At 48.3% G+C, this 144179-nt stretch overlaps 3 protein-coding genes across 6 annotated transcripts; 1 reads left to right on the top strand and 2 right to left on the bottom strand.

The window, feature by feature from the left end:
- Positions 1-5219: 5219 nt before the first annotated feature.
- LOC119950722 (proproteinase E-like) lies at positions 5220-25359 on the bottom strand. Its single transcript, XM_038773396.1, has 8 exons — positions 25299-25359; positions 22372-22460; positions 15533-15630; positions 15301-15429; positions 13965-14101; positions 11939-12081; positions 8388-8540; positions 5220-5304 (listed from the first exon to the last, which is right to left on the bottom strand). The coding sequence occupies exons 1-8, from the start codon at positions 25336-25338 to the stop codon at positions 5287-5289; spliced, it is 807 nt and encodes a 268-aa protein (XP_038629324.1). The 5' UTR covers positions 25339-25359; the 3' UTR covers positions 5220-5286.
- Positions 25360-41768: 16409 nt separating this feature from the next.
- Positions 41769-59593, top strand: LOC119979559 (F-box only protein 6-like). Of its 3 annotated transcripts, none has more exons than XM_038821973.1 (6): positions 41769-42137; positions 47502-47830; positions 49906-50032; positions 51708-51803; positions 53306-53441; positions 56108-59593. In XM_038821973.1, exons 2-6 carry the CDS (start codon positions 47572-47574, stop codon positions 56240-56242), a joined length of 753 nt encoding a protein of 250 aa, XP_038677901.1. In that variant the 5' UTR covers positions 41769-42137; positions 47502-47571; the 3' UTR covers positions 56243-59593. The 3 variants fall into 3 exon arrangements, with proteins under 3 accessions (XP_038677901.1, XP_038677900.1, XP_038677902.1); XM_038821972.1 differs by having other exon boundaries at positions 41769-42141; XM_038821974.1 differs by lacking the exon at positions 41769-42137 and adding an exon at positions 43863-44072.
- An 8519-nt stretch (positions 59594-68112) lies between these two features.
- LOC119950742 (F-box only protein 2-like) lies at positions 68113-88843 on the bottom strand. Of its 2 annotated transcripts, none has more exons than XM_038773445.1 (6): positions 88668-88843; positions 77263-77548; positions 75269-75395; positions 72057-72152; positions 70059-70194; positions 68113-69412 (listed from the first exon to the last, which is right to left on the bottom strand). In XM_038773445.1, the coding sequence occupies exons 2-6, from the start codon at positions 77510-77512 to the stop codon at positions 69278-69280; spliced, it is 744 nt and encodes a 247-aa protein (XP_038629373.1). In that variant the 5' UTR covers positions 77513-77548; positions 88668-88843; the 3' UTR covers positions 68113-69277. The 2 variants fall into 2 exon arrangements, with proteins under 2 accessions (XP_038629373.1, XP_038629374.1); XM_038773446.1 differs by lacking the exon at positions 88668-88843 and adding an exon at positions 87997-88205.
- Positions 88844-144179: the final 55336 nt, after the last annotated feature.

Raw genomic sequence — 144179 nt, 5'->3', positions numbered from 1 at the left:
TGTGCTACCGTGCCTCCCTCGTCACCATGGAGGTTGCTGATATTTGATTCTGGGAGGTCCCCACCTCCCCATCTTAGTCAGTGTTGTTGATCTTCCGTGTTAACACCTCTGGAGTGTGATATCAATGATGGATCACCTCTGGTTCTCCCCCTCTAATGTTTTGTACTCTGCCTCCTGCAGTGGCAGAATGAGTAACTGCAATGACGCTTTGAGGTGATGGGTACAGTGCATTTGGTTAGGGTGACGATCAAATTCCATAATGATCAGTGTGATTAACAAAGGCAGAGGGATAGCTGGGCATCTGTGGAAGTGTGTTGTAAGGTAAGGGAAGCGTTTGTAAGGTAAGTGAAGAATGATGCGGTGGACTAGGCTGGGACTAGAGTGAGTGCTTTGGGGGAAATGTTGATATAAACAACAGGATGTGCAACAGCATTACTCATTCGGAGAGCCTGTGCAAATACAATGCCACCCTCTGTTCTGTAATTCTGTGCACTACACTCACCCTTCCTGACCTGTCTCCATCACTGGAGCACTTCCCAGACTGCATTCTTGAGAATGGCACTATACTCCCCTTGCTGACCTCCGTGGGGCACATCCAGACATGCCATTGTTCTGTCAGTGGTATCTTTCTTCCTGATGTTTGTCGGATGCTCTGTCTCCAGGTCTTCACTGCCAGTACATCAACTGGGGCAGTGCCCTGTCCACCTTCCCTGGGCAAAATATTTAAACTCCTTCAACTATCATCTTTCAATTGCCGCTTTAAATACTCCAGTTAAGACTGCACCATGCTGGCGTGTGCCATTCCCACTTCTGTGTGGAAACCCGGCAGAATACTTGGCTGTGGTAAAATGCCACAGGTGGAAACACTGAACGTTCTTCTGGATTCCCCACCTCAACTCCAAATTTGCCTCCAGATTATTATGGGCCAATATATCATTGCCTAAAGTTTTGAAATTAAAACAATAGTCTTTAAACATTTGACTGCAGAGTGCCCATTTACCATTTATCGGTGGGCAGAATCTAAATGCACATTTCAGGTCAAAAGAACACCATCATATTAGTGAAGGTGGTAGTGTTGGTGGTTAGGAGCGTTGGAGGAATAATTATTTAGAGTTAGGGTCTTGCACTTTTATAGAATCCGCTTTCCTTATTCGATTAACCCCAGCACTTCCCTTGCTATGTTCTGAACTCACGCAGCACAACATAGCATTAACAGCTTACCAGTTAGTGATTGGTTTATCATCTCAGCTAGATGGTTAATTTCTGGACATTTCCTGGTGTGTTCTATGGCTGAGGAAAGTTTGTTTTGCACAAAGGAAGATTTTGAGCTCTTTATGACGTAAGTTGTTTGACTGCAATCCTGGCTGGCCTCCATTGGGCTTCCTTCAGGGCTGGAGGACGAGGTGGCGCAACATGGAAGACCCTCCCTGAGCAGGATCGCTGCCGAAAGGATTGGGAAGACGGCACAGCGCAAGTGGCCATATCCAAAGCTGGTATTCAGTGAGCAACCCTCCCACACTAACTGTCCTCAGGGACAATTCACAAAGTGCCTTTGCTTCACCAAGAATGTCATCACTGCGATGTGTCCCTTGCTGCAGTGATATAAGAAGCCCCCCCCACCAGACCATGGACAGGACTGCCTGTGGTTGCCAAGGTCACCATGGCCTTCCTAAAGCAGGTATACTTGTATACTCAGGGCGGGATTTTCTGACAGTTCCCGCAGGCGGGATCTTCTGGTTGGAGGATGTGAACAATGGGAAACCCCGTTGACAGTGGCAAGACTGGAAGATCTCGCCATTAGCCAATTGGGGCCAATTGGGGTGGGAGGGTGGCACTTCCGCCACCACAAAACAGGGAGGGAGGAAGGGAGGGAGGAAATCATAGAATCCTTACAGTGCAGAAGTAGGCCATTTGGCCCATCTAGTCTGCACTGCCCATCCGAAAGAGCGCTCTACTGAGCACTCTACTTTGGTCTACTTCCCCGCCCACCCCTGCCCTACCTCCGGAAGCTAACTTGCACATACCTGGACATTAAGGGGCAATCTTTTAGCATGGCCAATCCACCTAACCTGCATATCTTTGGAGTATGAGAGGAAACCAGAGCACCTGGAGGAAACCTAGGCAGACACGAGGAGAAAGTGCAAACTTGGCATAGACAGTCACCCAAGGCCAAAATGTTACCCCGGGCCCCTGGTGCTATGAGGCAGCAGTGATAACCATTGTGCTAACATGCTGCCTCAGTGTTCATTTCTTAATGGCGATGAAGTGATCAATTGCCATTAGGAAAGAATGAGTGAGATTGTTTACTTTGTTAGGTAGGATTGAAGAGTCCAATAGCTTTTAAAAGATGTGAAAATTCGAAATGTTCAGAGGTTCCTGGATGCATTCATATAAGGAAAACAGAAAGCACACACGCAGGTACGGCAAGCAATTAGGAAGGCAAATGGTTTGTTGGCTTTTATTGCAAGGAATGTGGCGTATCGGTATAAGGAAGTCCTGCTACAAATATATAGGGCTTTGGTGAGACCACACCTCGAATACCGTATGCCGTTTTGGCCTCCATTTTTAAGGAAGGATATACAAAGAGAATAGTTGGTGGCATAAGGAGATTGTCCTGCGCTGTACAGCTCAGTAAATTGTGCCTGTGGGCCTATACTCCCTGCAGTTTAAAAGAATGCGAGGTGATCCCATCAAAACAAATAGAATTCTGACAGATGACAAGGTGTCATTCCAAAGATGTTGAGCAGGATTTTCCAGCCTTTCCTTTCGGCAGGATCTTCGGCCCCGCAAAGGTGACCGTGGGATTCCCGGCGGTGGGTCGGGAGAGCCACACAAAATGCCATGGACATTGGCGGAACCGCAAGATCCTGCTGGCAGCCAAAGGCAAGGCCCTCCACTGATGGAAAACACACTGCAGGAGAGGAGAGGGGCAGAAATCCCCACCCCTTAACTTTTCACTTAGTGAACGGTGCTGGAGTGTTATAAATGGCATGGCTGCCTATCCCATTTATAGAAATAACTCCTTTGCCAGGATTAGGGCTGGGTTCAATGCCAGGTCAGACTGGACAGCCAAGGCAGCAACAAGGTTTCTGGGGCTTTCCTGACCAGGATTTTCAATTTTGTTCCCCCTACTTTGTCTCTCATTATTCCCTCTCCAAAATACTGTCCTCCTTTCTGTGCATCGTTTATCTTTGTCCAATCCTTTTAGGCTTTGCGGAAGGAAGGTGAAAGTTTTCAGTCAGAATGTTTGTGGGGGGAGGGGCATGAGAAATATGAGGGGTGTCAAGTCCATCACCTTCCCGTCCACTCTCACCTGTCCCCCTTCCAAAATTGACAGCCAAATTATCATTTTCAAGAAATAATTAAGGCTATCTTGTTATCGAGCCAATTGACCTGGATAACACAATAAAGGAAAGGAAAATCGCTTACTGTCACAAGTAGGCTTCAAATGAAGTTACTGTGAAAAGCCCCTAGTCGCCACATTCCGGCGCCTGTTTGGGGAGGCTGGTACGGGAATTGAACCGTGCTGCTGGCCTGCCTTGGTCTGCTTTAAAAGCCAGCGATTTAGCCCTGTGCTAAACCAGCCCCTTTAGGACTGGCAAGATCTCTCTCCAGTAACTATGCCCTCTTCCTCCGTGGGACTTCTTACAGTCGTGGCAGTGCACATCACACAGTTTCGGTGCAGCCGGGACTGCTAGAGCTGGCGGCCAATTGGAATGGCTGGCATCTCTTGGTGGAAGGGCTTCCTTCTATCGATCGAGTGGTGGAAGTGCCACTCTCACCTTGGTCATGCCACCTGCGGCATGCTGCCCATCAAGGACTTGGTCATCTTTTGTATTCAGGGTAGTCGGCACAGGAGCGGCACATCAAAAGTGTCCAGACGGAGCAGGAAGGTGGCACAGTGGTTGGCACTGCTGCCTCACAGCGCCGAGGACCCAAGTTCGATCCCGGCTTATTGTCCGTGTGGAGTTTGGACATTCTCCCCGTGTCTGCATGGGTTTCATCCCCACAACCCGTAGATGTGCAGGGTAGGTGGATTGGCCACACTAAATTGGAAAAAATGAATTGGGTACTCTAAATGTATTTTTAAAAAGTGTCCAGAGGGAGAGCACGGCCTGAGGCCCTGATTTACTGGTTCTCCTGGGTTGATATTTCCCAAAGTTATGGGAGCGTCAATATTCTGAGATCATTATCTCCACCAATTGAATTCTCTCTGGGTTCTTTGAGAGGCTCCAGCTGAACTTGCCATTGTTTAAGTTATAGAGTCATAGAAGTTTACAGCACAAAAACAGGCCCTTCGGCCCAACATGTCCATGCCGCCCAGTTTTTACCACTAAGCTAGTCCCAATTGCCCGTATATTGCTATATCCCTCTCCACCCAGCTTTCCCATATAACTGTCTAAATGCTTTTTAAAAGACAAAATTTTACCCGACTTTAGTACTGCGTCTGGCAGCTCATTCCAGACACTCACCACCCTCTGTGTGAAAAAATTGCCCCTCTGGACCCTTTTGTACCTCTCCCCTCTCACCTTAAATCTTTTCCCTCTAGTTTTAGACTCCCCTTCCATTGGGAAAAGGTGCTGACTATCCACCTTATCTATGCCTCTTATTATTGTATAGACCTCTATAAGATCATCCCTAAGCTTCCTATGCTCCAGGGAGAAAAGTCCCAGTTCTTGGAGGCTCTGGTGGGTATAAAAACCCAAGCTTGATGGAACTTGATGGTAGAACCCCTTTTTATCTGCTGGGACATGGGAGATATTGGGTGAAACACACACCCACCCTCCCCCTTGAACGGGACGTCTGAAAGTGGGCAAATGGAATGAAAACCCAGCAAACTACCTGAGTAACTAGCATCCATCTTGCCTGGGTCACTGTCCTTGTGGACTTTGCACATTCTCCCCATGTCTGCGTGGGTTTCACCCCCATCACCCAAAGATGTGCAGGTTAGGTGGATTGGCCAGCTAAATTGCCCCTTAATTGGGAAAATATCTTCATTCTGTTTTCCCTACTTTTCTTGCTTTATTTGTTCCTGTCTTCCTGGCCTTCTTCAACCCTAGTGGTATCAGGCACTGAACCCTTCAGCTAGGTTTCTCAATGAGAAAATCAGCCTTTGGTCAGAGTTTGAAACTCTCCAAAGCAACATCGCCAGTCCAACGGGGACCAGAAATTCACCAGATTTTACAACAGTGACTCAGAAAAACGACTCTGACATTTTTTGGTTCATGATTTACTTTATTGTTCATCACAGGACAACAATTCGATGAATGTCAGTCATTCCCTCCTTTAGTTGTAAGTCATGGTCTGGAATAGAGGAGTTAAAGAGTAGTTACAACATGTTCCTCTCAAATGAATGCATAAGTATATGTGAGGAGTCTTTAAGGTGAGACTTCCTCAATCTGACCGTTCGATAATATATGATGTATTCAACATTTGTAGATGCCGTCATAATCCCCGAGGACCTTAGGCTGCTCTGCACTTTGAGAGCTGACTGATGGTGATTTAACCTGAGGGTCGCCACACCTCAGGCGAGGGGTGAGGTTGAGAAGTCGGGGCCTTCATGAATAACCTCAGCTGGTAGGGAAGTTAAACCTGCGCTGTCGGCCTCACTGATCTGGATTGGTTAGCTCAGTCGGCTGGGTGGCTGATTTGTGAAGTGGAGCAATGCCAATAGAACATACAGTGCAGAAGGAGGCCATTCTGCCCATCGTGTGGGTTCAATTCTTGAATCAGCTGAGGCTGTCCATGAAGGCTCCACCTTCTCAACCGGCCCCTCGCCTGAGGTGTGGCGGCCCTCAGGTATAATCACCACCAGTCAGTTCTTAAAGAGAAGAGCAGCCAATGGTCCTTGAGGACTGTGGTGATATTTACTCAACCTTTCTAGATTTTGTTTGTATAGTTCCAATATTACCATGGTTCTCCCTGCATCCTCACTGCCGTCAAATCAATACCTATTGAACCCTTTCTCCCCCTCAAGACCATGAAACATCCCTGCCACTTGACCTGATGCCTAAAGTGCCAGGTCTGTTCTTTCAGCATTGCTAGTGCAGCATGGGTGCACACTTCCTTGAAGGAATGCTGTAACGAGGATGGTGCCATGTACTGGCAGGGGGTGTGCGGTGTTTTACCATCTATGTGACAATCTCCCGCAGCACCATCCCGATTACTGCAGTCATTAAATGTTTGCCCCAAGTGTGCGTTTTCATTGGCTTCAATTGTGCTTGTATCCTCTTGGTCTCCTACCTTTCCCGCATTGGTCAATGGATTGAGATGCCTTTTGCAGCTCTCCAAAGGCTTTCAGAATGTCTGTCACCCTATTCTGGCACTCCCACTTAAATGGCCTTGTCCCTTTAAGTTTCGCTGAGAAGTAATTCTCAGCTCCTACCAAGAGTCTCCTCCCTACAAAAGAATGAAATTAGCTCTTGGTGCCAGCTGAGCTTGGCAAACTGGGTGTGCAGGGCACAAACCAATTTTGCGCTATCTAATAGCCATCAATGGAACTTTTGGTAGATTGCATCAGTGGAGTTACCCTTTTGCCAGTATGAAGTGGATTTCACACAGCGTTCTTACAAGATGAACGATGTTAACATGAAAAATCCATGTCAATATTGCACTTTTTCTAAGGTTATGCGATTATTCGGATCAGTTGGTTTCTCACTGCTATACACAGATTGCAATATAACTGATGGAAAAGTCAACACTCTTTTACTTTAAAGATGAGTTGGAGAATGGATGGCTGTACTCTTGCTGAACATTCATTTTAATGCAGAAGTGTATATCCTTGATTTGATTAATTTAAGCTCAGGACATGTGGGTAACGTAGTCTCTTGGCAGTAGTACCACAGTACAATTAAAGAGGCCCTCTTCCCCTCCTCGGCTTTTGTGGGTATGAGGAAAAGTCCACATTTTCCAATTGCTAAACCTAAATTGTTTGCAGCAAGACATTGTGGCTATGATTCCAAGATTGTAGCAACAATTACTCATTGTCCGAATTCATTGCAGATACAGACTCCTGAACAGTGGATTGAAGACTTAGGGCTACCGAGCTATAATCCCATCTCAACCTGTCCTTTCATCTGGCGCTAGTAGCAAAGCTTTGAAAAATGACCTCTACAAACCTTGTAGGCTCTCTCATCTACCATTGTATCTAATACCCAATAGACTCTGGAATGCACTGTCTGGAAGTGTGGTGGAGGCAGGCCCAATCGAGGCATTCAAGAGGGCATTAGAAACAATGTGCAGGGGAATGGTATTAAGCCACAATGCTCGCTTGGAGACCCGCTACACACACAATGAAGTCAAACGGCTTCCTTCTGCGATGTAACAATTCTGCGACTCTGTGATAAAGAGGGCAAAGCGTGCTTCTATGTTGACCGTATTGAACAGTCTGCGCAGAGATAATTATCATAGAATCATAGAATTTACAGATGCAGTGCATCTAGTCTGCACCGGCTCTTGGAAAGAGCACCCTATCCAAGGTTAACACCTCCACCCTATCCCCATAACCCAGTAACCCCACCCAACACTAAGGGCAATTTTTGACACTAAGGGCAATTTATCATGGCCAATCCACCTAACCTGCACATCTTTGGACTGTGGGAGGAAACCGGAGCTCCCGGAGGAAGCCCACGCACACACAGGGAGGATGTGCAGACTCCGCACAGACAGTGACCCAAGCAGGAATCGAACGTGGGACCCTGGAGCTATGAAGCAATTGTGCTAACCACAATGCTACCGTGCTGCCCTTGGTAATGTGGTGATTTTCCGTTTTAGGGCAACCCTGGTAAGAAATGATTAGAAATATGCACAAAATCATTGATTAGACCACAACTGTGATGTTTTCTACAGCTTTGAGCAGCCAATTATAGAAAGGACCATGGAGACAAGAAAAAGGCACTTGAAATGATACCAGGGATCGGAGGATAGAGTCACGATGAGAGTCTCGAAAAAAACTAGAGCTGTATTCTCTAGAGCAGAGAATGTTAAAGGGATCTAATAGAAGCATTTAGAAATATGAAAGGGTTTGAGATGATAAGCAGCAACAGATTATTTTGACTGGTGTGAAATTGGCACTAAGCGGCATAAATATAAGATTAATATGAGAAACATAAAAGGATGATTTAAAATAACTTAGCTCGTCAGGAGCATTTTTAGCACATGAAATGTATTACAAGCGGCTATTGAAGAAGGAATTAGAAAAACAACTCCACATGAAAAACATTAAAGGGGAAGGAAATTAGATTAGATTTGTCCTTTAGGGAACAAATGCTGGCATGGGTACAATCAATTGAGTGGCCTCTTACTGTGTTCAATTTTTGGTTCTATAATTTTGAGTTTGGTGATAAAAAGAGAGATGGATTTGCGTTCTTCACTACTTGGATATTTACCTGGATAATCCAGTCACTGAAGGCGGATACCCGAGTCCAGACAGTAGGTTTCTTTACGGTGTTGCATCCCCAGGAAGATACAAAGCTGGTGACGCCATGGACATACCAAAGCCCATCAGAATCCTGGCAGTTCAAAGGTCCACCAGAGTCTCCCTGCAAAAAAAAAGGCAAATTGTTTCCAGGAATCTGCCGAATTTGGAATGAAATGAAAATTGCTTCTTGTCACAAGTAGGCTTCAAATGAAGGTACTGTGAAAAGCCCCTAGTCGCCACATTCCAGCATCTGTTCGGGAGAGGCTGGTACGCAAATTGAACCGTGCTGCTGGCCTGCCTTGGTCTGCTTTAAAAGCCAGCGATTTAGGCCACTGTGCTAAACCGAATGTCATTCTTTTGTTTAATTTCCTCCTCTCCAGAACGGGGTGTTGGTGTAATGGTATTGTCACTGGGCTAGTAATCCAGTGACCCAGGGTAATGATCTTGGGACTGGGTTTGAATCACACCAAGGCAGATAGATCCCCCTTTAGAACACCTAATCTGGAGGGTGCACTCTCGACTCACTAAAAAAAAAATGACATGTTAACATTGTCGTAAAAATCGATCTGACTAACTTATGTCCTTGAGGGAAGGAAATCTGCCGTCCTTACCTGGCCTGGCCTACGTGACTCCCGACTTACATCAATGCCCTCTTAAATGCTTCTGAAATTGGCTCGAACGCCAATCAGTTCAGGGGCAATTAGGAATGGGCAATAAATTCTGGCCCAACCAGCGATGCCCACATCCAATGAACAAAAATAAACTCACATTACAGCATGGTCCACAAGGGCTGGAAGGCCTCCAAACTACCTTTCTGAATTGAGCATCCAGTGAATGTTGGCAGGCTAATATGTCTGACAAAATAAGTATTTTGGTTTAAGATTTCATTTGATTTTGACTTTTCCAGTTGTGTAATATTATGCAACGCATCAAAAATTCAGTTCGATTCACAGCAGCCATGTCCCAATTTAATTTGTTGTAACTGTTGGATATTTTTCTTTGGATCGTGACTGTCTGGTGTCCATAAAGAGGGGCAACATATTCAATTCAAATACAAACATCATATGGATAGAATTTGTTTGAGCGTGTGTCTGATTGACAATATTAAACATTGTTTACTGCGCCTTACTGGTTCCAGGCACATGTCAGAAGCCATTTATTGATATATCTTGTTGAAGTTGAAGAGTCTTTTGTGAATCCTTCAAATGGTTGGGCCAGATGGTGAGGTGGAAAGACAAACCATTACTAATGGTTGATTGCAGAAGTTATAAATTGTTTGCCAGTTTGCACCCCACAGGAGCTAGCTAAGTTTTGTAACAATTTTTAAAAACTGCTCACGACTACTCGTTATCTCTTCTTTTCTTTTAATCCGGTTCCTTGTCATTTGATATCTGAATGAAAGTCAGTGTAGTGTTATTCTGTTCCCTTCTGAATACGATGAGGATTACACGGGATCAGATGATAACATCAGTTGCTGAAATATACTGACAAGACCTCACTGTTATTCCCTGAGGATTTTAAGAATCCAGCTGGATATCTGGGGACATGAAAGCATTTATTTTCTGCCAGAAGGAGTTAGGACCCAACTATGAGAAACATAAGCTAAAAACATGTCTGGCAGCATCTGTGGAGAGAGAAAAACAGACGTAACATTTCGAGTCATTTGAATGATCATAAGGGCTCAAAATGTCCGGCGGAATCCTCCCAAGCTCCGGCCGGTGGGGTTTATAATGGGTGTGGCAGGAGAAAATGGCAGCCTCGAAATTGGTCAAAATTTTCCGTCTCTTTCCACCAGTGGGATCTTCCAGCCCCGCCGATGGTGACCATTCCCCCAGTGCCCAAAGCGCATTCCCTGGTGGCGGAGACATCAGCGAGACTGGAAGATCCTGCCACCGGTCAATGGCGGGCTGCCTCTGCTGCCAGCAAATACGCTGCGGGGGAGGGGCGGAACGTCCCGGCATTGTTTTGATGCCGTAGTGAATTTACATCGGGGTATGCTGCTGCTGCCCACCGTGGCGGGTTGAAAAACCTGCCAGAGGTTGGTGTGAACCTCATTTGCATCCCATTAATGGAATGCAGATGAAGTCCTGATCCTGCCCCCGCCCCCGCCATGCCAGCTTCTCCACCATGCCAGCGGGAAATCAACGCCGCCGTGAAACACGTTTGGAACAACGTGGCGTGCAGATGTCGGGAATCACCTGAACAATTCCAGGGGCTGCCTCCAGAGTTCAGGATGGAAGCTGCCGGCAACCCTGGACCCTGGAACACCAGAGCAGTGGGTGGGGAGGGCACCTTCAGATTTGGTGTTCCGAAGGGGATCCTTCTTTCAGCCTCAGAATGTCCCTGAGCATCCATCCTCCAGTCTCAGAGTGCTCCCAAGGATCCACCTTCATTTTTCAGGTGATCCACCTCCTTTCTTCAATGGTGGGTCAGTGATTTTGGGAGCCTTTTCAACATGGCACTCGGACACAATGACGGACAAAGGGCCATCAAGGCCTGCTCCACCACTGAATATAGCGGGAAACACCCAGGTGCTAACTGAGACCGGGTCATGGGTCGAAGCTGGAACTTTCTTGGTGTTGATGGGTCTGAACCACACTGCCTAGTGGGGTTGAAATTCCTCATCAGTTGGGTGGCACGGCAGTGCAGTGGTTAGCACTGCTGCCTCGCCACGCCAAGGATCCGGGTTCGATCCTGGAGTGGACCACTGTATGCGTGGAATTTGCACATTCGCCCCATGTCTGCGTGGGTCTCACCCCCGCAACCCAAAGATGTGCCGGGTAGGTGGATTGGCCATGCTAAATTGCCCCTTAATTGGAAAAAAAATGAATCGGGTACTCCAAATTTATTTTCAAAAAGGAATTCCTCATCAGTTTCACCTGACTGCTGGCATAACCCCAGCAGGAGTCTGATGGAACTGTTTGGAAACACTTAGGGTGCTGAATATGCCAAGCTGGGAAATTCCAGGTGGTCCTGGCTTTGGGATCTGCCTATTTCTGGGGATTCTTATGCTCTGGAGGCTTGTTGTGAGAGTGGGAGGCAATACTCACAGTGGGTGAGGTTCACTAGCCTCTAGAGATTCATAATGGGTCCCACTGTGTCTCAGCTGCTGAATATGGGAAATATGGTTCTTGTAAAATTGGCCTCAGGGGTGGAAATTCTGAGGGCTCTAGAGAGGGAGTGGACCTGACCACCCACTTGGCAGCCAGACACTAGAATACCCAGCAAGGCTGCAAGGCATCCAAGATGTGCCCACAGAGGCCCGTGTAGATGAAATGCCCTTCAACTGATCCTGCAAACTTTGAAAGGGTCAGTGTTGGAAGGATTACTGGAATGACAACCCATGGTCTTCAGATCCCATGTTTTTTCGTCAATGGGCTTTTACAGCTTGACTATTGGCACTTCCCATTACATGTTAGGTTGTGGGTTGGCGGTGCTAGTGCCCCCAATTAATCAAATAGTTCCTGACTCAATCCCGTACTTGGTGGACACACATTAATGTCTAGCGTTATTACTCACATTACATCCGGCCTTTTCAGCACCTCCGGCACAGACCATAGTAGTTTTCACGGTGCTACCCCACCAGTCTCTTTGGCTGCAGTGTTCATAGTCAATGACGGGTATATAAGCTTGCTGCAGTTTTCCTGGAAGTGGGCCATTAGCTGTAAAGATCACGACAGAAGGTTTTCAGTCAACCTGATAGTCAAATAATTTTATTCACCTGTGAAGATGAAATTATAAGTAAGACCCTGTAAGAAAGCTAATCTGATGTTACCGCGGGTGGGGTTATCGGGACTTGCCCACCGCTGGTTTCATCCAGTCTTGACAAAAGTCAACACTGGCCGGGCAATGCATCCTCCATGGTGGGTCCCATCACAGCGAGGGGGAAAAAAACCCTGGCCATGTTTTTTTGTGGCTGTGGGATCATCTCCATCACTCCCTGTGTGGATAACATCCATCACAGCCACACTAACTGGCTTAGATATTTTCTCTTAGGGGGAAAGTGAATACTAGAGAATGAAGAGGGCTGAGTTTTCCGGCCCTTCCTGTCGGTGGGATTGTGTGGTCCCGCTGAAGGTGACATCCTGCAGTGAACTCCCCGACATCGGGGCAGGCGAGCCATGCAAAACACCATGGACAGCGATGGGACTGGAAGATTACAGCGGCGGCCAATGGCGATCCGCCTCCGGCACTGGAAAACACCCCAAAATACACAGCTTTACAAGCTGGGAAGAAGGCACCATCAGAGGTAACAGGAAACAGGCTGTCTGTCTCTCTACTCTCATCCATGCCTTGTAACCTCCAAATCTGTAAACTTCAATCATCCAAACTTGGCTGCCCATACCAGGCCTTGCTTACCCTTCACCTTGTGCTCTATGACTACTTCGGCTCATGTCCCCCACCCCATTTAATTCCATTCATGGCTTCATCACTCTCTGTCTGTGTAACCTCTATCACACTGCTACTCCCACCACCTCCACCTGCACCCACATCTCCATTTCTTTGGCTGCGTCCTATTATGCAATTCCCCTCCTACCTTTACCCCACCATTAGCTACCATATCTTCAGCACCCTGGGCCCTATAGTCTGGAAATGCCTCCCTAATCCTCTTTGTTTGTCATTCTTTAAGACCCTCTGAAAACCTAAGGGTTTCACCAAACCTTTGTTTCTTCTTTGGTTTGGCCTCCATTTTCTTCTGATTGGTCCTCTCTGGTACACCATGAAGCATGTTGCGAGGTCAGAGGTGCTGTATTATTACAGATTACTCTTGCTGGATTTTTAATTGTCTGTTTTTTTTAGTGGGAACATCCATAAATTGCTAAAGTGGGAACCAGGGACCAGTGCAGAAGTCTATTTTGACCCTACTTATGATGCGGGCGGCATTGGCTCTTGAGATTTCCCAGGAACCTCCAGCGAAACTTGAACTCTGACCTCACCCTTGCCCCAGCCATTTTATGATCTTGTTCCACTATATTTTACGGGAAGTGGGTGATGTTGTGAAAGTGTCACTGGACTAGTAATCCAGAGGCCCAGACGAATGCTCTGGAGAAAGAGGTTCAAATCCCACCGTGGCAGCTGGTGGAATTTAAATGTAATTAATTAATCAATCTGCAATTAAAAACTAGTGATGGTGACCGCCACAGCCATCATTGATTGTTGTAAAAAAAAAAAAATCGGGTTCACTAATGCCCCTTTAGAGGGATACGGACCTCGGAAGTGTAGAAGATTTTAGTTTAGACAAGCAGCACGGTCGGCGCAGGCTTGGAGGGCCGAAGGGCCTGTTCTTGGACTGTACTTTTCTTTGTTCTTTAGGGAGAGATTCTGCCATCTGTACCTGGTCTGGTCTACATGTGACTTCAGACCCCACAGTAATGTGGTTACCCTCAGAGCAAATAGGGATGGGGCAACAAATATTGGCCTTGCCAGTGACACCTGTTGCCCATGAAAGAATTAAAAGAAGTTGGAACTTTCATGTTCAATCATCAACTTGGGGGAAATAATCTGCCAAGGGGCAAAAAAGCCTTCAACGTGCACACTGACTTACTGTAGAGGCGCCCCCATCCAGTAATGTAGCAGTAAAAGTTATTGGGAAGAAGATACCCAGCAGGGGGAATACAGGCAACTTGAACTTTATCATTCAGGAATGCAGGTGTTGAGAGCTTGATCAAAGCAATATCATTCCTATAAGAGAGCAAAAACTCTTTTATCACTAAATAATTTTTAAAGTCTGTTTTCTTGTTACTTAATTTTCTTTTCGCAAAGCAGTGTTAAAGGGATATATTTTTTACACGGTTTCTATACATTAGCTGGCATCTCTCATATTCACTCATTAAAACTTGTCAACAGGCCTGTCAAAATCGACTGTCAAATTTGTCAAAAGCATCTGTCAGCTGGACCTGTCAAAAATGTCGAGGAACTGTCAAAAGCACCTGTAAATGGGAACAGTCAGGCCGTCAAGGCACTTAAAATCCCTGCCCTTTAATTTTTCTTGAAGAAAATGCCTGGAGTGTTTTTTTAAAAATCATTGCTTGCTATTTCACTCTGTCTGTTGGCATAAGCCTGAGGGCTTCAGTTACTGGATTACTGCTGCACGACTGATTTTAGAATCATTCATTATCACAGCACCGACCATTCGAAAGAGCACTCTATCCCTGCCCCCAAACGGAGACATCTTTGGACACCTGGGGAAATTTTGAATGGTCAATTCACCTAACTGGCACATCTTTGGACTGTGGGAGGAAACCGGAGGCACCCGGAGGAAATTCATGCAGACACGGGGAGAACGTGCAAACTCCACACAGGCAATCACCCAAGGTCGGAATCGAACCCGGGAACTTGGCTCTGTGAGGCAGCAGTGCTAACCACTGTAGCACCGTGCTACCCACTTTGGAGAATAAAAGAAAATCGGGCCTCCGATATCACTGCTTCGGGAAATTCTTCTGGTTCAAATGGAAGATCATTGACTTGAAACCTCAACTCCCTTTGTCTCTCCTCATGCGCCACCTGACCTGCGAATGGTTTCCAGCATTCATTTTTGAAAGTTGAAATCAGAACCTGTGGCCAGTAGCAACACAACTGCATCTTTGTAGCAGATTAGAGCCTTAAGATGTGAAAACAAACCTTGCTCTCTCCTTCAGGTTTAGATGGTTATGGAAGTTTAAAAAATACTCTATCGGTGTTCCTCCCTGAAGTTGCAATATCAGTTTTTGTTTTGAGTAATATTTCACAATTCTTATAACCTTCCAGCAATAAATTGTGCAGACTACATGGTGCACTAAAACAGGCAACATTAAAATGTTGCAGCAATAATAAGACTATAAGACATAGGAGCAGAATTAGGCCATTCAGCCCATGGTTGTTTTCGGGCCTACGGGACTCACCCACATGCAACACAGCTCATACTCCATCCCGGATGAACGACAATTTTGGAGGGACTTATAACCTGCTCTCCATTTTCATTAACGTCCCTGTCGTACTCTCCCAGCACTACACGGTAAGATCGTCCCGAACTATGGACAAAGTATAGAATCAAATTTCAAATCACATTACATAAACAATCATGGGGGAGGAGGAGGGCGGAATAAAAGGCTTGGATAGTGCAGTCATACTCACGAGATACAGTGGCCCGCTGTCATGACCCAATCTGGGGATATGAGAGTTCCACCGCAGGTGTGAGAAAATGAACTGCCACGATTGACTTGCAGAGAAATCTAACAGTAAACAAAATTACAGGAGAGGGTTTTACTTCTCTGGAAAACATTGCCACTTGCATTCTTCTATTACCTGATGGACAATTCGTATTGCTATACTTCCCTCACCTGTAGCTTCTAACCTCTCTCTCATAATCTTACTTGACACTTTTCCATTCATATCTACCTAATGTTGGCTGGAGAATGACCTGAGATAGTGTGTTTTTCTGCTCCCGCACCATTACTTTTGGGACTGGGTACCTCCCCACCTCTCCCACCCCTTCCTCCCTCCCTCCTCATAGTGTGTTTTCTAATGGCCAAGGCAGCTAGCCATTGGCTGCCGGCTGGATCTTCTGGTCCTGTTGAAATCAAAGGCTACTTGCGCCTCTCTGCAGCTGCGCCGTCGGGGGCCCGCTGAGGCGGGATTGCCTTTGGAGGGACTGGAAGATCCTGCCGGTGGGATGGGCTGGATAATCCTGGCCTTGATGTCCCACCGAGCATCTATTATTGGCCTCCTCCTACTTTCCATCTACATGTTGCCTCTCAGCACCATCATCTGAAAAACTATCAGATGTCTTATCAGATTTTTCTTCTTCTTCTGCGGGATGTGGGTGTCATTGGCTAGGCCAGCATTTGCTCAGGCCCCCACCACAAGCTCTGATCCCTAGCCACCAACTCCACCCCTTCATGAAGCTGTCTGACTCAGACCATTTGCAACCTCGGTTTCATATTTGAACCAGAAATGAGCTTCCAACCACAGTGCCATAACTTCCACCCCCTTAACATCCCCCAACTCTGCCCTACCTCAGCTCACCTGCTGCTACAAAACCTTCCCCTATGCCTTTTGTAGCTTTCCTGGGTGCTCTCCCATTCTCCACCTTTCAGAAAGCTGAGCTGATGCAAAATTCTGTTGCCCTGACCCCAACTTTCACCAAGTACCATTTACCCATCTTTCTCGTGCTCACAGACCTCCTGTTCTCCCATAGAACATAGAACATAGAACATAGAACACTACAGCGCAGTACGGGCCCTTCGGCCCTCGATGTTGCGCCGACCTGTGAAACCATCTGAAGCCTATCTGACCTACACTATTCCATTTTCATCCATATGTCTATCCAGTGACCACTTAAATGCCCTTAAAGTTGGCGAGTCTACTACTATTGCAGGCAGGGCGTTCCACACCCCTACTACTCTCTGAGTAAAGAAACTGCCTCTGACATCTGTCCTATATCTCTCACCCCTCAATTTAAAGCTATGTCCCCTCGTGTTGGTCATCACCATCCGAGGAAAAAGACTCTCACTGTCCACCCTATCTAACCCTCTGACTATCTTATATGTCTCTATTAAGTCACCTCTCAGCCTTCTCCTCTCTAACGAAAACAACCTCAATTCCCTGAGCCTTTCCTCGTAAGACCTTCCCTCCATACCAGGCAACATCCTAGTAAATCTCCTCTGAACCCTTTCCAAAGCTTCCACATCCTTCCTATAATGTGGTGACCAGAACTGCACGCAGTACTCCAGGTGTGGCCGCACCAGAGTTATGTACAGCTGCAGCATGACCTTGTGGTTCCGAAACTCAATCCCCCTGCTTATAAAGGCTAGCACACCATATGCCTTCTTAACAGCCCTATTAACCTGGGTGGCAACTTTCAGGGATTTATGTACCTGGATGCCGAGATCTCTCTGTTCATCTACACTACCAAGAATCTTGCCATTAGCCCAGTACTCTGCATTCCTGTTACTCCTTCCAAAGTGAACCACCTCACACTTTTCCGCATTAAACTCCATCTGCCACCTCTCAGCCCAGCTCTGCAGCTTATCTATGTCCCTCTGTATCCTATAACATCCTTCAGCACTATCCACAACTCCACCGACCTTCGTGTCATCTGCAAATTTACTAACCCATCCTTCTACACCCTCTTCCAGGTCATTTATAAAAATGACAAACAGCAGTGGCCCCAAAACAGATCCTTGCGGTACACCACTAGTAACTGAACTCCAGGATGAACATTTGCCATCAACCACCACCCTCTGTCTTCTTTCAGCTAGCCAATTACTGATCCAAACCGCTAAATCACCTTCAATTCCATACTTCCTTATTTTCTGCAATAGCCTACCGTGGGGAACCTTATCAAACGCCTTACTGAAATCCATATACACCACATCAACAGCTTTACCCTGATCCACCTGTTTGGTCACCTTCTCAAAAAACTCAATAAGGTTTGTGAGACATGACCTACCCTTCACAAAACCATGTTGAGTATCGCTAATCAACTTGTTCTTTTCAAGATGATTATAAACCCTATCTCTTATAACCTTTTCCAACATTTTACCCACAACCGAAGTAAGGCTCACAGGTCTATAATTACCAGGGTTGTCTCTACTCCCCTTCTTGAACAAGGGGACAACATTTGCTATCCTCCAGTCTTCCGGCACTATTCCTGTCGACAAAGACGACATAAAGATCAAGGACAAAGGCTCTGCAATCTCCTCCCTGGCTTCCCAGAGAATCCTAGGATAAATCCCATCTGGCCCAGGGGACTTATCTATTTTGACATTTTCTAAAATTGCTAACACCTCCTCCTTTTGAACCTCAATTCCATCTAGCCTGGTCGACTGAACCTGAGTGTTCTCCTCGACAACATTGTCTTTCTCCAGTGTAAACACTGACGAAAAATATCCATTTAATGCTTCCCCTATCTCCTCTGATTCCACACACAACTTTCCACTACTATCCTTGATTGGCCCTAATCTTACTCGAGTCATTCTTTTGTTCCTGATATACCTATAGAAAGCCTTAGGGTTTTCCTTGATCCTATCCGCCAACGACTTTTCGTGTCCTCTCCTCGCTCTTCTTAACTCTCCCTTTAGGTCCTTCCTGGCTAACTTGTAACTCTCAAGTGCCCTAACTGAGCCTTCATGTCTCATCCTAACATAAGCCTTCTTCTTCCTCTTGACAAGTGCTTCAACTTCCTTAGTAAACCACGGCTCCCTTGCTCGACAACTTCCTCCCTGCCTGACAGGTACATACTTATCAAGGACACGCAGTAGCTGTTCCTTGAAAAAGCTCCACATTTCGATTGTACCCATCCCCTGCAGTTTCCTTCCCCATCCTATACCTCCTAAATCTTGCCGAATAGCATCATAATTGCCTTTCCCCCAGCTATAATTCTTGCCTTGCGGTATATACCTATCCCTGCCCATTGCTAAAGTAAACATAACCGAGTTGTGATCACTATCACCAAAGTGCTCACCTACATCTAAATCTAACACCTGGCCGGGTTCATTACCCAGTACCAAATCCAATGTGGCCTCGCCCCTTGTTGGCCTGTCTACATACTGTGTCAGAAAACCCTCCTGCACACACTGCACAAAAACTGACCCATCTATAGTACTCGAACTATAGTATTTCCAGTCAATATTTGGAAAGTTAAAGTCCCCCATAACAACTACCCTGTTACTCTCGCTCCTGTCAAGAATCATCTTTCCAATCCTTTCCTCTACATCTCTGGGACTATTCGGAGGTCTATAGACAACTCCCAACAGGGTGACCTCTCCTCTACTGTTCCTAACCTCGGCCCATACTGCCTCAGTAGACGAGTCCTCAAGCGTCCTTTCTACCGCCGTAATACTTTCCTTGATTAACAATGCCACACCCCCCCCTCTTTTACCATCTTCTCTGTTCTTACAGAAACATCTAAATCCTGGAACCTGCAACAACCATTCCTGTCCCTGCTCTACCCATGTCTCCGAAATCGCCACAACATCGAGATCCCAGGTACCAACCCATGCTGCAAGCTCACCCACCTTATTCCGGATGCTCCTGGCGTTGAAGTAGACACACTTCAAACCAGCGTCCTGCTTGCCGGTGCCCTCTTTCGAACTTTTAACCCTATCCCTGACACATGGCACACCTCCATTGTAAAATTCTAATCCTTGTTTTCAAATCACGCTACATTCTGGCCCCTTCTCTATCTCTGCAAACTGCTTCAGTCCCACCACATAACCAGGTCCTTGTACTGATCCAATTCTATCCTCTAGTGTGTCCCTGATTTGAATCGCTCTGCCATTGGTGGCCATGTCTTCTTCAGCTTTCAAGGTCCTAAGCTCAGGAATTCCCTCCTTAAACCACTCCGCAATTCTTACCTCCCTTTCTTCCTTCAGAAACTCCTTAAAACCCATCTCTTTGACCAAACTTTTGGTCACCTTCCCAAATATCTTCTTACATGGTTTGGTATCTGTGGTGGTGGAAGGTAATACTATGAAGCAGAGTTACCAAACTGGCAGCTATGTGCACATACAACACAGGTCTAGTCCCACCAACTCCAGGGTTTAGTCTGAAGGTTCCCCTCCTACCCGGGTCCACCCACTAGCACCCTATAAGCCCTGGTTCACGTGTGCCGCTCCCATAGGTCCTGGGTGGGTCACGTGGCACATGAAGGATCGCCCCCCCCACTTAAAGGGGCCACATTACCACATTCCTCCCCACTTGAGTTCTCTTACAATTACACAAAAAAAACTTTTATATATTCATAGTCAACAGAATTAACAGTAAGGGAACCAATGGGCAAAGCTCATAAAGTCAGTCTATCAGTGGCTTTCCGGACTCTTGTAGAGCGCTGGAACTCTGCAACCGGTTCCTCCATACGTGAAGCATCAGAGTCCTCAACAGTGGCAGGCAAATTTACAGATTCCGAAGATGAGCCAGTGCCAACACCCCCCTCTGTTCCATCTGCAAGATTCCCCTGGGGATACCCTTGATCCTACCACTGCCGACTCTGTGGCTGGCACACTTGTAGTTCCTACTGGGTCCGTCTGCCTTGCTGTGGGAGCGGGAGATTTCGGCCTTCTCATATGATCTACATGCGTCTGCACTTTGTGGCACTGTAGGTCGACGTGGAGCCAGTCCTTGCAATAACTCTCCTGGGCAAGCTAGTCCCTCTTTGAAATTCTGCATGAAAACTAAGTCCTCCAATATAAATGACCTGTCTCCCTTAGCTGAGCCATGGAGCTCCTTCTGCGAGGTTGGCTTCGCCTCCACCCTCCCCGTCAAGTTCAGGAAAAAGAGGTCACCGGTCCTCAGGTGTCGACCCATCAATAACCGGGGCAGAGTAACCCCAGTGGGGTCGTGTTGTATGAGAGCCAAAAGCAGTGGCAGTGGTCTGTAGCACTGTTGCCTCATTGAGGCTTTAAAGGTTTGGACTGTTTCTTCCTACAACTGATCGGAAGCAGGGTGGTAGTGGGCCGTACGTATGTGGTGGATACTGTTGGATTTGATAAAGAGTTGAAACCCTTCAGCTGTGGAAGCGATGCCATTATCACAAACAATCGCCTCTAGGATGCTAGTTGCAGCTTGTTTATCATGGCTGGCAAAGTCATTAAATGCATGAGTTGGACGTCCAACCATTTTGAGTGAGCATCCACAATTAAAACCATAGCTTCCATAAAAGGGCTAGCAAAATCAATGTGGACCCTCATCCGGGGGAGGCCACTTCCAAGGTGTACTTTAGCTGCGGGAGATGTGTCTGCCATATTTGGTGATAATCACAATGGCTGACTACGCTCTCTATTTCTTTGTCGATCCCTGGCCACCAAATGTAGCTCCTAGCCAATGTTTTCATCTTGGTTTGGTCAGATGCATGTTGTGCAATTCCTCGAGAAGTGGCTGTCGTGAATTAATTCTCATAATAGCTCCCCTGCACCCCTCTTGTTGCTCCCAGGCTGACTGCTTGGCTCAGTTAGTACAACGTTGTTTCTGTGACAGAGGTGATAGGTTCAAGTCCCACTCCAGGGCCTGAGTAACCCAGCTGGACAACACGGACAAGAACGCGGCTCTTTTGGTGAGATATGAATCTGAGGCCCTATCTGGATGCTCCATTGAATGTCATACGTCCCATGGTGGGTGGTTTGTGTAAAGAGCAGGGCTACATCCTACTGGTAAGACTTATAGCATCCTTCAGGCACCAACGGAAAACAATTATCTGGTTAACTGATTTCAATGTTTGTGGGACCTTCCTTTGTGCAGATTGGTTGCCCTGGTGCCCATATGACAACAGTAGCTGCACTTCATAAACTATTTATTGTTTGTGAAACACTTTGAGACATCCTGACATTAGTATATAAAATAAAAGCAAAATTCTGTGGATGCTGGAAATCTGAAATAACCCACCTTGCTTTACCGATCCTATCACCATATCATGCAATTCCTTTCTCCAATTTTAATATAAATTTAAAAGTTGTGGAACTCATTGCCATTCTCGGTTTTCCCTTCCTACCTAAAAGCTTTTGAAACTCAAACTGATGGTCATCTAATGATCGCTGATTGGCCGACAGCGTCATAGAATTTACAGTGCAGAAGGAGGCCATTCAGCCCAACGAGTCTGCACCTTCCCTTGGAAAGAGCACCCTACCTAAGCCCCACGTCTCTACCTTATCCCCTTTATCCCGGTAATCCAGTAACCCCACCTAACCATTTTGGACACTAAAGGGAATTTTGAATGACCAATCCACCTTCTCACTTCAGCCTCCGCAGTGAGCGCCACGAGTGCCTACTTTCGGTTTCTCGATAAAAGGAAACCATTTAAAGATTTTGCAACACCGACGTCACACGGCAGACCAGTTGGCACCTGAAAAGACAATTCTGTCTTTCCCATGGGTAGGTGCTGACCTGCCGCGCATCTTCAGCATTTTTAAATGATTGGTTCCGATTTCCAGAGTTTGTGTTGTTTGGGCTTCACTGGATAAAGTTTGGTGTCGACGTACCTGCCATGGCCAGCTGTAAGGCCTCGCGTCAACTCCGTTCACCACCTTTGAAGCATATGGAGGGTAGCTGGTCTGCCCACAGCCATAAGCTGGAATCACAGAAACAAGAGGCTAACTAGTCATTCGCATTGGTGAAGTAGCATGCAGGTAAGTCTTGGTGTGCATAGGCAGATTAGGTATTCCAAACATCTGCTTCAAATGCATAGTGATATTACGTGATACATTATGTCAGATAGAATTTACAGCACAGAAACAGTCCAACTCACACATACTGGTGTTTATGCTCCCATAAAAACCCTGGAGGCTGAGTAGTCAAGTAAATTGTAGTTTATTCACTGCCAAATGAAGCGGCCAGTACACCAGCAAATACACACAGTATAACTGCTAGTTGGGACTACCAGGATGCCGGTCCCTGTCTGGGCCAGTTTTTATACAGGTTAATTATGAGTCCCAGCAGGGTGGCCCCTGCCCATTACCGGTGAAGCTCATATTAAACGGGCCCCACAGGGATATCGATTAGGGTCTCCCAATGGGGATCATGAGGGTTATTACAGCTCCAAACAAGCCCCCTTCCACCTTAATTTACTGATCATATCAGCATATCTTTCCATTTCTTTCTCCAATGTTGATATAAACTTGAATTGTGTTTGTCTCAGAGAGGGATATCAGTGTTGGGAAAGGATAGTGGGCGCGATTCTCCCATATGGGGAGAAATCGTAAGGCTGGCGTCAAATCCGGGCGGGTTTGACGCCAGCCCCCCCCTTCCCGACCGGGAACCGATTCTGGTCCCCGGTCGGGGCTAGCATGCCGACGCTGTAAACTCCGGCATCGCGGGCTTAACGAATTTCGTTAAGCCCGCTTGCCAGAGTTAGTGCCGGCTGACGCGTCATATGACGTCAGCCGCGCATGCGCGGATTGGAAGACTCCAACCCGCGCATACGCGGATGACGTCATCGCGCATTTGCGCGAAACCCGCGCATGCGCGGGCCGGGATGCCCCTCAGCCGCCCCGCGAAGTGATACAGCGGGGCGGCGGAGGGACAAAGAGTACGCGGGCATCGGGCCCGCCGTGGTACTGCCGTGCCAATCGGTGCCATGGTTTTAAAGATCGAGAGTTTACGTCCGTTTTTACGAACAGCCAGACCAGGTGTGTTTGCCGTTCGTAAAAACAGCCGTAAAGGGCTGGGAACTCGGCCCATCGAACAGCTGAGAATCGCTGCCGGCCGTAAAAAAACGGCGGCAGCGATTCGTATCAGGAGTCGGGCGTGGGGGGGGAGAATAGCGGGAGGGCGTCGGAAAATTTTACGAGCCACGCTATTCTCCGCACCGTCGGGAGTGCGGAGAATCGCGCCCAGTGTGTCTCACGGCATCTGACAATTCTTTCCCTCAAAAGAATGTGCCACTTGAGTGAGATACCTGAAGATTGATTGGACAAGTGGACCCATACTCCATAAAGGAAACACGGGGATGATTTCAATTCTGTGCAATGGTGAAAAAAACGGTGAAAGCGAGTATGCAGACAGTTTTCCATCACTTCTGTTTCAATTGACTGCTTTAGGGATGACAACCGTGAGAGGTAAAATGGGCTTTCCATTCACTATCACCTCTACCTCATGGCAAAAAATTACCCCCAAAATTTGCATGAAGGAGGAAGATGAGAAAAGTCATATCTTAAAAAGCCGAAGTAACAGTTCAACACATTGGACACAAACACTAAACCACTAACTGGTCATCCATTTTCCTAGTCATGCGAATTAAAGTTGGACACAGCTCTAGCCTAATGTGTTGAGAATCTGCCTCAGAATTCCCTGAGGGTTCAATTTCTCTGCAATCCCTATTTTTAGCAGTAAAGTGGGTATAGATATAAAGCAGTAAGCTCCCTTTTATACTTGTCCATTTGTGCACCAGTGAATAAAGCCCTCTGTATTTTTCATTACACACATCTTCAGTCATAAACACAGCTACAATGCATAACTAGTCACAGTAATGAAGTACTCAATCACTCAGTGAGTAATCACAATGAACTGTACCAATCAGAAGACCTTGGGCGGGATTCTCCGGTCTCCGATGCTGAAATTGCGTTCAGCGATTGGCCAGAGAATCCCTGTTGGTGCCAAAAATGGGGCGCGCTGCTTTTGTGATGCTCCGTCACCTTCAAAACTATGCCGCACACCGTCGGGACGGCCTCAAGGCGTTACCTGAGGTTCTCTCCCCGATGCTCCGTCCCCATTGGGCCGTGTTCCCGACGGCGTTGGTCGCATGTGGTATTTTATTTGGGAACTCGGCATGGCGGAAACGACTACGTCCAGGTGCTGCCACAGTCGGGGGGGGGGGGGGGCCCTCCTCGCCCCCCCATCAGGCGGAGGATCGGTGGCCATTTTGTGCCTTTTTTTTCGGTCGTAAAACGCCATCGTTCTCAGGTCGGCGTCAGCACTTAGTCTCAAAAGTGGAGAATCCAGCCCTTTATGTCTGATCTCTGGTCTTTGCTGAGGGGGCAGCTGTCAGTCAGGACAATGCTAGTGTTGTAATTGGCCTCAGCAACCTTGGGCTTGGGTTCGAAGGGTAGGGCGCCCCCGTTATCATTTGTTTGACCTACTCCATCAAGCCTTCATAACGTTGAACACTTCTATTGCTCATTAATATTCTCTGCCCCGAGGATTACAATCCCAGCATTTCCACTCATCCCACACGATTCAAGTCCCTCATTATTGATACCATTCTGGTAAATCTCCTCTGCCCCCTATCCAAAGCCTTGGCATCCTTCCCAAAGCACGATGTCCAGAAATGGACATGATAGTCCACCTGAGGCCGAACCAATGATATATCAAGGTTTAGCAGGACTTCTTTGCTTTTGTATTTGATAGCTCACATACACATTTCTGGAGTTAGATATATTGCTTGAACGGAGGGAATTTTCTGGTGACTTACCACTGGCTGCGAGCAGCACAAGGAGGAAAACTTGGTACATCTTCTTACCACGTTGCTGTGATGCTAAGAGTCCCACTGAAGGATTTGGACTTTTATATGCCCTGCCCTCTGCAGGATTTTGGATTCTGCTGATATTTTAATAACATTGCTATCTGCTGGCTTTCCCACTCTATGTAGGAAAGTAAACAATTAAATATCTTGGTATCAAGGTTGTACTGTTTATGTGACCCAAAAAACTTTCCATGGTGTGCGAGAGCAGCCACCAGCTGCCACAAGAGATTCTCACACAGGGTTACTCAGTGGCAGGGGTAATTAATTGTCAAAAGTAAACTTCCCCAAATGTTTCCATTGATTAATGCAGTGCTGAGGGAGGGCTGAGCCAAACTGACCAGATGTTTCTGGGTCCGATCCCTGTTTGGTGCTCAGTTAGCTAAGCTATCAAACGATTTAGGGGCCTCACGGTAGCATGGTGGTTAGCATCAATGCTTCACAGGGTCCCAGGTTCGATTCCCGGCTGGGTCACTGTCTGTGCGGAGTCTGCACGTCCTCCCCGTGTGTGCGTGGGTTTCCTCCGGGTGCTCCGGTTTCCTCCCACAGTCCAAAGATGTGCGGGTTAGGTGGATTGGCCATGATAAATTGCCCGTAGTGTAAGGTTAATGGGGGGGATTGTTGGGTTACGGGTATATGGGTTACGTGGGTTTAAGTAGGGTGGTCATTGCTCGGCACAACATCGAGGGCCGAAGGGCCTGTTCTGTGCTGTACTGTTCTATGTTCTATGACTGCTCCAGGGGAGGTTCGATTAGATGCGGAGGGGTAGATTTTTTCCTTTGGGAAATGGTGTAAAATAAATCTTAGCGAATCAGTATTCCATTTTCCATTTGTCCCAAAGTGGATTGAAGTCAGCACATTAGGGAAGGTGGAAAAAACAGCCAGGGGTCGTGCTCCTGGACTCTCATCCAGTGATCGATTGAACAGGATTACTTGTGATGCCTGAGGTGTTTTAAGATTGCATTGTACATTTTGTCCACTTGAGGCTGCCATACACACATGTACCAGCGGAGGGAGACTGCTCGGAAGAGATAATAAAAGATTGATGTTCAGCAGCTCATTGAATTCCAATCTCAATGTCTCTGGATGAATATGTAACTGTTACTATCCCAAGAACTTCACAAAAACTTTTGAACCCCCATGACCAAATAACGTGGCGACATTCCTTGGCATGACTCACGTATGAGAGTGATCAGTTGACTCAATATTCAGGAGGATGCAGCAATGCTCAGACACACTCAAGCCAGATCTCTCTTGAAATGAAAATGACTTATTGTCACAAGTAGGCTTCAATGAAGTTACTGTGAAAAGCCCCTAGTCGCCACATTCCAGCGCCTGTCCGGGGAGGCTGGTATGGGAATCGAACCGTGCTGCTGGCCTGCTTGGTCTGCTTTAAAAGCCAGCGATTTGGCCGAGTGAGCTAAACCAGCCCCATTGCTTACTACTGTCCTACGCAGGTTGAATCCAAAACTTTCCTGTACATGATTCATGAACACCACACTCCCCAGCACAGATCTCTCCAACACAATCAAGGAATGTCAACTACATTATTTTTTAAATAGATGTTCTGATGCAAAGTCACAGGCCAGAAATATTGGGCGGGATTCTCCGAACCCGTCCTGGGTCGGAGAATCGGCGGGGGGGGGGATTCACATGACAATGGTCCGCCGATTCTTCGGTCGGCGGAGAAGCGGCGCCATTGGCGCAGGAGCAGTCGATGCGGCGCCGGTCGGGGGCCGCTCTACGCAGCTCCTCCCCGGCGATTCTCCGTGCGCGATGGGCGGAGTGCCCGCCGAGTTAGGCCGAGTCCCACCAATGCCGTTCTGTTATGGTCCTACCCGGCGGGACTTCACCGTTCATGTTGCGGGGTTGGCCTGGTGGGGGGAGGGGGGATCCAACCCGGGGGGGGGGGGGAGGGCCATCCACGGTGGCCATCCCGCGATTGGAGCTTACCGATCGGTGGGCGGGCTTATCCTGGTGGGGGTCTATGTTCCTCCACGCCGGGCCCTTGTAGCTCTCTGCCATGTTGCATCGGGGCCGGTGCGGAGAAGGCAACCCATGCGCATGCACGAACTCGCGCTGGCTGTAGCGCGTAACTCATCTTCAGTTCTTCACATAGCCCTGTTGCTTGCTTGCAGGCAGCTACAAAATGGAGGACTCTCAACTCCATGGGCGTGATTCTCCGCCCCCCACGCCGGGTGGGAGAATAGCGGGAGGGCCTCCTGATATTTTTCATGCCCTCCCGCTATTCTCGCCCCCCCCCCCCCCCCGGCCCGCCCCACGCCACGAATCGCCGCTCGCCGTTTTTTACGGCGAGCGGCGATTCTCCGAGGCTGGTGAGCTGAGCGGTCGGGCCTTCACGCCCGTTTCAACACGGCAGCAAACACACCTGCTCGCTGCCATCGTGAAACGGGCGGCAGATGCCCGTTTGGGGCATCTGTGGGTCCGATTGGCACGGCAGTACCACGGCCGTGCCAAGGGGGGCATAGGCCCGCGATCAGTGGGCACCGATCAGGGGCCGTGCGTCTGTAACAGACGCACTCTTTTCCCTCAGCCGCCCCGCAAGATCAAGTCGCCACGTCTTGCGGGGCAGCTGAGGGAAAAGATGCCAACTCCCCATAACCCAGTAATCCCAACCAACACTAAGGCCAATTTTTGACACTAATGGTAATTTATCAGGGCCAATCCACCTAACCTGCACATCTTTGGACTGTGGGAGGAAACCGGAGCACCCGGAGGAAGCCCACGCACACACAGGGAGGATGTGCAGACTCCGCACAGACAGCGACCCAAGCTGGAATTGAACCTGGGACCCTGGAGCTGTGAAGCAATTATGCTATCCACAATGCTACCGTGCATGGCAACAATATTAGCGTCGGTGGACCTCCTTTTAAAGAAGCACAAACACTGGCGTTGGAAAGGGCCACAAAAAACAGCTTTCAACCAAATCAAACAAGCCCGACAGTCGTCCAGCTTGTTGATCCTTTTCAACCCAGGCAAACTGATCATTTTGACCTGCAATGCAGGACCCCGTCCCACAAGATGGAGGACGGCACTGACAGGCCCACCGACTTGACCTCCTGAACACTCACTGATGCAGAACGATAGTATGCATATAGCTGTGATGAATGGCATTTAAGGCAGCACGGTGGCACAGTGGTTAGCATTGCTGCCTACGGCGCTGAGGACCTGGGTTTGAATCCCGGCCCTGGGTCACTGACCGTGTGGAGTTTGCCCGTTCTCCCTGTGTCTGCATGGGTTTCACCCCCATAACCCAAAGATGCGCAGGCTCGGTGGATTGGCCACTCTAAATTGCCCCTTAATTGGAAAAGATAATTGGGTACTCTAAATTTTAAAAAAAAGGCATTTAAAAATCCCATCAGTACGTATACGGTCGCCGTTTCACCATCGTATCCAGCCACAAGCAGTTACTGAGGTTACTCAGTGAGGATAAACCAATCCTCCTTATCGCTTCGACCAGGGTGCAGTGATGGGTCTTGTTATTGGCAGTCCACGGCTGCGTTTTCTACCATTGACCGGGAATGCACATCTCCAATACATTTTAAAAAGACATTTTCGGGTCTCCTCTTGCCCTCGGGTGTTCTTGAAGAATTGTAACTCTTCAATCCGGAGTTTCCTCCACGTAGGTCTCTTCTGATCAAAGGTCTCCCAGACATTGACATCTATGTTCAGTTTCTTGAGGTAAGCCTACAAGGTGTCTTTGAAGAGCTTAATTGGTCCTCCTCTTGTTCAGAATCCTTCTTTGAGCTGGGTAAGAAGATTTGCTTTGGTAGTTCAGACTCTGACATCGTAAGCGTATCGGCGGCGCAGCAGAGTTGGTTTTGGATGATCATAGCCTCGATTCTGGTGCTATTGACTCCTTCAAAGACACTAATGTTCGTACACCTGTCCTCTAACCTGATTCAGAGCTCAAGTACATTTGGATTTTGCAATATATTTAAAGCTGAGTTGCTTACGAGTCTCTGAAATAATGTTCATCCTTAGAAGCCTCAGTGATTACTTCAAATACTTTAACAAAGTTTACTGCCTTAGTTGCTTTATGCAAGCCTCCTGGAAGCTAATGTGAACTATCTGTCTGACAGGTATTGCAGTGAACCAATCAATCACACCTAAGAGTGTACTGCCAAAGGACATCCCAAACTGATGTCAGAGGAGATGTGTGCCAGGGCACTGCACTTTAGCAGCTGCTGCTTTCGGATGCTGAGCTTGTCAATTAACAATTCAAACCCTCCCCTTCCCCCCTCTTCCCTCCCTCCCCTCCCCACCCTCCCCTTCAGTCCATTTCTCTCCCACCCCTTTCCTCCCTCCCCTCTTCCATCCCCCCTCATAAATAGACAGGACCATTGTGTTTGAGTGAGACAATATGTTTTACTGCAAGAAATTTCTAAAAGTTGAGGCAGTTTTATGTCATTGTTCAGCAGATAAAGTTAAACGTTAAGTTAAATGTTAACTGGTTTCAAAGTTTTGTATTTTTTTAAAAAAATCTGTTTTACATTAAACTTTATAAGCTTCTACAAATGTCTTTCTGAAACATCAGAACACAACATTTAATTGAGATAATTATTAATGAATAAGATGATTGAAGTAAACCAGGCAGAAATATATTTAAAACGGTTCCACACTAATTAGCACTGCTGCCTCACAACCTCAGGGACCCTTTATTAATTCAGACCTTGGGAGACTGACAGGTGTTTGTACCTTCTCCCTATGTCTGCATGGATTTCCTAGAACCATGGAACAGAACCATAGAATTCCTGCAGTGCAGAAGGAGGCCATTCAGCCCATCAGGTCTACACCGACCCTCTGAAAGACTACCCTTCCTCGGTTCACTTCCCCACCCTATCTCCAAAGCCTAGCCTCTACATGCTTGGACACTAAGGGACAATGTAGAAAGGCTATTCCAGCTAACCTGCACATCTTTGGACTGTGGGAGGAAACCAGAGCACGGAGTAAACCCATGCAGACACGGGGATGATGTACAAAGGTCACACAGTCACCCAAGGCAGGAATTGAACTCGGGTCCCTGGCGCTGTTAGGCAGCAGTGCTAAGTTTAGGTGGGTTAGCCTTTCTAAACTGCCCCTTAGTGCCCAATGGTTAGGTAGGGTTATGGGGATAGGGTGGGGGAGTGGGCCAGGGTAGGGTGCTCTTTCGGAGTGATGATGCATACTTTATGGGCCAAATGATTTTCTTCTGCACTGCAGTAAATCTATAAACACTAATCAAAAAAAATCAGATGTTACAAGGACAGTGACAGCAAAAAGCACCAGGTTGTTTCTAAAATCTTATGACCATTATCTAAATTAAAACGTACAACACTTCTAAGCATGCCACATGTAAAATTAAATAATAATATAGTGTAGATTGAAACAGGTTCATAGATTTAAAACTGAGAACCAAACCTATGTTCACTTATAAATAATCACCATTAATGATAAAAAATAAAATTAAAAATTACTTTAAAATAATCGACAACAGTAGTAATGCCTGTTAAAAAGAAAGAGCAAAACAACTGTTTTAAAAAAAACATCTATATATTAAAACACTTGTTAAAATAGTCGCCTGTTGTTTTCTATCTGTTTAAGTGCCTGCCCTCAATGGGCGTTCCCAAGTGGCTTCATTATGAGGGGGCGGGGTGCAGCCCTGCTGCGCAATATGTGGTGTTTTTTGTGTTGCTTAATTCAGGATGATTGGCATAGTGTTCACAAAGACCACAAAATACCTTGAATTTAAACAAAGTTATAAATTTATTAACACTACTAATTTGGATTCGACACGTACACCTATACAATACACAGTTGATTATTAACATTTAAACTACACTCATCTACAGCTAATCTTAATACTGATATAAACTGTGATCTGCTCTCACTTACACTATCTGTACTTCTGACTCTCTCTAGCTCAGTGTTTTTCAAACTTTTTTTCCGGGGACCCATTTTTACCAACTGGCCAACCTTCCGGACCCAACCCGGCCGACCTTTGCGGCCCACGCCGGCCGATCTTCGTGGCCCACGCCGGCCGACCTGCGCGACCCACCATTTTCTCTTACCTTGTTTGTTGCTGACGAAAATGGAGAAAATGGTTTTGAGCCTCTTTGGCCCCAATGGTCCCTTTGTCCCTTGGGTCCCTTTGGCCCCCCGAACTTGAAAAAAAAGGCTGCAACCATATTTTAAAAATGCAGCCACACTGCGCATGCAGGCAAATTTTTAAAATCCGTTCCTGGCCATTCTGAAGGCCGCTCGCAGCCGGCATTATTAAAAGCTGGCTGCTGCAGCTGTTGCTACGTGGATTTGCGCGATCGGGAGCACGGCTCCGTGACCCTCCTGACACCCACCCGCGGGTTGCACCCCCGAGATTGACAATGACTGCTAACTAATGCCATTCTAGCTAACTCCTCCACAGACACTCTCACAAGGCTTAGCATCACTGCCTTATATAGTTGTAACTGTAGCTCCCTCTAGTGGCTACTCTAGACACATCTTTGACCCTTGCAGTTCTTACAGTTATGATAGTACCATGCCGTGGAGCCTGAGCTGACTGTGGTTCTGGAGGGCTCAGGCTGCCGAAGGGAAAGGAAGATTCCTCGTGACATCAGAGCGCAGGGAAGTGCGCACATTTCTATTTCAAAATCGGCGGCTCATGGATTCCCGCAAGAAGGAAGCAATGGGCTATTATCCTAGGGGAAGAAGATCAACTGACCATGTCACTCATAAGGATAAGGTTGTATAAGCTCTGGAAGCATTGTTAATCACACACAGAAAAGGCGGAATTCTCTGTTCTTTTAGATTAAGAGTGGCGGTAGGCGGCTCCGGCAGTGCTTTTCCTGGTGGCCAGAATGCCGTGACCCTGCATTCGGAACCAACAGGCAATTTCCCCTTCAAATCTCTTGGCGGGCCAGCAGCAGATTCGTCAGCCTGCCATCAACTGGCAGGTTCGAAAATTGCAGTGCCATATTTAAATACCAGCCCAGCACACAACCATGTCACTCTCTCCAGACCGGCCTTCACCAGACTGTGCAGGAAGATAGACACCCAGAGGAAAAAGGCTAGCAACCTCAAGAAGAATTCTATTCCTCGATTCAACTACCCTGCCCCAGGCCCATCACCTGTGAGGCATTCATGTCCCATGTGGACATCTACCTACTGTCTCTGGAGTCTTCATGCGCCCCCGTACAGTAAACGGTGTGGTATCCCTCTGACCCCCTTGTCTTTGAGATTTACAGGCAGCCTTAGCAGGGCCCAGCTCCCACGCTTCAGTCTTCCTTCTCCCGTCCATTGTTCATTTTCTTCATCCAATGCCAGTTACGGCAGCATGTTGGCACAGTGGTTAACAGTGCTGCCTCCCTGCCGCAGTGACCCAGTTTCAATTCCAGCCTTGGTTGACTGTGTGGAGTTTACACGTTCTCCCCGTGTCTGCATGCGTTTCCTCCAGGTTCTCCGGTTTCCTCCCACAGTCCAAAGATGTGCAGGTTAGGTAGACTGACCATGCTAAATTATCCCTTAGTGTCCAGGGATATGCAGGTTAGGTGGGGTTGTAGGGATAGGGTAGAGGAGTGGCCCGATGTAGGGTACTCTTTCAGAGGGTCAGTGCAGACTCGATGGGCCGAATGGCCTCCTTCTGCACTGTAGGGATTTTATGAATCTATAAACTCCTTGCTCCTCTGCCTGCCATCACAAGCCCTCACCCCATCCTCTTTCTTGCATTGCTCTTCCTGCACATTGCTCCCCTCGTCTTTGTCAGGCCAACAAAACAGCCCTGATGGGTTTCCTTTCTGACCTCTGTTATTCAATAAAACTGACAACATCTTGCATTTATCTAGCCCCTAAAACATAATAAAATGTCACAAGGTGCTTCACAGCATCATGATCAAGTAAAAATAGACACCGAGTCAAAGAAGGAATTCTTGGAACAGCTGACTACGAACCTAGTCAAAGTGCTTTAGGGAAGGATTGCCGATGGTGGGAGTGGGAGACGGACATGAAACAACATATTGAGGAGAGCAGAGCTCTTGTGGAGCTTTATGTTGTGTTGTGTAACTCTGACTGTTAATTATGTGCTTGGTAACCCCATCTACATAACTACATATCTGTTAACTGTTTGTATACTCAATATTAACAGTTACGTAGTAATAATTGTAATTTTGTAGTTTACAAATCTTTGTTCTTAAATGACGTGTTGCCTGGCCTCTGATAAACCACTGTTGCAAGCAACTTGTATCTAACCTAATTGAGGTAGTTGGAATGGCGGACTTAAATTTGTTTCAAACTATGTGATCTAAAGCAGTTTACTGAGCCAAACCTCGACACCATTCTCACCTCTGCTGAAACTAAGCAATTACCATAAGATCATTAGACATAGGAGCAGAAGTAGTCCGTTCGGCCCATCAAGTCTGCTCCGCCATTCAATGAGATCTTCACTGATCTGATCTGATAATCCTCAACTCCACTTTCCCATCTTATCCCCATAACCCTCGATTCCCTCACTGCTTAAAAGTCCACCTAGCTCAGCCTTGAACATACATAACGACCCAGCCTCTGCAGCCCTCTGCGGTAAAGAATTCCACAGATTCACTACCCGCCAAGAGAAGAAATTGCTCCCCATCTCTGTTAATCCCTGATAATTGAGTGAGGAATTAAGTAAGCAGGTAAAGATTCCTTGACGTATATTTGTCAAGACAACCAGTGATCTCACAAAAGACTCATTCCGGTCAGAGGAACCAGCCTGAGCGGGTAACGTATGACAATTGTACATTGTGTGAGAGGACCATGATTTTTAGAATATTATGCTATCACAAATGTTAGCATGTTCACACAGGGTTGAATAGTCTGGTTCTGTGCAAACATCCTTGGGTGATCGCCATAGTGCAGGAGTGAGGAATAGGACAGGCCTGCGCCACGTACAGCAACTCTGAGAGTGCCTCAGACCTGGGAAACCAGGTTCTTACCCGCAATGGAGGGGGAGTGTCATTCCCACATGCTTAGTTTATGTTTCATGTAGCTACTTGCTCCTTCTAGTTTCTAACGCAGGCATCAACTGGTCCCTCTGAAGATTATCTCCCACACCTTCAGGCAGTCTGACTTGATGGTGACGAGGAAAGGCGGAACGGTCAGCCCAGCTCCCAAAGAACATTGCTATGCTCTTGCCATTATTTACCTCGGTACCAGAGTCCAGTTTGAATGGATTGCAGATGTCGATCAATCTGCGCACAGCGGATATGAGCAGAAGAAAGTGACATGGAAATGTAGAAAATAGAAGCATGAGTGGGCCATTTGCCCTTTGTACCTGCTGTGCCAGCCATTCATTATGATCCATTCAGTAACCTGTGTGGTGAATGTGATTCACACTATATATAGTTGCCAATATCACTCCATGTATATATGTTCGTTATCTACCCATTGTAAGTGCAGTTGCACTATCCGACCACCAGGGGGAGTCGCTCTGGGAGTACGCGAGAGTTTGTACTGGGCTCCTCCCTTGGCTCCGCCCAGGACTCCTCCCCCTCGGACCGATGTATAAAGATCAGTGCCTATAGGCTGGCTCTATTGTAAGTGTATTAAAGCCTCTGTTCAGATCCAACTACACGTGTTCGCTGAATTGATGGTTCCATCAACCTGTTCCTGTTTCCCCCCAATATCCTTTGATCCCTTTAATCTCAAGAGCTACGTTGAACTGCTTCTCGAAAACATCCAGTGTTTTGGCCTCAAATTGCTTTCTGAGGTAGCATATTCCACAGGCTCAGTACTCACTGTGTGAAGAACCTTCTCATCTCAGTCCTAAATGGTCCATCCCGTATCCTCAGACTGTGACCCCCTGGTTCTGGATTCCTCCACCATCAGGAACATCCTTCTTGCATCTATCCTATCAAGTCCTGTAAGAATTTTATAGGTTTCTGTGCGATCCTCGCACCCACCCCTCATTCTTCTCTTACATTCTTCTAAATGTCATCCATGTACAGGGAGGCTTTGAACTGAGTGCCTCCACTGCCTTGGGTCATCACTCCTTTTACACCTGAATCTTTCCTGCTGAACACAGCAAGGGGTTCTATACGCAAACAGGATGGGACAGAGAGGGCAGCCCTGCCTGACTCCAGATTGGAAAGCTTTCTGATTCCCACCAGTTGATTGAAACTGCACTGCTGCTGTTCACATAGAGCAGTTGGATCTAATTGCGGATTCCCTCCCCTAACTCTATTTTGGAGAGCACATCCATCATGTAGGTGTGCGATAGTCTGTCAAATGCTTTCTCCTGGTCCAGTCTAATGAGGCAGGTATAGGAACATAGGAACATCACACCCCTGCCCTACACATAGGCAATTGTATAAAAGCAAATTACTGCGGATGCTGGAATCTGAAACGAAAGAGAAAATGCTGGAAAGTCTCAGCAGGTCTGGCAGCATCTGTAGGGAGAGAAAGCGCTAGCGTTTCGAATCCGATGACTCTTTGTCAAGGCAATTGTATCCTTGAGTAGTGCAAGGCTATCAGAGATCTTCCTGCTAGATACAGTGCAGGTCTGGTTAGGGTTGATCATCGGCTCCAGAGCAGACTGGGCCCGATTGGTGATGACCTTGGACAGAATTTTATAATCCATATTCAGCAGTGAAATGGGTCGTCAATCTCTAATTTCTTCACTTTCCCCCTTCTGCTTATAGATTAGGGTAATGATGCCTTTCCTCATGGATTGATGTGCTGCCAGCCAGAAGCATACTGTCATATACTTCCAGCAGGTCTGGGCTGATCCAATCCCAAAGAGCCGAATACAACTTAGCCGGTAAGACAGTGCTTCTGAGATTTCAAAGGATTCCAGGGCCTTAGTCAACTCATCGAGAGTTAAGTTTGTCCAGGCTTTCCTGCTCAATGTCGTCTAAGACCTCCATGATGGACAACATGAAGGATTGGGAGGCCGTGCTGATTTTCTGATCCTCAGAATGACAGACTGCAATGACTTTCACCAAGGTGCCACTTTCCTCCAGGCTGCTGATCACAGAGTCTCTCGTACCTTTTGGAAGAAGAAACCTGAGCACATCTCATCCTGTTCCACGGAGGTGACTCTGGACGGGTAGCTGATCTTGGAGGCATCCAAGGCAAAGAACGAGGCTTGCTGACTCTTCACCTCCTGGAGACCCTCCTTGACATCAACCCCCATCGTCTGCAGTCATGGCAGATTTTGCATGTTTTTCACGGGACATTCCATCCCTCCCCCCCCATCTTTCTGTCTTGTCGGTCTTGTCTGCTAAAGGCCTTTTGAGGTAGAAAAAACTCTTGGTGTTCTCCTTGATTGCTTTCCACCAGTCTGTCAGGGACTCAAAGAAGGGTTTTCATGGTTCTCCAACTGTTGTAATCGCTCTTGAGTTCCTCCATATTCTCTGAGGTCAGTCATTTCACATTCAAAACTTCCATACAGCCCCCACCCCCCCCCCCCCCCCCCCCCCCCCTACCCATGCCGCCCCCCCTCCCCCCAACTCTCTTGCCCTCTATCGGTGACAATCAGCCAGTGGCTAGAGAAGAACACCGGTTTGAGATCGGTAGATCTGACCATGAAAGCTCGGGACACAAACAGGAAGTCCATCCTGGAGTGGGTAGACCAGGCACACCGTCCGCCGGGCTGCTGAAGATGCTGTGCTGCTTGGCATCTTTTACCATCCCATTATGTATCTGGATGGAGGGTGGCACGTGGCGCAGTGGTTCGCAGTGGGACTGCGGCGCTGAGAACCCGCGTTCGAATCCCGGCCCAGGGTCACTGTCCATGTGGAGTTTGCACATTCTCCCCATGTCTGCGTGGGTTTCACCCCCACAGCCCAAAAGATGTGGATTGGCCACGCTAAATTACCCCTTAATTGGAAAAGCTAATAATTGGGTACTCTACATTTTTAGAAAATGGGGGAAAAAAATGTATCTGGATGGGGATCGCTTTTCGGCCGTTCGGCTCAGATCAAGTGTAGTATCGCTTCTCGGTTTTTGGCCAAGATGAGCGTGAGGTCAGGTGCAATGCCTGGATCTGTATGTCTCTCTTGTGGGGACCATGAATTGGATTCAATTTGAATTGTTTTTTGGAGCAGGCAAGGAGCTGGATTAGAGGTTTGCCCCCGTCCACACCCTGAGCTCTGGCTTTGTAACTCTGATAAAGTAATAAAAAAAAAATCTGGATCGAGCATCCAGTTTTCTGTTGGCCCTGCCAGATTGTCCAGGCGTATCGATGATGCAGTTGAATTCACTGGCCTGGAAGTCACCATCAGCAATGGGAGCTGCTGAAGGACAATCAGTTGCTAGCTGTTTTGAGACAGGACATACACGTCAAATAACCGGAGTGGATCATGCTTGTACAATACCTCTGCTATTAGGAAGTACGATCTGGGTGTGACTTGTCTTAACACTTTAGCTATGTGTTGCCATCGACCTTCAGGATTTTGTATACATACATAGTCTCCTTCTTTTAATTTTGATAAAGGTTTTGTGTGCTTGTCATAATACTCTTTTTGTTTCTGTTTTCGTGATCTTAGGCAGTTATGTATTTCTTGATTATCCATACTTTGAACAGTAACCTCTAGTAACCTGGTGCAAATGTTTCTACCCATCTATATCTGAGCAGGCGATAAGCCAAATGACAATGGGATTGCTCTGTTTGACAAGTGTCAAAGATAAATCTTTGTTGTCATCGCTTGCCTTATTGAATAATTTTTTGACTATTCCTACACCTTTCACTGCTTTGCCGTTTGATTGAGGATACAATGGGCTTGATGTGACGTGATTAAAATTGTACCTTTCTGCAAATTGTGCCCACTCCAGCTGGTGAAGCAAGGACCATTGTCAGGGACAACGTATAATGGTATTCCATGGTGAGCAAAAATGGATTTCGCTGTTCGTATTACAGATCTTTCATTCAGCGTAATCACCTCGGGATAGTTGGAACAATAATCGATGATGACTAGCCACGACCTTTAAAGTAGAACAGATCCATACCAACTTGATCCATGGATTGTTCCATACTTACATTGTATAGATTGATGCATTTGGCAAATGAAATGAAATTAAATGAAAATCGCTTATTGTCACGAGTAGGCTTCAATGAAGCTACTGTGAAAAGCCCCTAGTTGCCACATTCCAGCGCCTGTCCGGGGAGGCTGGTACGGGAATGCTGCATTCCTTCACATGATTGTCCACATCCTTGTTAATTCCCGACCAGTACACAGATTGTCTTGTTCGTCTGCGACATTTTTCAATACCTTTTTGACCCTCGTGTGTCTGTTCCAAGATACCCTGTCGGAGGCATGAAGGAATAACTATCCTGTCTCCTTTGAGTAGGAATCTGTTAATTACTCTGAGGTCATCTGTGATACTGCGAAACGTTGAGCAACATCCATTGGCCAACCTTCTTTGACGTATTTGAGTAACTTCTGGAGTGTCAGGTCCTTTTCTGTTTCTTCTTTGATGATTCGTCGCTTTCTGTCAGACACCGGTATCATCCCAGCAACAAATGAGGCTTGTGCTTCTGCAGCGTGTACAATATCTGAAACCGTGGCATCAGTATCATTTGTGGCTCTGGATAGGGTTTCAGCAACAACTAAGTCTTGTCCTGGCTCCATATGCTGGACATTCAAAATCTTGGTTGTGTGTATCCTTTCAACTAGGTTTAATTTATCACAAGCATCCACCCCAATTAGCGATGATTTACCATCTTCTACTATCTCAAATTCAATTGGTATTTCAATGTCACCATTTCTGACAAAGAGACAGCAGGAAACTCTTGTGCCAATGGTATTCCCATTATAATCAGTTAACCTACAGGTAGATTTCTATACTTGCGGTGTACGGTATGCTTGTCTTAAGTACTTCTCAGATATTACATTTGTGTGTGCTCCTGTATCAATCTTAAATGGAATTTCTGAGCCATTTATTTCTAGTAACACAGTCCACTCTTTAATTATCTTTGAGAGCTGTTGTACTGGTTTGTTATTACAATCTAGTGCATTAATCCTAGTAACTGCATCAACCATGAAATAATCCTTTAGCGTGTATCAGGAATAATCTTCATTATCAGTTAAAATATTTTGTCCTTTTTCTTCACTTCAAACACTTTGGATCTTTCTGCAGTCATGGTAGGATTTAAAAAAATTGTTTACTGGAGAAGCTGTTGAGAAACGATTGATTGAAACAATGTGGTTGAATTTGCAAGAATTGGAACATTGTTTGCCTTTTGCCAGACAATTTTTTTTACTGTTGGCATGGTCACAGCGTGTGCACGTCATCACGCTCGTGATGTCACTCTCAAAATGGCTGCCAACCGTTGTACGCAGTTTTCTGGGCTGCGACACAGCCAGAATGGCGTCAGCCACGTTTCCCGACTTTGCGGCTTCTTCGTTTGCCATGAGCTCCGCCAATTCAGAGGATGCTTGATCACTGGCTTTGCACATATTAATCGCTTCACCTAGCAGCAAAATCGGTCGTCTTAGCATTTATTCTCACAAACATTCGTCATTTATCCCAAATACAACTTGATCGTGAAGCATTGAATCAGCAACGGAGGAAAAATTACACGACTGCGCTCTTAACTTTAAAGCTGAAATGAAAGAACCTACTGATTCTCCATTCACCTGCAGCCTTTTTCTGAACATGTAGCGCTCATAGGTCTTGTTCACCTGCTTCGTCCAGTGTGCATCGAATTTCATTAGCACTATGTTATACTTTGTTTTATCCTCATCTGCAGCAAATTCAAAGGAGTTATGAAGCTCTAATACTTGCGTTCCAGCCAAATTAAGAAGAAACGCTATTTTTGTCTGATCGGAAGCATTTTTTAGCATGGAGGCAGATAAGAAAACTTCAAAGTGCTGTTTGAAGAAAGCCCAGTTTTGACATAGTTTGCCATTTGTTCCGAAGTTGTCAGGCTTCTTGAGACTCTCTATCTTACGATTTGTCTTCTGTGTAGATTTTCTGATCGTCGTAGAGGCGTGATTGTTTTCTTCAATCTTCTTAAAGCTAACCTGTCTAATCTAACTGCTTATTATTTGTAGAAATATGTTCCTGGTACCATGTGGTGTTTTTTGAGTTGCTAAATTTAGGATGGTTAGCATAGTGTTTACAAAGACCACAAAATAGCTTCAAATGGACCAAAGCTATAAATTTATGAACACTACTAATTTGGATTTGACACTTACTCCTAGATAATACACATAGAACATAGAACAGTACAGCACAGTGCAGGCCCTTTGGCCCACAATGTTGTGCCAACCATTTATCCAAATCTAAGATCAACCTAATCTACAGCCCTTCAAGTTACAGCAATCCATATGCCTGTCCAAAAGTTGCTTAAATGTCCATAATGACTCTAACTCCACCACCTTCGCTGGCAGTGCATTCCTCGCCCCACCACTCTGTATAAAGAAACTACCTCTGACATCTCCCCGATACCTTCCTCCAATCACTTCAAAATTATGTCCCCACGTGACAGCCATTTCCGCCCTGGGGAAAAGTCTCTGGTATCCACTCTATCCATGCCTCTCATCACCTTGTACACCTCTATCATGTCACCTCTTTTCCTTCTTCGCTCCAGTGAGAAAAGCCCTAGCTTCCTAAACCTTTCTTCATAAGACATGCCCTCCAGTCCAGGCAGCATCCTAGTAAATCTCCTCTGCACCCTCTCCAAAGCATCCTTCCTATAATGAGGCGACCAGAACTGGACACAATATTCCAAGTGTGGTCTAACCAGGGTTTTATAGTTTATAATAAACATAAAATCTACATTCATCTACTACTAATCTCTGCACTATAACATTAACTATGATCTGCTCTCACTTACACTATCTTTCCTTCAGTCTGTTCTTTACCCTTCTCCTCAACTTCTCTCCCATAATGTCTTATATACTTTTACATCTAGCTCCCTCTTGTGATTGAGTTAGACATTTCAATAACCAAAGAATAATACAGCACAGGAACAGGCCCTTCGGCCCTCCAAGCCTGTATGTCACGATACCAACCTTTGCCAAAACCCTCAGCACTTCCTTTTGCCGTATCCCTCTAGACCCAAAGAACAAAAGAAACCTTGCAGTTCTTACATTTATGATAATGTCACAAGCACTGCTGCCTCACAGCACCAGATACTCGGGTTCAATTCCAGCCTTGGACGACTGTTTGGAGATTGCACAATCTCCCCATGTCTGCGTGTGTTTCTTCAGTGAGCCCTGGTTTACTCCCACAGCCCAAAGATGTGCGGGCTGTGTGGGATTATGGGGGGGGGGGGGGGGGGCAATGATGGAATGGGCCTGAGTAGGGGGTTCTTTCAGAGACTGAATGGTCTCCTCCTCTATGGAGAGCCCAGTCAAGCAGCAGGAAACCTCTTCCAATTAGCACAGCCCAGTGAGGTGAGAAGCAGCCTGGTGTCTGAACAGTTCACTGTGCACCAAACAACAAACTGTCATTTTAATAAAGCAAGTTGTTTATTTCAGGAGGCTCTGGCCCAATCCCTGGAAATGATAATCGCAGATTAAAAATCCTGAACTTTCTTGGGTCGATTTTTTTTAAAGCCTCTATTCCAATCTCACATTTGCACCAGGTGCAATTCAAAATACATTTTCTGTTTTGTTCAGTGGGTTTGCAAAGTATTTCCCTGCTGATTCATTTTGTTTTGCATTGAGTGCATTCCGGATAGAAGCTGCGAACGCGCAGGAACCGGGAGACTGAAAGCGAAAGGAGACCCAGAAGTGATCTGGATTCAGCCACACTGGGAGGTCAAGAGGAAACTGAGTCAGCGGCGAGACTGAGCGAGCGGAGCCGGCAGTGGTGGGTAAGGAGCTGGGAGAAGTACAGGGAGAGGGGGGGCAGGTAGAGACGGGAGAGGGGGCAGGGAGAGACGGGAGAGGGGGCAGGGAGAGACGGGAGAGGGGGCAGGGAGAGACGGGAGAGGGGGCAGGGAGAGACGGGAGAGGGGGCAGGGAGAGCGACAGCAGCCCCGTCCCGGGAGCCGGCAGCGCAAATCCTATGCCCAGAGCCCCGGGGATTGCGGGCGGTGCCCGGAGAGAGCGACCAGGCACAGAATAGAGATCCGGTGGGGATGGGGGTGGTGAGTCTGTGGGGGGGGGGGGGGGGGTGGTGAGTCTGTGGGGGGGGGGGGGGTGGTGAGTCTGGGGGGGGGGGGGGGGGGGTGGTGAGTCTGGGGGGGGGGGGGGGGGGGGGTGGTGAGTCTGGGGGGGGGGGTGGTGAGTCTGGGGGGGGGGGGGTGGTGAGTCTGGGGGGGGGGGGTGGTGAGTCTGGGGGAGGGGGGGTGTGAGTCTGGGGGAGGGGGGTGGTGAGACGGGGGGGGGGGTGGTGAGACGGGGGGGGGTGGTGGTGAGTCGGGGGGGGTGTGGTGGTGAGTTGGGGGTGGTGGTGGTGAGTCTGGGGGGGTGGTGAGTCTGGGGGGGGTGGTGAGTCTGGTGGTGAGTCTGGGGGGGTGGTGGGTCTGGTGGTGAGTCTGGGGGGGGTGGTGAGTCTGGGGGGGGTGGTGAGTCGGGGGGTGGTGGTGAGTGAGTCTGGGGGGGGTGGTGAGTCTGGGGGGGGTGGTGAGTCTGGGGGGGGTGGTGAGTCTGGGGGGGATGGTGAGTCGGGGGGGGTGGTGAGTCGGGGGGGTGGTGAGTGAGTCTGGGGGGGGCGAGTGGTGAGTGAGTCTGGGGGGGCTGGTGAGTGAGTCTGGGGGGGCGATTGGTGAGTGAATCTGGGGGGGCTGGTGAGTGAGTCTGGGGGGGGCGAGTGGTGAGTGAGTCTGGGGGGGGCTGGTGAGTGAGTCTGGGGGGGGTGGTGAGTGAGTCTGGGGGGGGTGGTGAGTCTGGTGGTGAGTCGGGGAGGGGGTGGTGAGTGAGTCTGGGGGGAGTGAGTGAGTCTGGGGTGGTGGTGGTGACTCGGGGAGGGGGTGGTGAGTGAGTCTGGGGGGGGTGGTGAGTGAGGCGGGGGGGGGGGTGGTGAGTGAGGCGGGGGGGTGAGTGAGTCTGGGGGGGTGGTCAGTAAGTCTGGGGGGTGGTGAGTGAGTCTGGAGGGGTGGTGAGTGAGTCTGGGGGGGTGGTGAGTGAGTCTGGGGGGTGGTGAGTGAGTCTGGGGGAGGGATGGGGGGTGTGAGTGTGGGGGAGGGATGGGGGCGCGAGTGTGGGGGAGGTATGGGGGGTGTGAGTGTGGGGGAGGGATGGGGGGTGTGAGTGTGGGGGAGGGATGGGGGTGTGAGTGTGGGGGAGGGATGGGGGGTGTGAGTGTGGGGGAGGGATGGGGGTGTGAGTGTGGGGGAGGGATGGGGGCGCGAGTGTGGGGGAGGGATGGGGGCGCGAGTGTGGGGGAGGGATCGGGCGCGCGAGTGTGGGGGAGGGATGGGGGGCACGGGAGTGTGGGGGAGGGATGGGGGGGCGGGAGTGTGGGGGAGGGATGGGGGGGCGGGAGTGTGGGGGAGGGATGGGGGGAGTGAGTCTGGGAGGGATGGGCCGAGTGAGTCGGGGGGGGGGGGGAGTGTGAGTCTGGTGGGGCGTTAGTGGTGGAGAGAGACCCTTATAGGGAGAAGGGGATCTCCAAGGGAGCCTACAGATCTAATTTTGAATCCGTAGGGAGAGGGAGAGAGCCCCCAAGGGGGGAAAGAGGGGGAGCCTTTAGTTCGCCCCCCAAGAGCCTCCAGGGGGAGAGAGAAGGAAATCCCCATTCTCAGGGGCACAGACAGAGCGACCACCCACCCCTTCCCACAGCACAGTCTCCAGAAGCATGGTTAATACAAATTAAACATTGATTTCAATTTTGGTTTGTGATTGCCAGAGAGTCGGAAAACATTTAGGATAATCTGTATCAGCAGCATTCCTGTCATTGTTTGTTGTGGTTAGGTTTGTGTTGTTTGCAAGCAGCAGTTTCTGAGCCTTCGCTCCCTCCCCAGGAGCTGAGCACAGTTATAGAGTTTGACCCAGGGCGGAGTTCTTCATTGTCCTGTTATCAGCAGATTATTTTCAATATTGTGTGATGATCTGCCGTCATAAGTTGGAAAGAATTGCTCAGGTTTATGGGAGGATTGTCCACAACCTCGGAATGTCCGAGAAAACCTTCCCAGGACACCAGGGAGACTTCCCTACTCTTCAAAGTATTTGCTGTGTGGAGTTTAGTTGGTGGATTCTAAAACGCACAGGACAGAATCAGTCAATAATATCCAGATTAGGTCGGGATGTTTTGAATACTGTGAAGTGGTTTGCCTGAGGATTTGGTGAATAATGCAGAGCTGTTTCGACCATGGTGACCCAGAGATCGACCCTTGGCCTGTTCTCATGGATGGTAACGTTACGGTTAGCCTCAGTGCTGCACCAGAGAGATTGGTGGTGCGAGGGTTGGGCGGCGGCCGAGGAAATCGGCTGTTCATTATCAGTGAACTCTGGACAAAGATAACACCATTGCTTGCTTGGGGTCTCACTGCAGAAGCTGGGACACAAAATGGTGGCACTGGGTTTGGGGAGGGGGGCAGGTAAGGGTTGAGCATTGATTCAAGGAAATATACCGAACATAGAACATAGAACAGTACAGCATAGAACAGGCCCTTCGGCCCTCGATGTTGTGCCGAGCAATGATCACCCTACTCAAACCCTATTCCCTATCCACCCTATACCCGTAACCCTTAACCATACTTTTTAGGACACTACGGGCAATTTAGCATGGCCAATCCACCTAACCCGCACATCTTTGGACTGTGGGAGGAAACCGGAGCACCCGGAGGAAACCCACGCACACACGGGGAGGACGTGCAGACTCCACACAGACAGTGACCCAGCCGGGAATCGAACCTGGGACCCTGGAGCTGTGAAGCATTTATGCTAACCGCCATGCTACCGTGCTGCCCAAATACATGTGTCAGTCTCTTGGAGGAGAGGGGGAAGGGCAACCGATCATCTTAAAGGACCGCTGTGTTCATGAAAAGAAACATTTGAAGTGAACAGGGGAATATCATGCAAGCATAACTGCATCATTTCTGTTTGCCCCAGCCGTGCAACAATGGACAATGTGTGTCTTTTACCTGCCTGCCACACCCTAAAGTAAAATGTCTGCCAAGTATTTTTTTGTGCAGACGCCACTTGTTTAAACTTGTGCATTGTAGGCCGGATCACGGGATTGGCTGCAGATTGTGTGAATTTTCGATTAGTTTCTGCTTTCTAAATCTGAAAGAGGAGGTCTTGTGGCCCAGTGGGTAGCGTCCTTCCCTCCGGGCCAGACGTTGCTGGTTCAAGTCCCACTCCCAGGTCCCGACGGCCAAACAGGGTGATTGTTGGCCTGTTAATTATCCTGATACCATAAACAATGGGAGCAGAATTAGGCCATGCGCCTCAATGAGTCGGCTGATAGCAGGCGGCGAGAGCAAGAGAGTTTGCTGGTCAGCTATCTTGTCGAAGGGAATGGCAAACCACTACAATACCTTGCCGAGCCTAACCATGGACAAATCAGTCGAAATCCAGAGTTGCCAATACCCCTTTCGGAAGTGATATCTGAAGGAGGAGGAAATCTAAACGTCACAATGCAAAATGATACCAGCCGGATGGCTGGGGGAGCTACACTGTGCGTCAGAACCCGCCGGTTTTACAGGGAAGAGAAAAAAATTGAGTGTTTCCATCTCTTGATTGGTGTCCAGCGGCTTCATTGAAGAGAGGATTGGGTCTTGTTGGTGCTGGCCTTTGTCGGTCTCGGAACCCCCCACAAACTCCACTCCCTAACCCATCAACTCCAGGCCTAACCTACATTGGTTCCTGGTCTCCTCATGCCTTTTGTTTTAAAATTCTCATTCTTGTTTTAAATTGCTCCATAACCTTGTCCTTCCCTATGTCAGTAACCTCCTCCTACAACCCTCTGAAATCCCTGTGCTTCTTCAGTACTGGCCTCTTGTGCATTTCTCATTTCTATCGCTCATTGATGGGCCCTAAGCTCTGGAATTCTCTCCCTAAACCCCTCCATAAGTGGGGAGTGTGTTGTGGACAATGGCTCTTTCAGAGGCTCTGAAGTTTTTTGGGGGTGGAGACGGTCACACGCAGTACCTTACGGACAGAGACTAAAAGCAGACTGCTACATTTAGCAAAAACATTGTAGTTAACATTACCTGACAAAATGTGAAAAGATGAGGTAATTATGGTGGTGGCTAAGCATTTAAAGTTGCCTGAGATACAGTCTGACTCATTAGAAATGTCAAAGATCCAGTTGCAAATTAAGCAACTTGAACATGAAAAAGAATTAAAGCAGCTTGAATATGTAGTGCGAGTAAAAGAAAGAGAAAGGGAGGATCGGGGAAAAAGAAAAGGAGAGAGAAGAAAGAAACAAAGAAAGAATAGCCCTAGCAGAACAAAAAGAAAGAGATAGAGAGGATAGGGAAAAAGAGAGAGAGTTTGAACTTCAGAAATGGCTATAATCATTTCTTTCTCCTCCTGTAAGATACTCTTTTAAACCTCCCTCTTTGACCAAACTCCCCTGTCTCAATAGCCCTGTATGTATTGAAACCCAATGTAAAGGCCTGTTTGATTACGGGTCTCCGAAGCAGCTTGAGATGTTTGACCATGTCCAAATAAATACAATAAGTGCCGGAAAAAACCTCAGCAGGTTTGGCAGCTCCTGTGAGAGAGAGAAACAGAGATAGTGGCCAGGACCTTCTGGTCCCTCCAGAACCTCCACCTCCCGCTGAAGGCCAATGAACCCTGTGGCGATCACAAAATCATTTATTTCCCAATTGTTGTTGCATTTGGTAAATGTCTTTCACATCCTGTGGGGCATCTCGGTGAGCTTCCCAGCCAGGGAACTGTAATAACCATTGTAATGTTAGAGGCACAGCAGCTGATCTTGTGCGTGGCAAGGTTCTGCAAACAGGAGCGGCCAGATGATCTGTTTTTAGTTGCTGCTTGAGGAGCTCCCTGAACTTTGAAATAAGAGGATTGGAATCTTTCACTTTCACCGGAGAGGGCAGTCGGGCCCTGGGTTTAAAGTTCCAACTGAGCAGGGGTACCTCTGGCAGTGCAGAGCTCCCTCAGCACCCCGCTACAGTGTCGGCCTAGATTGGGTTGCGGGCGAGTTTGAAATGTTGGGCTTGAGGCCAGTACCTGCTGGCTGGATAGTTGGAAGGAAAGGACAAAAACACTTGTACAGACAATAACCTTTTTCTAACCCCTTGTGTTTGGTTTGCAGCCTGGAAGACAGTCGGCCGACTGCACGTTATCCCCCCGCCCCGCCCCGCCCGCCCCGCCCTTCTCAAAGAATGGCCACTCTGGAAGACTTGCACGAGGATGTCCTGGCAGAGATCTTATGTCACGTTCCCGGAAAGGATTTGATTTTAAACTGCCGCCTGGTGTGCCGGTTGTGGAGGGAGCTGGTTGATAGAACGCACATTTGGAAGGAGAAGTGTATTCGCGAGAGAGCTTTCCAAAGGAATTTGCACTTTATTACTCCAAATGACTGGATGAAATTGTACTTCATTCCACTGGCAGTGAATTTGATTAAAAACCCGAGTGCAGAAGGTGGGTGCTGTGTTTCAGTTTCTCCGTGTGCTAATGTTGCACTCGGGGTTGCATTAATTCTTTCTGAATCCACCTAAACGTCATTGACAAAAGTGACTTGGCCTCTGTTATCAGTTATGAATCCAATGCATGAGTTTGTGGCTGGAAAGGGGCAAGAGGTGAAAGGGCATCTCACAAACGGGGCTTCAACAATGGGACGTGGTGATTTTAAATCATTAAAAAAATTCCGCTGCCTTGGTGTAGTGGCCTCATTCTGATAATTCTCTATTCTTAATACTATTGTTGCCGTTGCCCCTCTAAACCTCCCCCTCTTCCTCCTCCGAATATCCTCCCCTACCCTCCTCGCCAACCGCACTATGCTTAGGTTAGGCTTTGTCGCGCCTTCTCCTGTTTTAACTTATTGACCTTAAGATGAACCACCAAATGATGGACGGGAGACTGTTGACACTTCAAAATGAAATGTGTGGAACACGGCCCCCAACCCACCGTGCACACACTCGTTCCCATTTGGATGGTGGTGAATACCCGGGTGTCCAAGGTGGGACACTTAATGCCAGTGAAGTTGACTCTGTGATTGGGAGCTTCAGGTAGTGAGTGGCAGGAGTGCGGCCACCAATCCCTCGAGGTGACTTGCCGAAATCCCCATCTCAATCCTCCGATCTAGGACCCACGTCACCCCAACACCCACGTCACCCCAACACCCACGTCACCCCAACACCCACGTCACCCCAACACCCACGTCACCCCAACACCCGGGATGTTTTATTTTGAGTTTTAGGATTTGGTGTTTACTTTAAATAAAAAAGGTTGGATGTCCCCGGCTGTGATCCACTGCTGCTCCTGTTTTGTCCTGTCTGCTGGTTAGACAGACTCCGCGCCAATGGCCTTGTCACTTCCCTCAGCCGTTTGTGGACTCTTTCCGCACCCACACAAACCAAATTCACCCGAACTCAACACCTCCCCCCGAACGTGCACCTAGCCCCCCCCCCCCCCGCCCCCGGGAAAGTGCACCTCCACCCCCCCCCCCGCCCCCCCCCCCCCCCCCCCCCCCCGCCCGAACGTGTATCTCTCTCCACAGATACTGTCAGACTGCTGCGATTGTCCAGCATTTTCTGTTCTTGTTTTAGATTTCAGCATCCGCAGTCATTTTCTTTTATTTTGGGAGTTCGACAATCATAGAATCATAGAATTTACAGTGCAGATGGAGGCCATTCAGCCCATCAAGTCTGCACAGGCCCTTGGAAAGAGCACCCCACTTTAGCCCATATCTCCATAACCCAGTAACCCCACCTAACCCATTTTGGACACTAAGGGCAATTTATCATGGCCAATCCACCTAACCTGCACATCTTTGGACTGTGGGAGGAAACTGGAGCACCCGGAGGAAACCCATGGTAGAACGTGCAGACTCCGCACAGCGATAATCAAACCCGAGACCCTGGAGCTGCGAAGCAACGTTGTGAACCACTATGCTACTATGCCACCCACAGTGTTCCAGAGGTGGGATAGACCGTTTTCTTGACGGTGTCCATAAATGGTCAGTAACAAAAAATAACAGCAAGCTTGCGAGCAGTCAGAGACCCGTTTCGGGGAGAGTGTTGGAGTCAGCAGCTAGGGAACAGAGTTTGTGGCGGTGACGTGAAGCCATGGCTTTCGATCGCCCCAATATTTATTTGACGGAAATTTCCACTCCCCCAGTGCTGGGTGTACTCCCTGAAGCAACACCTTGCAATCGATAGCCATATCACTGTAGACCTTGGTAGCATTGATTTCTTCCTACAACCTGAGCTTGTCTCTCACAGCGTTATTTTTTAAACAGGTAGCTCTAGCCCAGACATCAGAACAGACTTTGTGAAATAGCTCCATTTCAAACACAAAGACCAATCGTTTAATCCAGGGAGCCCGATCGCAAGATTACTATAAAAATTTAAATACTTGCATGAAAGATTTTTCATCATTTTGCATCAATAAAATTCTGAATTTGGTCTGGACATGTTTTAGCTATTGAATAAGATGCAAGGTAAATGGAAGTACTTCCTACTGACTTTATTTCATTTTATTTTCTATTCCTATAGAAGATCTTCGGTTTTGGAGCATTGACGAGAATGGTGGAGATGAATGGAATGTAGAAACCTTACCAGGAGGACATGGACAAAACCATCCCTGCAAAACTTTAAACAAATATTTTGTCACATCGTATGGGTAAGAATTCCGCTGCAATGATGCAGCGGAGAACTCATTCCGACTCCTCTCTTCCTATTACTGTACCAGACAGAACATCATGAACCCCCCGCACTTCAGTTACCTTCGGAAGCTCAAACATTTGTTCATTTCTGGGCAAATAACTCGTCTGTGTCCTGAATATTGCTCCCACAGCTGGCTAGCTCCCTTTCGCACTGTCCTTGCATTTCTACAGCAAATTAAAGAAATCTTAACATTGATTTCCCAGGTGGAGCCTTTGTATCTTGATTTGTTTTCTTGCTCATTAATTCCTGCCTCCCTCGCGCCCTCCCAGGCATCTTCCGTCACTCCTGTGCTCCTTCTGTCCCTCCCTCCCGTACGCCTTCCGTTCCTCCATCCCTCCCTCTCGTGTACCATCCGTCCCTCCCTCCCGTACATCTTCTGTCCCTCCCTCCCACGCACATTCCATCCCACCCTCCCGTCCCTCCCTCCCACACGCCTTCCGTCCCTCCCTCCCACACGCCTTCCGTCCCTCCCTCCCAAACGCCTTCCGTCCCTCCCTCCCACACGCCTTCCGTCCCTCCCTCCCACATGCCTTCCGTCCCTCCCTCCCACATGCCTTCCGTCTCTCCTGCACTACCGCCCACCCTTATTCTCTCTTCTCCTTCCACTCAACGCTCTGCCCCATCTCTTGTATGGCTAAGACTAGTTAAAGTCTCCTTTCCTGTTCCTGCATAGCTGTTAATATCCTGACCTATATGTTCAACATTATCCCACATTTGACTCCGTGCACCATGTCCCTCTGAAACACAGTAATTGCTTCCCTGAGCCTTCCTTTCCTCGCACCGTCATATTTTAAACTGGAGCTTGTGAGCTCCCGACTACAATTTCTCCATTTCCTTGCACTGCCCTGCATTCTTTTGTTACCCGTTCCAGAGTGTCAACCTGCAATTTGGTCCTCTGCCCTTCATTTAAAAGCAAAGTTCTCGTAACGTTAAACAAATCCTTGGTGCTCTGCCTTAAGGCTCTTCAGTTAAATTTGAGATTGCGCACCCTGTTTTTGGAGGACTGGGTTCGCCCAACCACTGACCTGGAAGTAGTTAGGAGGAAATGAGTGGGTCATGTGAAAAAAGGAAAGACGGATATCTCAAACAGCTGCAGTCAGTATGGTGGCGGGCCTCACTCCCAGCCTGTTTACTCATCTGGTTTGGGAATCAGTCCATAAGCGAACTCAGCAAGGGTTGAGGGCCGTACCCGGTACGACCCCTTCGATGATGCTTAGCTCCACTCTCGGTGTGCATCTCCAATTGAGTTGCATGGAAACTTGCTCTTCTACTTGTTTTGCAAGGTCAGCTGTGGCTTTGTTGGCGCACTCTGACTTTTGGGTCAAAAGGGTTGCTGGTTTGTGTCCCATGCCAGGAAATTGCAACCACAGAAGCTCTACGGTGCAGAAGGAGGCCATTCGGCCAATCAAGTCTGCACTGACCATGGATTTTTTGATGAAGAGCAGGGGACCAATTTTTAATTGATAAGCCAGCTCTAAAACATACCGTATTACCTCAGTTACCTATCATTTTCCTACCATTCAAAAGTATTTCATTGGCGACAAATCGCAATTGTAGTGCTGTGGGCTATGGGGGGTGCTTTCTGAATGAAAATGATTCCTTTTCTCATTTTCCATGTTTCGCACTGACAGATTATGCCGAAAATCCCAGATAATTGATCTGTCGGCGCATGGACTTTGGGGCGGCCTACTCGATTTCCTTCAGCCTAAAATTGTGGTCAGTGATTGGTAAGTATTGGGCGTTCCATCCAGTAATATTTGGTTGGGTGTCAGCAGTGTGGGAGAGTGACCAATAACATTAAGTCGAAATTAAATGTCAGATCTATGCTAAAATTCAACTGGTGGTGGGTGGAGAGTATTATACTGGATTTATAATTCTGTAATAACGGGGACGAGGGGTAACCCATAACTGAACACTAATTGGGGAAGTTGCTAGTATTTATAATAATGAATAGCCAGAAGGAATGAAGGATGCCGAGTGAGGGTTAAATCAGGATAAGCAAAATACTGTGGAATCTGAAACAAAAGGTTAAAGCAGGCTTGTCCAATCTTTTCACCCATGGGGATAGGGGGGGCATGTTTCAATTTTTACTCATTCAAGGGGCCAATATGCTCTAGATAAGTTTGGCACGATGTTAAACATGAATTTGAAAAAGAAATGAATGTCAAATCGTTTAAGATTAAGTGATTATTAAAAATGCTCATTAAAAAGTGTCAAGCTGCAAAGTTAACAGATAAAACCTTTTAGTTTTGTTTTTGCTTTGCCTTTTCACTTAAGAGGCTGAGCTACAGAGGGACACAGAGTAGGCCCCAGTTCCTGCTCACTAGGGATGGGGTAGGTATCTGAACCGTGCTAGGGAGTTAGGTCTAAGTGACAATGACCTATCATTCGTCTCTGGTGGCTCACACTCTGTGCTGGCTTTGGTGGAATGAAGGGTGTGAAAAGCAGGCTGCGTTTCAACCTGGACTTTCCTCCTCTCCTGGCCTGCTTTGTGGATAGGTTTTTGGGGAGGGAGTATGAGGAAAGCAAGGTGTGTGTGTGTGTCCGGCTCACTCCCAATCTCTCAGTTTCACACTCACTCGTTCACTCACCAGGCTTGCTCCTCATCCTGGCACAGGAGGCGAGGATATCTTGCCGAGGAGGTATTCCGGACACTGGGAAAAGGATGCACTTCTTCAGTTCGCCCTGTCTGGGACTCCAGGTGCCCCAGGTGGGCACTGTTGCTGCAACTCTGCTGTTCCTTGTGGCCTTCCTGACCCGCTCTGCCATCTTGACCACTGTGCTACTTCAGAGGCCCAGTGCTTGTTTGCAATGGTGAAAGACCGAGCACAGCCAAAGGTGGAGAGAATGCACACTGTGGAAAGAACGAGAAACCATTCATCCTCTTGCTGTTCACTGCTACTCCATTCAGAGACTGAATCTCTTCCAAATTGGCGTAGGTGCATTGGTTAGAAAAGGTCTTTGATTGGACGTGTAGTTCCATAAAGAATCTTTCATTGTACTTAACCCTAGTTTGAACACTGCGGAGGAGGGCTTGTGGCCTGTGGGCCATGGGTTAGACAAGTCCGGGTTAAACGATTTAGAGTGGGAGCAGAATAAACACTGGGCTAGATGGGCAGAATGGTCTGTTACTGTGCTGAACAGTGCTGGATGGGGTTATGCATGACTTGCTATTGCTGTGCACTGACCTGAGATGCAATATTGAAATATCATTCTGCATGGGTGGCAGGTATGCAGGGAGACATGACTGCGGCTGTATGTATGCCTTGTCGGTAGAGCTGCTGTCTGAAGATAGAACCCCTATCCGCAGTTACAATTCAGAGGAGATCAGAATCCCGCAGTGGAGTGATGTCAAATGGAACCAGGTATCTCATTATATTTTCATTTTACTCAATTTTCTCTATCTAGATTTGTGTCTCCTCCAATTTCTCCAGGTAGTTACCTTTTGATCAGTGTGTGACTGTCAGTACTGTTTCTGCTCTGTGTTCAGCCAGCGGTGCTGTCCAAAAATGGCTCCTGTGATTCATCATCTCGTCTTCCAATCTCCCATGGCCCTTGCCTTTCCTCCACATCCTTCCTCACTTCCTTTCTCGCTCTTCTTGCTTCCTCTTTCCAGCTTTCCCTTCCCTCTTCTTGATCCTTCCCATTGAAAATATTTCCTCACTTATGAGTCTCCACTCTCAGCATAGACCAGCTATTTGATTGTAGAAGGCATTACAAATTAGAAACATAGAGAATAGGAGCAGGGGGAGGTCATTCGGCCCTTTAAGTCTGTACCACCATTCATTATGATCATGGCCTGTCATCCACTCAATAGCCCAATCCCATTTTCCCCATATCCTTTGATCCCCTTCGCCCTCAGTGCTATATCTAACTGCTTCTTGAAAACATACAATGTTTTGTCCTCAATAACCTCCTGTGGTAACGAATGCCATAGGCTCACCACTCTCTGGGTGAAGAAATTTCTCCTCATCTCTGTCCTAAATGGTCTACCCTGTATTCTCAGACTGTGCCCCCTGGTTCTGGACAATGACACCATTGGGAACATCCTTCCTGCATCTATCCTATTAGAATTTTATAAGTTTCTATGAGATCCCACCGTGATTCTTCTGAACTCCAGCGAATACAATCCGAACTGATTCAATTTCTCATCATACATCAGTCCCGTCATCCCAGGAATCAGTTTGATAAACCTTCGCTGCACTCCCTCTAGAGCAAGAACATCATTCCTCAGATAAGGAGACCAAAACTGCTCACAATATTCCAGGTGTGGCCTCACCAAGGCCCTGTGTAATTGCAGCAAGACATCCCTGCTCCTGTTCTCTAAACCTCTCGCAATGGAGGCCAGCATACCATTTGCCTTCTTTACCGCCTGCTGTATCTGCCTGCTTATGTTCAGTGACTGGTGTACAAGGATACCCAGGTCTCATTGCACATTCCCCTCTCCCAATCTATCGCCATTCAGATAATTTGCCTTCCTGCTTTTGCTACCAAAGTGGAAAACCTCACATTTATCCACATTATACTGCATCTGCCGTGTATTTGCCCACTCACTCAACTTGTCCAAATCACACTGAAGCATCTCTGCATCCTCCTCACAGCTCACCCTCCCACCCAGCTTTGTGTCATCTGGAATTTTGGAGATTTTTACATTTTGTTCCCTCATTTAAATCATTAATATATATTGCGAATAGCTGAGGCCCTAGTACCGATCCCTGCGGTACCCCACTAGTCATTGTCAATTTGAAAAAGACCCATTAATTCCTACTCTTTGTTTCCTGTCTCCTAATCAGTTTTCTATCTATTTCAGGACAGTACCCCAATCCCATGCTCTTTAATTTTACACGCTAATTTCTTATCTGGCACTTTGTCAAAAGCATTCTGAAAGTCCAAATAAACCACAGGCTTCCCCTCATCAACTCTACTAGTTACGGGCGGTACGTGGCACAGTGGTTAGCACTGCTGTCTACGGTGCTGAGGACCCGGGGTTCGAATCCCGGCCTTGGGTCACTGTCCGTGTGGAGTTTGCACATTCTCCCTGTGCCTGCGTGGGTTTCACCCCCACAACCCAAAGATGTCCAGGTTAGGTGGATTGGCCTCTCTAAATTGCCCCTTTAATTGTAAAAACAATAATTGGTTACTCTAAATTTATTTTTAAAAATCTCTACTAGTTAGATCCTCGATGAATTCCAGTAGATTTGTCAGGCATGATTTCCCCTTTCTTAAATCCATGCTGACTGTCCGATCCTGCTTCCGTTTTCTAAATGCTCAGTTATAAAATCCTTGATAATGGATTCTAGAATTTCCCCCTCTACCGACGTCAAGCTTTCTGGTCTATAATTCCCTGTTTCACGGTAGCACGGTGGTTAGCGCTGTTGCTTCATAGCGCATGGGTTCCAGGTTCAATTCCCAGCTTGGGTCACTGTCTGCAGAGTCTGCACATTCTTCCCGCGTCTGTGTGAGTTTTCTCTGGATGCTCCGGTTTCCTCCCACAAGTCCCAAAAGACGTGTTTCGTAGGTAATTTGGACATTCTGAATTCTCTCTCCGTGCACCCGAACAGGCGCCGGAATGTGTCGACGAGGGGCTTTTCACATTCACTTCATTGCGGCATTAATGTAAGCCTACTTGTGAAAATAAAGATTATTATTATAATATTATTTTAAATAGTGGAGTTACATTAGTTCCCTCCAATCTGCAGGAACTGTTCCAGAGCCTCTAGAATCCTGGAAGATGGATTGATTTCTTTCCAACTCCATTGTTTACACAAGCGTAGATGCGTTTACATGAGATGGAGACCCAGACTGTTTTTTTCCCCCTGCTTGGATAGGAGGTGGTGGGCATTAGTGCCCGAGCTGCTGGGTGCAGATCGGCTCACTTTAGAATAGACAGGGACCCAATCCTGGGGTCTTTTGGCTCTGCGTGTTGCAGCTTTGCATTACGTGAGCTTTATATACACGCAGCCTGTGAACTCAGAGGACAAATTAGAATCGCTCAACCTTGTTCTAACTGGTCGCACCTCTTGCATTGCAGATAACTCATGTTTTCGAAAATTATGGGCCTGGTGTTCGGTATGTTCATTTTTCACACGAGGGGAGAGACACGCAGTTCTGGGCAGGATGGTACGGAGTCCGAGTCACCAACAGCAGCGTTACCGTGGAACTATGAATGTTCTGGGACCAGGATTGGACCAGATGAATAAGACCAAATATTTTCTTAAACTGTAAAACGAAAACGAAATGCCCCAGATGCTGGAACTCTGAAATAAAAACTTGGGAAAGCCCCAAAACGCTCAACAGATTCGGAAGCAGCTGTAGAGGAGAGAGGCGGTTAACATTCAAGGTCGACGAACTTTTAAGGAGAGTTCTGATGAAAAGTCATCGACCCGAATGGTTAGCCCTCTTTCCCTCTCCACAGATGCAACCCCGACCTGCTGAGTGTTTTCTGGCACTTTTGGCTTCATCAAAGAGAATTTTCAAACGGTTTGGTTGAATCCGATTTGTGTTTTGTCACTGGGACATGGGAAGACCTTTGGATTCACTTTATACTTTCACTGGCTGCGAATAGCATCCAGCGGAACTCATCCTGTCACGACAGTTGTTTTCTTCAGCCCTGTTTCGAAATGGATTAAAATAATGGACTGAGAGATGTGTGAAAAAAAGAAAAGGCACTGGCATGTTTGTTGCTAATGTTTGACATGGCAATCCCGTAGATTTATCAACAGTCTAGCCTTAATTGCAGTGAACCAGAGAACTGCAAAATCCTGGTCGTAAGAAGATATGGACCTGTCCTTTTCCGGCTTTAAAGGGGAAAAACTTTAGAACATTATTCATAATGCTCCCCCAAGGCTTACAGTAAGGTACTGATCTGTGAGTGGGTGGCACTGGATGGTTTCCCAGCTCCGTGCAAAGTCACTGTGATGGAGTGCAGTCACTTTAGGACCCTGATGGCTCCATCCTTATTAAAGGAACTCAGAGGGTAAAACACACTGAAATTGGTGGTGGGGGGGGGGGAGACTCATTGGAGCAGGTGACCATTTCTCAGAACTGCAATCATTACTTTTAAAATTCTCTCTTTTTCATTGACATTGGGTGAGCATTTTGAAGAAATAATGCTGTTCAATGTACTGGGTTGGACATAATTACAGGCAGATTGTTGGATCTATAGGACTGACATTGAGATGTTGAATATTAGTGATGAACATGCCAGCACCTTTTTATTTTGTTGCCATCTCTCGTCTTTTAATTTAACAAAATGTGTTGATCGATGTTACCTGCTGGATGGAAGACCCCCATAATGATTGATATCGTGGCACAATTTCAGCCCAATTCCGTCTGAATTCGTTTGCTTGGGATGCCAACAAATTATCCCACACAACTGTCCCAGTGTGTGGAATCCATTGCATTCTTGACCAAATATCTTCCATGCTCTTCTCATCTGTCTGGCCCAAATGCCTTCAAGAGGCAAATACTTCACGGAACACAAAGCGGCAAACCTGCTTTAGTTTCTGTCGGGTTTACCTGATACAAATGCCATTTGAACTGCATCGATCATTTGTGTGCGACGCCATTTTGAAAGAAGGGACACATTGATTTGCAGTCTCTCTCACTGCCTCCCTGCAACCCCCCCCCCCCCCCATCCCCAAACCAAATTAAAAAAGAAGCACTTTTTCCAAACATTTTTTTCGTGCAGGTTCTCAATGTCATTTGTAATAAATTGGTGTCATGCATTTGTGTTCTGTTTGCTGCTCTTTTAAACCAGTATCCTAATGAAAGCAGTTAAAATGGAATGCTGGAGGGAGCAGCAGTGACGCATTCGGCAGAAATATCACCGAGAGCAATTTTAAATAGGCCTACTTACCATGGCCGAGGGAGGACTGCGTAAGCTGAACTGTGGGCCACCATGATGCCTTCCTGATCAACTGAGCAATGTTATTCAGCAAGGCATCGAGAGATGTTTGCTGTCCTTGTGAAATACAGATCTGTTAATTTCTGAGATTACTTTGCTCTAATTGGCTGGCTGGAGGCAAACATGGCAACCGTCCTTGTCCACCAAGACAGAAGCAAATTTGCTAGAATCGGCAAGGTGGTCCATAGTTTAAAGAGACGGGACCAGAAAATGAACGTGTGTCCTCCTTGTTATCCATGATGCACTTATATCATGTTACGGATTGGGGAGAGTGAGCTCTCTGGGTCTTTTAGACTCTTTGTGGGCAACGATGCAAATTTGTAAAAAAATTATCCTATTTTCATTATATGAGGAGCATAAAATTCCTTAAACCACTTCAAAGACCAACGTGAATGAGAGCTTTTTGCACTGATGCCTCACTTTCTGGGGCTATTTATTGTCAGGACATGCTTTTGATAATGCTGTGAACTATTAACCCTTGTTTAACCACCAAAGCATCATTACAAAAGCAACGTGTCTTTTTTTTCTTGTTTTGTGTAATTGCCTTCTGTAAAATCCTATGCCAGAGACTACGCAATAAAGTGTTCCTTACACTCATAGGTGGTTCAGCCGGAAGTGTTTTTTTGCTAGTCCATAGGACTAACAGTAGCATCAATGTAGCAGGATTACAAAAACCATGTCTGTGCCTTATGACAAATTGTTAGCCAATTAAGACATTCTGCTTCTCATATCCAGCAAACATGACAATCCATCAAACTTCTCCCTTCCCACCGTTTAACTAAAGCCCTTCCGTTGCCAGGCAACACATACAAATCCAGAGCAGGAGTGGGCCATTCAGCCCCTTCAAGCCCACTCCGCCATTTAATGTGATCATGGCTGAATCATGGATTGTGGCCTGAACTGCACTTTCTTACCTAAACTTACCGCACCCCTCCTCCCCCGTGTTTGGAGATGCTCCCAGCGGAATCCTGCAGCCTGTACTCCCTGCAAGGGGCCTACCCCTGACCCTGAACGGTTTAGCTCCCAGGGATCCTCCGTTTCAACACCACTGCCAAGCAACGTTTGACTTTCACTGGGATGAAGCAGGGTAGGTGCCTGACCTGGAGCATCTCCTGCCATTGTGGCTGGAATGGCTTTTGCTCCTTTTGTTTTGGGATGGAAATGGAGGAAAATAAACTGCAGCAAGTTCCGGAGGAGATGACCGATTTTAAAAAGCGACGGTAAAGTCAATCTTTTCTTCCGTGCACTTCATACTGGCTGAGGAGAGAAAACCGGCGTGTGGCTCTCCAGCTGTACATATGTGTTTTCACTCCAGACTTTACTGTACTCATAGAATCATACAGTACACAAGAAGCCCTTCAACCCATTGATTCTTGTGGTGATATGCATAGCAATGTATATAGTTAGATGTAGGACCTCTGACCAGGAGGTGGGGACGGTGATCCACCATGTGACTCCAGAGATCGGGCACTTGGTAGTAAGTCGCACCAGAGGGCAGTCGCAACAGAAGGAGCTCCAGGAGAATTCCCTTATTAGTTACCGTTTGTGTTATAGTTTGTTAGTTATCTTTCCACATGTTCATTTTGTTAATAAACTATCTTAATAGTCAAAGAACTAGATGTTGTGTGTGCATCTTTATCAAGGCCATAACGCAGAACATAACAAATCTGGAACGACAAAAGGACTGAATGGCCTCCTCTCTGTTGCCATGAATATAACCGTTGTACCTATTACGGCAACGAGGTTACATTCTCACTCACTTTCTAAATGGTCAGAGAAGCAATGCCCAAAGCTGTCGGTCATGTGACAACAGTGATCATTGTTAAAACTAAACCTGACATCAAACACCAAAGACTGACAGGAATGTTCCACAATACATAGTACAACACCACATGCAGAGAAATCCACACTTCAGAAGAGGTCAAAAATAAGCCGTTTGGGTACTTGTAATGAGGAAACCAAAGCAGATTTCTGGTGGTTAGAATCGTCAATTGTGCTGTAATTCCTAAATATGCCCAAAATCTGGCACCATCGTGCATTTCCAAATCACTTCTCCTGAATCGCTCTGCCATGAAAGGAAGCTGCTGTATCTCGTTGAAGAACGTGTACATTACCATATGGTACCCATCTGGTATTCGTCACAAGAATAATCGGAATAGCTAGTGGCCACATTGATGCAGGTTCACAAGTGTATTGTCATCTTGGAGGCAGAAAAAGTAAGACCGTCAGCTGAGTAGAAAGATAATACCCACCTATCACTGGGACTGTGTACAGGACTCACCACATCCTTCAGATAACAACTTGGGATCATTTTCCAGTCTAAAATCTCATCTGAAAGTGCCTCTGACAGTGCAGCACTCCTTCTGTATTGCACTAAAGTGCCTGCCTAGATTATGTGCTTAACACGGAATCTTCCGAATGAGACTCAGCAGTGCTACCGCCAAAACAAGGTTGGCACCTATTACCATGTCAGTCAAGAGTCACAGAATGGCTGGTGTGAGATTTGGAAGTGATCAATTGGTACTCTTATCGACAGTTCTGAGGCTGGGTCTGAGGCACATTGCTTGGGGAGAGGGGGAGATTTACTCAACATTTAAGGTAGTCGTCCTGACAATGATGTGGACAAGGGGGATCTAAAATGGAAATGGCTCTATTCCCAATACCCTCCCTTAGGTACCATCCCCTAAGGGCATTGGCAACCAGAGACGTCCGTTGTATAGGCCCATCATTATGTTCGGCCAAGTGGTTTTCATAGAAACCTTACAGTGTGAGCGGTATGGTAGCATAGTGGGTAGCACTGTTGCTTCACATCACCAGGGTCCCAGGTTTGATTCCCGGCTTGGGTCACTGACTGTGTAGAGTCTGCATGTTCTCCCCCTGTCTGCGTGGGTTTTCTCTGGGTGCTCTGGTTTCCTCCCACAAGCCCCGAAAGACGTGCTGTTAGGTGAATTGGATATTCTTAATTCTCCCTCTGTGTACTTGAACAGGCGCCAGACTGTGGCGACTAGGGGCTTCTCACAGTAATTTCATTGCAGTGCTAATGTAAGCCTACTTGTGACAATAAAGATTGTTATAAGATTACAGTGCAGAAGTAGGCCATTTAGTCCATCAAGTCTGCACTGACTCTCCGAAAGTGTACACCACCTAGACCTACTCCCCTGCCATATCCCCGTAACCTGTGGACACTAAGGGGAAATTTAGAATAGCCAATCCACCTGACCTGCACATCTTTAGATTGTGCGAGGAAACCAGAGAACCTGCAGCAGTGTCAACCACTGTGCCACTGTTGCCTTCTGTAGTATGGCTGACCAGGAAGTTCTCTTGCCCTTACCACCTGCTATCAGCATTTTAGAAAGATCTACTGGCCGACACACCTTTTGTTAACATCAAGTCCTGGAGTGAGACTTGAACGTAGTGCTTCTGGGTGACTAATAGAGGTAGTAGCGCTGTGCCACAAGACCTCTTTTTTGCAATGCTAATTAAGCAAAGTGATAACCATCTCAACATGAAAACAGTTGGCCTTACATATGCTGTGCTCACAGAAACACTCATGTATTTGTGTCTGAGCTAAACATTACCAATGGAAAGAAAGGCAGAGCCCCGGGAAGGTAAAAAATAACAATTCGGGATTTGCCAGGGAAACCTGACACTCTGTGGGTGAGGGAACACAGGCCCGTACTGTTAAAAGGAGAACGGTAACCACTCAGCCATATTGGCTCAGCCACTCCAGTTTTGCTCACATACCAATGCAGTCTAATTAGATTGAACAATGCAAATAGCTGTTCAGGGAGCATGCGCTGTCCCCGGGGTACCCCTGTAACCTTTCATGCCCGTTCGGCACCGCAGAGGGCGGGGTGCCTTATTGACCCCACTCATCATATTTTGGTTTAATGTCTTAAGGTTCATTTATGATTTGCTTTTTTGTTTAAAGCAGTTTCCCTTTAATTTGTCCCTCAGTTCATTTGATTGTGTTTACTTAGTTCTTTGTGTTAAAGTAGTTGGAATGGGATGGGAGGTTACAGCGTCAGGTGATCAGTACTCCGTGGAACACAATGGACACTGCTCAGGTGCCAGCAAGAGGGTGAGGCGCCAGGGCGATTACTCTGGATGTTTGTTCAATTGATTTTGGTGATCAGGAATTATTGATGCAGGATGTCCCTCAGAAATTAAATGGGCAGGAAAGCATTCCTGATAGATCAAAGCGATGGCAGAATTGATGAATTTTCCATCCCAGCCATCTTTACACGTTCTCGGGAGGTGGAGTGAGATGGATGGAATCTTATGAATGAGTGGGGATTTCAGAATGGTACATGTTATTCCAAATGTGGCTTCACCTGAAGCTTGACGGGGTCCATCAGGAATAATAGGCGGGATTCGGCCGTAATCGGCGGGACGGGCAACTCTGGCGGGAATGAGTGGCGTGAACCACTCCGGCGTCGGGCCGCCCCAAAGGTGCGGAATCCTCCACACCTTCAGGGGCTAGGCCAGCCCCGGAGTGGTTTGCGCCCTGCTGGCCGGCAGTGAAGGGACTTGATGCCACGCCAACCTGTGCCAAAGGGCCTCCTCCGGCCGGTCGAGTTGGCGCATGCGCGGGAGCGCCAGTGTGTGCTGGCATCATCCCCAGTCATACGCAGAAGGCTTTGTTTCCGCATCGGCCATGGCGGACCGCTACAGCCGCCGGTGCAGAATAGAGTGCCCCCATGGCACAGGCCTGCCCGCAGATCAGTGGGCCCCGATCACGGGCCAGGCCACCGTGGGGGCACCTCCCGGGGCCAGAACCCCTGCGCGCCCACCGAGAATCCCGGAGGCTGCCCGCACCGCCAGGTCCCGCCGGTAAGGACCTACTCCAATCGACGCCGGCGGGACCGGCAAAAAACGAGCAGCCACTCGGCCCATCGTGGGCCGGAGAATCGCCGGGGGAGGGGCCGCTGCTAGCGGCCATCGACCGGTTTGGCACGATTGCCGCCCCCGCCAGCGGGGGGGGGGGGAGGGGGGGGATTCACGCCGACCCCCGGCGATTCTCCGACCCGGCGGGGGCTCGGAGAATCCCATCCAATGTGTTTAGCTTTGGTCACCGACTCCATGCCCTCTCCTCACGAACGATGCACTGATCTTCTGAGGGGGCAGAGCGCAGCTTAATCAGGATGTCCTTAGAGGGTTAAATAATGAAGATACAGTGCATAAACGTGGCTTATACTCCCTCTGATACGATCTGATTGAAGTGTTTAAGATATTAAAAAGGATGTGATGGGAAAGATACAGAAGAACTATTTAGTGGGAGGGTCAAGAACACGTGGAGAGAAATTCGAGTCCGGCTGTTCAAAACAGAGATCAGGAAACATTCTTCGCACGAAAGCTGGTGGAAATTTGGATCTGGCTTCTCAAAAGGCTGTTGATGCCGGGGATTTTGAAGGTTAAAGATATCAAGGGACATGGTTCAAAAGCAGGCAATGAAGTTGAACTGCAGGTCAGCCGTGATCTAATACAATGGCAAGGGCAAATCCAAGGGAGTTAATAGCCTATTGCTGCTCCTGATGTTCCTATCATGATGCTTGACTGACAACTCTTTACTCGCCCCATTTTCAATATTGTGATATGTGGTTCAATAAAAATGACATGAAAACAAATCCTTTTTCATGCTCCAGTGATTGTTCTCTGGGATTGTCCGCAGAATTGTCCTGGAGATAAATCTTCAATTCCTGGAGTCTCCATGCCAATCCTGGAGCATTGGCAACACTCGTCACTAACTATGGTCTTTTTGCCCAGGGATGGCGTATGTGCAGTGGTGCTGAGCCTGTAAAATGTCTCGCTTCTGACCTCCTGTCTGAATGGCACAAATAGGAGTCGGAAGCAACAGCAGAGGAGAATGATGGTGGAGGTGATACTTGAAGGGCGGGATTCTCCAGTCCAACAGCCCCATTTTCTGGTGTGGAGCACCCCCACTGGCTGGGGATTCTCCATTACCTCAGCCGGCCAATGGGGTTCTCCACTGTGGCCACCCCACGCCGTCGGGAAACCCGTGGACGTGGGTGCATTGCCGGTGGACCAGAGTATCCCACCGAAGGAGAGTTCCACTGGAGATGGCATTGCACCTTCTGATTAATGAGTGTTTCCTTAGCGCCTTGAGCAGTTGTCACTGAGAGAGTTCCTTTCACTTCCAAGGTCTGAACACCTCTGCCCAGTTCTCTCAGAAAGCATCATGCAGGAACCAATCACTAACCGTTGTCAGACAGAACACTGTCCCTGGCCAACCTACCAGTTGCTAGTTAACCAATCGAAAAAAGTCCCTTGAAAGCTGGTTCCTAAGATCCACTTGGTGCCGCAGAGTCTGGCTTCTTCTTTCCAAAATACAAAACCTGGGAACACAGTGTCCTGACAAGCAGGCAGTTTCAACAGCGTCTTCTGCTTAAAGGCTCATCCCGATTATGGGTCCAGGGACCAAAGAAACCCAACATTGAATAAAATTAATGGGAGCAAAGAAAATAACAGGCAAGACTCTTATAGCAGACTATGTTCTATGTTGCATGATATGTTTCCTAATGGACAGCTCTGGGCATAGGTATCAAAGCGAAAGTTAATGAATGCTGTTCAATTTGGATTTATTTTATAGATGGGTCACCTTAGGGTCTTATTATTTATCTTCCTCTTTGGTTCTCTGCCCAAAGGCAGATCTAACTACAGTGCTACAACCTACGTCACAGGCAAGGCAAGGAGGCAGGTCCCCAGTCCACCCCGGCTGGAATGAAGGAAGTTAGTTAGAAATATAGAGGCATAAGATTTCAAATAGTGATTCTCCCATGAGGTAGGGATTAAAAATTAGAAGTGGAGTTCATCTGTTGGACAAGGCTTCAGAAATTTACAAACAAGCCTAAGCCTAATAGTGTGCTTGAGGACCCTAACATCCTGTGGCATGGGACATGGTGTATCCTCTGAAGGAGTTTCTGAAATCAAAAACAGGAACTGGCCTCTACATCACCTGGAAACGGAGTGTAGCAAGAAAGTGATTACCATCAGCAGCTCTCAGTGTACTGTTGACTCGAAGGATATTGGTGAAACCAAAGGATATTGACTAAAACAGAAGATGTTGCCCAGTATCTGTGCTCAGATTCAGCTCTTTTATGGTATAAATGTTGGAACCACACATAAGAATTTTTTTAATTTGTTGGATACACTCCAGCATCTCTCAAGGTAAAGGTATGGCTGCTGTAGTGTAGTGACAATATTTCTCCCCTTAATTGGGATAGAGATACCTCATTGAACTCTGTAGCCTTCTACGCGAGGATTTAACGTAAATACTACTCTAAATATTGATCAATATCTTAAACATCTCTCTGTAACATTATAATGACTTGGATTCTTTAACAGAATCAACTGTCTTTTCGTAGAACTTTCAATGTTGCTGGTTTATCACAATGGGCTAAACAGCTGGCTTGTAATGCAGAATAAGGGGCCGCACGGTAGCATGGTGGTTAGCATAAATGCTTCACAGCTCCAGGGTCCCAGGTTCGATTCCCGGCTGGGTCACTGCCTGTGCGGAGTCTGCACGTCCTCCCCGTGTGTGCGTGGGTTTCCTCCGGGTGCTCCGGTTTCCTCCCACAGTCCAAAGATGTTCGGGTTAGGTGGATTGGCCATGCTAAATTGCCCGTAGTGTCCTAAAAAGTAAGGTTAAGGGGGGGGGGGGGTTGTTGGGTTACGGGTATAGGATTGATACGTGGGTTTGAGTGGGGTGATCATTGCTCGGCACAACATCGAGGGCCGAAGGGCCTGTTCTGTGCTGTACTGTTCTATTCTATTCTAAGGCCAGCAGCGCGGGTTCAATTCCCGTACCAGCCTCCCCGAACAGGCGCCGGCATGTGGTGACTAGGGGCTTTCCACAGTAATTTAGAAAATACAGGGCGGATTCTCCGACCCCCACCGGGTTGGAGAATCGTTGGGGGGGGGGGCGGCGTGAATCCCGCCCCCGCCGGCTGCCGAATTCCCTAGCGGCGGGGATTTGACGGGGGCAGGAATCGGCCGCGCCGGCCAACGGCGGCTACCCTGCAGATTCTCCGGCCCGCAATGAGCCGAGTGGCTGCCCGTTTTCAGCCGGTCCCGCCGGCGTAAATTAGAGGAGGTACTTACCGGCGGGACCTGGCTATGCGGGCGGCCTCGGGGGGGCGCAGGGGGATCTGGCCCCGAGAGGTGGCCCCACAGTGGCCTGGCCCGCGATTGGGGCCCACTGATCCGCGGGCGGGCCTGTGCCGTGGGGGCACTCTATTTTTCCTCGTCGGCCGCTGTGGTCCTCCACCATGGCCGACGCGGAGATGAAACCCCCCTGCACATGTGCTGGGATGATACCAGCACACGCTGGCGCTCCCACGCATGCGCCAACTTGCGCTGGCCGGCGGAGGCCCTTCGGCGCCGGTTAGCGTGGCGCCAAGCCCCTTCTCCGCCGGCCTGCGCGGTGCAAACCACCCCTGCGCCTGCCTAGCCCGTGAAGGTGCGGAGGATTCCGCACCTTTGGGGCAGCCCGACGCCGGAGTGGTTCACGCCACTCCTCGGTGCCGGAGTTCCCGCCCCGCCGATTCCCGCAGAATCCCACCCATGTTGTCTCATATAGTCTTCTGTATCTGAACTCGAGAATCCATCTCTGTACACTCTTGAGTGGAGAAGCATATTATTGTGGAAATGTGCACGGACCCTTATAATGTCTGGATTATTTTAATCTGGTTTAAGTTTGTTAAAAAGGCTAGCTGGAGGATGGTTAACATTCTCTGGTGGTATTTTCCTCAGTAAGAGTTAGATCAGTTCTTTGGACTCACTTATATGTCTCTGAGGCCTGTCTTTCTCAATCTTAAATTAGACTGATCATCTGATGGGTAGGCCCAATCCTGTATCGTCCCAAAAATGGGATAGGATTAAAATCACCGGAACAGGAAATCAATCCGCACGGTATTCGCATCAATTTGTTCCACACTGGCTGCCCAACCAACTGATCCCCCAAGGAGTGCGTGTTGCTGTGGTAACATACATTTTTACATGCATATGGTCGTCTGGAACTGTGGATAGTAAAGGTGGAGGCTCCAATTCCTTTCCATCACATGGATGACCAGGCATCTCTTCCAGTCTTACAAGTTGATATTCCATCTGTTTGGCAGCATTATGAAGGCACCTTCCTTAGCCATCATGTCATAGAATTATAGAATCTATACAGTGCAGAAGGGGGCCATTTGGCCCATCGAGTCTGCACCGACCCTCCAAAAGAGCACCCTACCTTGGCCCACTTCTCCACCCTCTTCACGTAATACCAACTAACCTGCACATTCCTGGACAATTTTAGGGGGAAATTCACCTAACCTGCAAATCTTTGGACTGTGGGAGGAAACCGGAGCAGCTGGAGGAAACCCATGCAGACATGGGGAGAAAGAGCAAACTTCACACGGACAGTCACCCAAAGCTGGAATTGGATCCGGGTCCCTGGCACTAAACATTGTGCCATCGTGCCTCCTCTGGAGTGAGACTAGAACCTGGAGCTTATGGTGCAGAGGCAGGGAACACTACCCAATACACCACAGGACCTCCTCACATTCTTTATACCAGAGTAAATATCAGCTAGGCATGGGACATGAACAACAGTGCGCTAGGAATCCACAAGCCTCTGTACGCGACAGAAATGACTGTATCCCACCAAAACAAATAACTTCAAAGTTCAGGATGACCCGACTCCTTCATCGCTCCATGAAAAGGGTGCTGGAAGTATGAATTCCCTCCTACAAGCTCAATTAAATCTGAGACTGAGGTTTCTGCTGGCCAAGGGATTAAGAGATATGGAGTCATGACAGGTGGATGGTGTCACAATACAGATCAGTCATTATCTCAATTAATGGTTGAACAGACTTGAGGGGCTGAATGGCCTATTCCTGATCCAATGTTCTTACTTCACCTTCAAACTTGCAACCTGTTTTAATTGGGAGCGTGAAAAGCAGATGCAAAATAGGAAAGGAGCAGAATATCTTAATGGCAGTTTATGTGATTGCGATTGACGTAGTTTATTACTTACAGCCTTTGTATATTTAGCCTCAGGTGCTCAACTCACGGCTGAAGGTTTCACCAGGATTCGTCTGAATTTGACTGGGACAGATCACCGTACAATCAATTAAATATTGATTTTATTCACATGACATACATGATCTTAAATTTCAATGTAGCAGCTCCTATTTACTGTGAATAATATTTATCTGTGGGCCCAATCAGGCCAGTTGGTTTCATGACGATACCTCTTCACCCCAAAATGCATTGCTTTTCATTGCGAAAGCTTGCAATTAGCTCTTCCAGACGCTGGAAGCCCTTGCTTCACGTAAAAAAGGATTTTGCAGAACGCTACATCGAAACAAGCCTTTTGCCATTTTTCTCCAGCCATTTGTGTTTCCTGTAGCTCTTCAAATGAGACGAAAACATGCAGTTTTTCAAGGATGATGGTTTGGAGAGGTTCGGAGATTGGAAGGGATGTGTTTTTTTGGAGAATGCAAATTTTGTGAAGAACTAAGGGACTCGGAAAAGTACCTTTGGTGATTAAGCCATTCTGCACATCATAATTATTTGCCAATTATAGCTAACAAGATCACTGACGAAATCAGAACATGTATGGCCAATAACAGTGCGTCAAATCCAATGAACACATAACACAGCACAGGTATAAGTGAGGGCTCAGGAGAAAAATAAAAATTGTTCACTCATTGGAATTCCAGTCACAGGGTTATCGGTGAGTGGTTGTGTGGATTCGTCAGCTGGGTTGGAACTTTTACTTGCAACTGAACAGACTAAGGCAAGGCAGTGTTGTGTAGTGCATGCGTCCACAGGGGCTGCGATCAGGTGGAATAAAATAAACCACAGTACCTGCCTCAGCTATTTTGCCAGTTGGCACTTAATACAGCACAACAGGAATTAATTTGCCAGAGGCCAAAAGAAGAATTGAAGGTGGGAGGAAGGAGGGGAGATAGGATTTTCTTTGGTATTCCCGAACTTAACTCCTCTGCCCTGCGGTTACTCCTGCTAGGTTGGTTATTTATTTTCTTTGGTGTAAACAGTATTGACAGAACACCTCTGTCCGATGAGTCAAGCTGTTTGTACAGTGACCTGCTGGGGAAATGCGGATCATGCCACGCTAAATCGGGATTCACCCGAGGAAGGAGCAGTGCTCCGAAAGCTATTGATTCGAAACAAACCCGTTGGACTTTAACCTGGCGCTGTAAGACTTCTTACTACGCTAAATAAAAATAGCGCAAGAAGCAAGGGAAGATCCGTTTAGGGGCAACGTTATTGCTCGACGGTGACGGCACTGTTGGTGATCCGGGCTCCGTACCATCCTGCCCAACACTGTGAATCCTTTCCTCCATGTGTAAACTTGACATTTCGGACACCAGGCCCATAGTTGGTGAAAATGTTTGATATCTGCAAATAAAGCAAAATGAATCATTCATTAGGGAAGACGATAACATAGCGGGAATATCACTGGACCAATAATCCAGGCGCTCAGCCTAATGCTTTGGGAATACATAGCATGGCAGCTGGTGGAATTAAAATTCAATTAATAAAACGTGGAATTGAAAGGTAGCTTCAGTAATGGTGACCACAAAACTATCACTGGCGGTAAAAACCTATGTACTTCATTAATACCCTTCAAGGAAGGAAATCTGTAATCCTTACAGCCCCACAGCAATGTGGTTGGCTCTTAACTGCCCTCTGAAAGGCCTAATAAGCCACTCATTTCAAGGGCAATTCGGGATGGGAAACAAATGCTGGTCTTCACATTGATGCTATACTAATTTTAAAAATTGGGAACATAGTCACAATCGACAACAATTTAGATTAAGGTAGCACCTTTTAACAAAGTAAAACTTCCCGAGGCAATTGAAATATCGGAATTGGCCATTGTAATTCATATCGCCAACCTGAGTTGTCAATGTCTGCCAAATCGTAGGTATTGAAGACTGCGGTATGAGCAAACAATCCCCTTTGACCTTACTTCCCCTTTAACCACAACTTTCCACAAGAGTAAAAGAGGGATTGGCTCATTTTCCATTGCGGCCTGACCTACCTCCTTCCACTCTGCGTCACCCCACTGTGGCTCATGAATTTTGTCAGAACGATACTCCTGGATCATGCTCATGTCTTCGGACAGAAGCTCGACATGTAGCTCATAGTCAAAACCAGAGTCGTGCCTCCCTGCATACCTAGGGATGAGGAAGCACAATAAACTGCAGACAGGTATCTTTCAGGGAGAGACCCAGCCGCTGTACGGAGACATCATGCGGTGTGTTCATCAATGCAGACATTGCAATTCAAGAGTTATTGGAAAGAGCAGCCGTGGGGCACTTCAAAAGTAGGGGGCAATAAATGTAAGATGGCCATTACTGAATCAAATAAGGAATTCAGCAGGAACCGCATTACGAAGAGGATGTGGAACTCGCTAGCACAGACAACAGTTGAGGTGACTTGCTTAGGTGCATTTGAGTGGAATATATTCACACGAGAGAGAAAATAGAAGAAAATGTCGATGGGGTGTATGGAGCAGGATGGGAGGAAGTTTGCATGTCCATCAGTGTGGACCAGCTGGGTCTGTTTGTGTGCATTCTATTTAACTCTGTGGTAACCATTGACTGGGGTCTGCGTTTTTATTTTTGTTTTATTTTTGTTGCTAAGCTTGGAGAGGGCTATCTTTATTCTCACCTGTCCCTTTAAGGCTGCTGCCTAAGGAATGGGGAAGTGTTCTGAGTAAATTCACCCTGAGCTCCAATAGAGGCTTGACTTTGCCGTAGATGGACAGTTGTTTGTAAATCTTCAGGTGCCCAGTTAAGAGAAGGCACATTATCACGGTGAAGGATCTAAAGTAACTTTGTTTCCTCGCCCCAGTCCCACCATTCCCATCCCACGTCCTCGCCACAGCCCTCCCTTTCCTGTGAGACTTCTGCTCCACTCCCTCTCCCTCTTCTCTCTCCCTGCCCTCATCTCCAACCACCTCCTCCCCATCTCCTCTCCTCCACCCGCATCCTCCGCTCTACAGCCCATTTTTTCCCAACTTTCTTCCCCCTAACCTCCTCTCTTCACCCACTTCTCTACCCTCTTCTCACCTCCTCCTCTCTACCTGCCTCTCTGTCCTTCTCTATCTCCCCCCCACCCCCCCACCCCCCCCCCCCCCCCCCCCACCTGCCTCTCACCTCTCCTCTCACAACCACCTCTTCCCCATCCTCTTCTCTCCTCATCACCTTCAGCCTCTGGAAGGCAACCATGGACTAAACGGACTCCCCTCCTTTATCTGCGCTTAAACAACAATGAACTCAAATACATTTAGTGAGAATGAAGGGAATTCAGATTGCATAATAAATACGAGGATGAGTAAATAATTGATAAGTATCCAAAAACGAGTGTTTGGCAGAGCATGACTTATCAATGTAACAATAAATGTGCCGACAATGCAGAAATGTTTGGGTGTAGAAATGGGATTTTGTTTCTCTTCCTAATCTCCTTTCTCCGCGCTCAGTCAGACTGGGGTACAGCATGATGAGTGTCTGCAATTCTCAGACCTTCTTGTCGATATGACTGAGGGTTATTGTGCTGGATGGCAAGTGTTGCCAAGTTGGTCATCTGTGGAAGGTATGTCAGTCAAACCCAATCTTTTCCTGACATCATGTTTGTGCACTCACTTCTCTCAGGCAACCCCTGGTCGATTTTCTGTGCCAATTCGAGCCATTCAGGCTTAAATTTGTTAACTCAGAACAGCCCAAGAAGCAGATTTGGAATGTTCTTGGTCTGGGCAATCAGTGTGATTGTGCACAAAGCATTGATAGAGACAGATATCTCCCATTGATCTCCCACTCAGATGTGGGCACTATTGTGCATTTCAACCTGTTTTGATCAGCAAGGGAGTCAAGGGTTATTGGGGTGATGAAGTAGAGCTGAGACCGCAACCAGTTTAACCATGAACTTATTGAAAGGCAGATTAGGCTCGAGGGGCCGAACGGCCTACTCTTGCTCCTAGTTCTTGGGCTTTTGTGTTCTTGTGACTGAATGAGATTGTGCTCTCCAGCATGCTTACCAGTCCCTCACTGTGATAGGAGGTTGGGCATTGTCCAGTGTCTCTGCCTCGAATCCTTCCGAGACCAGGTTAATTAGCTGAGATTTTTGGCACCAACTAATTAAGAGAAAAATGAAACAAACAAATTCAGTTATTGCCAACTCTCCGTGGAGCTGCTGCACACTGCTGTTAGTGAGCAGCTGCTTCAGTCTGAACTTGGAAGATTTCTGTTCGATTGTCAAAGGTTCACCAAATCCAGAGAGTGAACAGGTGGGCAAACTGGACATCAGTCTCACCTTTGGCACCTGACTAGATATCTTTCCCATCTGTTGGCCATAAGGGTTCAAGCATGATGTAATCTTACAGCTCAGAAGGAGACCATTCGTCCCACCCTTCCTGTGTGGGGTTTTTGAAAGAGCTACCCAATTAATCGCACTCCCTCACTCTTCCTCCATACTTCCACCATTCGCAGATATTTCCAATTCCCCATCAAAAGTTACTATCGAACCTGCATCCCCCACTCCTTCCATCATTACATTCTAGATGGTAACAACTTGCCTCGTAAAGGAATTTCTCATCTCTTCACATGCTTCGTTTACCAGTTGTAATGATATGTCGATAGACATGTCACTAAGGGGTAAATCACAACACCCAGCTGTGGCATAACCACCAGAGAGCATTACACAGCGCGAATCCACACATTGGCGATAGCTCCCTACTCTGCGCCGGCCCCGACGCAACATGGCGTAGGCCTACAGGGGTCGGCGCGGAGCAAAAGAGGCCCCCACCACGAGAGGCCGGCCCGCCGATCGGTAGGGTTCGATCGCGGGCCAGGCCACGGTAGAGGCTCCCTCCGGGGTCGGACCCCCCCCCCCCCCCCCTCCCCCCGCCCCCATCCTCCGCCACCAGGCCATCCCCTGCAGGATGGATGCCAAGGTCCCACCGAATAATACCAGATGTGAATGGTGCCGGGGGGACTCGGGCTTTTTTGGGCAGCCAATTGGCCCATCCTGGGCGGAGAATCGCCAGGGAGGCCGCGTAGAGCGGCCCCCGACCGTACGCCACGCCGCCTGCTCAAGCGCTGGTGTCAGGGCTGCGTCGCGCGATTTGTGCCTGGCCCGGCGATTCTTTGACCCAACGTGGGCTGAGAGAATCCCGCCCCTTGTGTGAGCAGCGGTTTTATAGTGGGTCGTGTAATGCCCTCTAGTGGTCATGCCACAGCTGGGTGTTGTGATGAACCCCTTAATTACATGTCTGTCTACATATCATTACATGTCTGTCTACATATCATTACATTATCATTACCATTTTAGAATTTAAAATCAGGTAAAATCAATACTGAAGTAGTGTGCAAAAAAATAATCATGAAGCTATAGTCATTGGATTGTCATTAAAAACCCCAACTGGTTCACTGATGCCTTTTAGAAATGGAACAGTTTTCCCCCTAACTGCCCTCTGGACTGGCCTGGCAAGTGACTGAGTTGTATTACATCAGTATAAATGATAATAAGAATTTGCAGGGGTTCAGGAAAAAAGGACCATCACCAGCTTCTCAGGGCAACCAGGAATGGATGATAAACACCAACCTTGCTCGTGATGGCCACGTCCCACAAATGAACAATTGAATTGGGTCCAATGATGACCACAATCTGTATGTTAGCTGTGACATTACGCAGTTATCAGTTTGTATCAGGCTTCATTTCAATGAGCGTTCACCCAGTCCACCCTTAGAGAGATTGAAGAATGAGTGGCATACATGACATGGTGCAACTCCCAAAGGACTGTTACTGTTGCAGCCCCAATGCTAGTACATACAGGGCTGTGTGAGCCAATGCCAATAGGTTAAGACACGTGTATCACTGAGGGGAGTGACTGATGCCACTGAACTCCAGAAAGTGCCCATAGGTAAGGTCAGACTTTGTAACATATGAGAAAACAAGTCAGGATTTATCTGGATAATGGTGGCAGTTGAGGTGGAGCTGAACAGTGTTGCAGATGTACATTATAGGATGTGAGGTTGGCAGCTCGGGTCTGGGTTAAGCAGGATGCCAAGGTTTCACCCGAGTGTCTGGCAGAGAGGAGGATGAAGCTGAGTAGCAAGCGAGCATGGTTTATAGTCCGGATATCTGAATGCTCAGCTCAAGGGTATGAAATCTAGATGTGAAGTTGGATGGTCAGCCTGACATACAGAGGTAGTGGGATGGGGGGGGAGGGGGTGGCAAGTGAGGCTGGTCCCACGTCAGTGGCTGACAGGCAGCATAGATTTAAGGTCGAAGAGTAACTTATGGATAGATCAGCATTCCGCAGGGACCACTACCGCCAAGACGCCCTGCCCACTCCTCCATTGCCCTGGACCCTTCATCCCCCTTCCCATGCCATCTTCCCTTGCAGCTGCAGAAGGTGGAACACCTGCCCCATTACCTACGCTGTCCCCAAGGATCCAAACATTCCATTCAGGTAAAGCAGCATTTCATCTGCGCCTCCTTCAACTTGGTCGACTGTATTCACTGCTCCCAATGTGGTCTCCTCTATACTGGCATGACTAAATGCAGACTGGGTGACCGCTTTGCAGAACACATTCGCTCAGATCACAAGCATGAACTCAATCTTCCGGTCGTTTGCTACTTCAACTCAGCATCTTGATTTCATGCCCACTTGTCCGTCCCAGGCCTGCTGCAATGCTCCAGTGAGGCCCAACACAAACTGGAAGAACAACACCTGGTCTCCTGAATGGGATCACTGCAGCCTTCTAGACTCAACACTGAGTTCAGCAACTTTAGACAGTAAAGATCCCCCCTCCATCTTAAACCACAACCCTAACCCTGGCTTTGTAGTTTGTTGTCAGTTGTCTTCAGCTCACTCGCCTGCTCCAACACAACCCCACCACCATCAACAGCCCCCCCCCCCCCCCCCCCAAAAAGCCCATCTGTCCCTGGACAGTTGCTCCCATTAACACATTTTGCAATCTTACCTTTTGCCACTATTAACACGATTAATCTCTTGATGGCAGCATTAAAATGACCCTTTGTCTTATGTCCATGCCAAATTTAACATTGACTCGGTTTCTCTCCACCAATGCTGCCAGACATGCTGAGGTTGTCCAGCATTTTGTGTTTTTACTTTATATCAGAGAGGAACCAAGTGAGGGCAGACCCACAATGCTGGCTAAAGCAAACTAAACACGCTATGGTAATGCAGTAACTCCAGTGACCTTATATTCTTGGAATTCTTACTCGAAAGATGTAACAAAATATTTTTGGATGTGTTCATTCGGAAAGGGCTTCCCATTGTCTCCTGGAAGATCTTCTATCTTCCACCCATCGCCATCGTTATTTGTGAGTTCCCAGAAGGAGAATTCCTCTGTCAAAAATGGAAAAGGTGAATTGTTACTCCAAACATCACTTGGAGAATTGACCACCTGTGACTTTCATCAATATTTAAATGTCGAGAAGGTTATGTGTTCCCAATACGTTTATCTATTTCCTTTAAAGGAGATGCAAATATCCCTCCCCTGCTTTTCTTTCCTTCAAATCTTTCAAACTCTCCTTAGTTTGTGCTGTCAGTTGGTCCCAAGCCTTTGGCGCTTCACTCAGTGGTCATTTTGTCAGCAAGGGCAGTGAGATCCATGGGGCTGAGAGGCTCAGACGTGTGGCAAAGCCAAAGCTCCACTTTACCCTCAGCCAACATTCACACGTAAGCAGTTCCGGCGGAGGATGTTGATAACAATTGGTGTCCTGCCTCATTTTCCTCAGCCAGGGCTGAATGGGAAGCATTCTCACCTCTCAGTCGGAAGGTTATAAGTTCAAGTTGCACTCCAGAGACTTGGAGCACATACAACTGAAGCTGACACACCGATGCAGAACAGAGATAGTGCTGCACTGTCAGCGGTGCTTTCCTTTAGATGAGACGTTAAACCGAGGGCCCATTGTCACTCTCGGGGTGAAAGGATGTGGGGAATGACTCATGTGGGAGGGAATGCCTCTGATGGGCCCACAAGGACCCCAAAGGGGGTCTGACTCATCCATGTCCGACGCCAGCCAGTGCAGCTAAAGCCGTCAGCTTTCCGCATGGTGTAGGCCTTACCCACATCGCGGAAAAATACGGGCGATGGCAGGATGAGGCCCTCAAGTGAATATTAATTGTCCACTTAAGGGCCTCAATTGGCCCGAGACAGATGGGCAGCCCAGCACTTCCCCTGTAAAATTTCAGACAGGTTGCCAGGGGAGGGGGGGGGGGGGGGGGCTGGGCATGATAATGTGACAGGAAGGCAACCCACTGGATTTTATATACCCCCGCATTCAAACCAACCAGAAGGGCAGGGTAAAACCTAGCCCCTGGTGTCCCGAGCAATATTTATCCACAACCAATATCCCCACATAGATTATCTGGCCACAATGATGTCTTTGGGAGCTTGCCGTGAGTAGTTTGGACCCCAGTATTCTTATTTCCCCATTTTACTGTTTTTTTTCCTTCTGGGAGGTAACACTTCAAAAGCAGCTTAGTTGCATGAAAGGTCATGAGAGGTGCTATATAAATGCAAGTTCTTTATTACCTTTTTCCCCTCCCTGCAACAGGGGTGGGGTGTAGCTAAGGCCGACTTTACCATGCTGATCAGATTGGATAGCTGAGTATAAGTAAGGAACCAATCTGATGGAGGTGTTAAAATGCTCAACGGATTCAAGAGGGTTGATGCACAGATGCAAGGAAATCGAGAGCGAGAAGGACTCAATCTCAAAATTAGTGCCAGGCTATTTCAGAGGGAAACCAAGAAGAATGTTTTCACACAAATGGTCATGAAATTCCACAGATTAGAATCTCTACAGTGCAGAAGGAGGCCATTCAGCCCATCGAGTCTGCACCGATCCTCCAAAAGAGCACTCTACCTAGACTCAATCCCCCGTCTGATCCCTGTAACCCTGCGCATTGATCACGGACAATCCACCTAACCTGCTCACCTTTGGACTTCTCAAATGGTTGTGGTGTTGGGACAGTTGGAACTTGTTGAAAGATTAATAGATTTTTGACGTGTAAGAGTACCAATGGATCTTCAGGAGGGCAATTGGAGTTGAGGGTCAGAGCAGGGGGGGAAAGCACAAGAGGCTGAATCACCTGCTCCTGTTCTAATGGATCCCTTTACATTTCAATTACATGATCATTTAACACAAAAGCAGACATAAACAAGCATGCTTCAGCCTAACATGCATAACCGTATGTTTATGGGACAAACCTTCTCCACATGGGTTCTTGATTAGATTATTTTTTACAGATGTACAAAAATAAAATGCGTCCCAGTCTTCTGCCTTTCCTTCTTGATTTTGTTTTGGCAAACCTTCATCCGGAAATTGCAGGTTTAGTCCATCCACAAGCTCTTTCCACTGTTGGCAGACCAGTCTACAGATCAAAACCAACTCTTTTTGAGGGACGTAAGACAGGATTTTGAGCAACACCTGCTCAGGTAAATATTCCATGGCAGCCATCTTTCAAATTGGCTTCCAGTCGCGATTCTGTTTCAGCTGCAAAGAATATTTCAAAAGGATTGATTTAGATTTTGATGAAAGGTAGGCATCCTGGTATAAGACTTCAGAAGAACTCTTTGACTTAACATGTTTGGTTAAACAATATGAGCAGGATATTGGATTGGATTTGTTTATTGTCACGTGTACCGAGATACAGTGAAAAGTATTGTTCTGAGTACAGTCCAGACAGATCATTTTATACCTGAAAAAAAAACCATAGGGCAGACATAAATACACAATGTAAATACATAGACACAGGCATTGGGTGAAGCATACAGGAGTGCAGTAATACTCTGTAGAGAAGATGTGTGACGAGATCAGTTCAGTCTATAAGAGGGTCATTCAAAAGTCTGGGAACAGCGGGGAAGAAGCTGTTTTGAATCTGTTAGTGCGTGTTCTCAGACTTTTGTAGCTCCTGCTCGATATAGAATTACACACACGGAAAGCAAACAAACAGGACATTCAGTCAAACAGGCCCAGTACAGTCAGCGTGAGGCCTTCTCCAATCCATTTCCATGGATTTTCACCCTATCAGCATATCATTCTATTCCTTTCTCTCTTACATGAGTTCTCCGTTAAGCAATTTGCTTCAACTATTCGCTGCTATATAAAGTTCCCCCTTCTCAATTGTACTATCACTGGACTCATAATCCAGAGACACAAGGCCTCTATGTTGGCGGTGCGGGGCCTCTATGCTCGGGGTGGGTGGGGGAATGCTGCGGCCTCTATGTTGGTGGGGCAAGGCCTCTATGCTCGGGGTGGGGGGGGGGGGGGAATGCTGCGGCCTCTATGTTGGCGGGGCGAGGTCTCAATGCTCAGGGGTGGGTGGGAGGCGGGGGCTGGGCCTCTATATTGGTGGGGCGGGTCCTCCATGTTCAGGAGGGAGGGCCGGGGGGGGCATGTGGACGACATGCCAGCTGCCATGCCAGCTGCCATGCCAGTGCAGCGCGTTGCCAGAGTCACTGCCGCCAGAACGGCAGCCAGGCTAATGGGCACCGTCCCCGGGTGCTGTCCGCCCGCACGGCCCCGGGCCTTGGCCATGGGTGCGCCCCCCCTCCCCCCCCCCCCCCCCCCAGGGGCAGACCGTACAGCAGCCGGCATCCATCGGCGGCAAGGGGCGGGTCCGCATCCTTGAATTCCCCAGTGAGGGCATAGCCATCCAACGATGCCGCTGTCACGATGGGACGTGCAGTACTGGGTGGAGGACGGAGTGTGTGGCTAGGGGTCTGGGTACATGCGAGGCTGTGGCGCATTCAGCAATCCGGGGCAGACATGTACCCCAGGGCACCTGGCTGTAGAGGGGACCATGCACCATCCTTAAACATGTTGTATACCTCCATCCCCTGCAGATCACAATGTTTGGGCACCAGCCAGCGATGTTGGCCGCCGGGGCTGGAGCCACTGCTCTGCATGTGGCCCTGTGGCAGCTTTGTCGCATGCGGCTCAGAGCGGTTGCGGCAGCAGCGGCTGCAGCGGCTGCAGCAGAGGGACGGGCTGCAGCAGCAGCGGCTGCAGCAGCAGCGGCTGCAGCAGAGGGACGGGCTGCAGCAGCAGCAGCTGCAGCAGAGGGACAGGCTGCAGCAGGCCAGGTGGGACCCACTGAGGCTGCCGGGCCGCCTGCCCGACGGGCGCAGGAGGCCGAGGCGGACGTTGAGCAGATCAACGAGGGGGATGCTCAGGATGACGCCACGAATGTGGATGAGGAGCAGGGGAAGCAGGTGGTGGTGGGGCCAAGGCGCCGGAGGTGGCTACCGGCGCCGCATGTCCTTTGAGGACCTGCCGTACAGGGCATGCAGGAGGAGACTCCGGATGAGTCGGGAAACAGTCGCACATATCTGCCACCTTATGGCACACCTGGCACCGTGTGGGACTGGGGTTCTCCCGGTGGCCGTCAAGGTAACGGTGGCTCTTAACTTCTATGCGACAGGGCCATTCCAATCGCTGACTGGGGACTTCTCCGGCATCTCCCAGCCATCGGTGCGCAGGTGCATCCGTGCAGTGACTGACGCCCTGCACAACATCGTGGACCGGTACATCCAGTTCCCTGTGGACCGCGCCCACCAGGATGCCCGGGCAGCGGGATTCGCTGCCATGGCTGGAATACCCATGGTACAAGGGCCGATCTATGGGGTGCACATCGCCATGTGGCCTCCAGTGGAGAACAAGGACGTCTTCGTGAACAGGCAGGGGACCTACTCCATGAACATTCAGATGGTCTGTGACCACCAGATGATGATCCTGCACGTCTGCGCACAGTAGCCGGGCAGTGTACATGATGCATTTATCATAGCATAATCGTTCATCCCCGCCATGTTGGAGGAACGCCTGCGGGGCTGGTTGCTGGGTGACAAGGGTTACCATTGCGGTCATGGCTGATGGCGCCTATACGGGGGCCACAGACCGCTGCGGAGACCCGCTACAATGAGGCCCATGCAGCAACAAGGGGGGTGATCGAGAGGTGCTTCAACCTTTTGAAGATGCGCTTCAGGTGCCTGGACCACTCTGCAGGGGTCCTCCAATACCATTCGGAGAGGGTCGGCCACATCGCCATTGTCTGCTGTGTCCTCCACAATATTGCCCAGCAGAGGGGCAATGTGCTGGAGGAGGAGGAGGAGGGGGCAGAGGGGGAGGCCGCGGGAGGGGACGCCTCTCCAGATGAGGAGGATGGAGACGAGGGGAGCAACAGACGCAACATGGGGGCGGGTTATGGACGGGAGGCTGCACAACGTCACCGGCTTGGCCAGTGTGCACGCGAGGCGTTAATCGCCGCACATTCCACCAACTAGGAGGGTAGGGGCTCTCTGAGCAGGAGCACTGGCACCACCATACCGCCCCACCTCACCACCCAGCACCCTCACCTCCCACACCACACAACTACCTTACCTGCCACACCACCACATGCACAGCACCCTCCAACTGCGGCACAACAGGCTGGTCTCATTGATTGCCCCTGGAAGTGGGTGTGTTCAATGCCATGCAGGATGATGACAAGCTGCGATGAGCTGTGAGCTCCAAATTGTTTGCCAATGTCTGACTCATGCCACACCCTCCACGTGGTGGTCCCTGTATGCGTAACGGACACTCCCATGGACATGTTGGGCAGCCGAGTACGGCGGGGGGGGGAATCTTTGCACCCACCTGGGCTCACCGTTCCACCGACCTTCGAACACAATGCCAATCAGTTCCGTTCACATCCATGCGGCCACCGGACATAGGACAGAGGCATCTTGCATTGGTGTAACAGTGAGTTTAATTGTAACAGTAACATACAAGTGCCCTAGCCCCAAAACTATACTGTGCCCTGCACCCGTGCCAACTTACTAGATGTCAAACATCTTGGCCTTACGGGCCCTACCATTACGTCGAGGTGTTTCCCCAGATGGTACAGCAGGAGTGGAGGCGGACGGCTGAGACTCCTGCCCTGCGACTTGGCTCCCCGTTGGCGTACGTTTCCTGGAGCAGCCCAGCTTGGCTGGGCCAGGCTGCTCCGCGGGCATGCTGAATGGCTTGGTGCCACCCTGTTCTTCCCACTGCCCACCAGATGTGCCAGGGACGGAACGGGGAGAGTCCGAGGTGTTCCGGGAACTCCATTTCAGGAGTCTGGGCCCAGAACCTCCTCCTCCCTCGGGGTGCCTGGAGGCCCCCGGGCCTCTCTATGGGATGGGGGTGCAAGCTGAGACAGGCCATGAGGCACCGCCGACACCTGGCGCTGTCAGTCCTGGAGGCCCGCTGTGGTATCGACCAGGGTCTGAATGTTAGCAGCGATGGAGCTCAGGGAGTGGGCCATCCCTGTCTGGGACTGCGACACCTCCCTCTGTGCTTGAGCGACGCCATCCAGCATCCGGGCGAGGCTGAGACTGAGCCATCACCCGGGCAATGCCGCCGATTCTCTTAGCGATGGCCTGCTGAGACTCGGATAGACTGCGGAGCGTGGCTGAGATGTCCAGTTGGCTCTGGCTCTGTGCGTCCGACTGCTGTCTCACAGTGACTGAGGAAGGCCTTTGTTGCCGTCTGCCCTCCCTGCCATGGCATCCGTCCCTGGGGCCATCTGAACCTGGTACTTGTGGGGTCTGAGCAGCGCCAGACGGTCCGGGCCCATCAGCGGCAGGTCCTGCAACACACAATGTAGCATGTATCATGACACACACTGACTGGGATGAGGGTGTGTGCTGGGAGGGGTGAAAATGGGTTAAGGGTGTGTGCTGGGAGGGATTGGGGTGAGGGTGTGTGCTGGGGGAGGGGAGATGGGGTGGGGGGATGTGCTGGGGGGCATTGGGGTGGCGGAGTGTGCTGGGGGGAATAGGGTGAGGGTGTGTGCTGGGGGGGATTGGGGTGAGGGTGTGTGCTGGGGGGGATTGGGGTGAGGGTGTGTGCTGGGGGGAATGGGGTGAGGGCGTGTGCTGGGGGAGATTGGGGTGAGGGTGTGTGCTGGGGGCTGGGGGATGAGGGTGTGTGCTGGGGGAGATTGGGGTGAGGGTGTGTGCTGGGGGGAGGTGGGGAGGGTGTGTGCTGGGGGAGTGGGGTGAGGGTGTGTGCTGGGTGGGAATGGGGTGAGGGTGTGTGCTGGGGGGTATTGGGGTGAGGGTGTGTGCTGGGGGAGTGGGGTGAGGGTGTGTGCTGGGGGGAATGGGGTGAGGGTGTGTGCTGGGGGGGATTGGGGTGAGGGTGTGTGCTGGGGTAGGTGGTGAGGGTGTGTGCTGGGGTAGGGGGTGAGGGTGTGTGCTGGGGGTGTGGGGGATGAGGATGTGTGCTGGGGGGAGTGGGGTGAGGGTATGTGCTGGGGGGGATTGGGGTGAGGATGTGTGCTGGGGGGCTGGGGGGTGAGGGTGTGTGCTGGGGTGAATGGGGTGAGGGTGTGTGCTGGGGGGGAATGGGGTGAGGGTGTGTGCTGGGGGGAGGGGGTGAGGGTGTGTGCTGGGTGGAGTGGGGTGAGGGTGTGTGCTGGGGGGGAATGGGGTGAGGGTGTGTGCTGGGGGGATTGGGGTGAGGGTGTGTGCTGGGGGGAGTTGGGGTGAGGGTGTGTGCTGGGGTGGAGTGGGGTGAGGGTGTGTGCTGGGGGGGAGTTGGGGTGAGGGTGTGTGCTGGGGGAGTGGGGTGAGGGTGTGTGCTGGGGGGGAGTTGGGGTGAGGGTGTGTGCTGGGGGATTGGGGTGAGGGTGCGTGCTGGGGGTAGGGGTGAGGATGTGTGCTGGGGGGGAGTTGGGGTGAGGGTGTGTGCTGGGGGTAGGGGGTGAGGGTGTGTGCTGGGGGGGAGTTGGGGTGAGGGTGTGTGCTGGGGTTAAGTGGGGTGAGGGTGTGTGCTGGGGGGAGTGGGGTGAGGGTGCGTGCTGGGGGTAGGGGTGTGGGTGTGTGCTGGGGGGGAGTTGGGGTGAGGGTGTGTGCTCGGGGGGATTGAGGTGAAGGTGTGTGCTGGAGGGAGTGGGGTGTAGGCAGGCAGGGGACACTCACTTGCTGGTGCGCCTCCGATCTGGCAAGGGGCTACCTCCCGGTCCTCGGCTCCGCCAACGAGGTCCAGTGCCTTCTGCACGTTTACTGTGAGGGGGTGCAGTGCAGGTGACCCCCCTCCAGTTCACGCACACTCCCTGTGGTTGTGGCTGGTCTTCTCTTGGGGGGTGGGGGAGGGGGGAAGGGGGGGGGGGGGGGGGGGGAGGCGGATGGGAGTGGTCACATGTGTGGCTGGTAGGGGTTCGGTGGTGCCAGGGGCACGTCTCGGTGTACCCACCCTGACTGCCCTCGTCAGGTCGTGCATCTTCTTGCGGCCGTCCGAGGGGTTTGCCCCACCGCGCTTTCCGCATAGCCCACTTCACGCCAATTCCTCTGCATTGTGCTGGCAGGGTGCCGGTGGCCACGTTTATGGCACAGGATCGCCCTCCTATCTACAACCGCATCCAGCAGCATCTATAGGCCGTGGTCATGGAACCTCGGGGCAGCACGGTGGGGGGCGTCCACCTCGCCAATCTCGTGAGTTTACGGCACTCGCGCACATTTTAACCAATGCGGTGCCGCGTCATTCGCGCGACGCCCTGATGATGTCGGGGTGTCGCGCGAATGACGCCGGTATGGCCCCACGCCCCCTGCGCTTCACAACACGCCTGTGCTGGCCCCTTTGCGGGCCAGAATACGTCGTTGGATCGGGCCCTTGACGCTGTTGTAAATCCCGCCCCCACATTCCAGGAATGATTTTTTTAAAAATTGCATAAAGAAGTTTCCCTTGAATTCCCTATTGGATTAAATTTGTAATGACTATCTTATATCAATGGCTCACAGGCCAGATTTCTACAGCTTCTCCCACTCAACGGGATATTACAGATTACAGACCCACCATAGTAAGCAGCAATTTAAATAGCTTGGCACGTCTGCTGGGAGGAGGTGGGGGTGGGGGGGGGGGGGGGGGGGGGGTGAGGGTTGGGGGGCAGAGAGAGACACTGTGGCAGGACTGTAAAATCCTGGCCCCAGTTTTAATTCTGCCCACGGGTGGGAAGCTTTTCTCTCTGTCTTCGTTAACAGAACCTTGCAAGCTCTGAAAGATCTCTAGCCTGTTACCCCTCAGCTCTGCAGGGAAGAGATCCAACGAGTTTAACTTAGAGTGTGAAATGAAACTCAATTTCAGTTGAAGCTTAAATAAAACGTCGGGACTGAAGAACGGGGTAAATTTTCAGCATGCTGCCCAGGCATGGGACCGGAAGTATGAAATTTTAAAAAGGCATTTTAATGGATTCAATCGAGCAGAAATGTAGCAAGCGGTTTTCAATATAAGCAAGTGTGTGATCAGTCAACATCAGTCAGCTTTAAACATCCTGCAGGTTAGCATTGACCAGAAACTCATCTGGACCAGCCATATAAATAGTGTGGCTACCACCAGAGCAGGTCAAAGGCTAGGAATCCTGCGGCGAGTGACTCACCTGACTCCCCTCAAGCTGTCCACCATCTAAAAGACACAAATGAGGAATACTCTCCACTTGCCTGGATGTGTGCAGCTCCAACAACACTCAAGAAGATCTACACCAGGGGTGGGCAAACTACGGCCCGCAGGCCGCATGCGGCCCGCCAAAGGTCTTTATGCGGTCCACCAAGATCAAGTCATAAAAATTTTTTTTTTTTTTAAATAAAAAAATTTCTTTTTTTAAAAAATTGTTTTTTTTTAATTTTAAGGTTAATGGGGGGGGGGTGCTGTTGGGTTACTGGTATAGGGTGGATACATTGACTTGAGTAGGGTGATCATTGCTCGGCACAACATGTGTTTCATGTGAAGTTTCTACTTTAAAATATTAATTAATAAAAATTAATTGCTTTTTTTTCTTTAAACTGAGTTACTTTGTTTTTCAAATAAATGTGTTTCATGTAAAGTTTCTACTTTAAAATATTAATTAATAAAAATTCATTGCTTTTTTTTTCTTTAAAAACCTTTTATTTTGGCTATTTTAAATATTAATTATTTTACTTAATATACTATGCGGCCCTTTAAAATTGTGAATTTCTGAATGTGGCCCTTGCACGGAAAAGTTTGCCCACCCCTGCTCTACACCATCCAGGACAAAGCAGCTCACTTGATTGCTCTCCGTTCACAAACATACAATCCCTCCATCACTGATGCACAGTGGCAGCCGTGTGTATCATTTACAAGATGCACTGCAGGAACTCACCAAGGTTAATTCAACAGCATTGTTCAACCACTACCATCTAGAAGGACAAGAGCAGCAGATACCTGGGAACCCCATCACCTGGGGGTTCCCCTCCAATTCACTCACCACCCTGACTTGAAAATATATTGCTATTCCTTCACTGCCGGTGAGTCAGAATCCTGGAACTCCCTCCCTAGCAGCACTGTGGGTGTACCTGCAGCTGTTGAAGAAGGCAGCTCACACCACCTTCTCAAGGGCATTTAGTATGGGATATACATGCTGGCCTAGCCAGCGATACCCACATCCGGTAAATGAATTAACAAAAGACAAGGGAACCAGAAATTTGGGGTGTCCTTATTTACAGATTGTTAAACCTGATGGACAAGTACAGAAACAAATGCAACGTAAGGGTCCTAATGCCCCCAGGCGTAATTCGACTCTCACTTTCACCCACTGCCTCGGGAATTCCAGCTATTTCGAAAAGCTCAACCGTACTGCAACATTATGCTGCAACTTATATTAGTCTGTCTCACACAATATAATGGCAGTGCAAGTCTCATGATTCTTAACACCACTGCGGAGAATGCAAAAGGGTCAAAAGTCCATAATCCGGTTACAACACTGTCAGAATAATTTGTGAATTAGGTTTTTCTGGATTATTTTGTTCTGGGGATGGGGCATCATTGGTGAGGCTGGCATTGTTGTTCCTTCCTAGGAACACTGAGGTGGTGCGCTTTCTCCTTGACATGTAGCCCGTAATTCAAGGAAGGAAATTCCAGGATGTTTACCCACAGAATAGTGACCATGAAGGCATGGCGATATATGTCCATGTCAGGGTGGTGGGATAAATTCTCTAATCTACCTCACAACGTTGTAATCATATACTGAGCTGTGATCCCATTGGGTGCAGCTCCCTGTGGGAGTTTAGGATCAGCAAACGTACCCTCTAATTATATTGGCCAAGATCTTCCGATCTCCAGATTGTAGGAGACTAGACATACCCCGGAAGTTATGCCAAGGACTCCTTGGAAGTCCCAACTAACTGAATCCATGGAAATTGCCTGGAATGTTTGAACTTTTTTTTGAAAAATATTTTATTGAGGCATTTATATATTTACACATCAAACATAACCATAAAGCAAAACAAGCCAACAGGGCTGCAAATAATTAAACCAACTAAAATATCTAACACCCCACCATCCTGCCTCACGCTCCCCTACCTCCTTTATTACCCCCCCTCCTACCCTGCCACCCGCAACTCCTGCTGGCATCTTAACTGTTCTCAACGAAGTTGATGGCCGACTGCCATCTCCGGCCAACCCCAGGAAAACCCACCCACCTCAGCCATATCCCACCCTACCCACCTCCCACGCCCCCACCTATCACCATACCCACTTGCCATCCTACACACCTATCTCTCTACCAACCTACTCACCTTCCACCCTACCACTTCACTACTTCCACCCCACCACTTCACCCCTTCCACCCAACTCATCAGCCACCTTACCTACCTTACCCATCTACCTACCTCAGATACATCCTACCCCACTCTCCGGTAACCCTACGTGCCTGGCACCTTGCCAACTCACTGTCTGCCATCATCACCCGCCGTCCTGTCACCCTGCCACCCAGACCACATACCACCCTACTTCCCATCTCTCCATAGCCTTTTAAAGAGTTCTGAGACAGTTAAACTCCTTTCAGCATACGGGAGCTGGTGCTGTAAAAAGGGGGCACGACAACCCAGCGCCGCAAAGAGGCTGCTCCATTTCAGGCACGCTCCGGATTTCTGGCGAAGCCGGGATCGGAAGTCCCAGTCGGAGGTTCGGAGCACCGGTGTGGCACAGAATAGCAGGAACGGGTTGGCAATCCGCCAGTGCCTGCCACTCCCCGGAGGATTGGGGCCGATCACATGATACAGGTCACTGTGATACATCAGAGTGTAACATTGCAGTGGCTACGATATTGCAGCACAATACAATGTCATGGGGGAAACATGAGGAGGTGCTGGACAGGGGTCTCTGTGCCATTGTTGTTCTGACACCTAAATGAATGTTTCAGGAGACATTCGAGTTTGGTCCCATGATTGAAGATGATGACACTCTCATCATACTGCTCTTGTTCTCCTTACATTATATTCAAACATTTCAATACATTACCCTGCAATTATTACAGTATCTGACTCATGCCATATTATCTTTTATTTTTATACATTTAGAGTACCCAATTTATTTTTTCCAATTAAGGGGCAATTTAATGTGTCCGATCCACCTACCCTGCACATCTTTGTGTTGTGGGAGCAAAACCCACGCAAACATGGGGAGAATGTACAAACTCCACACGGACAGTGACACAGAGCCAGGATCGGACCTGGGACCTCGGCGCCCTGAGGCAGCAGTGCTAACCACTGCACCACCGTGATGCCCGTCATGTCATATTATCAAAGAATCTCTACGGTGCAGAAGGAGGCCATTCGACCCATCGAGTCTGCACTGACCCTCCCAAAGGGCATCCTACCTGGGCTCAATTATCACCCTATCCCGGTAACCCCACCTAACCGGCACATCTTTGGACTGTGGGAGGAAATTTGAGCAGGGAGAACGTTCAAACTCCACACATACAGTCACACAAAGTCGTAATCAAACCCAGGTCACCGCCGCTGTCAGGCAGCAGTGCTAACCGCCACCGTGCTGCCCGACGCATTATTTCCAGTTTGATATGACATCACATCACATCAATTACACACTCCGTTCCCTAAATTGACACCCGTAGCTTTATCAAATATATCTCTTTAAATAGTGGTCTTCCTGGTCATTGAACTTACTGCACAGAAACAGCCGACTGAGTCTAACTCCGTGGCTGGCGATTATGCTCCACATCAGTCTGCTCCCACCCAACCTCATCTCACTCCATCACCCCGTCTGGCAGTCTGCACTTTGCGACGAGAACGCCAAAAATGCTGCACTTCAGGGTATAATTGGCCCAACGTTTAAACTGAGGTTGAAAGAAAGGCTTGGGTCTGTCACGACATCTGAGGTGCTGTACCATTGGCAGGACTCCAGCCCAATCTGCATTGCGGGATTTAAACACAGCCCAATGTGTAAATCCATGGCATGACTCATCAGTTCACTGCTACATTTTCTATTCCTAGAGATGCTGTCACCTTGTCTGCAGAAAGCCTTCCGCTTTTAATTTCAGATTGCAATGAATTAATTCAAAGCAATAAAAAAAACAAATGTTAAGTTGTCCCTCATCTCAAATCCGTCCCGGCAGAAACGTAAGTTTTTGAGCCAATTCTGTCACTTCCTCCCCTCTGTAAGTAAAACCCAAACCAAATCATGACACCTTTGCTATTCTCCCCTCATATTCTTTTTAATCCTGGTGGTGTCCTACGCTACTACCCTCAGTTCTCTACCTCCACTTCTCAATTTAAAGACGATAAATTGCCCTTGCTTTTAATTAAATCCTCATTAGCCCTTGTGTTCTGCTACTTACAGCCTCTTGTTGTGGAGACTCACTCGCGGCCTCTTGAGCTGGCTGAAGCCTCGGTCTGTGCGGCTGTCACATTCAGCAGCAGTCAGCCTTGCACATGCTCTGTGAAAGCTGGAGCTCAGCACAGTCAGCAACCTTAACATATGGGAAGCAATCAAAAGACCAGCAGTGTGCACGCTGCCCGGTGTGTAATGTAATTGGAGTTCAGCCTATTTTGGTGCCTGTTGCTCTTCCCTTTGCATCTATTTTCAGAGGCTTTCTTGCTGGAACAACACTGCACAGTCCGCACACATTATTTCATTAAGCCACTGAAAGTGAGGTGTAAACCGGTCTGTCATTTCTCAGCATTGCACTTTTACAGATTATGTAGTCCATATCTTTCCTGCAAAGGTTTTATTGACTTTTTTTATATTGAGATTTCAGATTGTTTGTTCTCTTGCGGGAGGGGAGGGGGGGTGCTGGTTTCATTTTGTGTGGTTGTTTTGGGCTCAGAATGTAGGGGGATGTGGGTTGGGGTCGGGGTGCGTGAGGGAGTGGGGTGTGTGGGGGGGGGGGGGCGAGTGAGGGGGAGATTGTTGTGGAGAGGGGCGGGGGGGGGGGGGGGGGGGAGAGTGGCTATTTCAGGTACCCCAGAGGAAATCTTCTGACTGGTGTGATTGGCTTTGGCATACAATCTTCCAGCAACGATGGCTACAAAGACACTTCCAATTGGGTGGTGCAGTGGTTAGCACATCCGCCTCATGGCACCGAGGACTAGGTTCGATCCCAGCCCCGGGTCTCTGTCCTTGTGGAATTTGGTAATTTTCCCCGTGTCTGCATGGGTCCCATCCCCACAACCCAAAGATGCGCAGAGTAGATGGATTGACCACGATAAATTGCCCCTTAATTGGAATTTGTTTTTAAAAGGGTGGTAAAGGATGTGGGGGTTACAAAGGAGAGAGAAGGTCCTTGTAGATCGTCACGTTGTACTGATAGTGAGTCTCATTTTGAAGCAGAGCATATGGGGCTGTGATTTTCCCACTAGCTCCTATCGTGGAGTTGAAAGCACCGTTTCACGGAAGTGTGCGAACTATCAGTGTAGGACTGGCTTTAAGAAAGGCCATGATGTGAAGCACTGTTGTCACGGTGAAACCGTCAATACCGCCTGAATCTGGAGACAAGGCTCAGCCCAACGCTGGTAGAAAACTGAGTGAGGCTTCCCTCAGGGCTTTAACCACTGGTTCGATCTCCACTCTTTCAGCTTCACGTTAATACCAAACCTATAAAATAGAACCATAGAATTATTAATGCACGGAAGGAGGCTATTTAGCCCATCATTTGTGCTTGTCAGCTCGATCTGCAAGAGCAACCCAACTTGTCCCTGATACATTCCCCGACCACACTTCGGAAAATCGGACCATAAAGTGGTGCTCCTTCTCCCGGCAAACAAGCAGAAACATAAGTGTGAGAATCCGGTTAAGTAGGTCATGCAGTGCTGGTCTGAGGCAACAGAAGAGCTCCTACGTGACTGCTTGGACTCAGTACACTTGTCCATATTCAATGACTCAGCGACCAACCTAAACAAGTATGCCACTACCATCACAGAATTCATCAGCAAGTGTCTCGAAGACTGCGTGCCAAATAAGGTAGTACGTACGTTCCCGAACCGGAAATCATGGTTTAATCGGGAGATTAACCCCCTACTGAAGGCCAGGTCTGAGGCATTCAAGACAGGCGACCTTGTCATATCAGAGATGCCAAGAGACAATACGCGACTAAACTAGAGCCACAAACAACGTCACGGACTCTCGGCGGTTGTGGCAAGGCTTAAACAACGGGCTACAATGCAAAGCCGAATAGAATCTCTGGCAACAGCGCACCCATCCCCGGTGAACTCAATACATTTGATGCTCATTTCGAGCAGGAAACCATCCAACCATTGTCAACTGCCCCAAGCAGCCCCGGACACACCCATACCCACCGTCACAGCTTCCGAAGACAGATCGGCCTTCTTGAAAGTGAACCCTCGGAACGCAACGGGTCCCTGGTCGTGCACTCAGATCTTGTATTTGGTCATGAGATACATCAACTTCATAGTCCCAGAATGCCTTGATCCACTGTAATTTGTATATCGCCACATCCGGACCACAGCAGATGCCATCTCCCTGGCCCTATACTCACTCTTGGAGCATCTCGACAACAAGGACTCCTACGTCACACTCCTATTCATTGACTACAGCTCCGTCTTCAACACCAAAATCCAAGCCAAGCTCATATCAAAGTTCCAAAACCTAGGATTTGGCTCCTTCCTCTGCAACTGGATCCTTGACTTCCTGACCCATAGACCACAATCAGTAAGGATAAACAACTACACCTCCTCCACGATAGTCCTCAACACCAGGGCCCCAAAAGGCTGCGTAATTAGCCCCCTATTATATTCTCTATACACAAAATTTGACTCCAACTCCATCTACAAGTTTGCTGATGACACGACTGTAGTGGGTCGGATCTTGAACAATGATGAGTCAGAGTATAGGAGGGAGATAGAGAACCTAGTGGCATGGTGTAATGACAACAATCTCTCCCACAATGTCAGCAAAACTATAGAGCTGGTCATTGATTTCAGGAAGCGAAGTATCGTACACATTCCTGTCTGCATCAATGGTCCCGAGGTGGAGATGGTTAACAGCTTCAAATTCCTAGGTGTACATATCACCAACAAATTGTCCTGGTCGACCCACATCGATGCTGCGACCAAGAAAGCACAACAGCACCTATACTTCCTCAAGAAACTAAGGAAATTTGGCATGTCCACATTGACTCTTACCAATTTTTACAGATGTACCATAGAAAGCATCCTATTTGGTTGCATCACAGCCTGGTATGGCAACTGCTTGGCCCAAGATCATAAGAAACTCCAGAGAGTCGTGAACACAGCCCAGTCCATCACACAAACCCGCCAACCATCCATTGATTCTGTCTACACCTCCCGCTACCTTGGGAAAGGGGGCAGCATAATCAAAGACCCCTCCCATCCAGGTAATTCATTCTTCCAAGTTCCTCAGGAGATGCTAAGTCTGAGAACACGCACTAACACATTCAAAAACAGCTTCTTCCCTGCTGTAACCAGACTCCTGAATGACTCTCTTATGGACTGAACTGATCTCTTCACACATCTCCTCTACTGAGTAGTACTAAACTCTGTATGCTTCACCCAATGCCTGTGTCTATGTATTTACATTGTGTATTTATGTATGTCCTATGTTTATTTTGAATCACCTGTCTGGACTGTATGCAAAACAATATTTTTCACTGTACCTCAGTACACGTGACAATAAAACAAATCCAAATCCAAAGCCTTGGCCTTTTTCCCCGGGTAGCCCTGCAAATCTTTCCTCTTTGGACTAAACCTGAATCCATCTCTTGTGCTCCTGATAATCCTCTAGGTCGGGGGGTGTGATATTGTGACGCATGAGGGTAGCATGGTTGTTAGCATAAATGCTTAACAGCTCCAGGGTCCTAGGTTCGATTCCCGGCTGGGTCACTGTCTGTGTGGAGTCTGCACGTCCTCCCTCTGAGTGCGTGGGTTTCCTCCGGGTGCTCTGGTTTCCTCCCACAGTCCAAAGATGTGCGGGTGAGGTGGATTGGCCATGCTAAATTGCCCATGGTGTCCTAATAAAAGTAAGGTTAAGGGGGGGGTTGTTGTGTTACGGGTATAGGGTGGATACGTGGGTTTGAGTAGGGTGATCATGGCTCGGCACAACATTGAGGGACAAAGGGCCTGTTCTGTGCTGTACTGTTCTATCACTGTTGTGTGGTGCAGGCTGGATGGAAGTACAGATCTTTTCCTGCCTTTCACTATTGGTAATAGATTGTGGTGCAGTTGAGGATCACCACCTGGCCTGTTCTGGACCAGAACTGAACCATCTTTGTGAACGATTTGGAACATTGAGAGAACTATTGACTATTCTCCCTTGGTAGCCATGAGACATTTGAGAGTCACCTCAGTTTGATGTCTCACTCCTGAAGTGTTGGAAGTCTGAAGTAAAATATTGAAAGCAGAGGATCAGTCTACTTTATCATCTCTCAGAATATTTCCCGTCTCAACTACCAACTACTGATCCTATCCAATGGGATTCCAGAGCCGCATATGGAAACAGAGCTTTGATTCACCTGATCCAGGGTCCCAGGTTCGATTCCCGGCTTGGGTCACTGTGTGTGCGGAGTCTGCACGTTCTCCCCGTGTGTGCGTGGGTTTCCTTCGGGTGCTCCGGTTTCCTCCCACAGTCCAAAGATGTGCAGGTTAGGTGGATTGGCCATGCTAAATTGCCCTTAGTGTCCAAAGTTGCCCTTAGTGTTGGGTGGGGTTATGGGGTTATGGGGATAGGGTGGAGGTGTGGACCTTGGGTAGGGTGCTCTTTCCAAGAGCCGGTGCAGACTCGATGGGCCGAATGGCCTCCTTCTGCACTGTAAATTCTATGAAAAAAAAATTCAATGATCCACCCACTAGATTTTGCATAACCCAATGCCAAATGCCATTTTATATCACCAAACAGAAACAACTCCAGCTTTTTGTTTCCTTACTGGCAAACTATTCGACCATCGTAGGCAAACTGGTTCCTGATTTTCCCATCAAACCAGCTTTCCGGCCCAAATCACTAGAGAGCTGACTAGGACCAGGAACCCTGGTGGGTTCTTCCGCTCTAGTAGCCCAGGGATGCTGAGGTTATTTGAATTGGTCTCCCAATATGAACACCCTGAACCCCAACTTGCCTCCCCCAATCTGGCCAGCAGGATCAGTCAATTCAGCGGAAGTCAGGTATTTAGTTTAGACCTTCCAGACATGTGTGCCTCAGTACTGCCGGTACCGGTTTGTACATTTATACAGGTACCGAATCCTGAGGGGACCAATCAGATGCATCAGAAACAAAACTGAACCCGACCGAGATCGAGGATTCGCTTTCCGAGCTGCCATAAGAGGCCAGTCCTCTAGGTGGGGCTGCACACCAAGAAATTGGATAATTCGACTCAAGCTAATGAAAAAAAAAGGCTTGCATTCATACAGCACCTTTTTTTGTCTTCTCAGATTATCCCTCACAGCCAACAAAGCACTTCTCAGGTGGCGGCACGGTTGTAATGTAGGAATTGCGGCAGCTAATTTGTGCAGAACAAGCTCCCACAGACAGCAATCTGATAATTGACCAGATAATCTGATTTAGATGTTGGCTGAGAGATAAATATTGGACACGGCACCGCGAAGAATCCCCATTCTCTTCAAATGGCATTACGGGGTTTATTATGTCCATCCGAGTGCTGAACACCTTTGCAGTTTTCAACAATTAGGGCTTATGGGTGAACTGAGGGCCAATTAGAGAAGGTATCAGAGAGTGGGAATAGGGTCTGGGAGACCACAGGCAGGAAGGAGGGGGAGAAAAATGCAGTGAAGATCATTGGCATAAACATCAGTGAAGGTAGTTCCAGTTGATGCTAATTCATCTGAAAATACATAGCTAATGGCAAGGCAGAAGAATATATATTTTATTAGGCCTGCAGCACACCTTTGTAATGATATGCGTAAGCAATTCTGTAAGTTAATACGTTAGATCTCCAACCAGCAGATGGCAGTAGAACTATACCACTTGACACGACAACCCCGAGGACTGGGTGAGGTGTCGTCGTGGACAGTCGTGTTTTGTATTAGCTCATATTCTAGTTGTGAACAGTTTACAGTTTGTTAGCAGTATTAGTATTGTTTTCTACCCATATTATTGTAATTTAATAAATCTTAACTAGTCACGGTCTAGACTTTCTTTAGTGCATTGACTCAATCATTGCAACGCACTGGAGCTTAACTGCCTAATGTACCGCGTTTCACTCCTTCCGCAGCTAGGTAACCTCTGAGGAGAGGCAAAACAGGGAAAACGCAGGAAAATAAAGGAAGAAATACTCTGGATTCCTTTCCAATCCCACCAGGCAATCAGAGCTAGTCCATGTGTTACGTACAGATATCTAACACTTATTATTACACAATGCGATCGCTGGCCCAGGAATGATCCTTCAGATTTTGCGCATCACAATAGTGTGGCAGACATAACAAAAATGACACTGTCACAGTTAGTCAAAATTCAGGGGCTGTTCATGAATTAAAATGTCGGAGTCGCATTTATTTTGAACTTTGTCATATCTCAGAAACATGCTTTACTGGCAAGATGCATTTCCAGCGGCCATTTTGTAGGCAATTGCCGTTTTGTATGCAGCAATGAGGTGAATCATCTATTGAATTGTTAATGGGGATGTTTTGTCCAGGACCCCCTGCTTCACTTCATGTGCTGTTATTGGATGTTTACCATCGACTCAAACAACTTGAACAATATTCTTATTTCCCCGTTTTACTGTTTTTTCCTTCTCATTCAAAGAATAGGATTCACCCAGTGCAGTGCTTGTTGTATTTTGGTTAGAACCGGCTAAGGAACTATTGCAGAGACTGAATAATAACTGGTTATTGTATGAAAGTAACTACTTACAGATAGACTGCAGGCATTACTCAGTCTAAGTCATGAGGTTTCTCCTTCTTCCAGACTCTTAGCCATGTGACTCTCCCTCAAGTCATCACGAGCCCGCTACTGTCTCTCCTGTCCCACACATTAACCCTTACAGCCCAAAACACCCTAATACCACAGCACTCCTCATGTACCACCCCAATGTAACACTACCTCCATTCTGACTCACTCAATAGTGTGGCAGTTTGTCACTGCTGCACCTCTTGACAGTGCAACATTGCTTAGTAGTATCCCTTCATTAGTGAGGACTAATCAGTACCACCCCAGTAAACTTGCATTGCTCCCTCTCCCTACTGCCCAATGTGTTCTGTTCCCTCAGTACTGCCAGTTTGACACTGCAGTGCTCGCTCAGCACTGCCCCTTTCACAGTGCAGTGCTCCCTCACCACTGCTCCTTTTACAGTGCAGTGTTCCCTCAGCACTGCACCTTTCACAGTGCAGTGCCCCCTCAACACTGCTTCTTTCACAGTGCAGTGCCCCCTCAACACTGCTTCTTTCACAGTGCAGTGCCCCCTCAACACTGCTTCTTTCACAGCGCAATGCTCCCTCAGTACTGCCCCTTTCACAGTGCAGTGCTCCCTCAGCACTGCCCTTTTCACAGTGCAGTGCCCCCTCAACACTGCCCCTTTCACAGTGCAGTGCTCCCTCCCCACTGCCCCTTTCACAGTGCAGTACTCCCTCAGCACTGCCCCTTTCACAGTGCAGTGCTCCCTCAGTACTGCCCCTTTCACAGTGCAGGGCTCCCTCAGCACTATTCCCTTCACAGTGCAGTGCTCCCTCAGCACTATTCCCTTCACAGTGCAGGGCTCCCTCAGCACTATTCCCTTCACAGTGCAATGCTCCCTCAGCACTATTCCCTTCACGGTGCAGTGCTCCCTCAGCACTGCCCCTTTCACAGTGCAGTGCTCCCTCAGCACTGCCCCTTTCACAGTGCAGTGCTCCCTCAGTACTGCCCCTTTCACAGTGCAGTGCTCCCTCAGCACCGCCCCTTTCACGGTGCAGTGCCCCCTTAGCACTGCCCCTTTCACAGTGCAGTGCTCCCTCAGCACTGCCCCTTTCACAGTGCAGTGCCCCCTCAGCACTGCCCCTTTCACAGTGCAGTGCCCCCTTAGCACTGCCCCTTTCACAGTGCAGTACTCCCTCAGCACTATTCCCTTCACAGTGCAGTGCCCCCTTAGCACTGCCCCTTTCACAGTGCAGTGCTCCCTCAGCACTGCCCCTTTCACAGTGCAGTGCTCCCTCAGCACTGCCCCTTTCACAGTGCAGTGCTCCCTCAGTACTGCCCCTTTCACAGTGCAGTGCTCCCTCAGCACTGCCCCTTTCACAGTGCAGTGCTCCCTCAGTACCGCCCCTTTCACAGTGCAGTGCCCCCTCAGCACTGCCCCTTTCACAGTGCAGTGCCCCCTTAGCACTGCCCCTTTCACAGTGCAGTGCCCCCTCAGCACTGCCCCTTTCACAGTGCAGTGCCCCCTTAGCACTGCCCCTTTCACAGTGCAGTGCTCCCTCAGCACTGCCCCTTTCACAGTGCAGTGCCCCCTCAGCACTATTCCCTTCACAGTGCAATGCTCCCTCAGCACTGCCCCTTTCACAGTGCAGTGCCCCCTCAGCACTGCCCCTTTCACAGTGCAGTGCCCCCTTAGCACTGCCCCTTTCACAGTGCAGTGCCCCCTCAGCACTGCCCCTTTCACAGTGCAGTGCCCCCTTAGCACTGCCCCTTTCACAGTGCAGTGCTCCCTCAGCACTGCCCCCTTCACAGTGCAGTGCTCCCTCAGCACTATTCCCTTCACAGTGCAGTGCCCCCTTAGCACTGCCCCTTTCACAGTGCAGTGCTCCCTCAGCACTATTCCCTTCACAGTGTAGTGCTCCCTCAGCACTGCCCCTTTTACAGTGCAGTGCTCCCTCAGCACTGCCCCTTTCACAGTGCAGTGCCCCCTTAGCACTGCCCCTTTCACAGTGCAGTGCTCCCTCAGTACTGCCCCTTTCACAGTGCAATGCTCCCTCAGCACCACTCCTTTGACAGTGCAGTGCTCCCTCAGCACTGCCCCTTTCACAGTGCAGTGCTCCCTCAGCACTGCCCCTTTCACAGTGCAGTGCTCCCTCAGCACTATTCCCTTCACAGTGTAGTGCTCCCTCAGCACTGCCCCTTTTACAGTGCAGTGCTCCCTCAGTACTGCCCCTTTCACAGTGCAGTGCTCCCTCAGCACTGCCCCTTTCACAGTGCAGTGCTCCCTCAGCACTATTCCCTTCACAGTGTAGTGCTCCCTCAGCACTGCCCCTTTCACAGTGCAGTGCTCCCTCAGCACTATTCCCTTCACAGTGTAGTGCTCCCTCAGCACTGCCCCTTTCACAGTGCAGTGCTCCCTCAGCACTGCCCCTTTCACAGTGCAGTGCTCCCTCAGCACTATTCCCTTCACAGTGTAGTGCTCCCTCAGCACTGCCCCTTTCACAGTGCAGTGCTCCCTCAGCACTGCCCCTTTCACAGTGCAGTGCTCCCTCAGCACTATTCCCTTTCACAGTGCAGTGCTCCCTCAGTACTGCCCCTTTCACAGTGCAGTGCTCCCTCAGTACTATTCCCTTCACAGTGCAGGGCTCCCTCAGTACTATTCCCTTCACAGTGCAATGCTCCCTCAGCACTATTCCCTTCACAGTGCAGTGCCCCCTTAGCACTGCCCCTTTCACAGTGCAGTGCCCCCTCAGCACTGCCCCTTTCACAGTGCAGTGCTCCCTCAGCACTATTCCCTTCACAGTGCAGTGCCCCCTTAGCACTGCCCCTTTCACAGTGCAGTGCTCCCTCAGCACTATTCCCTTCACAGTGCAGTGCTCCCTAAGTACTGCCCCTTTCACAGTGCAGTGCTCCCTAAGTACTGCCCCTTTCACAGTGCACTGCCCCCTCAGTACTGCCCCTTTCACAGTGCAGTGCTCCCTCAGCACTGCCCCTTTCACAGTGCAGTGCTCCCTCAGTACCGCCCCTTTCACAGTGCAGTGCTCCCTCAGCACTGCCCCTTTCACAGTGCAGTGCTCCCTCAGCACTATTCCCTTCACAGTGCAGTGCTCCCTCAGCACTATTCCCTTCACAGTGCAGTGCTCCCTTAGCACTGCCCCTTTCACAGTGCAGTGCTCCCTAAGTACTGCCCCTTTCACAGTGCAGTGCTCCCTCAGCACTGCCCCTTTCACAGTGCAGTGCTCCCTCAGCACTATTCCCTTCACAGTGCAGTGCTCCCTCAGTACTGCCCCTTTCACAGTGCAGTGCTCCCTCAGCACTATTCCCTTCACAGTGCAGTGCTCCCTCAGCACTATTCCCTTCACAGTGCAATGCTCCCTCAGCACTGCCCCTTTCACAGTGCAGTGCCCCCTCAGCACTGCCCCTTTCACAGTGCAGTGCCCCCTTAGCACTGCCCCTTTCACAGTGCAGTGCCCCCTCAGCACTGCCCCTTTCACAGTGCAGTGCCCCCTTAGCACTGCCCCTTTCACAGTGCAGTGCTCCCTCAGCACTATTCCCTTCACAGTGTAGTGCTCCCTCAGCACTGCCCCTTTCACAGTGCAGTGCCCCCTTAGCACTGCCCCTTTCACAGTGCAGTGCTCCCTCAGCACTGCCCCTTTCACAGTGCAGTGCTCCCTCAGCACTGCCCCTTTCACAGTGCAGTGCCCCCTCAGCACTGCCCCTTTCACAGTGCAGTGCCCCCTTAGCACTGCCCCTTTCACAGTGCAGTGCTCCCTCAGCACTGCCCCTTTCACAGTGCAGTGCCCCCTCAGCACTATTCCCTTCACAGTGCAATGCTCCCTCAGCACTGCCCCTTTCACAGTGCAGTGCCCCCTCAGCACTGCCCCTTTCACAGTGCAGTGCCCCCTTAGCACTGCCCCTTTCACAGTGCAGTGCCCCCTCAGCACTGCCCCTTTCACAGTGCAGTGCCCCCTTAGCACTGCCCCTTTCACAGTGCAGTGCTCCCTCAGCACTGCCCCCTTCACAGTGCAGTGCTCCCTCAGCACTATTCCCTTCACAGTGCAGTGCCCCCTTAGCACTGCCCCTTTCACAGTGCAGTGCTCCCTCAGCACTATTCCCTTCACAGTGTAGTGCTCCCTCAGCACTGCCCCTTTTACAGTGCAGTGCTCCCTCAGCACTGCCCCTTTCACAGTGCAGTGCCCCCTTAGCACTGCCCCTTTCACAGTGCAGTGCTCCCTCAGTACTGCCCCTTTCACAGTGCAATGCTCCCTCAGCACCACTCCTTTGACAGTGCAGTGCTCCCTCAGCACTGCCCCTTTCACAGTGCAGTGCTCCCTCAGCACTGCCCCTTTCACAGTGCAGTGCTCCCTCAGCACTATTCCCTTCACAGTGTAGTGCTCCCTCAGTACTGCCCCTTTCACAGTGCAGTGCTCCCTCAGTACTATTCCCTTCACAGTGCAATGCTCCCTCAGCACTATTCCCTTCACAGTGCAGTGCCCCCTTAGCACTGCCCCTTTCACAGTGCAGTGCTCCCTCAGCACTGCCCCTTTCACAGTGCAGTGCCCCCTCAGCACTGCCCCTTTCACAGTGCAGTGCTCCCTCAGCACTATTCCCTTCACAGTGCAGTGCCCCCTTAGCACTGCCCCTTTCACAGTGCAGTGCTCCCTCAGCACTATTCCCTTCACAGTGCAGTGCCCCCTTAGCACTGCCACTTTCACAGTGCAGTGCTCCCTCAGCACTATTCCCTTCACAGTGCAGTGCCCCCTTAGCACTGCCACTTTCACAGTGCAGTGCTCCCTCAGCACTATTCCCTTCACAGTGCAGTGCCCCCTTAGCACTGCCACTTTCACAGTGCAGTGCTCCCTCAGCACTATTCCCTTCACAGTGCAGTGCTCCCTCAGCACTATTCCCTTCACAGTGCAGTGCTCCCTTAGCACTGCCCCTTTCACAGTGCAGTGCTCCCTAAGTACTGCCCCTTTCACAGTGCAGTGCTCCCTCAGCACTGCCCCTTTCACAGTGCAGTGCTCCCTCAGCACTGCCCCTTTCACAGTGCAGTGCTCCCTCAGTACCGCCCCTTTCACAGTGCAGTGCTCCCTCAGCACTGCCCCTTTCACAGTGCAGTGCTCCCTCAGCACTATTCCCTTCACAGTGCAGTGCTCCCTCAGCACTATTCCCTTCACAGTGCAGTGCTCCCTTAGCACTGCCCCTTTCACAGTGCAGTGCTCCCTAAGTACTGCCCCTTTCACAGTGCAGTGCTCCCTCAGCACTGCCCCTTTCACAGTGCAGTGCTCCCTCAGCACTATTCCCTTCACAGTGCAGTGCTCCCTCAGCACTATTCCCTTCACAGTGCAATGCTCCCTCAGCACTGCCCCTTTCACAGTGCAGTGCCCCCTCAGCACTGCCCCTTTCACAGTGCAGTGCCCCCTTAGCACTGCCCCTTTCACAGTGCAGTGCCCCCTCAGCACTGCCCCTTTCACAGTGCAGTGCCCCCTTAGCACTGCCCCTTTCACAGTGCAGTGCTCCCTCAGCACTATTCCCTTCACAGTGCAGTGCCCCCTTAGCACTGCCCCTTTCACAGTGCAGTGCTTCCTCAGTACTGCCCCTTTCACAGTGCAGTGCTTCCTCAGTACTATTCCCTTCACAGTGCAGTGCTCCCTCAGCACTGCCCCTTTCACAGTGCAGTGCTCCCTCAGCACTGCCCCTTTCACAGTGCAGTGCCCCCTCAGCACTGCCCCTTTCACAGTGCAGTGCTCCCTCAGCACTATTCCCTTCACAGTGCAGTGCTCCCTCAGCACTGCCCCTTTTACAGTGCAGTGCTCCCTCAGCACTGCCCCTTTCACAGTGCAGTGCCCCCTTAGCACTGCCCCTTTCACAGTGCAGTGCTCCCTCAGTACTGCCCCTTTCACAGTGCAATGCTCCCTCAGCACCACTCCTTTGACAGTGCAGTGCTCCCTCAGCACTGCCCCTTTCACAGTGCAGTGCTCCCTCAGCACTATTCCCTTCACAGTGCAGTGCTCCCTCAGCACTGCCCCTTTCACAGTGCAGTGCTCCCTCAGCACTGCCCCTTTCACAGTGCAGTGCTCCCTCAGCACTATTCCCTTCACAGTGTAGTGCTCCCTCAGCACTGCCCCTTTTACAGTGCAGTGCTCCCTCAGTACTGCCCCTTTCACAGTGCAGTGCTCCCTCAGCACTATTCCCTTCACAGTGCAGTGCTCCCTCAGCACTATTCCCTTCACAGTGCAGTGCTCCCTCAGCACTGCCCCTTTCACAGTGCAGTGCTCCCTCAGTACTGCCCCTTTTACAGTGCAGTGCTCCCTGAGCACTGTCCCTTTCACAGCGCAGTGCTCCCTCCCCACTGCCACTTTCACAGTGCAGTGCTCCCTCAGCACTATTCCCTTCACAGTACAGTGCTCCCTCAGCACTGCCCCTTTCACAGTGCAGTGCTCCCTCAGCACTGCCCCTTTCACAGTGCAGTGCTCCCTCAGCACCGCTCCTTTGACAGTGTAGTGCTCCCTCAGCACTGCCCCTTTCACAGTGCAGTGCCCCCTCAGCACCGCTTCTTTCACAGTGCAGTGCTCCATCAGCATTGCTCCTTTCACAGTGCAGTGCTCCCTCAGTACTATTCCCTTCACAGTGCAGTGCCCCCTTAGCACTGCCCCTTTCACAGTGCAGTGCCCCCTTAGCACTGCCCCTTTCGCAGTGCAATGCTCCCTCAGCACTGCCCCTTTCACAGTGCAGTACTCCCTCAGCACTACCCCTTTCACAGTGCAGTGCCCCCTTAGCACTGCCCCTTTCGCAGTGCAATGCTCCCTCAACACCGTTCCTTTGACAGTGCAATGCTCCCTCAACACCGCTCCTTTGACAGTGCAGTGCTCCCTCAGCACTGCTCCTTTCACAGTGCAGTGCTCCCTCAGCACTGCTCCTTTTACAGTGCAGTGCTCCCTCAGCACTGCTCCTTTGACAGTGCAGTGCTCCCTCAGCACTGCTCCTTTCACAGTGCAGTGCTTCATTTTACTGACAGCTTGGATCAAAGTCAAGGTCATGGTTGGGACTCAAACCCACAGAATTGTGACTTAAATGAGGCACTTCGCCATTGGGATTCATGTTGATTCTCATTCTTGGGACATATGAGCATCTTTGTCAAGTAGACAGCTTGAGGAAAGAAGCCTGGGTTGCTTTCTGGGTTCAGTGAATGACTGTTGATTTTCTTCACACCATAAATATTTTAAATGCTTTCACTAAAAATAACCCTTCACCTTGAACTCGTAGAGAAATCTTCGGAAGTGACTAAAACCTTGGCGATCCTCTGGTGCAGCAAATATTAGCGAAGAGAATTTGAACAGAATGACCTCCCTGTTTAAAGATCAAATCCAACACTTTTCACAGAGATTTACCTCAGCCCTAAAGTATTGGCTCAGCGTACATTGATATCAGTTTATTTACTGTCAGTTATTCAGTGAATATAAATTGGTCAAAGTGTAAGGATCCTTCCTGTTTATTCCCTTTGTTCCCATTTTCAAAAATTATTTTGGTCCGTGGATCCCTAATCAGGATTTGCCTTTAAAAAGAAGACTCAAAGTTTTTTTAAATTATTCATTTTGACTGGACGGTTTGGCCAGCATTTGCTGCTCAACCCTAATTTCCCTTGCAAAGGTGGTGGTGAGTTGTCTTCTTGAACCGCTACGATCAATGAGGTGTAGGTACACCCACTGTGTTGTTAGGGAGGGAGTTCCAGGATTTTGACCCAGCGACAGTGAAGGAATGGCGATATATTTCCAAGACAGGATGTTGACTTGGAGGGGAACCTCCAGGTGGTGGGGTTCCCAGGTATCTGCTGCTCTTGTCCTTCTCGATGGTAGCGGTCGTGGGTTTGCAAGGTGCTGCCTAAGGAGCCTTGGTGAGTTCCTGCAGTGCTTCTTGTAGATAGTACATACTACTGCCGCTGTCTGTTGGTGGTGGAGCTATTGAATGTCTCCTTTATCCTGGATGATGTTGAACTTCTTGAGTGTTGTTGGAGCTGCAAGTGGGGAGTAATCCATCACCCTACTGACTTGTGCCTTGTAGCTGGTGGACAGGCATTGGGGAGTCAATAGCTGAGTTACTCACGACAGGATTCCTAGCCTTTGACCTGCTCTTGTAGCCACAGTATTTATACGGCTAGTCCAGTTCAGTTTCTGGTCAATGGTAACCCCCAGGATGCTGATAGTCTTGAAAATACAGGCTCGCCAGTCTTTTTAATTTGTTCCTGTATTGAGTGCGTCACCAACAAGGCCATCCCAAGTTGCCCTGTTACATTTGTGCATTTTGCTAGATTACTTCAGAGCACAATAGTCAACTAATGGTTGGTGTTGGACTGGAGTCACCTTTAGGCCAGACTGGCCTTGGAACCACATTTATTTTCTGTCACAACTCTCACGAGTACCACGGAGGAATCCATCACTGACCTCCCCGTGCGACCTGTGGAGTACGAGCTTTCCAGGTCGGGGCTGGAGGCCAACCACCTGGGGCTTGGTATGAGCTAACATAATAGCAGGCCCAAAAACAGGGCCTGCTATGCTTAATTCTCCCAGTTAGGATTGCACTGGGAGAGATATGCTGCGTTATGTTAGTAGTGTAAATAAATCTATGTTCGTTTTACTGCCAGCCTCCTCTGAGCCATCAAACTTCCCTAAAGGACATCCGTGAATCAGTTGGGTTTTAATGAAAATTCAACATCTTCAATTCTGTAAAGCATCATTTTTATTTACAAATTATTCTAAATGAAATTACAAATTCCCAAAGCGCCACAGTGGTACTTGAACCCGAGTTTTTCAGGGTAACGTAGCTGCTACACTACATCCTTTGGGTTTATGCTAATGAACGGTAAACTGAAAATGTTGAAAATTACTTATTGACTAATGCTGACTGCTTTGTCTCGAACTTTAAGTATTTTCCATTTCTGTTTCTAGTTTGTGTCCATTGGGAAATTAATTTTCCCAGTAGTTGAACTGATGAAGTGCAGCTTTCTAACCTGTCCCTCCTGTATGTGCCAGAATCTCCATGCAGTGACCACAGCCAAATCCTCACCTGATTTCCTGGTTGATTGCTGCTCATCATTAAGTAGAAAGCTGTCTGCGTCTGAAAGTCTCTCAGGACCAGCAGCCCCCTGCTCCGCTTGGTACTGGGCCCATTGACACATGTTGAACGTTCATATGCCCTTCATTGTGCTGTCAGAATTATTCCGCAGTTCCACAAAGTCTTTGTCAGTTTGCTTTGACAAGGTTGTGACAGGTTCATCAAGTTAGTTTTGTCAGTAAGGGACAAGAATGATAGAGGTAGATCATGACATATTGTCCCTCTTCTGTCACATCCACATTTACATCCAGTGTTGATGAAATTCCTTTTCAATTGAAATTTTGATTATTTTACCCTGGACAAGATATAGAGAAATCCTTGCTGTCTAATTGGCTGTCCCTGTTCTCTCATCTTCAGCCTCCAACCTCTCCCAACTTCATCCGCTGACTTCTCTCAACCGTCATCCTCTGACCTCTCTCACCTTCAGCCTCTGACCTCTCTCATCTTCAGCCTCTGACCTCTCTTACCTTCAGCCTCTGACCTTTCTCATCTTCAGCCTCTGACCTCTCTCACCTTCAGCCTCTGACCTCTCTCACCTTCAGCCTCTGACCTCTCTCACCTTTAGCCTCTGACTTCTCTCACCTTCAGACACCGACCTCTCTCGCCTTCAGCCTCTTTCCAGCACAACTGTTCTTGTTTCTCTGCATGCTGCTGATGAAACAATGGGTTATTGGTTCTTTGATCTTCCCACCCTTGTTCTTTCTAAGCTTTCAATTCTTCATTCTCCCCTTTCCTTGCATTTTTATTGTGGCCCAGGGCTCCAAACTGCGACATTGTTTAATATCACTCAATCTCCCTTTCCTTCTTATTTTTTCTCGGCAAACAACTTAATGATCAGCCGAGGGCTATCAGAAATCTCATCTCGCTTTTTCTTATCCTTTAGAAAGCATTCAGTGAAATTGCTTGTTTTAATAACTCCATGTTGACATGTTGGGTATAGTCTTATATCAGTCTCTGACCTGCTTTCCAATTGGTTTTATAATTTAATTGGATGTTCAAGATTCTAAATGAGAACATGTTAAAACATTTATTGACCCGCCACAAGGGAAACCATCTTCCACGGTTGGTAAATTAACTTGGCAGGATGTGCATTTGGCAAAATTAAAATGGTTCTTTACTGCATTGTCTGATGGGCTAAACAGATTTAATTTGCTCGCTCAGACTTGCTGCTGTCCGTTATAAACCTTGTTGAAGGCCAAGGTGTACAGAGTTGGAACAAACTGAGCTTGTCAAAAAAGCAGGGCCAAGAATGCTGTGCTTAAAAGGAAAGACAGCCTTGCGGTTACAATGCGCTCTTTTGCCTCGTCAGAACATCTCAAAGTGCATCAGAGCCAACGATGAACCTTTTGGAGTTCAGCCACTTACTTTTCTTCATTCAAGCAATGTGGGCAGTGCTGGTTAGGCCAGCGTTTGTTGTCCCATCCCTGATTGCACTTCAGAAGGGGAGTCGCGAGCTGCCTTCTTGCCAGATACCTGCTGCCTTTGTCCTTTTAGATGGTAGTGGTTGTGGGTTTGGAAGGTGCTGCCTAAGGGGCCGAGATTAGTTCCTGCAGTGCATCGTATAGATGGCACACACCGCTGTTATCCTGGGTCGGTGGTGTAATGATATGTAGACAGACATGTAACTAAAGGGTTAATCACAACACCTAGCTGTGGCATGATCACCAGAGGGCATTACAAAACCCACAATATTAACTGAGCTCCCAGAAGCTCTCTCTCCAGCAGGAGTTACCAGAGAACAGCGGTGTAGCAGAGGATCTCAGCCCAGACACCACGTGTAGCCTAGATACAGTTTGTACAGTTAGTTATCCTTACTTAATAAATTCTTTCAGTTTACTTCAAAGACTCAAGTGTTCTTCAACATCATCTACAGTTAGCCACAACATATATTACTTAAACCCAGTAATATAATAGATGGGAGGGAGTGCCAATCAAGCAGGCTGCTTTGTCCTGGATGGCGTCAAGTTTCTTTAGTGTTGTTGGAGATTGAGTGTTGTTGGAGCTGCACGCATTCAGGCAAGTGGGGAGTATTCCATCACACTCCTGACTTGTACCTTGTAGATGGTGGACAGATGTTGGAGAGACAGGAGATGGGTTACTGCAGCTACAGCATTTATATGGCTGTTTCAGTCAGTATTAACTTTCAAGGTGTTGAACGTGGGGGATTCAGTGATGGTAATGCGATTGGATGTTAAGAGGAGATGGTTAGATTCTCACTTGTTGGAGATGGTCATTGCCTGGCCCTTGTGTGGCATTTCTGCTCTGCCATTTGTGTGAAGGTTAATCTGTGCACAGAGAGATCTCACAAACAGGAACAAAGGGTGGAATTCTACCATTTTGAGACTATGGGCGGGATTCTCCGTGCCGTCCCTGCTCAGCAACCAGATATTTCGGCCCTTGTTCAATGGACCTTTACATGGTCTGTGGCACACCCGTAGCGATCTTGTGGCGGGCGGAGTGGAAGAATCCAGCCCTAAGTGTGGTGGTGGGCACCTCTGGCAGTGCTTGTCCTGCCGACCATGAGCCAGATTGTACACTTGGCACCTCATTAATTATGCACAGGAGGGTTTCCCTATGACTCTCCTGACGAGCTGGCAGATGATCTGTCCGCCTGCCCTCAGCTGGCGGTTTTGAATGTCCCGATGCCACATTCAAACACCAGTCCAGCACACACTCATATCACTCTCTCCATCCCCACCTGTCTTCACCAGACTGTGCAGGATGTCAGCAACCCAGAGGCGAAAGGCTAAAAGCGGATGCCCATTCCTCGATTCAGCTACCCTCCCTCCGAGCCCACCTGCAAGGCGCCCATGCCCCACTTGGACCTCTACCCATTGCCTCTAGAGTCTTCATCCATCCCCTTCCAGTAAATGGTGTGGTACCTCTTTGACCTCAGTGTTTTTCAGATTTTCATGCAGCCTCGTCGGTGTCCATCCTCCCTCTTCTTAATCTCCCTCCTGCTTTCCATTGTTCGTCTTCTTCTCCGAACCCCTACCCCTCCTTGCACAGCCCTCATCCACATTGCTCCCTTGTCTTTGTCTGGCCACCAGTCTCTCCCCCCCCCCCCCCCCCACCCCATTCTTCATTTCTCACTCCAACCCTAGTTGAACTTCGGCCCTTTCCTCCGGTGGCTGTATGAGTCCCACAGCACAGTGCTGTCCAGATAAACACTGGTGTGTAGCACTGGGGGAAAGAAGATCCCTGAACTCCCCAACCGCAGCGAAGTACTGACCGAGACCGTAACACAGGAGGGTCCATGACTCTAGCAGCATGATGCCGTCAATGAAGATCAACTCAGCAAGCAGATGGAGCGCAGGAACCGGTCTGCCCTTGCAGATGGGTGAGCACCACTTCAGGAGCAGCGCAGCACTATGGCAGACAGCTGTTTTGCGCTTACCTCGAAGTCTCTGGCAAACTGAGGACCTCCCTGTGCAAGCCACCCCTTTATCAATCAGGTTTGACGCTCGCATGATTTCCTGCTGGCGTGTAAGATTGGAAGGTCTGATAGCTGTTTTAATGAGCATTCATGAGATGCAAATACATGCAAATAGCATTCACAGCACCTGCCAGCGGTGTGACTGGCCCGTCATTGAGAGGATTGCCACGTAATTTTATGTCGGCGGGGTTCTGACTTTTAGCTCCCAGCAGATTCTCTGCTCCCACCGTAACCCAACCTGGCATGTTGAGAGAATTCCGCACAAAGTAGATGACTGTAACTAGTTTCAATAATATTGCTGAAGGATAAATGTTGACTGGGATACTGGCTGTCCCTGCTTTTCTTCAAATAGTTCCGTGGAATATTTTACATTCACCTGAGAGGACAGGTGGAGCGTGTCACCTGAAAGACAGAGCCTTCAACAGCACAGCACTCTCTTGAGAATGTTTCTGATCCCCTAGATTTCCACTCCTGGTTGACTGACAAACCCATCCTGGTATTGTCCTCTCTTCCGAAGCAAATTAGCAACTGACCTGATTGTCCATTAGTGATTAGATGATTTGTGACATTGAGACAAAAAAGATATTGATTGGGAACACAGGTGGGCCCATAGCAACGTGATAGGACTAATTAATGATCTCATAGTAAAGGTGCTCCTAGGTAGCAACGATCATTGTATGATTGAAATTTATATTCAGTTTGAGGGAGAGAAGACTGGATCTATGACTCGTATTTTAAACTTAAATAAGGGCAGTTATAAGGATATGAAAGCAGAGCTGGCGAAAGAGAACCAGCAAATTAAATTAAGGGATAGGTCAACCGAGTTGCAGTGGTAGGGCGGCACGGTAGCACAGTGGTTAGCACTGTTACTTCACAGCGCCAGGGTCCCAGGTTCGATTGCCGACTTGGGTCGCTGTCTGTGTGGAGTCTGCACATTCGTGTGCAGTCTGTGCACAAGTTTTTGCTCATCGGCTGTTGCGGTGAAATAATGTTCTTGAAGAGTTACCCAGAGTTTGGCCAGGTACAACATCCTGAACCATACCTTGCTCTTGAACAAGGCCAACTTGGCTGTGTTGAATTCCGCCCGGCGTTTGGCTACGTTTGCCCCAATGCCCTGGTACATCTGGTTTAGTGTCCCTTCTATTTACAGGACCGTGTGTGTCCCGCCCAGTTCATGATCCTCTCTCTATCGGTGCAGCTTTGCAATGATAACCCACGGTTGCTCTCCCATTATTGACCTCGGCCGGAGTGACCTGGGGGCTCTGTCTATCCCTGGCGGTTTAGGGAAGTTCTTCCCCCCCCGACCAGCTTACCCAGCATCTGGGCCTCGTACTCCGTGGGGTTCGAACCCTCAAAACCCACAATGAAGAAGGTCTGGCTGTGCAAACAGTTTTCCTGATCATCTATCTTCCCCTTGATTGTTCCTTAGGTCCCCACTAACCTTGCCACCTCCGTCTCCGATGAGACGATTTGGATGCTTTGGTCAGTAGCTGCTTTTTCTAGCTCCCTTATCGTCGCTTCCTGTGCCTCCAACTGTTGCCCACTCGATTGCCGCCCACTCCTTTTTACTTTCTGTGCTCACTGCCTTGTTTATTACTCTCCAAACTGTTGCTAATTCTTGCTTTTTGGGTTGTTCACGGGCATCTCTGCATCTCTGGTGACCTTGGAGGAGGGTGGAGGGGGGGAGTGGTTTCAGGCTTAGTGGCCTATTTTAGGTCTAAACGTACCAAAATCCAAACCTCCAGGAGGAGAGCTACCTTTCCTGCCAAAATTGAGGACATCCCCGCCACCGGAAGTGAGTCTGGAGAATTAATAATGGAACATAAGGTGATGCCAGTTGAATTTAACCCAGTATTTTGCCACATAAGCACATGGCAAGTGTAACTACTTTATTCAAAAAGGGCGAGAGACAGAAAGCAGAAAATTACAGGCCCGCTAGCTTAACATTTGTCTAGGGAAAATGTTTGAAGCTATTATTAAAGAAATTAGAGAAGAGCACTGAGAAAAATTCAAGGTAATCCAGGCAGAGTCAACTTGGTTTTGTGAAAGGGAAATCTTGTTTCATCAATTTATTGGAGTTCTTTGAAGAAGTAACATGTGTTGTGGATAGAGGGGGAACCGGTGAATGTACTGTACTTAGATTTCCAGAAAGTGTTTGATAAAGTGCCACATCAAAGTTTATTTCGGAAGAGAAAGCTCATGGCGGCATGGATGAATGATTGGCTAGAAAACAAAGAGTAGGAATAAATATTTATTTTTATGGTTGGCAAGATGTGATGAGTGGTGTGCCACATGGATCACTGCAGGGGCCTCAACTTTTGACAATTTATATAAATAACATGGATAGTGGATCAAAGTAATGGTTGCTAAATTTGCCGATCACACAAAGGTAGAGTCATAGAGGTTTGCAGCATGGAAACAGGCCCTTCGGCCCAACTTGTCCATGCCGTCCAGTTTTTAACCACTAAGCTAGTCCCAATTGCTTGCATTTGGCCCATACCCCTCTATACCCATCTTACCCATGTAACTGTCTAAATGTTTTAAAAAAAAACAAAATTGTACCCACCTCTACTATTGCCTCTGGAAGTTTGTTTCAGACACTCACCACTCTCTGTGTGAAACAATTGCCCTCTGGACCCTTTTGTATCTCTCCCCTCTCACCTTAAACCTATGCCCTCTAGTTTTAGACTCCCCTACCTTTGGGGAAAGATGTTGACTATCTACATTATCTATGCCCCTCATTATTTTATAGACCTCTATAAGATCACCCCTCAGCCTCCCAGGGAAAAAAGTCCCAGTCTATGCAACCTCTCCTTATAACTCAAACCATCAAGACCCGGTAGCATTCTAGTAAATCTTTTCTGCACTCTTTCTAGTTTAATAATATCCTTTCTATAATAGGGAGGCCAGAACTGTACACAGTACAGGTAGGTAGGAAAGTAAGTTGTGAAGGGGATATAAGGAGTCTAGAAAGGGATATAGATGGGTTAAGGGAGTGGGCAAAGATCTGGAAAATGGAGAATAATATGGGAAAATGTGAAACGGTCCATTTTGGCAGAAAGAATAAAAAGCAGCATGTTATCTAAATAGTGAGAGATTGCAGAGCTCTGAGATGCAGGAGGTGTCGGAGTTCCCCTTTCTCCCTCAGAGACCCTGCCCACATTCACGTCCGTGACACTAGATTCATGTGTGTAAGGCTTGATCAGCGAGTTTCTTCTAATAATTCACAATCGCTTTATTGAACCACCACCACCCTCAGAGAAAGTCTGCATTCAGCAATCAAGAAATACAGTTACAATGACAGTTATGTTACCCGGAATCCTGTCTCATTAGAAGCTAAACCTCTACCTTGTTCCTGACACAGATACCAAAAAGCAGAAGACCGTAAAATTTAAAATAGCCCATTCAAATTGCCCGACACGAAGTCACCACCACTCGGTTTCAACTCACAAAAATACAAGAAAAACACCACGTCCTAGTCCAAACCTTTAGGAAAAACCCTCAGACCAATATCACCAAGATGTGATTGAAAACAAGTACAATCCCCAACCCGGTTAGTCTGTCTGGTATTGACTGTAGGTCCTGACTTATGTGTTGGGTATGCTGGGTCTGCGAGGACTGCATTTACCGTAGCAGTGAGAGAGACAGGCTTCCAAAACTTGAAGAAATGCAACTCTATTTTATTGAACTCTTAACTGTCGTACATAGTTAAACTGTGGGTTGACACTATGCCGAGTTGACTGGAGACCTGAGGCTAACCTGACCAGACTATCTTACTACCACATGGTGTATGTTCTAGTTGTTGCTCACGGGCTCTGACTGTCTCAGAGGCTGGATCCCAAGAGAGCGGGAAAACTAGTGCCCTCTGGCTTTATAGTGGTTGTGTCCTGTCTGGTGATTGGCTGCTGTGTTCTGTGTGTTCATTGGTCATCCTGTGTGTCAATCAATGCCTGTCTGTGCACCATCATATACTTGTGTGTATATTATGACACTGACCATCCCTGACCCTCCTTCCATCTGCAGCCCAGATACTCTGATGTGCTCTTCCATTAGAATAATTAAACACAGGCATGTTTGCTGTTGCTGCGGCCATCCCCAGTATCCACTCAAAGTCCAGACAATTGGCTGGCTGAAACAATGCTGGGTTTCCATGGAAGATGTATCCAGCCGAACATGACCAGTTCTCATTGTCAGAACAATTCTGTTGCTGTGTGAGGGGGCACAGTGACAGCACCTTGGTTCTTCAGCTCTGAAGAAGAGCCATGCAGACTCAAAACATTAACTCTGTTTTCTCACTCCGCAGATGCTGCCAGACCTGCTGAGGTTAGCCATCATTTTCTGCATTTGTTTCATGTTTCCAGCATCTGCAGTATTTTGCTTTTATAATGGCTCACAATTTAATGAGGTTTTGAATGACGCTATCCCAGTACCGATGTCTGTGGTACAGACCTAGTTTGCATGAATGTGTGGTACTGATGATATGTCCTTTGTGCCATTGTCTTGGGCAATCAGACATATGATTGGCAGCACGGTAGCAATGTGGATAGCACAAATGCTTCACAGCTCCAGGGTCCCAGGTTCGATTCCGGCTTGGGGCACTGTCCGTGCGGAGTCTGCACATCCTCCCCGTGTGTGCGTGGGTTTCCTCCGGGTGCTCCGGTTTCCTCCCACAGTCCAAAGATGTGCAGGTTAGATAGATTGGCCATGATAAATTGCCCTTAGTGTCCAAAATTGCCCTTAGTGTTGGGTGGGGTTACTGGGTTATGGGGATAGGGTGGAGGTGTTGACCTTGGGCAGGGTGCTCTTTCCAAGAGCCAGTGCAGACTCGATGGGCCGAATGGCCTCCTTCTGCACTGTAGATGCTATGATCTATGATTGCATTAGTCAATAGCAGGTAAAGGCATTTCCCTGATACCATTGATCCCTGCTAGCAATCAGTCAATGTCCAACCCTTTTGATGAGTTGCTGTTATTGCTCGATGACCAAATTAACCTCTTACAGCTGTTGGCTACAGCTCCGCTTTTGTAATTATGTGGCCCCAAACTTGAGGTTACAACATGTGTGTGGATTTAAATTTCATACACCATAAATTTCCCAGTTGTCAGGGATTCCGATCCTATGGGGGATCTGGGTGTCCTGCTGCATGAATCGCAAAAGGTTAATATGCAGGTGAAGAAATTAATGAGGAAAGTTAATAAAATTTTATCATTTATTGAAAGGGGAATTGAATTCGCGAGTAGGAGGCTATGCTTCCCTTTTCCCTTGTACAGGTATGGTGATTGTCCCTTTAAGGACAACGCAGCAGATTAAGGAAAACAATGATGGAAACAGATGATACATTGACAGAAGGAAAGGTTCAGCGAGCTGGTTCAGAGCAAGTGGGGAATCACCCTGGGGGAGGTGGGGGGGGGGGGGGGGGTGGCAAAGAGACATATAGGGAGCTAACTGTAGCCTTGTGGTTTCCCAACAATTCTGATTAATAAATCCTTTCTATGTTCATTAATGAAGTCTCTGAAAGTGCAGCTTTACATCTGGCGATGAGGATGGATTATCATGACACTGCCTCTGGCCCGACATCTGTAAGTATCCTGTTTGTATGGGAGTCTCAAAAAAAATCAAATACTCACCAGAATGCCTCCCTTTGGGCAAATAGACGCACCTGAGATATTTCCCGACCCGGAGTAATGTAGAATCAGAAACCATTGACGGTTACAAGATGGGTGAGCAAAGAAGAGAACACCCCTGGGTCAGAACCAACAAGAAGGGTGAGAAAAATGCGGAATCGTACCTCCAATTACATTGTTGACTGGGTGCAGTCTGCGAGGCTCAGTGCATTAAAGAAACTGAAATCAGACGGAGAAAAACAATCCTGTAAAATTGGCCGGCAGAGTCAAAGGTTTAATAAAATAAAGGTGCAGAGAGAAAGAAAAACAAGAGAAGGTGGCCACGAGGAGCTGGCAGCAAGAAAAGCTGTGGCTTCAAATTTTAAAAGGGGGAACTTGGATAAAAGGCAAATAATTTTCGCAGTTAAAAAAGTTCAAAAGCTTAAAAAAAATGACTGGCACGAGAAAGCAGTGCTTCAGCTTCAAGAGTTTAAAATCAAACCCAGCTTGGGACGTTCTGTACTTGCATGGATACATTTGTCGCAAAATGCACCTGCAAAGGGAACCCAACTGTAACTGAGCAACTACAGCCTGTTTTATTTTGGCGGGGGGTGGGGGGGGGGGGGGGGGGGGGGGGGGGGGGGTGGGGGGGGGGGGTGGAAGAAGGATTGCAACACAGTCTTAAATTGGCAATACCCTTAAACAGGTAATACATTTCAAGTGGCAATACACTTAAAGCGGCAATCAGAAGAAGGACCAAACAGCTATGGGCAGCAAAATTGGAGACGGCCCCAGATAGAGGAAAACTTTCATAAAAGGTCCATAAGCAATGAAGACCTCAAAGAAATGGTAATGGAAGACATCAGAGGATGCAATGAGGACCTCAAGTAACAGGTCATTGAAGACCTCAGAGGAGATAATAAAGTCCTCATCGAAGCGGCAACAGAAGATCTCAGAGGAGGCAATGAGGACCTCAAGGAAGGGGCAATCAAAGACCTCAGAGGAGGTAATGAAGACCTCAAGGAAGAGGCAACAGAGATCCCAGAAAGGAGTTAAAAGAAAAATCTAAAAAGGGAGCAAAAGAAAGACCCCAGAGAGAGGGAAACTCTCAAATAAGATCCATAGGCAGCAAATACCTCAAAAAGGAAGCAAGAAGACCTTAAAGAAGAGGCAATAGAAGACTTCCAGAAAGTGGGCAACAGAAAAATCCATAAGGAGGATAATGAAAGACCCGAGAAAGAGGGCAATGAAAGACCCCAGATGAAGGGCAACAAAATACCCTAGAAGGAGGGCAATGAACGACCCCAGAATGAGGGCAGGAAACATCTCACAAGAAGGGTAATGAGAGAAGTGCGGAATGGAAACAAGACATTTCCTTGGAGACAGAAATGACCAATAGTGAAGCCAAAAAGTTTGGCACAAGTTAAGGCAACTAGACATGAAGGTTCCATTTGTGAAATGTATACGTTCAATAAGAACAGATGGATTCCCCTTATAAGAAAAGCAGAAATTAAAGACTTCAAAAGAAACTAGGAATTATTGAACATAAAGACAAATCAGCAAAAAGAATTAAAGATCTACAGAAAACATTAAAACAACAAGATGAAATGAGTGGTAGCAAACTTAGAGAATAAACAAGTTGCAAAAAACATTACCAGATGAAGTTGAGCAGAAATTAGTTGGACAATGTAGAATAAGCGGCACTCCTTGAAAAAAAACAGCTAGCAAATAAGAACAAGTCCAGTGAAGGATTTAATTGGAAGAATAAGAGTTTGAAGAAGGAAGCTGGACAATGAGAAATTAACTGAAGAGGTAAAACATTGAAATTGGCAGCAGAATCAGCAATTCAGACGCAGAAAGAAACTGAGATTGCATGCCAGAACAAGAGTGGTGAAATGGTCACGCTGATGGAAAAGTATTAGAACCAGTATGATAACATGGTCGATGAAAAAGATGCTGAATTGAAATGCCGGAAGGAGAAGAAATGTTATCACACAATCTAAGTGCCTGTGTGATAGATTGGATTATACGTATTTGGTGAAGTAAGGGTTAAAAGCCTGCATTAGTGTGTTTGACTGCTGCAGTCCTGTTTTAAAAATGTCTTGGTGTGAAAGACAACAAAGCTTTCAAGAGCCTGAGATGCAATCAGCCATTGTAAAAAGCTTGGGCTAATTCAATTCTGTTTTGATTGCGGGGATTCGCCGGAAAGTTTATTAGTATCCAGCTTGGTGAGATGATGTAATTGCTGGGTGTAGCTAAGGCATCAGATTTTTTTGAGAAAGCATTTTTCAGTTCCAGTTCTGATCTGGTTGAAGGTGTGCACAGTGAAACAGTTCTGCTCTCACTGTAAGTTAGTTAAAAGATGAACTGTATTTAAAGCAGTGCAGACTTGTCTGAGGACAAGGGGGAGCTGAAACAAGCCAGTTGAAACAGCTTTTGAAGACATTCAGCCAGGGTTTCTGCAGAGGTTCGGAGTCAGATCTGTTCTGTAAAGCAGTGTCAAGAGATCTCTTTCTCAGAGAATGACTCTGTGAAGCAAATATTATTTTATGCCATTGGTATTCAGGGAGGATAGAGAGCTGAGACCATCTATTTTCTTGTTGTTTAATTGGGAATAAAGATAGCAAGTAAGGGTATTATATTCACTGTGTTGAATAGTATTGTTTAAGGTGTAATTGTAAGCTATTTTCTGGTGTGATCTTAAAGATTTTAATGCTGTGGTAATGATAAAGTTTTGTTTTAAAATTCACTATCCCTATTTCTTCGTCCAATCACTTCTGGAATGAAGTATTCTTTCCTCACGGTCTTACAAAATTTAAATAAAATACCGGGATTTCGGTCCAGTATCCTAGTCACTGTTGGGGTTGGTCTGGGATTGTAATACCAGAAACATAGTACTGCGACCATTCCTTCGTACATGGCAGACCAAGATTGTGAAAGAACTGTCAAGCCATAAGACTTTGTTGTATTGTGACGGTATGTGCCTGCATGTATTATAATGTAAGGTACTCGGCAGAGGAGGGAACAACATTGGACTAGAGAGTCCAGCATTTTAATTCACCACCCATAAAGTGATATATGTAGTCACATAGTCAAAGAACAAACTCAAACAAACTCCCTAAGCCAGGGCTTTACAAAGGGCGGGTCGTGGGCGGGTTTCAGGGGGGCCATGGAGCGATTACCATGCCGTTCCCGCGGTGGTTGTGATTGAGGGAGAAGCACCCAATGACCACTACCACCATTTTCATTGAAAATGGTGGCCACTGCTGTCTTTTATATAGAACAACATTAGGATGTGTGCAGTTTTCCAGCCAGAAGCGACAGCAGTGAGTCGGTCACTCACCCCGCACATACACTTGATGTCCATCACCCTGCAGGTACGTGATTTTGGCGGCAAATCATGGATGAGAGCGTCTTCCATTTTCTAGTTGCTGGCAAGCAAGGCAGGAGAACTGTGAAGATGAATCATTTTATTGCAAGAAAGAGACAACCAGAGACACGAATAGGCGGTGTATCTACTGGACAGAATCTCACATCTGAATGTGGTAGCGAGAGCTGCACAGGAGAGTCCAGGGCTGGATAGAACAGTGCTAGTGTTAACCCTGTGCAGAGCTCCAGGACCTCTGGTTAACAGCCTACAAGAAGAAACTTAATTTGGGAAGAAAGCAGTATAAAGATCATATCTTGAGGTATGGTTATGTCAATTGTGCCAGTACAAATAAGAATGCAAAGTCCGTGTGTGTTATATGCAGTGAAGTACTGTCAAATTAGAGAACATTCAGATTTTGAAAGAGAAGTGGTAGGTGAACAATTCCTTTTGAGGTTGAGACCCTAGAGTCAGTTATTAACCTGTAGCTGACACCAAATGAAAAGACTACACTTTTGTACCTGACCCATGAGAGCACATTAAAAACACACTAAAAGTTGTCAGAATTCTGGAGTAGCATTTCCCAGGAGTGTCTAGTGCTGAGTAAACCAAGCATTTTGTTGCCGTGGCCCTTCATGACGACCTGCATGCGCGAGATTAGATTTTCCGTTCTCACAAAGATGAAAATGACACAGAGGAATTGGCTGACCTCTGTACCTAATAATAATAATAGTCTTTATTAGTGTCACAAGTAGGCTTACATTAACGCTGCAAAGAAGATTAATGTGAAAATCTCCTTGTTGCCACACCACTGCACCTGTTCGGGTACACTGTGGGAGAATTCAGAATATTCAATTCATCTAACAAGCATGTCTTTCGGGACTTGTGGGAGGAAATTGGAGCACCCGGAGGAAACCCACGCAGGGGAGAACGTGCAAACTCCTCACAGACAGTGTTCCAAGCTGCGAATTGAACCCAGGTCCTTGGTGCTGTGAAGCAATAGTGCTAACCACTGTGCTACCATGCTGCCCCCCCCCCCCCCCGATATGCACTGCACTCTCCTGCTGTGAACCTGATTGGAGTGAGATCATGAGGACCAAGAAAGCTCCCCATTTGCATTAAAGGTAAGTGAACGAGGCATGGGTCCCGAAGTACGGCTGGTTGGTAAAAGTGCATTCCGGGAAAAAAAGTTTGAAAAACACTGCCCTAAGCAGAAAGCCTGTATAGAATATCTCCAAGCAAGATCATTCTTGGGACTGGATATAGTGAAAGTGTAATAATACATGTATTTATGTTTAAGCACACAAGCCTGAAGATCTCATCAATGAACAATCACCTTTGCAATATAAAAAAAACATTAAGTACAAAATATTAAACTTCAGTAGTGGATCAAGTTAGATCCCTGAAATTACTACCATCAGACTGGACATCGGTCGTTCCAAGTGGACGTGGAGGGATGGACCGTCCGTAAACACGTGGACCACTTGAGGAGCAGAGAGACGTTCCAGCAGTCAATTCTGCCATCAAGCAATGTTTCCAAACACCCAAGTACCGATGTACTTGATCGACCTGTTATAGACATAATTGATGTCTCCATGGAAGTAAATAGTAATGAACCGCCTGTGCCAAAAGAGGTATCCGTTATTGCAGCTCCTGTTAATGTCAATCCCGTTGAAGCATCTCAGACAATAGAATTACACCTCTCTACAAGAAACAGAAAACCCCCTCAAAGCTTTGATTTATAATTGTCTACCTCATGTACAAGATGTTTGGTTTAGAGGTTTAGAGAAATACAGCACAGATCAGGCCCTTCGGCCCACGATGTTGTGCCGAACTTTTGTCCTAGGTTAATCATAGATTATCATAGAATTTTGGACACTAAGGGCAATTTATCATGGCCAATCCACCCAACCTGCACATCTTTGGACTGTTACATCTGTGGACATGTTTGGTTTGTATTTAGGACTGAGTAACTTGGTTATTGGAGATTGTGTAAAGGAGTTAAAGGGGAAGGGATGTGGTATTGTCCATTTAAGGGCAACACAGCAGAGTAAGGGTCACCTGGCCTGGGTGACCAATAGAGACTCAGAGTGATGAATCATCCAGGTGCCCAGGGTGGGTTGGACATTGGACTCCTCTTAAAAAAAGAGACATGTCGGGAGCTAGTTGCAGCTATATGCCTGCTGAATAATTCTTATTAGTAAATTAGTTACATGTTCATTAATGAAGTCTTTGAAAGTGCACCTTTACAAGGGGGAATTGGTGAGATCACATTGCGTACAGTATAGGTCTCCTTATTTAAGATATGGTGTAAATGTGTTGAAAGCAGTTCAGAGAAGGTTACTGGATTAATACCTGGAATAGGTGTTGTGGTAATTTGACCCCTTTAAGGGGCATACCCTCGCAGTCCACATGACGGGCTCGAGATCTATCACCCAGGAGAGCGCAAACCCCGGCCAATGGGGAAAAAGCGCAGGGTCCTGGGGGGTGGGGACCCAGGCAGAGTGGACCCTGGAGCCAGAGAGTGAAGACCTGTTTGGAGACTCTATGCCTGTGGATAGTTTACCTTTACTTGTTACCAATAACCATTATTCCATTACTCTGGAAGTTTCCCTAGTACTGCCTCGAGTCACCACATCAGCGACGAGTATAAACTGGATCTATCGCAAATTCGCAGTAGTTAAAATTCGAGGGAGAAACCTCCAAAATGAACAGAGAAATTGAAAAGCATCAAGGGCATCATAAAACTGAATGAGAAATGGCCAAGATTCGGAAGCTTGGCCCATCCTACTAGGGGGTCGAAGACTGGAGCCAGTATCTTGAGAGTTACAAGTTAGCCAGGAAGGACCTAAAGGGAGAGTTAAGAAGAGCGAGGAGAGGACACGAAAAGTCGTTGGCGGATAGGATCAAGGAAAACCCTAAGGCTTTCTATAGGTATATCAGGAACAAAAGAATGACTCGAGTAAGATTAGGGCCAATCAAGGATAGTAGTGGAAAGTTGTGTGTGGAATCAGAGGAGATAGGGGAAGCATTAAATGGATATTTTTCGTCAGTGTTTACACTGGAGAAAGACAATGTTGTCGAGGAGAACACTCAGGTTCAGTCGACCAGGCTAGATGGAATTGAGGTTCAAAAGGAGGAGGTGTTAGCAATTTTAGAAAATGTCAAAATAGACAAGTCCCCTGGGCCAGATGGGATTTATCCTAGGATTCTCTGGGAAGCCAGGGAGGAGATTGCTGAGCCTTTGTCCTTGATCTTTTTGTCGTCTTTGTCGACAGGAATAGTGCCGGAAGACTGGAGGATAGCAAATGTTGTCCCCTTGTTCAAGAAGGGGAGTAGAGACAACCCTGGTAATTATAGACCTGTGAGCCTTACTTCGGTTGTGGGTAAAATGTTGGAAAAGGTTATAAGAGATAGGGTTTATAATCATCTTGAAAAGAACAAGTTGATTAGCGATACTCAACACGGTTTTGTGAAGGGTAGGTCATGTCTCACAAACCTTATTGAGTTTTTTGAGAAGGTGACCAAACAGGTGGATCAGGGTAAAGCTGTTGATGTGGTGTATATGGATTTCAGTAAGGCGTTTGATAAGGTTCCCCACGGTAGGCTATTGCAGAAAATAAGGAAGTATGGAATTGAAGGTGATTTAGCGGTTTGGATCAGTAATTGGCTAGCTGAAAGAAGACAGAGGGTGGTGGTTGGTGGCAAATGTTCATCCCGGAGTTCAGTTACTAGTGGTGTACCGCAAGGATCTGTTTTGGGGCCACTGCTGTTTGTAATTTTTATAAATGACCTGGAAGAGGGTGTAGAAGGATGGGTTAGTAAATTTGCAGATGACACGAAGGTCGGTGGAGTTGTGGATAGTGCTGAAGGATGTTATAGGATACAGAGGGACATAGATAAGCTGCAGAGCTGGGCTGAGAGGTGGCAGATGGAGTTTAATGCGGAAAAGTGTGAGGTGGTTCACTTTGGAAGGAGTAACAGGAATGCAGAGTACTGGGCTAATGGCAAGATTCTTGGTAGTGTAGATGAACAGAGAGATCTCGGCATCCAGGTACATAAATCCCTGAAAGTTGCCACCCAGGTTAATAGGGCTGTTAAGAAGGCATATGGTGTGCTAGCCTTTATAAGCAGGGGGATTGAGTTTCGGAACCACAAGGTCATGCTGCAGCTGTACATAACTCTGGTGCGGCCACACCTGGAGTACTGCGTGCAGTTCTGGTCACCACATTATAGGAAGGATGTGGAAGCTTTGGAAAGGGTTCAGAGGAGATTTACTAGGATGTTGCCTGGTATGGAGGGAAGGTCTTACGAGGAAAGGCTCAGGGAATTGAGGTTGTTTTCGTTAGAGAGGAGAAGGCTGAGAGGTGACTTAATAGAGACATATAAGATAGTCAGAGGGTTAGATAGGGTGGACAGTGAGAGTCTTTTTCCTCGGATGGTGATGACCAACACGAGGGGACATAGCTTTAAATTGAGGGGTGAGAGATATAGGACAGATGTCAGAGGCAGTTTCTTTACTCAGAGAGTAGTAGGGGTGTGGAACGCCCTGCCTGCAATAGTAGTAGACTCGCCAACTTTAAGGGTATTTAAGTGGTCACTGGATAGACATATGGATGAAAATGGAATAGTGTAGGTCAGATAGGCTTCAGATGGTTTCACAGGTCGGCGCAACATCGAGGGCCGAAGGGCCCGTACTGCGCTGTAGTGTTCTATGTTCTATGTTCTATCTTGAGCAGCTCTGTGACTGCTTTACAGCAAACAAAATAACAGGGGAGGATAAACAGAAGGTTATCCTATTAACGGTTTGTGGGCCAGCAACCTACAACCTTATAATAAATTTAACATCCCCGGAGGCTCCTGACACAAAGTCAGGAGCTTTTCAGCCACAAACCCTCAATCATACTGCAGCAATACAAGTTCAATATAGCTCCTGCCGCCTGACCCACTGGACGCTAACAGGGGCGGATAACCTGGGCCTGAATGTCACCCGACAGGTTCTTACTTGGGGTCAGCAGGTCTGAGTCAATTGCTGCTCACTTTGCCCTGCACTCGGGCCATTTAAAGCTGAGCTCTGCTTTTTCCAAACAAAAGCTGGTGAGATTTTATGCTTGTGTAGTAGCCAAGGGGACACTCAGCTCTCTGTTACCAGTAATCATCAACTAACTGTTATAACCCACACGAGACCCATAGGGATGGGACCAATTAGCCTCCCCATGAGCCTCATGGAGTACGAGCTTCCCCGCTGTGGGGTGGGGGCTCTCAGTGGAGTAAACGAACTCCAGTATAATAGCCGGCCCAGATGGGGGATGAGTGCAGTCCCAGTTGGGACCTGAAGTCTAATATTGTTTATTTTACAATAAAACAGTTTTCTTTACGCCTCTTGCTTGGACTCCTCTGTGGCCACTTAATTAACTAGTTATCAACTTCCAGTGATACGACAGGTGCCAAAATGCAAAACCAACTCCAGGAAAAAAATAACAATGCTTGGAAAAGTAACGGCTATCCGTCCCAAAAAATCCGCGCTTTCCACCTTCAATGAAAGACTCCCTCCCCCACCCAAAAGCTCCATGATCCCTCTCTTATTGCCCCAGTCCATCAGAAAGATTCAATTGCATATCTCTAAGTTCCAATCCCCTTTCCTGACTGGCATTGATTGCAATTCCTTTTCAAAGACGACATTGAGTAGTGTTGGCTATTTTTCTTCTGCAAATCTGTTCCCCATTCACTGCCCTGAGGCTGAGGATACTCATCCAATGTGTAATCCGGTGTGAGGCCTGCGTATTCTGTAACTGTGCCCCTGAGTTATGTCTTTCTTGTCCAAGGTAAGCAGCTAGCTTATCTCATCCACATCTGCAGCACTGCAGGATGTCTCCTCTTGGCTTTTAAATGTCCAGATAATGAAAAGTGTCTACGCTCCCAAGCGCTGATGGAAAAGGTGAGACCTCTGCGAGCTTTCAAGGGCGGATAATATTCTTCTTCTGATCAGGCGAACAGCAGTGCGGAGAGTGCAGGAAGAGAATGAGAGGTCTTATTTGCACAGACTGTTCCAACCAATATTTGCAGTGTACGATCAACACTGAATGAACTCTGCTGAGACCCTTTTTGTAGTATAATAAAGTAGAAAATGTAGAAATAGGCCATGATATGAAATGATATCAAGATGGAAGAATCATGGGAAATAACAGCAAAGAAAGAGACTGCAGCTGAAAGCTAAAGGCCTTTAGCATGAAGGCCCCATAATCTGCTTGTGTAAACAAATTGTCATTTGAATATTCATTGGTTGTTGTATATTTTATAAATCTCAGAGCTATGCAGCAGTGACACTAATTTCTCACAGGTTATTTATAGGAGTTTTAAAATATCTCTGTGGACATAAAGTATTTGTACACTTGCTTACAGCTCAGCTTCCAGCAGCTACTGTGGTGTCTGTTTACTTTGCACTGAGTCCACACCCAGGCTTAACCGATCGAGCACAGATCGGCTATCAGACACACAGAATCAAAAACAGAACAACTGAACAAATCAAATGCAGGGGCCTAATCGTTCGTGATAAGGAGTCACAGGATGTAGCAACCTCGAGGTAAGAGAAACAACAATGGTAAATATGAAGAGCATTTCATAATTACCTGAAGCCAGTGTCACCCGCATGAACTACACTTGATTGGTTAAGAAAAACATGCTCAGGGCATGGTCACCATGGTGATGAGCGGGATTGGAAACAGGGAGGTGTTAAGAGCCAGGATAGAAGAGACACTCCAGGCCGAGGCTGTGCAGTGGAGATAAAACAGAAACCATTAATCAACAGGAGAGAGAGAAAAAATAGAGAACCAAAGAAAACAGAAGGCCAAAGCTGCAAGTGAAGAACTATTCTGCCCAGATTTGATAGGTACAATATAACTTGTGTTAAGCCTTAAACCGCTGCCCGGGTTTATCACAGTAGTTTGCATGGAACTTGATAAACATGGCCTGACTTTGCCTGAATTTAGCAGTTTCACAACTGACCCTTGTTGCTGGGGTTGTGCCTTCCAGTAAGAAGGGAATTAAACCTCTTTTCCCCATCCACCCGCCTCAAAACTACATCAGGAGAAGAGCAGAATGAAGTCACATGGCTATGACAGAATAGTGAATTCTCAATCAGATAACTATTAAATCCGTACAAACCCCCTTAAAGGGTGGCGTCTTAGCTTTGACTGTTCTACGAGGAGGTCGATGAGAATTGGAGGTAGATGCGGTTTTCAATTGGTGTGGGGGGGGGGGGAGCAATTTATGCAGTGTGAAGCTCAATACCCTTAATTTGGTTGCAGATAAAAAGAATAATCCTTTTACATCTCCTGCCAACTAATCATCGAGAGCTTCAAGGCATGCTCTCCACAATCCTACATTGAGTGAGTTAAATCACCGAATAAGGTGAGGAATAGTTCTGAGACTAGCTGGTCTCTCTGTAGTTACGTATGAAAGAACTTGCCTTTCAATGCCTCAGGACATCCCAATTGACTGCCAATTAGGTACTCTTGAAGGGTAGTCACTGCTCTAATGAATAATACAAAATCGACTGGCACAAGGGAACAGTTGTCTTTAATCATCGTAAGTCATAACTATTTCTTACATTGTGGTTCTCTGATCACAGGGCATAATGAAGAACAGTCACCACCTTGAATGTCATATCCAATCCGACCATTAAACTGAATTGTTCCCTTTCTCCTCCTGAAGGTGTTTTTAGAACAGTACAGCACAGAACAGGCCCTTCAGCCCTCGATGTTGTGCCGAGCAATGATCACCCTATTCAAACTCACGTATCTACCCTATACCCGTAACCCAACAACTCCCCCTTAACCTTACTTTTTAGGACACTATGGGCAATTTAGCATGGCCAATCCACCTAACCCTGCACATCTTTGGACTGTGGGAGGAAACCGGAGCACCCGGAGGAAACCCACGCACACACGGGGAGGACGTGCAGACTCCGCACAGACAGTGACCCAGCCGGGAATCGAACCTGGGACCCTGGAGCTGTGAAGCATTGATGCTAACCACTATGCTACCATGCTGCCCCATGTTGTCAGAGATTAATTGGACAGAGGTGTGTGACAGAAGACACCATTATATACTCTCACATAGGGAAACACTGAGGTGGACAACATGGAGCACAAATGCACCTAGCAGCAGTGTTGATGGAGCAGTTGTGGAATTGGTTGTGAACGTTAGTTGGAAGCTTCTGCTGTTACTTGCAGGGAATCTGAAGTTGAGGAGTTCAAGGCTGAGGTGAACTTTAGAACCATTGGCTACTTTTCCAACACAGCTGAAGTTACAGCTGGAGGATCATCAGCGAAACAGATGGTAAAAGAAGATGGGCCTGATTCTCCGTTTCAGACACTAAATGCTGACGCCGGGACTGAATTGGTGGTGTTCTATGCCGTTCCCTGTGCAATTTAAGATAGGTTAATCGGCGAGCACCGGCGCTATGTGGAACTAGAGCAATTCCAATGAAAAACAGTGTCCGATTCGCTGGGGTTGGAATTGGCACTTGAGAGGTTGACAAGCTGCAGCCGCATATAAGCACTCTACTCCCCACAGTCACTCATTCCAGCCAACAAAATGGCAGCACGGAGACCGGTTCACAGATATGGAGCTCGAGACACTGCTGGATATCAGGGAGGAACGGCGGGGCACCCTGTTCCCTGGGTGGGTAAGGAGACTGCCGTCCGCCGCTGTACACTGGGCCAGGGCACAGGTGGCAGAGGCCGTGAGTCCCACCACATGGACCGACCAACTGCACAACCTCCTCAGGGCAGCCAGGGTGAGTTGCCAGCATCATGCCCCGGCACCAAATCCGTCCCACACACCCATAACACTCCCCACCTGGAGGGCGATGGGACCCCACTTTCCGGCAGTCTGTTCACACCCCACACCGCACCACGTACCAGCACCCATATCGCCTGCCATGACCGAGTGCCCTATTCTCAAAGGCCACCAGCTGCCCACTCCCTGTGCTGGCCACATCCGACTGCCTAAAACTGTGCAATTAAAAGTCTAGTGATGACCATGAAACCATTGTCGATGGTCATAAAAACCCATCTGGTTCACTAATGTCCTTTAGAGATGGAAATCTTCCATCCTTACCTGGTCTTATCCTTACCTACGTGTGACTCCAGACCCATAGTAATGTTGTTGAGTATTAAACACCCTCAGGGACAGGCAATAAATGCTGACCTAGTCAGGGACACCCACATCCCATGAACAAATAAAAATAAGCCCTTTTAAGGGAGCAGTCTCCAGATAGCTTTCAAAGGGCCTTCAGCACAATGGCTGTTGAAATGGGGGAGGACTTTCAGTGTTTGCAGCGTATTCCTGGCCGACGTGAAGCTAACAAATCAATCACAATAAAGTCCAGTTCTCAATTAAGATGCTACCTTCCCCCCAACACCCCACCACAGATCCCCACAGTCTTGAGTGAGGCACAGGCCTAATAAATGCTGATCTGATCATTGGCCTACTGCTTACCTGGCCCGATGAATTGAATTGTTCAACTAGCCCTGCTGGCTGTAAGGTGGCCATTGAACCTTGATGGAGGTGTTTGGATCTGTGTAGCTTTAATGCTGGTGGTGGCAGTGTCTAACTCAACAGTGCAATCCCGGAAACATTGATCCTGCCTTTCCTCTTCTGGGATCAGGCCTCCAGTTGCTTCTGGTGCCACACACAATATTTAGGAGCTTATGTTGTGGAGAACAATGGGACTCGACCTACATCCCACTGTCCTATGGCAGAATAGTCCTCTGGAATCAGAGTGGGCGGAATCCTGAGGCTGCACTTGCCACCCCCCCCCCCCTCCCCCCTCCCCACCCCGGTGAATAAGCGGCGAGGGCGGAAAATCACGCAAGAATTGGGCGATGCAAGTCTCGCCATAGAGATCACGTTTCCTGATTTTCCCCCCCGGTCACCTCGCCAGCGATATCACAAGATTCACATCCACAAAGGGGCACGAACCTCATTTTAATAAATTTTAATACATTTCCATGTACTTCGCAGCTCCCCACGCCGAATGATCCACCCCCACTAAATAGCCATGTGGGTGAGGTTTACAACCGGTTGGGCCAAGCATGAGGTAGTTGATGGGATCAACCTGGCAGTGCCCAGTGCCACGGGCAGTGCCAGGGCAAGACCCGAATGGGAACTCCATGGTGGTGGTGATGGTGGCGGGGGGTGGGGTGGGGGAGAGGTGGGTGTGTATATGTATGGTGGGTGGGGGGAGGGGGTAAGAGAACGGACACTGAGGGGGGTGGACATGATTGCGGCGATAAAAATCAGGGGAGGGTTTTTTGCCATTTCTAAATGTGGGGAATGGGGGAGAGCCCCCTGTGATGTGGGCCCTTTAAAGATGGAGCCCAGATTTGTTTGAAGTCGGGTCTTGGTTCTAATACCAGAGTGGCGGCGTAAACTTCGCCCAATCACTTTTGTTTTGGCAAAGAGGCTTGAGAGAAAACTGGCGTGTGGAGCTGAGGAGTTACACAGCAGTTTTCTGTGTGAGCCGGTCATGTTGCTAGATTTCCGGATTGTGGCCCATTTCAAGAATGGGTAAAAGACACCACGATGCATGTTCACAGTAAAAACATCACCAACTCTCCTCCTGGTAAGGGCATCTGGGAGCAGGAGATTATGTCAGGAAGGCAATCAAGGGATAAGGGGAGAGGCTGGGGAAGTGGAGTTGGGGGTCAGAGGTCAGCCATGATGGTATGGAATGGGAGAGCATGGCCCAAGGGGCCAAAGGGCCTACCCCCTTCTTCCTACCTTCTTTTGTAATGAAGCCTTCAGGAAAACATCCAACAAAAGTCAGCGACCCTAATGTACCTAATTACCCTCAGTAACAACAACCAGATGCTGAAAAAATCCGTAAGGTCGTCGGGTTGGTAAGTATGCGATATGGCCTGATGCAAATCCTGAATAAATTCTGAAACCATTGCTGCCTGACGGACTGAGATGATATTTTACTGCCTGTACTATCAACATGTCACCTCCAATGTGACATCTGTGAAATGTTTCTCAGCATTACCCCCACTTGACTAAAATGTTGATCCCGTGACAGAGAGATCATGTCAAATTTAAGGAAATAGATGACCTTTGCATGCTCTGACAGAGCAGTAACGGGGCACTGATTCTTGAATGGTTCTGGTGCCGTGCCAACACGGAGGGCAGACTGTGTCATTATTAACCAGTGTCATTATTAACTAGTGACCTTATCTTAACGAACACTGAATGCTGTGCAGTAACTCCAGGGGCTGGATTCTCCGCTCCGTGTGATTCCCGGCGGCGCACCGTTCATCAGAGGTGGAACTCTCTACTCCCGCCGCTTGCCAATGGGATTTCCCATTGAAGCCACCCCACACCACCAGGAAACCCACGGGCGGGGGTGTGTTGCTGGCGGGAACAGGAAATCCCAAGTGCTGGAGAAATCCGGCCTAGATTTAGGGTAGCCTAAACCACTATACCAGGCAGTGGCCTTCAGTTGTACTGATAAGGTAGACCAACTAACCGCGACAGGCAATGGTGATCATAAAACTCGCATCCCTATCGGAAAGGATATATGCAGTCCATGTTTGGGCTGATCTACATGAACCTCCAACCTGAAATGGCCAAACAAGCCTTTCAGGTCTAACATTACCCATTATCTTTTCAAAGGGCGAATATGGATGGGCCAGTGACACTCACATCCCAATGCTGTAAGAATCATAGAATCCTGACAGTACAGAAGGAGGCCATTCGGCCCATCGGGTCTGGACCGACCCTCTGAAAGAGCACCCCTCCTGGTCCCACTCCCCGCAACCCCACTTGACCTTTTGGACATTTAGGGGTAATTTAGCATGGCTAATCCACCTAGCTGCACATCTTTGGACTGTGGGAGGAAACCGGAGTACCAGGAGGAAACCCATGCAGACACGGGGAGAACATGCAAACTCCACATAGATAGTCACGCAAGGTCAGAATCGAAGCTGGGTCCCTGGCACTGTGAGGGAGCAGTACTAACCACTGTGCAATCATGCCTCTCCATAAGGTTGTATGTAGCCTCAGGATGAGGTTTAGCAACTTGTATGATTGAACAATAACTGTTTATTAATAACATAGACGTATATATACATATATAGATATATATATACTGCATACAGTACTGACTAGGTTCTATATTCATGCCAACGTCTCACTACCACACTCTACTACTCCCATGTGACTCTCTAATGTGGGCTGCAAACTATCCCCAGTCCCACATTAACCTGGCTTTTAAAGCAGACCAAGGCAGGCCAGCAGCATGGTTCAATTCCCATACCAACTTCCCTGAACAGGTACTGGAATGTGGCGACTAGGGGCTTTTCAAAATAACTTCATTTGAAGCCTACTATTATTGCATTATATGTATTGTATTATATTATGGGCCTCACGGTAGCATGGTGGTTAGCATCAATGCTTCACAGCTCCAGGGTCCCAGGTTCGATTCCCGGCTGGGTCACTGTCTGTGTGGAGTCTGCACGTCCTCCCCGTGTGTGCGTGGGTTTCCTCCGGGTGCTCCGGTTTCCTCCCACAGTCCAAAGATGTGCGGGTTAGGTGGATTGGCCAAGCTAAATTGCCCGTAGTGTAAGGTTAATGGGGGGATTGTTGGGTTACGGGTATACGGGTTACGTGGGTTTAAGTGGGGTGATCATTGCTCGGCACAACATCGAGGGCCGAAGGGCCTGTTCTGTGCTGTACTGTTCTATGTTCTATGTTCTAACCCTTAAAGTCCCTAAAACCCTCATACTACACCCAAGAATGAATTATTAAAGAGCAGCTCACATGGTCTTCAATATCTGTCTGGTTGTCTGTCTGGGTGATAGTCCACGTGTTGAACTGCCCATCCATTCATTTGTCTGTCCACTGCCCGTCCATCTATCTGACTATCCAGCTATATTGACAAACTTGCTACAGTACTACCTCATGTAGGGAGCTGTCCACACTGGAGAAGCTTGCCTGTAGGAGGACACAACTGAGGAAAGCTGCGATGAAAGTACCAAAACCCCAATCCCACATCTCTCTGACTCACTCCAATGCACTGAAGGAAACAAATTCCAACATCTCTGAGATCACGGGTGGAATCTTTCAATCTCTGCACAGAGTGCTGGGTGAGGCAAGAGGCCTGGCATCTGGCACGCCAGCTGTCTTTTCTCACCACATTGTGCAGCATTCTGTACAAAAGAAAATGGTCCACGTCCTCACGCTGGGGAGGGAGGGGGTGGGGGGTGGGGGGTGGGGGGGGGGGGACCTGGAAAGAGTTGGAAGCGCAGGAATCCTGAGACCAGGGCAATCTCTGATGAAAAGACACATACAGAGACCGCTCTCATTTGCATATGAGCCACCCCCAGAAACACCCCCCAACCACGGCAACACCCCCCGGCACAGAGACCCCCAAATGGATAAGGGGAACTCCCCCCACCGCTAATGGAGAGGAAAGCCCCCTCTAGTACTGCTTACTGCGCCTTGGAGTGCCAGGTGACAGTGCCAAGGGGCCATGTTCCACTCAAAGCACTTTGCTGCCACTGAAGTTCTAATGCAGTGTAGTCACTGTGACAAATGCAGCAGACCTAATTTGCACATAGCGCCATCCCACAAAAAGCAATGAAATAATGTTCAGGTCATCTGTTTTCATCCTATTTGTTGTAGGTAAATATTGGCCAGGGCATTGACGAGCACTCTCCTGCTGCTCTTTGAAATAGCGGCACCTTCTCTGTCCACAAAGCAGACAGGGGCGTCTTGGGTTTCAGATGACTTCCAAGTGAAAGCATCTCTGACAGCGCAGCACTCCCTCGCTACCTTATTGGAGAATCAGCCTGTAGGTTCCGTGCTCAAGTCTCTGGAATGGGTGGGGGTGGCGGGTCTTGAGCCCACGAGGTTTGGAGTCAGGAGCAAGAATGCGACCGACTGAGACAAAGTGGAGTCTCCTCAAATAACGCGTCATCATTTCTGTTCACTTCCCCTCAGAAAGGAATTTCACAACTTTGACACCGAGTGCTCAGCCATCTGTGGGGACAGTGGATGAGGTGGAGGACTTTGCAGTGGACAGTCGAAGCTCGTGATCTTCTGTCAAACCCCTCAGCAGGAAAATATTCACTGAGCATTAGTGAGAACTTCCTCCTCCAGATGATTTATTCTCAGACAGTTGCTTCCCATAATAATTTCTACATTTTAATGCAGTGAAGGAGCAACTGCTGCAATCGACAATTCAGTTTAGCTTCCTGTTGGTTTGGGGAAGTTGAAGATTTAAGAAATTGTAAAATGGTGCTTATTCCTACTTCAGGTGCCCAGTGTCAGGATCAAGCAGTTCTGGGTCACATGCAGCAAGGTTAGAGGTGAAGGGAAGTCCCCTTCTGCCCGCACCTCTGCCTTTGGTCCAATTTCAAAAGGTTGGAAATGGAGCTAGGGGAAAAGCTTGGAACAGTGAGAGCCAATCAGCAGTAACGTGAGTGGGGGGGGGCGCAGGGAGAATTTCCATTTCTTTGGGTCGCTCCTGCACCCGCACCCCGGCATGTGGTTGTGCGAATCTCTTGGTGGAAGTTGCGGTTTGGTTTCCTTTCCGAGTTAATAAACCCCAGTGAAAATCCCACCGTGGGGGAAACATCAAGGCTGGCAACGAAAGAGGGAAGGCTCGATTGGCAAAGAGATGGCTGACACCGAGCCTGGAGCCTCAAGAGTACCAGCTGCTAACGTGCATTTTAGGGCTGGCAGTGCCTGTGTGAGAATGGGCAGTTGTGCTCTGATGTTCACTACCGCCGCCCTCCTTTCAGGAGTGCTGCAAGGCTGGCTGGCGAGGGCGGAAAGAATGCCCTGAAGTGGCAAATGTACTAATGTCGCCTCATGCGGCAGCGGAGCCACATCACAGCCATCAAAGTTCCAGTATTTCATGTATATGCTACTCTTGAAAAAGGCGCACTGGGAATTTCCTTCGTGATCCCCCTTCTCGATGGTCTCCACCTTAACAGGATTGGAAGGCTTGCTTGCTTCCAAAACCTTGATAGCTATGCCGGTGGGAGTTTAACTCCTGGTCGGGCCATTCAGGCCAGGCAGGTGGGAAGGTCGGAGCGAGACAGTGCACCAAGCAGGGGTTGCTGAATCAGGTGAAGGACTTGTCCAAGATGAGTTTGTTACATGCTTGCAAATATAGAAGTCAACCATGGGGAACTGCTGGATCCAAGCAAGCCTTTATTCCACAGGAGCCTTGCCCTGGGCTGACAGCAATGGAAGAAGTGGTCCTTTGGTGTGCCACTAGGCAGAGGAGACTCTGACTAACTGATGGTCAGCCACAGAGGAAGGTCAGCAGAAACATAAACAGATGTGCAAACGTCACTTACCTTGGTCTGTCCTCCCGCGGAAGACGATCGTGGGACAAAGATCAAGTGAAAGCTGAAAGAAAGAATTTATGGAGCACCTTTCACACGTTCCAAAGAACCTCACAGCCAACTACACCCTTTTCAAATCTAGTCATCTTTTATTTATACAGCTGGGGTCGAGTGCCCCTTTAAGAGAGCGGGTTCCTTGAGGGTCATGTGACCCAACCGGCCAATGGCGGGGGCAGTGTGCAGTTTTCCCAGTTAGTTAGGAGTTTGGAGTCTGGGAACATGGTAGCCTTTTATCCCACTCTCTGTGTGTAGTTTCTTACTTTAATAAACCGTTACTCGTCAATCGATTTGATGGTGGCCCCGCTGTCAGGGTACTGTGGTAGGCTGTATTAGGGGTATTGCGGTACCTAGGTGGGATGTACCTTATACTGTAGTATGAGTGGTAGAACCTGCCTGCTGGTTTTGCCCAGTGGACGGAGCATAAGAGTCTGTGTTTCACTCACAGCAGTCATTCTGTACCGGAGCTGCTGGGGTAACTATTTGTTCATTAAAGCCTTCAATTGGACTACAATCTCGCTTCGGTAGTGATTGATCGTGCATCAATTTAATGAACAAAATTGAAGAATGGCTGCTCTCCGCATCAAGCCAGAGTGTCTACAAATCAACCCTCATGCGGCAAATGCAGCAGCAACTTTTAAACATTGGCAGGCATGTTTCAACGGGTACATCAGGACGGCCCCGACTACCCCCACGGAGGAACAGAAAATGCAAGTCCTCCACTCAAGGGTGAGCCCAGAAATCTACACACTTATCCAAGACGCGGACGGTTTCGAGGACGCAATGACTTTGTTAAAAGAGCACTACGTCCGCACTGTAAATCAGGTATACGCTCGGCATCTTTTAGCTACCAGACGGCAGATCCCAGGGGAATCACTGGATGATTTTTACCGCACATTGTTAGTGTTAGATAGAAACTGTAACTGTCCACAAGTCTCAGCCAATGACAACACCAAACTCTTAATACGGGATGCTTTTGTTACGGGCATGCGGTCCTCTAAAATCTGCCAGCGGTAGCCTCCCGCAACGCCCAGGCCTACGTTCCCGATCGCGCGGTACCCCCATGGACAGGGTGGACCCCACCCCCGGCCGATTCCAAAGCACCCCTAAATTCCCCACAAGCTTGTGCAGTGTGGCAGCCAGGAAACCCCAGGGCAGGGTGCCCGATGCTATTTTTGCTGGCGAAACAAACATCCCAGCAACGCTGCCCGGCCCGATCCGCAATGCTCTGGGTCCCACTCTGTGGAGATCCGGGGGTACTGCATAGCCAACCTCACGGTCCAGGGCGTGGAGTTCAATAACTCCCCCATCTCTGCGCTGCCACACTCCTGGGACTGGATTTCTAGTGTAACCTGCAAAGTTTAACATTCCAATTCGGCGGCCCCATACCCCCCCCCCCCAATCACTTGTCTGCGGCCTCGCGACCCTCAAGGTCAACCCGCCTTCCCTGTTTGCAAACCTTACCCCCGATTGCAAAACCGTCGCCACCAGGAGCAGATGGTTCAGTGCCCAGGACCGGACTTTCATTAGGTGGGAAGTCCAACGGTTACTAAAGGAAGGCATTATTGAGGCCAGCAACAGCCCCTGGAGAGCTAAGTGGTGGTTGTAAAGACCGGAGAGAAACACAGGATGGTCATAGACTACAGTCAGACCATCAACAGGTATACGCAGCTCGACGCGTACCCGCTGCTCTGCATATCTGAAATGGTCAACTAGATAGTGCAATACAAGGTTTTCTCCACAGCAGACCTTAATCAGCCTACCACCAGCTCCCCATTCGCCCGGACACCACAAGTACACTAAAGCAGATGGGCGGCTCTACCACTTTCTAAGGGTTCCCTTTGGAGTCACAAATGGGGTCTCGGTCTTCCAACAGGAGATGGACCGAATGGCTGACCGGTACGGTTTGTGGGCCACGTTCCCGTACCACAACAATGTCACCATCTGCGGCCACGATCAGCAAGACCACTACACCAACCTCCGCAAATTCCTCCATACCGCAAAAATCCTTAACTTAACCTATAACAAGGACAAATGCGTGTATAGCACCGATCGCCGAGCCATCCTCGGCTACGTAGTGCATGATGGAGTCATAGGCCCAGTTCCCGAACGCATGCGCCCCCTCATAGAGTTTCCCCTCCCCCACTGCTCCAAGGCCCTGAAACGTTGCCTGGGCTTCTTTTCTTATTACGCCCAGTGGGTCCCCAATTACACGGATATGTCCCGCCCACTAATCCAGTCCACGGTTTTTCCCCTATCGGCAGAGGCCCGCCAGGCTTTCAGTCGCATCAAAGCAGACATCGCTAGGGCGACGATGCACAAAATCGATGAGTCCCTCCCCTTCCAGGTCGAGAGTGACGCATCAGACGTAGCTCTAGCTGCCACCCTCAATCAGGTGGGCAGACCCGTGACCTTCTTTTCACGCACCCTCCACGCCTCAGAAATCCGCCATTCCTCCGTCTCAAAGGAGGCTCAAGCCATCGTCGAAGCTGTGCGGCATTGGAGGAATTACCTGGCCGGCAGGAGATTCACTCTCCTCACTGACCAACGGTCGGTAGCCTTCATGTTTGACAATGCACAGCGGGGCAAAATTAAGAATGATAAGATCTTACGGTGGAGGATCGAGCTCTCCCCCTGTAATTACGAGATCCTGTATTGTCCCGGGAAGCTCAACGAGCCTCCTGATGTCCTGTCCCGCGGCATTTGTGCCATTGCACAAGTAACCCGACTCCGGATCCTCCATGACAACCTCTGCCACCCGGAGGTCACCCGGTTCTTCCACTTTGTTAAAACCCGCAATCTGCCCTACTCCATCGAGGAGGTCAGGGCCATAACCAGAAACTGCCAAATCTGCGCGGAGTGCAAGCCGCACTTGAAATGAAAATCGCTTATTGTCACGAGTAGTCTTCAAAGAAGTTACTGTGAAAAGCCCCTAGTCGCCACATTCCGGCACCTGTCCGGGGAGGCTGGTACGGGAATCGAACCGTGCTGCTGGCCTGCTTGGTCTGCTTTAAAAGCCAGCGATTTAGCCCAGTGAGCTAGGCCAGAGAAAGCGCACCTGGTGAAGGCCTCCCGCCCCTTTGAATGCCTCAGCGTGGATTTCAAAGGGCCCCTTCCCTCCACCGACTGCAACATGTATTTCTTAAATGTGATTGATGAGTACACCCGGTTCCCTTTCGCCATCCCCTGTCCCGACGGCTGCCACCGTCATTAAAGCCCTCCACAGCATCTTTACCCTGTTCGGTTTCCCCGCCTACATCTATAGCGATAGGGATGAATGATGAGCTGCATCAATTCCTGCTCAGCAAGGGCATGACCTCCAGCAGGACAACCAGTTACAACCCCCAGGGAAACGGGCAGGTAGAGAGGGAGAATGGGACAGTCTGGAAGGCTGCCCTACTGGCCCTACGGTCCAAGAATCTCCCAGTATCCCGATGGCAGGAGGTCCTCCCCGATGCACTTCACTCCATCCGATTACTACTGTGCACTACTACCAATGAAACACCTCATGAACGTCTCCTTGTCTTCGCTAGGATGTCCTCCTTGGGGCCTCGCTCCCAGTATGGTTGGCAGCCCCTGGACCCGTGCTACTCCGCAAACACGTACGGGCCCATAAGTCGGACCCACTGGTCGAGAAGGTACATCTCCTGAATGCTAACCCCCAGTATGCCTATGTGGCGCACCCCGACGGCCGACAAGACACGGGCTCCCTCTGGGATCTGGCAACATCTGTATCCCCCCCCTCACACCCCCCCCCCACCAACCTCAACCATTTTTTCACCGGCGCACACCACCGCAGCCCCCTTCCCAGGAGGATCCGTCCTCCCACTGGCCCCAGCTGGATGCGATGAAGCTGAAGACGACACACTCCCAGAGCCACGGATGCCCGAGCCGATGCCGGGACTGCGACGATTGCAGAGGACGACCAGGGCCCCCGACCGGCTGATAGTCTCATCGTAAAATAAACTTGTAAATAATTGCCTGTAAATATGTGTATTGCATGTAAAGGCACCGAGGGGTACCGCTATAACCTCTACCACTGTAACAGCAAGGCCACCACCCCCGCCACACTCTTTTTTTAAACAGGGGGTGAATGTGGTAGGCTGTATTAGGGGTATCGTGGTTCCTAGGTGGGATGTACCTTATACTGTAGTATGAGTGGTAGAACCTGCCTGCTGGTTCCGCCCAGCAGGCGGAGCATAAGAGTCTGTGTTTCACCCACAGCAGTCATTCTGTACCGGAGCTGCTGGGGTAACTACTTGTTCATAAAGCCTTCAATTGGACTACAATCTCGCTTCAGTAGTGATTGATCGTGCGTCAGGTATTACAACTGCTGAAGCCAATTTGTGCAGAACATGATGCTACCATCAGCAGTGGCCAGTTAATGTTCTGCGGTGGCGTTGTTTGAGTGATCAAAGTTGGGAAAATAGTGTGTTTTAACATCTCCAAGGAGTCTAGAGTCTCAGCCTAGATTGCGTGCTAAATTCAAGAGCGGGTCTTGAGCTGACCTCCTCATTGCAATGGATAATAGTCACCTGAAGCTCACCAAAAAGCACAATTGGCACTATCCTGCACTACCCACAGAATAATCACTTATCAATGCCCATCGAAGTGTTGTCTCACCAGTAGGAGATTCAGGGCAACAAATGCGTCATAATTAACAAACAATGGCTTGAGCTGAGTGATACTGGAATTTTGGAGTCAGGCCGGCTCCACAAAGGATGCATCAAAATCATCAGACCCTGGCACACACAGAAGAAATCTTAGATTTTTACTTGACCTTTCACAAACTGGACTTCCTCAACTGGTCACACGATGGCGCCGCATACCCATCACTCTTCCAACAGCAGCCCATTATTTGCATAGTTCATTAATTTAGCTGAACTTTGTCAAAATTAAAAGGCAGTGGCTGTCTATCTGTTCAGAACCCGTAATATTTCCATTTGTGTTTATCTATATTTACTTTCTTTCAAGTACATATCTCTGACATACATTAAACAAGAGAGAAAAGATCCAGAGGTAATGAGATTTTACACTCCGGGATAAACGCCCAACAAGGATCTCTGATTGTTGTATTGTGTGCGACAAATTAACACTTCCCATGTGTTTGAAAGCCATTACAAGCAAGAATAATTCATAAATGAAACAAGATGAAACAGCACAGAGAGAGAAGCTCGAGAACAATTTTAATATCTAGTTTAGCATCAAACATCAGCCATTCTGAAGCTGGAGATTGTGAGTTTGTCAAATTCTCAGGCATAAGGACATACTTGAAAGAAACTGACACATTTGTGTGGGACTGAGGGAATGCTGTGCTGTCAGTGGTGATGCTATTTATTAAAGGCGTCGGTCAGATGCTGATTTGTTCAAGTAGCTGTGGTTGTGTCAGCATTCTCACCTCTGACAGGTCATGAGTTCAAGTCCAATATTCTAGGGCAGGATTTTTCAAAGTGGGGGTTGCGCCCCTGCGGGTGGGTTGTGGGCAGGTGTCGGGAGGGCCACGGTGCGATCGGTTGCGGCATTTCTGCAGTGGTCCCAATGGCGGGAGAAGCGTCTCGAGACCGCTACTGCCATTTTTAGTGAAAAAGGCAGCCACTGCCACCTTGTAAAGGAGAAGAAGTGAAGTTGTGTGCAGTCTTCCAGCCAGAGGTGGCAGCAGTGAGCAGGTCATGCACTCTGCACATATACTTGATGTCCATCACCCTGTAAGTACATGTTTTTGGCACTAAATCATGGAGGAGCGCTTCTTCCATTTTCTAGCTGCTGGCAAGCAAGGCAAGAGGAGTGCGAAGATCAATCAATCTGTTACAAGAAAGAGACGACCAGAGACGCAAATAGGCAGTGCACCTACTAGCCAGGATCTCACATCTGAATTTGCTGGAGAGAGCTGGAGAGAGCTGCTTAGGAGAGTCCGGGGCAGGATAGAGCAGCACTAGTGTCAGCTCCGTACAGAGCTCCTGGGCCTATGCTTAACAGCCTATAAAGAAGAAACTTAACTTGGGAACAAAACTGTATAAAGATAATTTCTTGTCAATTGTGCCAATGCAAATAAGGGTGCCAAACCCCATGTGTGTCATATGTGGGCAAGCATGGCAAATGAGAGGAGAAGTTTCAGAATTTGAAAGAGAAGTGGTGGGTCTCATGGGAGAGAACCTTTAAGAACTGGGTGTTTATTAAATAGGTGTAGTGGATGTACCTTTTAAGAAATGGGTGTTTACCGAATAGCTGCAGTGATGTCAGAGTGTGGGTGGAGCTCGGCTTTCACTTTCGTTTTGAGCAGGCAGTTACAGGGTGTGTTTTTAGTTTCATTTTGAGAGCTGGATAGCTGTAGGAAAAGCAATCAGTTGTATGAGGATCTCTGCAATCTAAAGATTGTCTCCAGATCATTTGGGTGATTTCAAAGTGATAACTGCTCTCAGTAGAGAATTTAAACCTGATCTCTGTGTTTAAAAAAGGTCTTTTGTCTTATGGATGTTGCAAGGAAAGATTATGGGTTACTTATAGAATATTGTATCTGTGGGGATGATTGGTGTTGATAGTTGTTAAGATGTTTACTGTGGGTTTATAAAGTGTTAACTGGTTTCATAAATAAACATTGTTTTAATTTAAAAGTGCTTTAACTCTCTGTGGCACCACACCTGTAAAATAGGCCCGTGTGCTCACCATAACCACAATCTAATAAAAGTTGTGGGTCAGGTGAACTCCATGATACACTTTGGAGTTCACTAAACCCTGGCCCATAACAAGGCTGAAACATTCGTTTTGAGGTTGAGACTTCAGAGTCAGTTATTAACTTATAGCTGACTCCAAATGAAAAGACTACGCTGTTGTACCTGACCTGTGTGAGCATATTCAACACAGGCCAAAAGCACACAACGCTGTCAGCATTCTAGAGTAGCATCTCCCAGGAGTATCCAGTGCTGAGTAAAACAACCATTTTGTTGCTATTGTCCTTCATGACAAACTACATGTGCGATGTTAGATTTTCCCACAAAGACGACGACGGTACAACAACACTTCCTGAAGTCTGCACCTGATATGCGCATTGCCTTCTCGTCCTGTGAACCTGATTGGAGTGAGATCGTGAGGACCAAGCAAGCTCTGCTTTCGCATTAAAGGTAAGTGAACGTGGCATTTGTCACAAAGGTCGGCTGGCTGGCAAAAGTAGGTCCCGGGGGAAAAAAGTTTGAAAAACACTGTTCTCGGAGACTTAAGTGCACAAGCCAAGTCTGGCACTCCAATGCAGCGCAGGGGGGATGCTGTGCTGTTGGAGATGGTGTCTTTCAGTTGAGAAGTTAAATGGAAGCCTGTCAGATTTCTGAAGTGAATGTAGATCTCATGGACGCCATTCAAAGACAGCAGATGGGAGTATACCTACATTCCTGGCCAATATTCAGAACATCTAAATAAGATTCTCTGGTTGTTACCACATTGTTGTTAGTTGGGGTTTGCAGTATGCAACTTGGCGAAACCCCTCCAGATGTTTCCGGGCAGCGTGGGGTGGATTCAATGGAAAATTCCATTGACAGCAGCGGGATTGGAAGTTCCCACACTGGCCAATGGTGAGCCCCCTCCCGCCGCAAGAAACATGCGGGAGGGGGGGGGGGGCTGCGTATGGAAAATCCCCTCCTGTGTCTACACTTCACAGCAGGTTAGATGGATTGACCATGCTAAAATTGTCCCTTAGTGTCCAGAGATGCGCAGGGTAGGAGGGATTATGGGGTTAGACCGGGGAAGTGGGCCTAGGTAGAATGCTCTCTGGAGGGTCAATGTAGACAGTGTTGATGGGCTGAATAGCCTCCTTCTGCCTTGTAGGAATTCTACGATTCAGGTATATCACTGATTGAAAGATGCTTAGTAACGTCCTGAGGTAACGTCCCTTTCTCCCACTCCAAAAGGGTTCGCCTCAAAAGGCCTCAAACCTACTTGCTGTGATGCAAAAGTTTAAAAATATTAAAAAGAGTATTGGATTAAAAGAAGCGGCTTTTAATGTTGTTCCGAAGAGTAGTAAGTGGAAGAGCAGTAAATAGACAATTGGGAAAGCTTTAGAAACCAGTAAAAGATGACGAAAGAATTGACAAAATTAGGAAACAAGAGTAAACTGCAAGAAATATAAAAACAGATTGTAAAAGCTTCAACTAGGGCGGTACAGCGTCACAGTAGTTAGCACTGCTGCCTCACAGCGCCAAGGACCGGATTCAATTCCGGCTTGGGTCACTGTCTGTGCGGAGTCTGCACGTTCTCCCTGAGTCTGCATGGGTTTCCCCCTGCTGCTCCGGTTTCCTCTCACAGTCCAAAGGTGTGCAAGTTAGGTGGGATTATGGACAACGGGGATAGGGTGGGAGAGTAGGCCGAGGTAGGGTGCTCTTTCAGAGGGTCGGTGGAGACATGATGGGCTGAATGGCCTACTTCTGCACTGTAGAAATTCTTTGATGCTATGGTTCTATCATATGTAAAAAGGGCGAGAGCAGTAAACATTAACCATGGGAGTACCTTTGTTTCATGGGTTGTACCAGCTCAGGCAGACAGCCGACAAATCAAGGGCAATTGGAATGGGTAATAAATGCTGACCTTTTCAGAGATTCCCATGTCCCGCAGATTGGAAGGTAGCAAATATTATTTAAGAAAGAAACGAGAGAGAAAATAGGCAACCACAGGCCAGTTAGCTGACAACATTCATCGCAAAATACAGGAATCTGTTGTTAAGGAAATGTTAACAGGGCACTTAGATATGTCTATGCAAAAAGGAAAATTGTGTTTGACAAATCTGTTAAGAGTGTTTTGAGGATGTGGGGTAGATAAGGGGGAATTGGAGGGGATGGTGTACTTCGATTTTCAGGACCCATTTGACAATGTGCCCCGTAAGGGTTATTACAGAAGATAAGGCCTCACGGGGTTTGGGGGTCATAACATAAGAACATAAGAACTAGGAGCAGGAGTAGGCCATCTGGCCCCTCGAGCCTGCTCTGCCGTTCAATGAGATCATGGCTGATCTTTTGTGTACTCAGCTCCACTTTCTGGCCCGAGCACCATAACCCTTAATCCCTTTATTCTTCAAAAAACTATCTATCTTTATCTTAAAAACATTTAATGAAGGAACCTCAACTGCTTCACTGGGGAAGGAATTCAATAGATTCACAACCCTTTGGGTGAAGAAGTTCCTCCTAAACTCAGTCCTAAATCTACTTCCCCTTATTTTGAGGCTATGCCCCCTAGTTCTGCCAGTGGATACAACCTGCCCGCATCTATCCTATCTATTCCCTTCATAATTTTATATGTTTCTATGAGATCCCCCCTCAATCTTCTAAATTCCAACAAGTACAGTCTCAGTCTACTCAACCTCTCCTCGGGAATCTCCTCTGCACACCCTCCAGTGCCAGTACGTCCTTTCTCAGGTAAGGAGACCAAAACTGAACACAATAGTGTATAGTCTATAGTGTAGATGTGCTTTAGAGGGGTTTCACAGGTCGGCGCAACATCGAGGGCCGAAGGGCCTGTTCTGCGCTGTAATGTTCTATGTTCTATGTTATGTACAATACTCCAGGTGTGGCCTCACTAACACCTTATACAATTGCAGCATAGCCTCCCTAGTCTTAAACTCCATCTCTCTAGCAATGAAGGACAAAATTCCATTTGCCTTCTTAATCTACCTTAGCTTTGTATTGCAAAGCACATGGAGTACAAGGCTTAGGAGGTCTTATTGAGATGTACAACATTTGGCTTTGGTCACATTGCATCTGGAGCACTGGACACAGTTTTGGTTCCTGTGCCTAAGGGAAGATATTCTTGCCTTAAAGGCAAGATAATGAAGACTTGCTAGATTGATGCCTGAGATGAGACAGTTTTCCAATGTGGAGAGGTTATGTACAATGGATGTATTAAGGAAAGGTATTCAGGTTGAGCATCCCTTATCCAAAATGCTTGGGGCCGAGTGTGTATCGGATTTCGGAACTTTTCGGATTTCGGAAAAACTTCCCAAAAAACATTTTCAACACAATAATCACAGTGAGTAATATAATTGAATGCGCTGATATCTGACTATGATGAGGATTTGACTGCAAAACAGCCCCACCTCGGGCTTGTAACCCCCTGCGGTGCGTTGGGACCTGCGCGTCGCCCAGGAGCCTTCCTAGAGCCCTGTGGGATTTCCCACTCTTGACGTCACGTCGACGCTCGACTAAAAGTGTGGATTGCGGAGCTTTTCGAATTTCGGATAAGGGGGGCCCAACCTGTATTTACATTGGGAGCAGTTTGGAGAAGGTTCACTACCCTGATTCCTGGGATGGCGAGATTGCCTTTTGACGAAAGGTTGAGCAAGTTGGGTCTATTATCATTGGAGCTTAGAAGAATGAGGGTGATCTTATTGAAACATCAAAGATTTTGAGGGGACTTGACAGAGTTGTCACTGAGAAGTTGTTTCACTTCATATAATGTATATAGTTAGGCATATGACCACGGACCAGCAGGCGGCGACAGCGATCCACCATGTGACTCCAGAGATCGTCAGTTGGTAGAAAGTCATATCAGAGGGCAGTCGCATTAGAAGTAGCTCCAAGAGAATTCACTGACGGTTACCATTTGTATTATAGTTTTTGTAGTTATCTTTCCGCGTGTTCATTTGTTAATAAACAATCTTACTTGTCAAGAACCAGGTATTCTATGTCCATCTTTACCATGGCCACAACCCAGAACATAAGACATTGAAAAAGTCTCCCATTTAAGATGGAGGCGAGGAGAAATTTATTTTTCAGAGAGCAGTGGAGGCTGGGTCAGGTACTCTATCAGAGTTAGGCAGATTTTTGGTTGACTGGGTGTCAAGGGTTAGGCATGGTGGGAGTGGGGGGTGGTGTTGGGTACAGGCAGGTGTGGAGTTATGGTCACAGACACATCAGCCATGATTTTACTGAGTGGCGAATCGGCCTCGATGGGCTGAATGGCCTACTCCTGCTCCTATTTCTTATGTCCTTGTCCAAGGTGGTCAGAAAGAAAGACGTGCATTTAATTACTGCCGGCGGACGTGCCAAAGAACCTTACGGTCAACGCAGCAGCCAATTTACGCACAGCAAGCTTCTAGGTTCAGCCAGCTGGACTAGCTGTTTTTGTGATGGTGACTGAGGGATAAATATTGGCCAGAGGAAACAAGAGACAATACCCCTGGCCTTTTTCAAAATCTTCCAGGGCATCATTTCCAACCACGAGACCTCAGTTTAACGTTGTATCTGAAGGAGGGCAGAAACCTAGCCTGGAGGATTGGAAGGCGGTGAGGTGGAACGGGAAAGTCCCAAGCCAGGATGGCAGGTTTGCATTGAGCAGCTTTGCTAACACTGTGTTTCAAAAAAATATATTTTTAAATTGACCTTCAACTGCAGCAAAAGAGGACAGCCCCACGAAACAAGATGAAAATATATTCCCACAGGCACAAAAGGCGCAGAGTGAGCAAAGAAATGCGAAAAAGCGACACATCAGCAAAACAAAGGCGGTAGATTTTAATCTGTTATTGTCTTGTCCTAGCATTAAAGCAACTTATTGTCCTCTATGGTCAGGGAGACCCTATCCCTCAGACTGGCCCTATTCTCTCAAATAACCTTCTCTTTATCCCCTTTGGCAGGGATTACTGAAATTCAGAATGGGAGCGTGGGAAGTGTTGATGTCCTAAGCTACCTGGATGTCCTTGTTCATGAGTCATTGAAAGCTATCATGCGGGTGGGTGGCACAATAGTTAACACTGCTGCCTCACAGCACCAGGGACCCGGGTTTAATTCCGGCCTTGGGTGACTGTCTGGAGTTTTTACAGTTTCTCCCCTGTGGCTGCGTGGGTTTCCTTCAGGTCCTCCTGTTTCCTCCCACTGTCCAAAGATGTGCAGGTTTAAGTGGATTGGCTCTGCTAAATTGTCCCCTAGTGTTCAAAGATGTGCGGGTTAGGTGGGGTTACAGGGAAAGAGCAGGTGGAGTGGGCCGAGGTAGGGTGCTCTTTCAGCGGGCCGGTGCTGACTCGATGGGCCAAGTGGCCCCCTTCTGCACTGGAGGCATTCCATGGATTCTATGGAGGTGCAGAAAGCAATTAGGAGAGCAAATTATATGTTGGTCTTGATGACAAGAG

The sequence above is a fragment of the Scyliorhinus canicula genome, chromosome 16, assembly GCF_902713615.1.
Source record: "Scyliorhinus canicula chromosome 16, sScyCan1.1, whole genome shotgun sequence".
In the NCBI taxonomy this organism is placed as follows: domain Eukaryota; kingdom Metazoa; phylum Chordata; class Chondrichthyes; order Carcharhiniformes; family Scyliorhinidae; genus Scyliorhinus; species Scyliorhinus canicula.
Note: the sequence above shows the minus strand (reverse complement) of the source record. Positions and strands in the feature narration are given on the sequence as shown.

Coding starts and splice junctions, on each gene's coding strand:
- LOC119950742 (XM_038773445.1), bottom strand. CDS start 77,512: ATGGCTGCCATGGAATATTTACCTGAGCAGGTGTTGCTCAAAATCCTG. Junction 70,195..72,056: donor CCTATCACAGTGAGGGACTG/GTAAGCATGCTG, acceptor CCTCATCCCTAG/GTATGCAGGGAGGCACGACT. Junction 69,413..70,058: donor GTGACGCAGAGTGGAAGGAG/GTAGGTCAGGCC, acceptor CTTTATTTGCAG/ATATCAAACATTTTCACCAA.
- LOC119950722 (XM_038773396.1), bottom strand. CDS start 25,338: ATGTACCAAGTTTTCCTCCTTGTGCTGCTCGCAGCCAGTG. Junction 22,461..25,298: donor TGTGCTGCTCGCAGCCAGTG/GTAAGTCACCAG, acceptor CTGTGATTCCAG/CTTATGGCTGTGGGCAGACC. Junction 15,631..22,371: donor CTTACAGCTGGCCATGGCAG/GTACGTCGACAC, acceptor GTTTACTGTTAG/ATTTCTCTGCAAGTCAATCG.
- LOC119979559 (XM_038821973.1), top strand. CDS start 47,572: ATGGCCACTCTGGAAGACTTGCACGAGGATGTCCTGGCAGAGATCTTA. Junction 47,831..49,905: donor TAAAAACCCGAGTGCAGAAG/GTGGGTGCTGTG, acceptor CTATTCCTATAG/AAGATCTTCGGTTTTGGAGC. Junction 53,442..56,107: donor GTGATGTCAAATGGAACCAG/GTATCTCATTAT, acceptor CTTGCATTGCAG/ATAACTCATGTTTTCGAAAA.